At 41.4% G+C, this 118,584-nt stretch overlaps 3 protein-coding genes, 1 long non-coding RNA gene and 1 other non-coding gene across 33 annotated transcripts; 1 reads left to right on the forward strand and 4 right to left on the reverse strand.

The window, feature by feature from the left end:
- Positions 1 to 606: 606 nt before the first annotated feature.
- Positions 607 to 63,734, reverse strand: NKTR (natural killer cell triggering receptor). 20 transcript variants are annotated; one of them, XM_042903521.1, is made up of 17 exons: positions 63,688 to 63,734; positions 63,163 to 63,243; positions 35,226 to 35,300; positions 34,372 to 34,479; positions 33,572 to 33,616; positions 31,735 to 31,822; positions 23,172 to 23,201; positions 22,505 to 22,650; positions 21,339 to 21,561; positions 20,488 to 20,643; positions 14,524 to 14,611; positions 13,919 to 14,064; positions 9,476 to 12,358; positions 6,577 to 6,672; positions 5,773 to 5,829; positions 5,149 to 5,253; positions 607 to 3,413 (listed from the first exon to the last, which is right to left on the reverse strand). In XM_042903521.1, the coding sequence occupies exons 2-17, from the start codon at positions 63,218 to 63,220 to the stop codon at positions 3,326 to 3,328; spliced, it is 4,392 nt and encodes a 1,463-aa protein (XP_042759455.1). In that variant the 5' UTR covers positions 63,221 to 63,243; positions 63,688 to 63,734; the 3' UTR covers positions 607 to 3,325. The 20 variants fall into 20 exon arrangements, with proteins under 20 accessions (XP_042759455.1, XP_042759465.1, XP_042759458.1 ...); XM_042903531.1 differs by having other exon boundaries at positions 5,149 to 5,250; positions 63,688 to 63,705; XM_042903524.1 differs by lacking the exon at positions 63,688 to 63,734 and adding an exon at positions 63,429 to 63,566 and having other exon boundaries at positions 5,149 to 5,220.
- A 7,468-nt stretch (positions 63,735 to 71,202) lies between these two features.
- On the reverse strand, positions 71,203 to 74,295 carry SS18L2 (SS18 like 2). The gene is made up of 3 exons (XM_042954808.1): positions 74,072 to 74,295; positions 73,728 to 73,804; positions 71,203 to 71,887 (listed from the first exon to the last, which is right to left on the reverse strand). The coding sequence occupies exons 1-3, from the start codon at positions 74,138 to 74,140 to the stop codon at positions 71,800 to 71,802; spliced, it is 234 nt and encodes a 77-aa protein (XP_042810742.1). The 5' UTR covers positions 74,141 to 74,295; the 3' UTR covers positions 71,203 to 71,799.
- A 6-nt stretch (positions 74,296 to 74,301) lies between these two features.
- On the reverse strand, positions 74,302 to 79,126 carry LOC122229561. The gene is made up of 4 exons (XR_006207052.1): positions 79,047 to 79,126; positions 76,857 to 77,019; positions 75,329 to 75,521; positions 74,302 to 74,638 (listed from the first exon to the last, which is right to left on the reverse strand). It is a non-coding gene; the product is annotated as an uncharacterized LOC122229561 (long non-coding RNA).
- Positions 79,084 to 113,112, forward strand: SEC22C (SEC22 homolog C, vesicle trafficking protein). 10 transcript variants are annotated; one of them, XM_042954798.1, is made up of 8 exons: positions 79,383 to 79,516; positions 80,351 to 80,416; positions 93,942 to 94,150; positions 97,834 to 97,997; positions 99,897 to 100,076; positions 102,661 to 102,779; positions 103,981 to 104,046; positions 106,233 to 107,176. In XM_042954798.1, the coding sequence occupies exons 3-8, from the start codon at positions 93,969 to 93,971 to the stop codon at positions 106,431 to 106,433; spliced, it is 912 nt and encodes a 303-aa protein (XP_042810732.1). In that variant the 5' UTR covers positions 79,383 to 79,516; positions 80,351 to 80,416; positions 93,942 to 93,968; the 3' UTR covers positions 106,434 to 107,176. The 10 variants fall into 10 exon arrangements, with proteins under 10 accessions (XP_042810735.1, XP_042810732.1, XP_042810736.1 ...); XM_042954801.1 differs by lacking the exons at positions 79,383 to 79,516; positions 80,351 to 80,416 and adding an exon at positions 79,084 to 79,167; XM_042954802.1 differs by lacking the exon at positions 80,351 to 80,416.
- LOC122198993 lies at positions 87,945 to 88,050 on the reverse strand. Its single transcript, XR_006193276.1, has one exon. It is a non-coding gene; the product is annotated as a U6 spliceosomal RNA (small nuclear RNA).
- Positions 113,113 to 118,584: the final 5,472 nt, after the last annotated feature.

Below are 118,584 nucleotides of genomic sequence, written 5' to 3' on the forward strand. Positions count from 1 at the left end.
TATGAGGTATTCACTAAGAAAATACAAATTCCTCGGAGTCCCGAGGAGAAAAAAGTTAATTGTACTTGCCCTGCAAATTCTCATGTGGACACTAAAAATATCACCATGAATGTTTTCTCTAAGAGCCAGTGCTCTGTGCCTAGTGAACTGGCAGAGAGGGAAGTGTGGAGGCTGTGGGTGGTTTAGTAGGTAAATGTTCTGTCCCCAAGGCAGCAACTCCCAGAGAAGATGGGACATATTCCTTCCTCAGCAAAGACCTCTGTATGCAGGTCACCTCGGCTGAATGACAACAACGGAGCTGGAGGAAACCTGGAGTCTGCAGGGCAAGAGAGACCAAGCACCATCCCGTGTGCTTGGTACATAAAGCACCATCACCGAGCAGGTGCACCATCTGGGCAGGTGAACATCTCTGCCTGCAGTGCCTCTCCGGCCCCACCTCATGCCCCGCCGATACTCAGCCGCCAGATGGAAACGGGCAGCAGAGACGAAGTCTCTTTGCCGCCTGGCTCAGCAAAGAGACTCAACATTTTCTTTTCCATTTCGGAAAGATTACTGGAAGTCTGGACGAGTAAAGAGAGATGACACAGGCACAGATTTAGACTAAGTATATATTTTAATTTCTACAAGGTCCCCCTTTTCAAGTTTTAGGAACATTTAAATGAAGTGTATACAAATTAGACATTGCCAATATGTACAAAAGTATTCTCTACAGTTTTTGAACAATACCAGCTATATCATGTTTCATTTGCAGTAAACGACATTACAAAAACAGTCCAATAATGCATTTTCTATTAAGAAGCACAATACACAACATAATTAAATTTTATTAAAAAATAACTTAAAATACAGAACAATCCCCTCTAGGCAGAAAAGCTGTTTCTGTAGTTCATTCAGTAAACACACAGTTGAATGCTACGGCTGAGGGCTGTTCTTGTCCATGGAAGAAACAAATGAGGCTTCCAGGGCCCACCTTGTTGGGATGAAACTCCAGCGCAATGGGCAGTGATCGTCTGTGGTAGGTGGGATTCTGAATGGCCTGCGCCCCCCCCACTCCATGCCCAAATCCCAGGAACCCGCGCCTGTGCAGTCACTCCTGTGATTATGTTATGTTCTATGGCAGAACTGACCTTAAAATAGGGAGACTTGATCAGTGGGCTTGATCTAATCACATGAACCTTAAAACAGAGGAAGAAGGCAGAGGGATGGGAGGCGTGAGAACATAGGCCATTGAGAATTTGAAGATGGACGGGAGCACGCGAGAAGGAATGAGAGCAGCCTTCAGGAGCTGAGGCAGAAGCCTTCAGATGACAGCCAGCAAGGAACTGAATGAACTTGGAAGCAGATTCTTCCCCACAGCCTCCATAAAGGAATGCTGCCCTGCTGACCCTTGGTTTCAGCCTTGTGAGACCCTGAGCAGAGAATCTAGCCACACTGTGCCAGACTCACAAGCTACAGAACTGTGAGCTAAGAAATAGGCGTTGTCTTCTGCTGCTAAGTTTGGGGTACTTTGTTACACAGCAGCAGAAAACAAATACATCGTCCAAGGGTAACTTTTCTTAACCTAATTAGATTTGGCAGTTTGTTGGGCTTCTGAATGCGTTTTTTTTCCCCCACTGAATATTACAGGCAACTTTTGAAAACCCTTCACATGAATCACACATGGTTTTGTGTTTACTAAGAAGTCCGTTTATTTGACTTGGGTCCTGTTTTCTAACGTACTCTATCAACCTGGCAAACAGCTGACCACTTAACCCTGTTTATGAACCTTTTACGGATGACCATTTTAATATATCCAAGGTCTCCCCTCCACCCATCCGAGGCTGTCAAATCCCTCCAACTGAGGGCTCTTTCCCACTTCCCAGGTACCCCTAGCCAAGGCCTGGGTTGGGTTGGTGCAGAGTTCCACACCCGACATCCAGTAGGATTTTCTTCTGTGTAACTGATTAAACTGGCACTAAGGTGATTAAGTACACTTGGGGGAAAAACTCAAAAGATTTAAAAAAAAAAAAAAAAAAAAAATCACACCAGTTTTTACAGGTCAAATCCTTTTTGGAGGAACCACCCCAAACCGAAAATGTGTCATCTGTGCTGTCGTGCACACCCTCTTCCCCTGTGTGATGTCCCGGACTTCCTCGTGTCGTGCGAGGCTTCACCGAGTCAGAGCGGGTCACGGCAGAAAGAGGAAAAACATGCTGGTGCTTAGAACAGTTCAGCTGCTGTTGTGGTATCTCTCTCTCTTACTTGAAAGACTTAAAAGCTCTGCCAAGTGTCTCCAGGATGGTGGCAGTGAGGTTTTGGTGGTACTTTGAAGTCCACTCTTCAATCGACTCTTCCCGAGGCACACATGTCAGTTACGTGCAGCAGCCCTGAGCGGCCACACAACCTTCTGGGTCAGTCCTGCCTGCTCCGGAGGACCCCAGGCCACACCTGAGCTGGAGAGAAGCCCTCCAAATATTTAAAGTGAATACAGCTCAGAAGGAACGTTTGGCGCCAGTGAATTAAAATAATAATAATAATAATCTCTCTTCTAGGAGATTCTAACGTAAAGTACACGTAAAGAGGCACCAAAAGGTACCGAGCACCAAAACATGAACTGGAATAGAATTGTTTCTACAATCTAAACTCGTGATAGTGTTCATTAAAAAGCACATAAAACATTAGGTCCTTAGGGACAGTGCAGGTACACAGTTAAGGCCGATTTATTCTTCTGAACCTCACCTGCCAGCCGGAGTGGGCTGTATGATGACCACTTTTCCCGATCCTCTGAGACAACCAAGAAGTAAGGAAAGAATGAAGAACTCCAGAGCCACTGCCTTATATTCCTGGCTACCATCAAGTATCAATTCTGGGTGGTTTGTTCTTAAGAGCACGTATGTATGAGACTGTGTGATTGGTACATAAATATTTGGCCACCTTTAACAGTTCTTCACAGTTCTATGCTTGGCAGCATATATGCTAAAACCTGAAAAACGGGCAAAAAGAATCTGTATTCTAAGGAATACATGAGATGGAAAGAAATCATCTGTCTAAAATAATATTGCAAATGATACTTAAATTTCATGATTTCTTGATTCAAGAAAATGAAATTCATTTCCATAGTTGGCTACTGTAAAATGTGGCATAAAAATATTTTTAGGAGACATATCTGTATTTTAAATTCTGTGTACATGTAAATGAACGATAACAATTAAGTGCCTATTTTTGAAACTTATCTCTAATATTGAAATAGAACAACAGACTGCCATTAAGTTTCTCCAACTTTTAAGTTACCAGATATTTACAAATAAGATATAATTTGTATAAAAAAAAGGGGGGGGGGACATTTTCAACTATATGTGCTGCTTTCACTGGGGCTCCGGTGATGAGAGTAACTTCGGTCACTTTCACTGTCAGAGCCATAAGATCTACAACTCCTGTATAACAAAAGAAATATACAGACACCTTTTAACTTCAACCCTTTGAATTCCTCTTGAAGCCTTTTTTTTTTTTTTTTTTTTTTTTTTTTTTATATGAGTGGCTTGAAAGCAATACTGATGTGGCAGAGCACAGTGGGTGGATGAGTGGGGTCTTGACTGTGGCAACAGTGTAGACTTTTCAAAGACGTTTTAAATGACAGAATAGTAATATCAACGTTAAGATAAAGAAACATCGCATCTTGGGAAATTACTTGAAATCCACTCATGCAAATGAGCAGAATAATTTTCCATGTTACCCAAACTGAACATCAATATTTAATGAGACCGAGGAAGCAAGGGATAAAAAAGGTACACAAATAGTTTCATTAAAAATATGGAAACCAAGGGGCGCCTGGGAAGGCTCAGTCGGTTAAGCATCCAACTCTTGATTTCAGCTCAGGTCATGATCTCATGGTCGTGAGATGGAGCTCTGCATGGGGCAGCTTAAGATTCTCTCCCTCTCCTTCTGCCCCTCCCTCCCTCACTTACCCCTCACTCCAAAAAAATTAAAAAAAAAAAAAAAAAAAAAAAGGGGAAGCCAAAAAAAAAAAAAAAAAATGGGGACCCCATGAGGGATGTGGGAGGAAGGTAGGGCAGGTGCATGCAGATAGGACCTCTGGGAAACTAAGTCAAGAGGACCTGGCAATTGTCACCATTCAGTTATTTTGAAAAAAATTCAGGGAGCCAGTCACTTTGCCAAATGCTAGGACATACACAGTAGACCAAGTATAGTTTCCTGGGGCTCAAGGACAGTACAGAATAGTGGACAAGACAAATAGGGCACACGGCAGGGAGGTGGGGGTGGCGTAACTCAGGGTGAACAGTCAGGGCGGGCCTCCTGGGGCAGTGGGTTGCAGCTGAGGCCTGTGGGGTAGGTAGGTGGGAATTGGCCATTTCAAGAGGCGTGTGTATCTCCAGGCAGAAGGAAAGGTTCTAGCACATTAAAGGAGGGAAGACAGAAAAGCCCCAGCTGGAGCTGGTAGGTAGGGAGGCCTTACATGCAATGCTAAAGAGCCTAGACCTGCCCTTCTGGCAGCAGGGAGTCCTTCAAGAGTGTCAAACAAGGGAGGTGTTTAGATTATACCGATATTCAACAAGGATCACTGACAGTAGTTGCAATGAATGGGAGAAGGGTTAAGACCAAAAAAGCAACTAGGAAAGGGACACCATAAAAAGTCAACACAAAGACTCTTACAGTACCAGGCAAAATATGTTACATAAAATGTAATATGTGTAAATATCTGTAATATATAAAAATGTTTTTACTAAAAATTGATGGTATAAACCTCAACTCTGCTGTTGAAGCAAATGATGACATTTTAGTATACATTTTTTGATTAAAAAAAATTAACAAATCTGTTTTGCTATTTTTAGCAACTAGCCCTATTTAAAAGAATGGCCCATGGTTTAGGTGACCTTCTCTCTTTACTCCTTGCAAACTATTCAAAGATACGTAAGTATTACAAGATCCATTTTGGATTCACACATGTAACAATACCCAGCAAACCTGACCCGGCAACCCTTAACACAACGGCCACTTTTATTTAGTAGCTGCCTGTGGACTGCTGAAATTCGAGAAGAGAAAAATACTTCTGTCCTCCCAAGATTACGCTTTCTCTTCTATTAGCTGTCTGTCACCTCATGCACCAAGTGCCCACAGTACCGTGCAGTGCCCTAAAGGAGGGGGACCCACCTGGACCGCCTGCTGTAACTTCTGCCTCGGTGGTAACTGTCACTCCTCTGGCTCCTACTTCGACTCCGACTCCTGCTATAGTAGCTATCGTAAGTGTAGGACCTGCTTCAACAGCAACAACACACACTCAATTTTCCCACTCAGATACTTATATGCTTCCATTTCTTTTTATGACCTGATCAGTGTTCTCGAAAACAAGGGCCTAGACGACATTGCGAGGACACAGCTGCACAGCAAGTACTGGAAACACTGAACAATTGCCCCAGTCAGACTTACCATAGTAAAAAGAAAAATGTTCATTTATTTTCTGCATTGAAAAATATCACGAAGTTGACACTGAGTTAAGTTTGAATGAAGGTGGTGGATCTTATTAGGCAATTATATCCGATAAACACCTGCCATTACAACTGGTCATCAATGGTCACTTTTGACACTAGAGTACCATGGGCCAACAGATAAAAGCTGTCAAAAAGACCTCACGTAGATAGGGTAGGATTACATGAGACAAATACAGTATCTACACTTTTCAACAGAATACAGCACTTTTGAAAAGGAAGTGAAGGGTTTTATAAAACAAGGCTTTTCAATCCCGCCCCCACAAATGGTTCCCCACCCCTTCCGTACCTGGACCGACTGTGGGGGTCGTACGAGCTGCTCCTGGATCTGCTCCTGCTGGATGTCCTAATATTAATCACATGAGGGACCATCATCTTGTGGGTCAGGACAGGCTATATAAAAAATCTAGACGTTTCTTTGCCCACCAAGGAAAAAACACAATGAAATCCAGTAGCTGTATTTCATTTGTATATCAAAAGTATGTTGTATTTTTTAAAAGCCAGGTTGGTTATCATTAGAAAGCTCATGTCTTATTCAATTCTTCTATGAGATGCACATAACGAAAGTCTCTGGGGAGGTTCGAACTGGGTGGGGAGGGAAGGGTCTGCACAGGTCAGACGTCTGTAAGTAAAATGAAGCTGCAGCACTGGAAAATGCCTGAGAGGCAAGAGGGTTTCAAGAACGTGGAAGAAATAGAGACCCGGGGTCACCCCCGACACGCTTCATCTTGTGGCCCCTGTTAACAAATCAGTCCTCCTATCCCGATCCCTAGTCCGAGTCAAGAAAGAGGTGACTGCAGAGGTGAACTAAGGTTAAGGAAGATGTACTGGAGGTGGAGGGAGGGGGAGCTGGCGGGCAGGGCCTCTTTTAAATATTTTTACCGCTTCTCTTTCCTCACTCTGATAAGATCACATCCTGAGAAGAGCCAGTGAGAATCTGACAGTTCTTAGAAACAACTGGACGAGCCAACAGGCCTGTCTAGTATTCAACAGTGACAGGATTCTTCTCAACAGCTCCCCCACTCTGCCTGCGCACGCCCTGAAGAGCAGACAGGATGGAGACCACACGGGAGGGCGGGGTTCGAGAGCTCACCTGTGGCTTTTGTAACTGCGGTAGGAGCTGCTCCGGCTTCTTGAGCGGCCTCTGCTGTACCACCCTCTGCTCCGACTTCTAGAGTAGCTTCTTGATCTGCAATTAAGAGTGAAAAGGCACAATTATATGAACTCACCTTGCTGTTCAAGGCCTTACTAGTACAGTGGGAAGGGGAAAACACAACAAAAGGAAAAGTCTTTCATGGAACTCTTCATTGTGGGTGTGCCAGTGGTAGCTTATGAACAGTGTTTAAATTGAACAGAATGGAATAAACCAGAACAGGCTGCCAAAGGTGTGTTCACTGGAACCCTATCTGTAATATCGGAAGAAGAAATAATCCAACTCTCCATTAATGACAGAATGGGGGAAAAAATTAATGCACAGATATACAGCAGAATATTCTAATGTAGGAAAATGACTGAACTACAGCTACATACATCAACAGAGACATCTCCTGGAACTTAATGTTAAGTGAAAAATGCATAAATAGAACACATGACGTATGTATGTATAAAGATCTTTTTGAAAACCTACAAAAACAACACTGTATACAAATAGAAACATCTCTGGCAAAACTGAAGAAAAACAACAAAACTATAACAAAAGTTTAGAATAATGTTCAACTTTAGAAGAAAGGAGGATAGGGATATATCAGGTATGTCAAAGCTCTATTTTTTAAACTAGATGACATTTTAAATTATTTATTTATACCTAATCATTTTATTTTTTTGTATCTATTTAATACAACAAGGAACTTATTAAGTAGCACAATTCTGCCCCCCCCCCCCCCAGCCCGCATTCACTTGGCTCCCCACCCTTCTCCCCCAACTTTATACCTGTCATTTAGGACAGAACAATACCCCTATGTCTAGGCTGCTATGTAACATTTTCATAGTTTTTTTTTTTTTTTTTTAATGTTTATTTTTGAGAGAGAGAGAGCATGAGCAGGGGAGGGGCAGAGAGAGGGAGACAGAGGATCCTAAGCAGGCTCTGCACTGACAGTGGAGAGCCCGATGTGGGGCTCGAAATCACAAACCACGAGACGATGACCTGAGCCACAGTTGGACGCTTAACCGACTGAACCATCCAGGCACCCCCTCATAGGTTTTATTTTATTCACTATGTACTTATGTTTTGGAAGACATGATGTGCTTCCAGTTTATCTATAAGAAAATGGAACACACTGTCTTCTAGTAAGACTCCCGTCATTTATTCAACCATTTTTTTTTCAATTACTCAACAAGTATAGAGCAGACTCTGTGAGGTGACTAAAAGATGAGTAGGAAGTAGTTCCCGACTTCAGTGAAGTCACAGTGTGGTTAGGGGAGTCAGGGCCAGGCGAGTAACCAAAACAGGGAGGCTGTCCAGTCTATCAGCTGCATAACCTAAAGCAAATTCCTTAGGCTTTCTAAGCCTGTCTTCGTTTCGAAGATGAAAGGCCAGCCACTCCAAAGGCAGCAGTAAGAAGCTAAGTGAGTGGCCAGCATCAACAAGAGCTCAGAACTGCTGGAGTGTGAATGAGAAGGCAGACGTTGAGCAGATAGGGAGCCAAAGTAGCTCCATAGCTGACCGTACCTGGCCTATGAACCTAGAGAGAACAGGCCAGGATTCACCAGCTCTCCAGGCCTGCTGCGAGTCAGGGCAGGAGGAAGAAGAGCCCACAACACAAGCATGGAACGGTCTGAGAGGGAAGAGGAGGACCACCGGCAGGTGCCAGAAGAACGGAAAGGACTGAAAACATGCCCTGGCACTCATGCGAAGTACCTGAAAATAGCCCGTTAGGGAGAAGCAGGGAGGGACGGCACAGAAGGCAGCCTGCAAGCAACTAAAGAGTAAATGGGGCACTGTTACTACAGACAGCACGTACTGGTTCCTATTTTTAAAGAAATCTGGGTGGGAAAGGGAAGATAAACAACTAGAAAGGGGAAAAAAGTTCTCGAAGATTCTTATGTTTTAAGTTCAAGTGATGAAGACCAAGCACAATAATATATTAATGGATAGGAGTAACTAAGAGACAGTGAGGTAAAACCGTGAACTATTTATAAAGATAATTTAAAAAGGAATACAAATTACTAACTTGATGCCACCATCACTAATTTTTTAGTTTGTAAAAATTCTCATTCTCTGCACTGTCTATGCTGACCAAAGTTACAGGCAACCTGAACCAAAATACATAAATCTAAAGATGATCGGTCTTGCCATGCCCCTCCCCCAATCCTTGAATAAAGATCAACTAGATGCAGGTCTTGGGCGGGTAACTTTGCTTCTCTGGCCCTCACCTTCCACTTGTGTAAAATGGAGAGTTAATGATCTCTAAATCCTACACAGTTCTATATGTTCAGGATTCCCTTCTACGGCATCACAGAGAGGTGGGAGAACAACACACACCTTGAAAGAGAGAGACTTGCCATCTACCACGGCAACTCATCTCTGTTGCCAAAGAGCTTTAGTTGATTAAGCTAATAGTTTTTTTTTTAAGTTTATTTATTTTGAGAGAGACAGAGACAGCGTGAGTGGGGGAGGGGCAGAGAGAGGGAGAGAGAGAATCCCAAGCAGGGTCCGCACTGTCAGCACAGAGCCCGATGTGGGGCTCAAACTCATAAACCGTGAGATCGTGACCTGAACTGAAAGCAAGAGTCGGACGCTTAACGAACTGAGCCACCCAGGCGCCCTGAAAAGCTAATAGTTTTTGACACTGAGCCCAAATTTCTTCCCCTAAAATCTCCACTTCCTATGCTCCCGATCTGCTCTCTGGGTCACACAGCACAAGACTTCCCCTCATTCCCTTCCAGACATTTGGAAATAGTAATCTTGTCCCTAATTCTGATGTTCTTCCAAGCTAAAAATAACAGACTCTCCTTGGGAGGGAAAAAGGAAAGAGAATAAATACAGGGCTCACCGATAAGACGATGTGGAACTTCGTGATCGACTTCTTGAGTGACTGTAGGAGACAGACCTTGTTCTGTGTCTTGATTTGGTTTCAGATTTACTTCGAGATCTGCTTGGACTCCTGGACTGGCTATCCCCATCCCGACTAGGTGTCTGCTCATCACTTGAACTCTCCTGATTTCTTGGCCTCCGGTTTAAGCGTGCTGTCTTTCTTACTTCATCAAAGAGAGACCCAGGCCGGACTTTATTTTTGCTTTTGATTTCTATCCTCAAGCCTTGTGGCTTCATCTCAGGTGCAGCAGTCAATGCCTTCACTTCCACAGTGCTGGATGTAGTAGCAGCCGGGGCGGCCACATTCCCCACACCTTGCAGGGGCTTCCATTTATTATCTAAGAGACCGATCTGGCTCTTCTCAGCCACCTCTCTCTTCACAGTGCTTTCTGCAGCACCGGCAATGCCAGTGGGGCCGCCGTCCTGTTTGCCCATGTCCCCCATTGTTTTGCTTTCAGACGTGCTGCTTTCCTGCTTTAGCTCCTCTCCCTCAGGACGCTCCGTGTGCACATCCTGCTTTAAAACAATGTTTATATCTGGGGTGTCGAGCCTTGAGTTTCCTAGAGGGGATGCCTCCTTTGCTGGGGAACTCCTATCAGGAGTGCAAATCTCCATGTTGTCATCTGTCTGAAGCACATCTTCCACTCCACTTGAGACAATTTCTGCAATATGCTGAACGTTTGAGGGAGAAGCAGCTACATTTTCATCAGTATTTAAAGCTCTAGGAGAAATGCTGAGTTTACTATCATCTTTAGTAGGCTGGTCGATATCTGATGGAATCATTACTGTATTACATTTACCTGAAAGGTTGCCCTCTTCACAGGACTTCTCAGTTTGCACAATACTTTCTTTCAAGGTTTCACTGTTTTCAGAAACTTGTTTTTTCTCTTTTGCCTCCTGAGTAACTTGCTTTTCGCTAATCTCCTCTTCCTCCTCCTCACCAAATTCTAGTGGAGGCTGCCAATGAAATGCTTGTTTTCGTTTTGGAGCCTTGTGCTTTTTGTCTTTTTTCCCTTTCAATTTCTCTTTTGCTTTTTTGGTCTGTTCCCTTTTAAGATTTTCCTTTGACCCGTGTTTGTGCTTCCGTGCCTTTCTTCTAGCGTTTTCTGAATTGGAATAGGACCCCTCAGAATCAGAGGTTGAAGACCGCTGTTTACTTGACTTCCAAGCACCATTACCATCAGGCAGTGAAGTACTTGCTGAAGACTTTGTTGTGGATTTGGCTTTGATGTGAATTTCACCAAACTCTGACTCAGAATCTGATGTGGCTTCACCTTCCTCCTTATCAGAAGATGGCCGGGAAATATTTTTACTGTTTTTAGTTCCATCTCGTTCGGAGTTTGATTCTGAGTCCCATTTACTTCCCGCATAATTCTTTCTTTTGTGCTTACTGCCATTTCTAAGGTGATCAGAAAGATTCTCTTTCAAGGCTCTTTTTTTTGAACGAGGGCATTCTTGTTCGGGCTTGGATTTCTCTTCATCTCTGTTTCTCTCTTGCTTATTATTCATTTCCTTTTGGACTTGCTTCTCTTTCTCCTGGGCTGACTGTGTAACTTGAACACTTGACTGTTCACTGTCTGAAGAATAATCTAAAGATGACCTGCTTTCGCTATACTTTCTCTGACAAGACTTGTCCCTGCTTTTCATATATTTATGGCGAAGCGTCTTTTCGGAACTGCTGCTGTGCCTTTTACGAGAAGTGTTATTTTTCTTCCCGCTGGATCTGTATTTTCTCTTGGCTCGTCTTCTATCATCACTGCTAACAGAAGAGTACGACGATGATCTACTACACTGTGAATGATCACTGTATTTATTTCGTGAATGAGATCTAGATGAGGGAGACCTAGACCTCGAACGTGAACTAGCTAGACTTCGTGACCTTGTGTATGATCTGGAATAAGATCTACTCCTAGAAGATCTGCTCCTTGACCTTGGTGAGCTTTCTGAACTTCTGTCACTGTATTTTGAATAAGCACTCCGATCACTTTCTGAATTTTTTTCTCTTTTGTGGTAGGATGATGAACTTCCAGTCTCTTTAATATTTGCTAAACTGTAAGTGCTTTGGATGGGCAGCAAGTGGGTTGTTTTAGCTTTCATTTCCTGAATTCGCTCATAAGAGGGCTTCCAGGGCTTCTGTCCAGGCTTCCACCTTGAAGGAGGGGGACTGTCACTCAGTGGTATTACAGGAATATTTTCTGCCACCACCGCTTGTACTATGACATTTTCATTTTGTGGCACTGTTGTTCTTAAAGGTTCTGTTTTAACCGGTTTGTTTTCACTTAACTGAGAGGCTGTTCTTTTTGGTGATTTTGATGCTGTCCTTTGGTGCCCTGACTTGGAACTAGATCTGGACTTTGATCTACTTCGAGAATGTGATGAAGATTTTGATGGAGTCCTTGATCTTGAGCTTCCTCTAGAATAAGACTGTGAGTGAGATTTAGATCTGTAGGAGTCCCTGCTGGAATGGGTTGAAGAGCTCTGGTCATCCTTATCAGATTTAGACCAGTCCCTCTTTGATGAGTGATGAGACGATAACGAGGAAGAACGAGATCTCCTTTCTCTATCACAAGAGGATTTCATTCGTCGGGTGGAAGATTTTGAGGATTCTATGTCAGATGGTACAATAATCCTTCTCTTCTTAGTCTGCTTGTGTCTTCTGCAGTGTTTCTGCTTTTTCGCTTTCTTTTTATGCTTCACCTTTTTCTCTTTTCTGCGTTTTTTATGGTGACCATCGGAGTGTCTTGCCGTACTAAGGTCTGAATAATATCCATTATAGGACCATGATCTGGATCTCTGGGACAAGCTTCTCTCATCCCATCGGCTTGAACAGGGGTCACTTAATCTGTAGAAAATGACCCAACATGCATGCAGTTATTTACAAGCATGTTTCTATATTTTAAGTTTATTTTTTTTTTTTTTTTTTTTTTTTTTAAATTTTTTTTAACGTTTATTTATTTTTGAGACAGAGAGAGACAGAGCATGAACGGGGGAGGGTCAGAGAGAGAGGGAGACACAGAATCGGAAGCAGGCTCCAGGCTCTGAGCCATCAGCCCAGAGCCCGACGCGGGGCTCGAACTCACGGACCATGAGATCGTGACCTGAGCTGAAGTCGGAGGCTTAACCGACTGAGCCACCCAGGCGCCCCTATATTTTAAGTTTAAAACACGTTTGCTGTCAATACAAATGTATTGACAAAAGCCCAGTGAACAACATAGTACTGACTCTATCCACACTTTGAGTACACGTAGGAAGGATAAATCAGAGGGATAGGCTTCGTGATTTCAGAGACACGCACTAACAACTACTAACAGAGTTACTTACAGAAGGACTTAGTTTAGTTTTTTGTTTCTGTTTCAATTAAGCAAAGGATTTCAAATTTGACAGAAAAATGATTTTGAGAGTCAAACGAAACCAAAGCAATTCATCACAGGAGCGCCGGTCACATCCCGAGTTCCCGCCCAGGATCTGTTCATGACCCTCTGCTTCTGGGAGCAAGTTTTGAGAGAGAGTCCAATTAAGTTCCCAAACAATTCTGTCGATTCCCTGCAGACAGAGGAGAGCTGCCTGAACTTTAAAGAGAAGCGTCTGGAGAAGCTAGCATGGCTTCTGTTTTATTTCAGCTTCACAGAGGTAATCAAGACTCTCTCTTAAGGTTTTGGTTAAATTAGTACAGAAATGGAGGAAAAAGCACATAAAAACAGATGCAAGTTTTACAATCTTAACGGCAACCTGTCACGTCAGGGCCCACAACTCAGAGGCCTCCATACCACTGTGTCTAAATCACTCTCACACAGCAGATGTGCACCTTTTATTCCCTCTTCCAACTTGTAACCATACTACTGGGCACTCAAAGAGGAAAAGAGACTTCTACCGGGAACGATTATAAAGGGTCCTACTGGTATGTTTTTCACTAGCTATTCTGGAGCCAGGCCCATTTCTACAACAGATATTCCACTGTGGGGTGTTACTAAGGGTAAGAGACAGGTACACTGTTGAAGCAGCAACAGTCCCTGGGGTCAGAAGTTAACCAACACGAAAGGTACAGATTTTCTATCTATTCAATCATCAGTGACTAAGAGCCAGTGACCTGACTAGGAAAGAACCTGCTATATAATTTTTAGGTGCTGATTATTTTTAAAATTGTACAGGAAATCTCTGAGAGATTCGGTAGTTTTATAGTTTTATGAGGGAAAACAGAATCTTGATTTAAAAGCACCCTGAAGCCAATCAGCCCTCCTAGTTAATAGCTCTCTTTCTGCCAAGTATTTCCAAATGTATTCTCTTTGGTCACAGTCTAACTTTCAATGTAAGTCTTTAATGAAAAGTCCAGAAGTAAGTCTCTCTCCCCTTAACACTTAAAATATAGCAGACACAGAATTGTGCTTATACTCAAGGCTCTTACTTGTCTCCTTTACTCCATTTTTCTCCACTAGGTGGTCTGTATGCTCTTAATCTCTGCATTTCCTCTTTCCAGTGAGGAGGAGTTTCACTGCTATCATCATCGTCTGATTCAGAACATGATCTTGATCTTGGAGGTGTGTGATAGCGCTTTAAAAACAAAGATAGGAATAACTATTTTTAAAATACCTCTTAATTACAGTCTGCTATAGGACAGAGTTAGGAGTATGACCCAAACTCAGATGCCATTCAAAGGCTATAATGATTAAAGTACCAAAAGGATGGTATGAAGTTATGTCAAACGTAAGAGACTAAAAGAAATGGGATTTTTTCTTTGAAATCCTAACAGTTACCTTCATTAGCCTAGATTACTCAACATACTAAGATTTCTCAACATAATCACTTATTGCTTCTCAGGCCATTTCATACTTAAAAACATAGCAATAAATTTTCATCTAACAGCAGTACGTTCCCATACCTATGGAGAATACAGCTAGTTCCTTGAACAGATGTTGGATTATACCTAAAATTAAGGCTGGGGTTTTGCCTATAGGCAAAAACATACTGCTTAGATAAGTAGTTTGAAAAAAGAAGTCTTAATAAACATACAATTGTACCCCTTCCTTTAATCTTCCGTCCAGATTTTGATACAGATGGTTTCTGATCACTTACAATGGGTGGAACATCAGGAATCTTCCTGGAAAAGAAAACTGAAAATTAAAAATAAGCAAATGCTAGGTGGATTTCTCAATATTTAAATGCAGAATTTATGCTCCTACAAAACAAAATCATTTCATTTAGATCCAACACCTCTGTAAAATGAAGCACTCCCTAGATAATTTTTCTAAGCAAACTCTTCAAATGCCAAAATTTAAAAAGAAAAACAAAAAAAAAGTAATCCAATTGAGTAGAAACATACCATACTATATACCTTTTTAAGCACAGTACTTCTTTTATTTAAAAAAAAAAAAATTTTTTTTTTAACATTTATTTATTTTTGAGACAGAGAGAGACACAGCATGAGCGGGGGAGGGGCAGACAGAGAGGGAGACACAGAATCAGAAGCAGGCTCCAGGCTCTGAGCCATCAGCCCAGAGCCTGACGCGGGGCTCGAACTCACGGACCACGAGATCGTGACCTGAGCTGAAGTCGGACGCTTAACCGACTGAGCCACCCAGGCGCCCCAGCACAGTACTTCTTTTAAACAAAATCCCTTTTTATGTCTCTTGTCAAAAACAGTGATGTTCTGAGGGAATCCTAAGATATTCCTGGTTCTTATGCTTAAGTTGTGTTTTTTATTTACATACATACATACATACATATATATATATACATATACGTACATATATATATATATATATGTATATGTATATATGGAGTTTATTTAATTATTTAGAGAGAGAGAGATGGAGCACGTGCATGAGCAGGGGAGGAGCAGAGAAAGAGAATCCCAACCAGGCTCCACACTGTCAGCACAGAGCCCAATGCAGGGCTCAATCTCACGAACTGCAAGATTATGACCTGAGCCGAAAGCAAGAGCTGGACACTGAACTGGCTGAGCCAACCAGTGCCCCTATTTCAAATGTTTAATAATTCATTTGTCTTCCCGACTCTGAGATAAGCTACCCCTCCTTCAATGCTGCCACCTTATGGTAATGCTAAAAGTATAGTTTTGGGGGCAGCTATCATCCTCCATGCATGAGAAGTCTTCATACCTCAAGTTTGTTTGTTTATTTTGAGAGAGAGGTGGGGGGGAGGGGAAGGGAGGGGGAGGGGGAGGGGGAGAGGGAGAGGGAGAGGGAGAGGGAGAGGGAGAATCCCAAGCACACTCTGTGCTGTTAGCACAGAACCCAATGCAGGGGCACAATCCCATGAACCATGATATCATGACCTGAGCTGAAACCAAGAGTCAGCTTAACTGACTGAGCCACCAAGGTGCCCCCACCGTAAGTTTGTTTTTTATCTGTTATTAACATAATGGCTAGCTTTTATTGAGTACTATGTGTCAGACATTATGTTAATCAACATTTTTAACATTTTTATTGGTAAATTATATGTAACATAAAATTGGACATTTTAAGTTCGCAGTTCAGTGTATTAATTACATTCACAATGTTGTACATCCATCACTACTACCTTTCCAAAACTCAAACCCAAACTCTACCCATTAAGGAATACCTCCCCAGTCCCCCCAACTCCCTCAGCCTCTGGTAACCTCCAATTTATGGCCAAATAACATTCCACCGCATGTACACACCACATTTTGTTTATCCATTCATCTGTTGGTAACTTGGGATCAGTTGTCCTCCTTTTTGCTACTGTGAATATGTTGCAATGAACACTGGCATACAAGTATTGTTTGGTTCTTGATTTTCAATTCTTTTGAAATTGTAGCAATAGAATTGTTCGGTTACATGGTAAATCTCGGTTTAATTTTTTGAGAAACAACCAAACTGTGTTCCACAATGTCTGCATCATTTTAGACTCCTGCCACCAATGTATAAGGATTTCAATTTCTCCATATCGTTGCTGACACTAGTTTTTTTGGTTTTAGTTTTAAATTACAGCCATCCTAGTAAGCGAGTAGTATCTCATTGTGAGTTTGATTTGTATTTCCCTAATGACTAATGATGTTAAGCATTTTTCATGCACTTACTGGCCACTTGTATGAAATGTCTATTCAAGTGCTGTGCCTATTTTTTAAACTGAGTTGTCTTGGGGTACCCGGGTGGCTCAGTCGGTTAAGTGTCCGACTTCAGCTCAGGTCATGATCTCGCAGCTCGTGAGTTCAAGCCCCGCGTCGGGCTCTGTGCTGACAGCTCAGAGCCTGGAGCTTGCTTCGGATTGTGTTTCCTTCTCTCTCTGCCCCTAACCCACTTGCATTCTATCTCTGTCTCTCTCAAAAATAAATAAACATTTAAAAAGAAATTTTTTTAACTGAGTTGTCTTTTTGTGTTACTGTTGTCCATGTTTTTGGTGTCAAATATAAGAATTCATTGTCAAACCCAAGGTCATAACAATTTACTCCTATGTTTTTTAAGAGTTTTATGGTTTTAGCTCTTATATTTAGGTCATGGACTCATTTTAATTCTTGCATATAATGTGAGGTAGGGGTCCAACCTCATTCTGTTGCATGTGGAAGTCCAGTTGTCCCAGCACCATTTATTGAAGAGACAGACTTCTTTCTCCACTGAATGGAATCTGCACCCTTGTCTGAAATCAACTGTCCACATATACTGGTGTGAATTTATTTCTGGAATCTCAAGTCGATCCCATTAGTCTATATATTAATCTTTATGCCAGTACCACTCTATTTTGATACCTATAGCTTTGTGTTAAGTTTTGAAATCAGAAAGTATAAGTGCTACAGGGTGCATGGGTGGCTCAGTTGGTTAAGTGGCTGACTTCGGCTCAGGTCATGATCTCATAGTTCACGGGTTTGCACCCTGCATCAGACTCTGTGCTGATAGCTCAGAGCCTGGAGCCTGCTTCGGATTCTGTATCTCCCTCTCTTTCTGCCCCTCCCCCACTCCTGCTCTGTCTCTCTCTCAAAATTAAATAAACATTAAAAAAAAAGTAGAAGTGTTCCATCTCTGACCTTCTTTTTCAAGATTGTTTTGGCCATTCAGGGCCCCCTGTGATTCCAAGATTCTGGATATGGACTTTTCCATTTCTGCAAAAAGGCTGCTGAAATTTGATAGGGATTGCACTGAATCCAAAACTTGCTTTGACTAGTACTGACATTTAACAATATTAAGTCTTCCAACCCATGAACGTGCAATGTCCTTCCATTTATTTAGTTCTAAATATTTTGTGATTTTCATTGTACAAGTCCTTTACCCTTTTAATTGAATTTACTCCCATTTTATTCTTTTAATTTTTTTAATGTTTATTTTTGAGAGAGAGAGAGAGAGAGAGAGAGAGAGAGTGAGGATGAGTGGGGAAGGTGAAGAGAGAGACAGAGACACAGAATCTGAAGCAGGCTCCAGGCTCTGAGTTGTTGGCACAGAGCCCGATGCAGGGCTTGAACTTGGGAACAGCAAGATCGTGACCCGAGCTGAAGTTGGACACTTAACCAACAGAGTGACCCAGGCGCCCCCCCCACCTCTTTTATTCTTTTAGATGTTGTTTTAAATGCAACTGCTTTCTTAATTTCCTTTTCAGATTGTTCATTGCTGGTTGTTAATAAGCACTTTAAAGGCATTGGCTCATTTAGACTTCTCTTAACAGCACTATGAGGTAGGCACTATTCACATCTTCATTTTAAAGAGAGAATTTTAAGAGGTTCAAAGTCTTGCCCAAAGTCACAGAAAGAAATGCAACTTGACTCTTAAAACCAATATACAGGGTTTTCTAAGGGTCCAGATAAACATAAAATGATACTGTAAAAAAAAAAAAGTCAACTACAAAGTATACAACAGTTTATTCAGCCATTTCATGTTCATGACATGACTTAATTCTCACAATGAGAGAAGTAGGTATCTTGGTAGGCAACCATTAACCCCATTTTCCTTGTGAAGAAAAAGCAGTGAACTTGCCTACCGGTGTTCAGCAAGAATTAACATTTACCTAGGAACCTTTTGGTACTGATCCAATTCTGCTACCCTCCCTTCACCTGACTGCTGGTCAATCAGTAAGGTGGCAAGTTCATATGGCTGACAGCCCTTGCTTCTTATCCTTGCCTATGATGAGTTCTTGAAGCACACTTAATTATAACGCCCAAACGACTGATCAAAATCTTAAGGATCCTAATAAAATAGGTCAATGGGCTATCTTAATACAACACAACTAGCAGTCAATTATGATTTAAAATAATTCTGCACAAAATAACTTCCAAAGATGTTATGTGACTAAAGAAGAGTGACGACCAAACAAAATTACCAGCGGTAATCAGTCACAAATGCAATCACTGCTTTAACAACACCAGATAACAGGGGTCAGCAAACTTTTTCTGAAAAGAATCCAAGAGTAAGTATTTTAGGATTTGTAGGCCAAGAAGAAAATTAAGGCTAATATGTAGATACTTACATAACAAGAAAGAAAACAAATTTTAACTAATATTTTATCAATGAAATTTGGAAATATAACTGAGTATCATTTCTTTGTAATAAAGATCTACTAACGAAAGGAATGGAGCCCTTTTAAGGAGGAGAGAGAACATTTCACGTTAATTGGGGTTCACAGTGTTCCCTATCAATATAGTGCTAATGCTGATCTGTAATGAGACTGTACATATTTCATCTTTAAAAAATATCTTTTCACATAGATGGGTTATATGGGTAGCACTTGAAATACTGGAGAGTTCTACCAGCATCACTGTGATGGGCAGTGCACCACGTAGCAGTGTAAGGCAAGAGAACACCACATACAAACTCTGCTACAGCCACTCAAGTCTGCTGTTGTAGCACAGAAACAGCCCTTGCTTATTCTCTTATCATGAACAAATGGATGTGGCCGTGTTCCAGTAAAATTTTATTTATGGACATTGAAATTTGAGTTTCATATAATTTTCACATGTCACAAAATATTACTCTTTTTATTTTTCCTACAAACATTTAAACACAAGAAAACCATTTTTTTTTAGCTCATGGGCTGTACAAAAATAGGCAACAGGCCAAATTTGGTCCATGGACCATAATTTGCTAATACCTGCCATATGACAGAGAAGCTAACCTTTCAAGTTTCCTACTTTCTGAAAGTCAAATAGATTCCATCAATGAACTTGGTATCTTATATTTTAAGAAGAATCCCACTAAAATTTATTAACAGCCAGTTTTTAAAAATGAAAACACCAGCTATTAATTCAAAGATAAATCCCATCTTATAATAGCTTTCTAAAATAAGACAATACTAGGCTTTAAAAATATTTAATGAATTAAACGATAACCTTATGTGGAGACCTGACTGTGAACAGGAACACGTGCATAACCTCTTAACCTTCAATGTAACTCTTCATCGGGCACTTATCAATTACACCAGCCACATTATGACATTTCTGTTCAAACAATATTTCTTTTAATAATTCTAAACTTGAGTTAATACACAAAATATACTATTATACCAAATCTAAAACTACACATTACCTTTTCCAATGCAGAGAAGTTATCACTCTCTGTTAGCAAAAGCACTGTTGCTCTGTTAGCAAGTTAGCAAAAGTCACATATTTATGATACTAAATTATATCCCTAATCAATGCAATTAATTTTACACTATTCAAATTGGAACACGTTTCATCACTCAAGTGGATCCAAAGAGTTCAACTAACCCTCTCTTCTGATAACCAAATCTCACCTCTAATGAAAAGTCAAGGAAAAAAAATTAGTAATGAAATCTTTCCAGACCTCCCGTAAGAACTTCTCCCCTGACCCACTTGACCAACCCCCTTTCCCTATTAGTAGAATGTGAATTCCGAAAGGCACGGTACATGTCATTCATTAGCCTGGCATCTCCCACAGTATTCTTCAAAGATCTTTGCCTATGGGTCATGCTCAACAAATAAGTGTGGAAGTGCCGTGACCTGATGGAATTACCATTCACAGAAAGGAAAACAAAGAGGTTAATCACCCTACTTACGGTTCAGGTTCCACTGTGACAAGAGGCATATCTCTTCTCAGTAAAAATCGGTTCTCTGGAACCGGGGGAATCTCTTCTGGTCGGACCACAGGCTTTTCCCTTTTAGCATTTGAATCAACTGACCTTTTTTCATTGGTATCACTCCTCTCAGAGTAACTTAGAGAGAACAAATCAAGTCACCAATTAAAATATGCAATGTCTGCATTTCACAAGAATATTAAATAATGATATATAACAATTAATAATAAAACAATAGCGGGGTGCCGGGGTGGCTCAGCTGGTTAAGCATCTGACTCTTGATTTTGGTTCAGGTCATGATCTCACGGTTTGTGAGACTGAGCCCCACGTTGGGCTGTGCTGACAGCAAGGAACCTGCTTGAGATTCTCTCTCCCTTCCTCTATCTGCCCCTCCCCTGTTCACGCATGCACGTGCGCTATTTCTCTCTCTCTCAAAATAAATAATAAACTTTAAAAAAATTTTTTTAATTATGAAACAGCAAAACTATTAATATCTCACAAATCTCAAAAGGTGTGTACAATTTTCACAAAGAACATATAAAACATTAACACAGTGAAAAAGCCACAGTACTAAAATTATGGTATGAAACTGTCGAATGATCCTTTGTTCTTTTAAGAGTTTCAGGGATTTTTTTCACCTGCAAACACATAAATCTTTAATATGAAATGTCTGTGCTACACTTAGATTTGTCAGATTTCAAATTAAAGTTAAAAAAAATGCTATCCTTTTTCAACAATAGGTAATAAAATGAAGTTTACAGAATTGCATATACTTTCCCCATTCCAGAGTGTCTTTGTGTTAGGTTAAGATTACCCTGGCATTTCACACTTACCCTTTTGGGCTCATTATATGTTTATTCCTTGGCTCTTCGGAACTGCTTGCTTCCTTTCGTCTCTTTTTAGAATGCTTAACTTTTGGCCTCCTCTTATGTTTCCTCCTTCTGCTTCTCTCATGTTCAATTTCACTTTCTGAAGAAGATTCTGAAGAGGAAGAGGAATTGGAAGAGGAACCCGAGTCTTCTGAATGAGTTGGTTTCTTCCTTTTTTTCTCAAAAACTTTTAAGAAATATTAACAAAAATATTAGTACTAGATCTTAGTGTCTACCTTTCAGAGTAAAAAATAGTATCATAAAACATGCTTTATAAACAGCAAACTAAAGACAAAATTTAAGTAAACATTTTTTCATGCTGATAACACAATTTGCTGGTGAGATGGTAAGGTAACAAAGCCCTTGCCCTTATGAAGTCTATATTCTAGCTGGATCAGATAAGAAAAGAAGTAAGTAACTGCATACTATGACAAATGAGAAGTGCTCGAACAGAAATACAAAAAAAGCAGGGCAAAGGGAATAGGGAGAGATGGGCAGTAACTGAAGATAACATTCAAACAGAGACTTGAAGGAAGTGACGTAAGGGGTCATGTAGGTATCTGGATGGAGAGTGTTCCAGAAAGAACGGACACCAGCACAAAATCCCTGTGCTTGGCATGTCTGGGTAAAGGTCAACATGGCTGGGAGGGCAATGAATGAGGGTGAAGAGGTGAGAGACACAGGAGAGAACAGACTGCCTTACAGACCAAGTAAAGACTTTAGTTTGGCTAAGAAGGGAGCCCTTGGAGAAGATCACTCTGGTTGCTATTAACAGACTACAGAGTCAAGAGTACAAGCAAAGAGACCAGTTAGGAATTTACTGCTGCTAAGACGAGATTATAAGAAGGGCAGAGGCAAAGTGAATAGTTATGAGGCTACTGCAATAATCCAAGTCAGAGACAGCAGTGGTTTGGACAAGGCTGGTAACATGGGAAGTAAAAAGAAGTAAGATTTGATAAGATTTGTTGATGGCTTGGATAGAAGGTATGATACAGAGGCATGGGTTACTGCTGTATGTACTACTTGAATGGTTTTTCCACTACTAAAGTTCAGGAGGTATCTTTCAACTATAATCTTCACCGTGTTTTACCAGTATCCTAGCTCCCCTCCACTCCCCCCAAAACCCTTACCATCTTTTGATGATTTTGTGGCAAGCACCCCACAGTCAATTACTCGCACATCTGCATAAGGTCTGCTTGCAGCATCGGTTTTCAGATTTTCAATCTGTTCAATTACTTCAAAACCAGAAATAACCAATCCAAAGACGACATGCACCCTGTCACAATACAAATTCAAGAAAGAATTGGTTTGATGACAATTAAGCCACAATCAGTAATCAAGACAACTGTTATAAATGACATGTCTACAGAACTAAATATAAAAGCAAAGTGTTTGATGAATGAAGCAACTAGAAGGGAATTAGAACTTGACATCTGCTTCATAAAAAGGAAAAAATAAAAACACGACTCAAACCGGGCCTTAGTTTTCTGCTTAAAACAATATTTCTTAACTATTTTACGGTGGAGAATCTGAGAACAGATTGCACTCGATACTCAGAAACCGTTGTTACAGGGTCCCTAGAGATAGCGAGGCTGAGAAGTCTATCCGTTGCCCAGATTCAGTGACATGACAATATGAGTTCTCAAGACGGACTAACCTCTGATCCTTAAGGAGGGGCTTGGCTGTGAGAGATTAGATCAGGAATCAAGAGCACCCCCCAGAGGTTCATCCATGGTCCAATTTGTAGTAGACTGGCCACCCCACCAACTCCCCAAGGTAATAAAATGTAACTCTTACCCATCCAAGTGTGGAGCAGGTTTGGTAGTACTATGTAAACATCAACACAAAGATGGCAAAAACCAGGTGTTCGGGTGAACAGAGCAGAAGGGCATGTAGAGAACAAAGAGGTAAAGATAAAAAGATGGGAAAAAGTTAAACATGATACACATCTCAACTTAAAAACCTTACAAACAGCCATAGTAGCCATTTTACTGGTTAAAAAAACCCTCAAGATTATAATTACAAAGTTGTATCTATTTCTCCAATATGAAGACTATACCTATACATAACATATGAAACAGGTTTGAAATGTACAGCATAAATATACAATAAAATTAAAGATACTCTCGAATCCAAAATAACAACAAAAGCAAAAATCAACTCAAAATTCATCAAGATAATTAAAGAGAATAAAAAGCACTATCATCTGCCCTAAGGAAAAAAAAGCGTGATCAACACTTGCTTGCCCCCCTCCCCCCCACCTCCCCCTTAAATGAGTTCTTCTATTTGTTACTTCTCATACTGAGTCAGTCTGCATCTTTTAGGAAGGCAGATGGAGGTAGGCCTCGGGAGTCCTGTTTTCAAAACTTCCTGCCTCTCCCACCTAAGGTGAAGTTCTGCCACTCACACAGCAACTCTGAAAATGCGACAGGGAGCAAACCTCCAATTTGTCAAACTTCTGACAGCCAGCAAGTAATGATGGATAACGTTATAGACACCTTAAATTTCCATGGCCCAGAAAATGCCCAACCAGCTTCTTCTACGGTCACAAACTGGCAGACAGTCACTCTTAGGAAGCCTATGGGGTATTATCTGGTTAAGAGATTTTGAACCCAAACTGGTTTTCCCATAGCATTTTCACAAATTTTCACACTATGTGAACTGCAGTGAAAAAATTCAAAAGCCACAAAAACCTTAGTTTATAATAATGAGAAACAGAAGAATTTGAGAAAGGACACTGGATATGAGGCTATGTTAAAGAAGTTAACTGTACTAGAAGCTCCCATATCAATTTTTATATTCATTTTAAGGCAATTCTAAGACATGTAAGTCAACAAAACACAATTTGTAACCTTCACAGCAATGTTAAAAATCATTGCAAGGAATGATAGCATTTATACTTACATTAAGAATATTCAGTTCTGAAACAGTACTATGGAATTTTTTTAAGTTGTCAATTTAGGAAGTTCCAGAATTTTAAAAGCAATCTTGAATTTTAAAACCACAAAGTCTCAAATTCTCCTTAGAAGACTGAGAAGCGGTAATTCAAGCCAATATAATAGTAAAAATGAGTAAAAACAGAAGAAAGAAAAAGAGAAAATCTAGCAAGCTGGTGAGGAACTAATGATTAAATAATTAAACCAGAATCCAGAAACTACTCTGGATAATAATGTGCTTCCCACAAATATAAAACTTTAGTGAAGCACACTAATGACAGGAAGAAATTAGTACATATGCTGGACAGTGATTCTATTGTATGAAAGATGTAAGAGGTAAAATTTTTAAAGGTAAAAAATGTTCTTATAGTGTAAGGGATCAAATTCAAATATGTAGCAGTGAAAACAAGGAGTGGTGTATTAATTAGGTATATTCCTCCTCCTTCCTTGATCCTTTCTCTCACAACTCTCAAATCTTTTGGTGCTAGGGAAAAGCCTACAGATTTTCCTAAAACACACAAAACCGAATTCAATTTGCTACGCTGGCTAATAGGGGTCCTGTAAAAACCACGTGATGGCAAAACTTTCGAGCAAATGGTGAGATGAAAACAATTCAGCTAGTTGCAGTGATGTAGCAACAGACTACTTGAGACTGGATCTGAAGAGGGAATGGCTACCTTGGTGACAGATTCGACTTTTGCTTTGAATTCACATGAGAACTAAAAAAGTCGGTCCTTTATTCTAACGGGGAGGAAAACAAATGAAGACAAGAACAAATTATCTGAAGGACAAACTTCAGCTGGCTTGCTGTGCCTAAGCTGGTGTGAGTGATTAAGTCCATCACTGGCATCTGCAGTTCAGGATGCAGAAATACAAATTTATACTTTAACTGGGGTAGGCTACATATTAACAACACTAACAGTATCTGAACAAAGAAGCCCTTTGGGGTTCTCAGCCTACATTTCAGGAGTAGAAATAACACTGTGAAGCAGGCATACAGGCACTGGGCTGACAACAGACATGGAAAAACAGAGGGCACTGCCAAACGGGCAGGGAGAAAGGATATGCTCTGTCCATGCTACTCAATCCTACTCAACCGGGCAGAGATCTCATCCCACCACCTCTTAATCGTACTGATCTTTCAAAACTATACGGTTGTCAAGACCCATGCAGTGGGGACGGGACATATGCTCAGTAAGCTCAGACCTTAAAGGCCAGAGATTATCATCAACATGTAAGTTTACACACGCTTATGAAAACATACCTAAAAGAGAAAGAACCACAAAGAACATTTCAAATTATAAAAGCTTTCGATATTTTCACATTTCCATTTTCTCCTGTCACTCGACACTCATTTTTCCAGTTTTATCTACCCCGTGAATATACTTTAAAAATATAAGCATAAGGATTCATTTAAACTTTGTAAATCCTAGAAATCAAAAAGTGTCACTGTTACTCCAAAAAACAATCTACAGTTTTATACCATTATCAAAGAATCTTTTGGCCTTACACAGAAATTAATAGTTCTGTACTGCAATGAAATCTAAACCATTTTATACAATATACCCTCTTCCCCACCCTCCCCCAGAAGAGGTGTGGAAAATGGTGGAAACAAGCCACTGAAATTAAAATACACTTCCCAGGATTAACCATGAACAATAAAACACACTTGTTTTACATGTATTGCTGCCATAAATCAAGCAGAAAGTTTTTCTTAAAATGGTTCAATGCACATAACAATAGGATTAAAGAGATAAAGGCAAAGAAAGAAAAAGAGAGCCTTAGAGGATTGAGACATTACCTTTGGAGCGCACGGTGTAACACTCTTTCTGTAAATTTTACACAAAAATGGCAAGAAATAAATTGTAATACACTTTTAAGACAAGACTGATTCTATGTTTTAATATCAATATAACTTTGAAATTAAGTATTTTCAAGTTTTATGCAAAGCACAAGAGCTTTTTTAAAATGGAGGGCTCTAAATTTTCTTTCACATAGGATATGTACGTAGAGATGAACTATGCTTAAGAAAAACACTGTGGTTAAAATGGGAATCTGCTCAGAGCCTTAATATTGTAACACTAGAGTGTGAATAACAAAGCATTCTATTTCACTTTGCAAATCCTACAAACTTGCTAAGTCAACCAACATCTTTCGCAAAAAGAGAATAATGTATCCTGAGTATACAAATCTAAAAATCTGAATGCCCAGGAGCAGTTAGTTACTACCAGTGGAAAGCAAAACGTCAATGAAAAGAATTAAGAGAATTCAGCACAAAATTTCAGGGAACTTTTTTCTTTTTCAGTAATTCTCTTCAAGTAGTTGAAGAACCTTTCATGTTTCTACATTTGAAATCTTTTTCATCACACTTCACAACAGACCACTATCGGGAGTAAATGAGCAAAGTTTGGACTGTAGTTTCTGTTCGCTGCCTTTACACACACTTTCGAAGTTAAGTCCCCACAACTAACAATAATAAAATAATAAAGCGGCATAATTAGAATTTTAAGGATCTTCTCAAAGGATAAAAAGGCAAGGGAGATAAAAGTATAAGAGTATGATGTCAAATTTTGGCCATGATACTTGCTTTCCCTGCCTAATCTGACTTTCCCCATTGTAAAAAAAAATTTTTTCAAAAAGTACGCAGTCTGACCAACTCTGACTCTATTAAACTTTAAACATTATCTACTATTATCAGACCAAAACCCACATTATACACAGTGGACAAAATTCTTTATTAAGGTTTTGGACATATTAAGCCTTAAAATCTTTAAAAATAAGCTTTAGTTTCTTATAAAGGCATTGACACATGAATCGCTGTTAAAAAAGAATATGTTTCAAATAATGTGGTGTTTTCAATGGATGTTTTAAAAAGAAAAAGTGACTCCAGGTGTAAAGTAGTATGGAAGTAAAAATAACCTATTTCTGTCTAGCGTAGCCTCTCACATGCAATTTTCCCCTTCAACTCGCGAAACTACCACACAATCATGGAAGAGGCACCAAATTATACAGAGTGACAAGGGCCACAGAAACTAACCAAGCCGTGTTGCAGAGCTCCTCCTGTGTGTTCCAAAAGTCACCGAACAGCTTTCAAAAGTTCAGCACTCAGGTTCACGTAATACACACCAAACACTACCAGACACAAAATCCCTTCCAGGCGGCTGACACATATGTCACATAAACACTAAGTAATAGTAAGACTGAATGTTACAGATGACACTTCATATTCAGAGAACTTGGGTTTAAGGTCAAGTTTCATCAACATCTTTGTTGATGAAAAATCTTACAATTTACACATGAAGATATTACCCCCCAAAAGGCAGGAAAACCAGAACCGCCCGGATTATTAACACTTACTAGCGTTTCTTCTCAAATTCATGAATGTGTGGAGGCAAAAAGCATTTCTGCACAAATTCTCTTTTGCTACCCAAAATCTCCAGTTTTATAAACCCCTTAACAACAAACCACCCTGAGTACCCCTTGCTCTGCTCTGAAGTGACCAGCACTTCTCTCCTACGGAGGTGAGCAGCCACCTACAAGTCTGGTTAGAACACACCCTGGAACTTCTCTATGTTGTCCTCCTATAGTCCTCTTTATGCCTGTTAAAATATAAGGCTTTTTGTTTCAAGCTTGACTCGCCTACATTATCTTTTCTTCACTTTTTATAATTACCATGACCAATGATAGTGGCCAGTGACAAACACTGTTCTCCAGAGCTCTGTAGGTCTTCCTACTCCACGGCTGTACATAAGGTCCCACATACTAAGCAAAGGGAGACCAGTGTAACCACCACACCACCGTTCTATCCATAGCTGATGAAGACTGCTGCCTAATTTGGACAAATGAGCCCGAAGTTTCTTTGCAGCACCTTTCAGACTGATGAAAATTAGGCAATTAGCAAACTATCTCCTTGAGGGGCAAGACAATGTTTGCACAGAAATCATTCCACATATTCAAAAACTTAGGATCAACCTACAAACACTTTCTTCCTTTTATGCCCACATTTTCATGCCAAAATGTTTACTTTACCTATGAGAATGGGTAGGTATCTTATAAACCGAAAAGGAAAGATAGAACTAACTCAAGGTGAATAGCAAATAAAACTAGAACCAAGGCCTCCTGATAGCTAGATTAGTGGCTCTAACCCAGAAAAATAGTTATTTAATACAAAGCTATAAACCACCCTAATTAATCTTTTTAATGACTACTTCATACAATACCTTCTTTATCTCTTCAATGAATATATACAAAAACAATGAAAATAAGAGCAGAATTAACAGACTGTTACTAACAGCCAAAGGAAAAGAAAAATGTTTCCCTGTGTGTCATTTCATCTTAGCATTATACATACAAGGAAAATGTTGGTCTAGAGGATCACATCCTTTTCTCCTCTAAGACTTTATAATTCTATAGCTTTTATTATGGTTTCTTTCTAGTGTTTGGCTCCAACAAATAAATAATAAAGGACAAAGTGACTAAATACTGAGTTAACTGGGTTACCACTTTGGTCCCAGGTCTTTGAATTTCTTCAAAAATACTTCAACATGAACAGACCGTTATTTCCTTAGTGATTCATGGGGACAGTGCTATATATCATCTCTTCCATGTTTCTTGAGCAGTATTATTCCAAAAAGAATCAGTTTTATTCTATTTAAACCCTCCAAAGCAAAATCTTTGTGACTAACACAGTAACAGACATAGGCAGTAACTGCAAAAATCACAAATAGTTTTAAAGAAGAAAATGCGAATTTTATCAGATATATAACTGTTCCATCCAAAGGAAGCAATATATGCACAATCATGTTTAACAAAAATGATGTATGCCTTAAGAAGGGGAAGTTTTAAATGCGTAAATAATAAAGACAATAGTTACTGCACAAAGCACAAGAATCTTTGAGGAACATTTTGCAAATACTCACACTAACAGCACCAAATTTACTCCTTAGGAATTACAAAGTAGATTTAAAATATGAGCTACAAATGCAATTTTGCAAGGATGCATTACAAGTTCTTAGTAAGCTTATGAGACTGGAACCATATAGGGAGTCGTTGGCATTTTACCACCATTGTCACACCACCCTTTCTTGTTCAGAATGCAGAAGAGCTGCTCAAGGTGCCAAAGGGCAGAGCTGTGGTGAGAGGGAGGGGTGTAGCTGCCGCCCTTGGGGAGCTGGCAGCTAGCCCTGCTACCACCAACCCTCGCAGCCCCACCTCTTAGAGTGATTGTCTGCGACGGTTTACACAACTTGAAGATAGTAAGTTCTTTTTTTTTTTTTTTTTTTTTTTTTACTACTTCCAACTCCAAAAGGATTTGGACTTGCAAGACAGATTTTCAAACATTTCTCTTTTACGGACCATTATCTCCATCTTCCCTTTCTATAGAAGCAAGGAAGTGCTTTGTATAGAAAGGTGAATGTTAGTTTTATTTTATCCTTCAACACATGGGGAACTGGCAGTTTTAGCCAGCATAAAAAAAGCACATGCCACAAAAATTTCTTTAAAAAAAAAGATAAGGATCTTTTTTTTGTATGTGCAAAAACACTAAATTTGCTTCCAAGATTGCTTTTAACTGCAAATTCATTTCCATGAGTAAATTTCAAACTAAAAATAGAAAATTTTCTTTCAACACAAATTCACAGTGATTTTACTGCCATCTACAGTTAATTATGAAAAGAAGCTTAAAAATTTTAATCCTAATTCATGGATGTCAAAATTTTCATTTGGCATTCTTTGTCAAAAATAGCAGTCCAATGTAAAATTAAACTAGGTAGAAACAGCAATGGCCTTAATTTTGTTTGATACTAAGCATTCCTAGAAATGACTTAAGGATGTACTGAAGTACATAGAAACAAAATACTCTATATTTTTTTGAAGGGAGAACCTCAGACACTGGATTGTAATTAATGTATGCACCAGTTTTTACATTCTAACTGGTATGTGGCAATGGGAAGAAGCTGGTGCTGCCTGATAAATTTGCATGTACTGATATAAAAAAGGAAATCTAAAAGAAACTTTAGAGCCCTCAGATGATAGCTTCTTGACCAATGAATCATTAGTTTATCATGTTCACAGTTCAGATAAGCTTAAAAATGGAAAATGGGAAACCTCAATCAAAGAGTAAACAGTTTTATATTAAATTACTATAAAAGAAGGTTTTCAAAATATTTCCAACTGATTTTTTTTTTTTTTTTTTGGGGGGCCCTTAAGAAGGTTAAGGATAGAAACATGATCTAGTAGAGAAGTCTTAATAACTACTGCTCTATGGGATCAAAACATGATCTAGGAACAAATGGTTTTGGTCCTCCTTTCCTGCACAGCTCCAAGCACTGTCATCTTCCATCAGCTTTCCATTTTTAGGACATTCTTAGAAATAGAATGCCCCTTATCTGAACTTTTATCAGATCATGTTGGAAATCTATTTTGCAGACAACTTCAAAATGTGAGATTTATTTTACATGAATAATTTACTCCTTTAAAGACAGGGAAGCGCCATTCACACTCATCCATTCAGAAAGATGACAAAAACTTTCTCTGGTAAACTGTGAATAAAATATTTCTCCAACATAGGTAGCACAACTCTAGAGATTTACTTCCAATCAAAAGCATTGAACTTCATGCTAGTCAATTATCTTTCTTATTTTATATCCTGGGATTATAATAAAAATAGGTTTTAGAGTAGCTTTAGATTAGAATATATAACTACAAGTATGCCAAAGGGCTTTCAGATGAGAAGTAAGTAAGGTTTTGGTTGTGCATGCACATACATGAAAAGTTGTTTATTTTTTTAAAAAGCAAATTCGGCATTCGTAAGTTTCCTGAGTGATAATCTCATAAATTTTGGTCGAAATGACAGCAATATTGGGTTAATTCAATTATGTATAGAGATCTCAGAAGATTTAAGATTTCTACAATGCTGATGCAACAGCAAATCACTCGTCTCTATACAATATCAGAAAATAATGGCACCTCTCTCCAATGAACTCAAAGAGCATCATTAAGAGAAAAAGCCACCATACAATGGTTTACTCAAAGCAACTACTTTCCAGGCCAAGAGGACATCTACTCCTAGGCCATGAACAACTTTTAAATGTTGACCAATGGTTTATGTTCCAATCTAGTTTTAGCAAACTGAGCCCCCAAATTTGCTAAGTAGAAGCCAATTTCTTTTCTTAAGATGACAACATATTTTGAAAATAATGTACATCTTCAAGTTACATCTCGTAAGTACCGTTCTTCAAATGCAGGATATATGCTGAAAGCTGAGGCGGCTGTTAGAGCTTACCAGTTTCTGTAACATTAGAAATTAATAATAAAGCCCAAGTTGACAGAATTCTAGCATTAAACTTGGTTTAACTATACCATCTTTCTCATGAACAGCGCTTCTCTGTTTAAGAAAAGCTCATCTCTGAATTATGCCTACTCACATGAAAAACTGGGAACCATTGGTATGTTTCCCTCGATTTGCCATTGACAAAAGGAACGCTCTGTCATGTTTGAGAATAAAGTTTTCATCTGTTTGAAGAAAACACAAATTCGTCAGTCTCCAATTATAAGCCACTTTTAAAGTGTAATGTTCACAGTAATAAATAGAAAGCAAAGGATGAAATTCCTCTTCTGGTCAGTACAGATACTTGTCTGAATATTTAGAAAAAAATTTTTACAACTAATCAAAAAACAAAAGCATAAAAAGATCAAAGATACTACTTAAAGCCTTGAGGAAAAGAACATATATTTAATACTTTATACAAACAGCCTTAGAACAGTCACTTTTAGTAGTAACATAGTTTGGCTACATGATATGTGAACTATGACTTTCAGGGAAAACTAGTAAAGAAATTTTAGAAAAATCTCTACAGTAAAGCTCATTTCCTTCAAATTTCCAATTATCCTACTTAATGCACTAAACATGGGAGAAGTTTAATAATCTTATGCACTTAGTTTCTATATGGTAAATTTATTACTCAACTGTACTAAAGCTAGACTACGAGAGCAAAAAACAAAAAATTACAGAACTTAAGTTGTAAGAATATGCCTAAATTAAATCAAGTATATAGATTCCTAACAACAGGATAAAAAATTACCTAAGGAAGAAAATCCTATAAAAACAAAAACTTAAAGGGCGAAACATAGTTTTAAGATACATAAGTATCTGCCGCAGGGAACAACCACATTCAAGCGGCCTACAACATCAGTCTCAAATTGCTACAAGCTGATAGAACCAGCTAATGAGCTGCTTCCTACTGGTTCAAAGGAAAAACTGCCATAAAGATCACTCAGAGAGGATTTTAATTCCAGCAGAAATATCTTGAAAACGAATTTAAATTTCCGTTTAACATTCATACAAACAAACCTTTCTTTAGAACAAACAGAAACATAGAAAACTTTAAAAAATGATTACCTTGGGAACAGGCTTCTGAAAAAGAGTGGTAATCCATTTTCCCCCAAAAGAAATATAAAAGACTATTATAACGCTGAAGCTATCATGGCATTAAAATCTAATCAGATTGGATCCCATTATCAATCTCTGCAACTGACTTTTCTAAGGCTTTTTGGGGCAAATGCAATAGTTAGACTTATGCAAATACTACTACTGTAGGAATAAAATACAATCATATAATTCTAGTACACAAAAGAAAACATACAAACCTTTGAGAAAGTAGGAAATACCAACTTTTATTCAAAGAAATTGTTTGGTTTAGGGGGAAAAAAGCACAACTAGATTTTTTTCCCTGATGTAGAACTAAGAGCCCATTGTGAAAAGAAAAAAAGATACAGATGCACGTATGAAATAGTATACAGAATTTTCCAAGTCTTCAAGCAATATAAGAAATCCAGCCACAACCTGACCCAGGCTGTCCATACACTTATTAGGAAGGGTGCAAGGGAACAGAATTGGAGTTTGTGTTACTGAGCTTCGTTCTCTTACCTTTTCATTTTGCAAAAGACCACATTCTCTATAAACAAAAGAATATGTTGACAGTTTTAGGCAGGAAGATAGGAGTTTTCATGTATATAGTTGCCTAACCTCCATGCTGAAAGTCATGTTTAACCATAAAGTTAGCCTTAATTAATCTTGTCAATTAAAAGTTACATATTACAATATAATTTATCCCCAAGTTCATGCAAATAAAGTCTTTTCATGCAGCATTAGTTTCATGCAAAAAGTGAACTATAAGTAAACCTCTCCTCATTAAAAGTACATGATCAAATTTGCTTTAACATCAGAACTGAAACAAAAGACCATAAAATATTAAGGCTTACCTTTAAAATATCCACCATAAATTGATTCTCCACCTTTTCCATTACCTGCAAATAATGACCTATATTAAGTCATAATGACAATTTAAAATATACTAATACATATAAATTACTTCTTATGCTTTCAATTTACTAAAGAAACTAACAACTTGTAATTGCTATAATCAAAATTCTACAAATCCTCAATTAACCTCATCTTTGAATATAAGTGCAAAAAAGTCCAGTACTGTTATAATAAATATTATTAAAAATTATCTCCAGGGGCACCTGGGTGGCTCAATCAGTTGAGCATCCAACTTTGGCTCAGGTCATGATCTTGTGGTTCACGAGTTCAAGCCCCGCGTCGGGCTCTGGGCTGACAGCTCAGAGCCTAGAGCCTGGAGCATGCTTCAGATTCTGTCTCCCTCTCTCTTCCCTTCCCCTGCTCATTGAGCTCTCTTTCTCTCTCTCTCAAAAGCAAATAAAAATAAAAATAAAAAAAATAAACTAGCTCCATAACCCATTTATTTCAAAAAGTAATCATACCAACAAAATTCGGGAAGAATAAAAATAATCCACAAGTACTTGGTATTCATTGTAAGAGAATTCACCAAAAATCTGTAATATTATTAAAAGTACATAAAAACAAAATAAAGTGGCTTAGTATTTCGCTTTTCATACATTTTTTGCTCTACAACATTCACTCATCCCACATCTATTCACTGACCACTTAATATTTACATCATACTGTGATACAATATTTACAATTAACAGTATGAGACACATAAGAAACCGATTATTAAAAGCGTAACTTTTAGCTCTACCTTCGCTGAAGTCCCCACCCTGAATCATAAAGTTTTTAACCACACGATGGAATGTGGAACCTTTATAACATAACTTCTTCCCAGTTGTTTTCCCAAGGCCTTTCTCTCCTGGAAAACAAAGAAATGATGTTTAGCTACAAATGTATCTGTCCATGGAAATTAGTCCAAATTAGTCCTTTGTGAAATCCCTCCTGTGTGCTGGCACTGTAAGAGACACAAGACACAGGGTGACGACGGAATACACACATGGGTTCCAAAAGTAAGTATCAAGCAGCATATAACTGTTAAATTGTGTGGCAGTGACTCTATATGCTATAGGAGAAAAGCAGATTAGAAATGCTTATCGCTCCTCCAAGAGAGAGCGGTGAAGGAGTTGGTACGAACACTGTATATGTACGTAAGTGTATCCAAGCACACACTTAAAAATCTTAATTTGCTATTTTAAAATAACATCATAGATGTTTTTCCTATTTTCATTAAAAAATATATATAAACTCAACTATAAATAACAAAGAACAACTGCATTATGTTTTGCCTATCTTCTCAGCCTAAATTTCTTAGAAATCGGGAATGCTAAATTTGTTCAAAATACTGAAATTTAGAATTTTGAACTACAGTGTTTAGAGATGATTTAATTACATGCAGTAGTACTTTCTTTTTCACTTTTGAGACCATTTCTTTGTCCTCTCTTCAAGAAATATTTCCCCAATTTCCTACCAGTGAAAATAGTGTTTTTTAACGTGCTAAACTCATTTTACAGCCCATTACTTTTTAAGGAAAACATCTATTCTGTTAAGCAAGATAAAACTGTAAGTCATGACTTCTCATCAGAAATGATTTAACAATTCATTTACCTGAGCATAGGCAAAGGAAGTTTTTGCATGTTTTTGGACATATGTCTGAGAAGAGCTGAAACATAATGCGACCAACTGAAATAAAACACATTAAAAAAAACAAAGGTAAGCAAGATGATTAAATAGGTCATTTGATTTTATATGGGAGAAAACACAAATAATCAAACTGAATCAACAAACTGAAAAGTCCATTTTTGTAACTTAATTTTTCAAAAGGCTTAACGGGAAAAAATTTAATGGAGCAACACCAACTAACAAGAATTCTACTCTATTTGTTAGCGCTAGAATTCATATGCAGCCCACGTGGCTTCAGCCCGAAAACTGTAGGATTTCAAGTGTTCAAGTGTTGTAAAGGGGCTTCATATTATTAGATCCCTTTTAGTACAGTCTCCTATCTAAACACCATTAGTCTGCTTTAAAATATTCTCAATAATAGTTGTCTAATCTATGCTTGAGCCCCTCTAGTGATGAGAGCACATCATCATAAGACACTCATTCTGGCCCATACTGTTAGAAGAAGGTTCTTCTGCCCTCTGGATCTAGCTTTCTACCTTTATGCAAGAACCACTTAGAACCAACTTCCTGAACTGCCATCTTGGTTATGGTTCCTAAAAGATACCAAAAACACACAAAACAGACAGAAAAAAAAATACAATACACAGGAAATGAGAAGGAACAAGCTTACAAATTTGATTTAACTATACCACAGGGAAGTACTTCACAAACTATTTAGTCTCAGGACTTCTTCAAACTCTTAAATAAAATTATTGAGCTTTTACAATGTGGGTTATATCTATTGCTATTTACTATATTATAAATTAAAACTCTGAAATTCTTAAAAGACAAGAATATAAAGCATACATTCCATCAGCTGTCAGAGTGGTGAGATCATTACGTATTGTATATCTGGAAAATTTGACTTGTGAATGAGAGTACAACAGGCAAATTGTATTACTACCAAAGTAGTTTTGCTTTACAGACCTGAAAGGTTCTCAAATAGAGTAAAAAATATTTTGATTTACAATCACTTTCCCGAGTCCCCTTTCCTTTTTATTCTACACAGTCTTTTCCATTATGAATGAACACTTTTATTTAATCAAAGGGATTTACAGAATAAATCAAAATTAACTGTGGACCAAATGTTAAGTTGTCTTCAGCACAGATGCACACTGATTGGAATCACTCTGTACCACTAAGATTTGAATTTATTCCTGGCCATGTCAGTCAGTTTCTCGGAGGACAAAACAAAGCTACAAACTACCTCGTAACAGACACCCTTAAGGGATAAAAAGTGGGATTAATGGCATTACATAAGACTTTCTTGTGTCAACACTCTGCTTATCGCTTCAGTGGAGCCAAATTTTAAAGCAATTTCAAAACGTTCTAGCTCATCTTTACATCTAAAGGAATGAAGAAAAAGATAGGGAATTAGAATTTTTTTAATGCATGTAATATCAGTAATAATACCACTCTTTGTATTTACATGGAAATATTTTGCTAGTGTAATAAAAATATTTTCAATCTTCATAAATCCCTGGGAAATAGCTGACTAGGTTGGTGACAAGTCAGTTCAAAACCATCTAGCTTTGCGGACTAGAACATAGATTTTTGGAATCCCTGTAAAATAGTTACTTTCCAGGATAAAAGATATAATCAAAACATTCAAAAACTTAGCTTTTTCTTTTAGGACTATAGTAACTTCAACATCAAGTTTCTTTTTTTCAAAACCTTTGATGCTTCCAAATGAAAGCCAGTAAAAGTTTCAAATGTTTCTAGTTCCTCCTTTACAGATGATTAAGAGTTATGAACCCTCGAGTGGTATAATACATATGAAAACAGTTAAATGTGATTACATTTCCAGGTCTAATATTCAGAGAGGGATAGCAAACGACAATGATGTTTCTAAAAAACCACTCACCTCTAAATATCTTACCCTCTAACTTGATGAAGAAAAAAAAATTCTATTCACTTCTCAATCTCATGGGACAGGGTCTAAGTTAGAGCTGAAGTTTTGGTTCCTTTATGGCATTATGTTGTTAAGAGTAAATGAAAGGGGTGCCTGGGTGGCTCAGTCGGTTGAGTGTTCGACTCTTGGTTTTGGCTCAGGTCATGATCTCATAGTTTGTGAGTTCAAGCCCTGCATCAGGCTCCACTCTGATGGTGCAGAGCTTGCTTAGAATTCTCTCTCTCTCTCTCTCTCTCTCTCTCTCTCTCTCTCTCTCTCTCCGCCCCTCCCCTGCTCACTATCTCTATCAAAATAAATAAATAAATTTAGGGGCACTTGGGTGGCTCAGTTGGTTAAGCATCCGACTTCAGCTCAGGTCATGATCTTGGGTTCATGAGTTCGAGCCCCATGTCAGGCTCTGTGCTAACAGCTCAGAGCCTGGAGCCTGCTTCATGTTCTGTGTCTCCCTTTCTTTCTGCCCCTCTCCCACTCGTACTCTCTCTCTCTCAGAAATAAACATTAAAAAAATTTTTTTAATAAATAAACTTAAAAAAAAAGAGTAAAAAAAAATAGAACAAAACCAAATTCTTTTGGGGGTGCCTAGCTGGTTCAGTCAGAGGAGCATATGACTCTTGATCTTGGGGTTGTGAGTTCAAGCTCCACAATGGGTATAGAAATTACTTAAAAATAAATACATAAACTTAAAACCAAACTGTTTTGGCTTCACTACCAGGCTGCCAGGTTAAAAACACTGCCAAACCCAGAAAAATAACTTAAAAATCCACAGAAAGAACAGATTAACCCAATCGGGCATGCAAGACATGAGAAAGGCTATGGACATTCAGTCACACTGGCTGAGACTGCCTTCTTAGTTTAAAATGTCTGCATATGTGGGGCACCTGGGTGGCGTAGCAGTTAAGAATCTGACTCAATTTCTGCTCAGGTCATGATCTCACAGTTCAGGAGTTCGGGCCTCACGGTGAGCTCCATGCTGACAGTGCTGAGCCTGCTTCGGATTCTCTCTCTCCCTCTCTCTCTCTGCCCCTCCCCCAGTCTTTCTCTCAAAATAAATACATAAACTTAAAAAAATAAATAAATAAACACTGGCTACACACAGGAAGGGCCAAGCAAGACACACCTAAGTCATGTTGTAATCCTGACGTGGCCACTAGATGGCAGCAACACAATCAGCAAGTACTTGTAATATGACTATAACAAACCTCACCTTTCAATAATATCATTGTTTCTTGTTCTCAGAAACAGCTGCACTGGAATTACAGGTATAGTAGTGAAAAAGGAGACATATATCATAGACATGAAAGATACAGTAGTTGAAAAAGTGAGCACTGGTTGGGAAAAAATATTTAGCAGATGGTACACTGCACAAGGCAAAGAATATCACATACACAATTACAAGTAAGAGATGAGGATAAGAACAAAGGTATGAACGGGTCGTAGGGGTTAGGCAGAGAGCAAAATCTAAGAGGAAATTAAAGAATGGATATACCACTTCAACAAAATCAGGCCATTTATCCATTTAACTGAGATCCTCCCCAGGTGTCAGGTGGTCCAATAGTAGGTAAGACACAGTGCCTGTTTGGGGGAGCTCTTGTCTTAGCTGGGAATGACAGATACAAATTCTTACACAATGGAGTGAGCCGTCAATAGTATGAACAAAATGCACTTATATCCACCCTAGGCCTGACTGATGCATGTGAGGGCAGAGGGATAGGGACCAGGTCTGTTTACTCCCCACTTTATCCCCACTGATTTGTACAGAGTCTGGCACAAAATAAGTACACAATAAATACTTGAATAAAAACAATAAAAACACTTGAAACCAAAACTATTCAAAGATAGAACCTAACAAAATATAAATGAACAAACACCTAAATACACAGATAAAAAGTATTCATTACACCAGGAAAAGTTTTTACAAGTGGAACAACATCAAGACATTGCTTAATAAAAGCTATTTTCAGAGACATACAGGAAAAGACTTCTTCTAGCATTCAGGCGGTAGAATCATGTCACCTACAGGGAAGAGAAATGAGGCTGACTGCAGACACTTTACTTTAGAAACTGGAGACAACAGAACACTGCCTACCATCTCACACAGACTAATGGGCTGTGAACACAGAATTCTATACATAGCAAAGGAAATACAATCATTAGATTTCATCCTGAAAAATCTATTTGAAATATAAGCCTAAGATAGGACTCAAAGAACAAATGAGAAACGGTTAGTGGGAAAAGAGTGATACTGAGCACTAAATCCATTACAACACAGAATCAAACCTAAACAACTATGGTAGGTATGGTTACAAAATAAAATATAAATGTTTCAGCTATTGGGAAACAAAGTAGGTGTTGGTAAAATTTCTTTTGGCTATTTTTAGGAACCTTCTAAAAATATTTTCTTTTGAATAGGTAATGTTTTTCATGATTCAAAAATCCAACAGTGGAAAAAACATAAAGAATGAGAAATCTTATTCGTACTTCTGTCAACAGGTAATCATTTTCAATATCACGTGTGTGCTTCCAGTGTCTCTCTTCAAACACACAGGCAAATAGTGATATATTCTTATTTTTCTTGTTTGACAAAGTAGCGTAACTGCTGAAAGTAGTCATCTTAAAAGTTCTCACCACAAGAAAAAAAACCTTAACTCTGTGTGGTGATGGATATTAACAAGACTTCCTACAGTGATCATTTCACAATACATACATATATCTAATCATTATGCGTAGACCTGAAACTAAGATGTTAGATATCAATTTTTTTTTAAGTTTATTTATTTTGTGAGAGAAACAGAGAGCAAGCACACATGGGAGAGGCAGACAGAGAGGGAGAGACATGGGAGAGGCAGACAGAGGGAGAGGGAGAATCCCAAGCAGGTTCCACACTGTCAGCACGGAGCCTGATGCGGGGCTTGAACCTATGAACTGTGACATCATGACCTGAGCCCAAATCAAGAGTTGGATGCTTAACCAACTCAGTAACCCAGGCGCCCCATATGTCAATTATATCTCAATTTTAGCATGAATAAAAATGAGCAATTCCTTGGTTAAAAAAATAGGTAGCATGTTATGCATACTGTGCCATACTCTATTTTACTCTCTTAATGAATATACCATGAAGATACATTAAACATTTTTCAAGTTACTATGGAGGCGCAATCCACAGTAAAAAGCTATAAACAAAGAAAAGGAAACAGCACAAAAACACAAGATTTCAGATAAAACCAAAAAGCTCTCTAATTTTTTAGGCACATGGAGCTTTTTTCATGACAGGTCAACTAACACCCAGCTAAAAATATCCTGCAGACAGTACCAGCAAAAACTCAAGAGAAGGGGCGCCTGGGTGGCGCAGTCGGTTAAGCGTCCGACTTCAGCCAGGTCACGATCTCACGGTCCATGAGTTCGAGCCCCGCGTCAGGCTCTGGGCTGATGGCTCAGAGCCTGGAGCCTGTTTCCGATTCTGTGTCTCCCTCTCTCTCTGTCCCTCCCCCGTTCATGCTCTGTCTCTCTCTGTCCCAAAAATAAATAAACGTTGAAAAAAATAAAAAAATAAAAAAAAATAAAAAAAAAATAAAAAAAACTCAAGAGAATTTATTGGCTTGTGTAGTTAGTTGACAAGGATATGGGCTGAGATCAGAGAACCAAAGAACTGTAGGAACCAGGATGTCAGGGAATGAGGCCAGGGAATGGCAGAGTTGCCAGGTTTCAAAAGGCCAAAAAATACTGAATACCACCTCTTTGTCCTGTTCAATGCACACAGCCCTAAATGTTTTCACTAATGATTAGATACATTACTCACTCAAATGAAGAAAGAAAAGTAATAAACAAACCTAACAAAGATTTTAATAAAAGTATAAGAAAAAATTAATAAATCAGAAAATAAAAATATTAGACATGGGGCACCAGGGTGGCTCAGTTGGTTAGACATCTGACTTCAGCTCAGGTCATTATCTCACAGTCCATCGGTTCGAGCCCCGCATCAGGCTCTGTGCTGACAGCTCAGAGCCTGGAGCCTGTTTCAGATTCTGTGTCTCCCTCTCGCTCTCTGCTCCTCCCCCGCTATGTTCTGTCTCTCTCAAAAATAAACAAACATTGGGAATGAAAGCTGGTGCAGCCACTCTGGAAAACAGTATGGAGGTTCCTCAAAACACTAAAAATAGAACTACCCTATGACCCAGCAATTGCACTACTAGGCATTTATCCATGGGATACAGGTGTGCTGTTTCAAAGGGACACATGCACCCCCATGTTTATAGCAGCACTATCACAAAAGCCAAAGTATGGAAAGAGCCCAAATATCCATCGATGGATGAATGGATAAAGAAAATGTGGTATGTATGTGTGTGTGTGTGTGTGTGTGTGTGTGTATATGTATATATATATATATATATACACACACACACACACACACACATATATATATATGGAGTATTACTCAGCAATCAAAAAGTTGCCATTTGCAACTATGTGGATGGAACTGGAGGATATTATGCTAAGCGAAATTAGTCAGAGAAAGACAAAAATCATATAACAAAAGTCATATGAAGACTTTAAGAGACAAAACAGATGAACATAAAGGAAGGGAAACAAAAATAATATAAAAACAGGGAGGGGGACAAAACAGAAGAGACTCATAAATATGGAGAACAAACTGAGGGTTACTGGAGTGGTTTTGGGAGGGGGGATGGGCTAAATGGGTAAGGGGCACTAAGGAATCTACTCCTGAAATCACTGTTGCACTATATGCTAACTAATTTGGATGTAAATTAAAAAAAAATAAAAAATAAAATAAAATAAAATAAATTAAAATAAAATAAAATAAAGTAAAGTAAAATAAAAAACTAAGTGGCCCATTGGGAAGACTGGGTGGCTCGGTCCAAAAAAAAAAAAAAAGTGTGTATGTGTCTGTTTATATACAAAACTGATATTAAAATAATGTTAAATGCAGGTATTAAATCATATTGGTTATATTTTCTTCTATAAATAATTGTTTCTTGCATTTTAAGAATGAATAAATTTTAGATCAAAATAAAATCAGTCATTTAACTTATATGTTCACTTTTTCTTTTGCAGAGAGGGTTATTTTATACTCTGTAAATAAATAAACATACATCAATGTTTTCCTCATTAAAAAAAATAAACAAACATTAAAAAAAAGTATTAGACTTGATAAATTCCAAAGCTGGCTCTTTTGGAGGAAAAATAAGGGACACTAAATTGTAGGAAAAAATTGTAAGAAGGTATGGATTACAACTTCACGCTGATGGAGACTAAAAAACAGAGCCAAGAAAGAAACAAAATGCTGGTAAGTATACATCCAAAAGAGTGCTGTTAAATAACTCTTGAGATTAAAATGTAACGCCATCTCAACTGTTTCAGAGCACAGCAAAAGATGAAAAGCTTAACAAACTTTATGAAGCAAATTAAATTGATACCAAAGCCTGAGAAAGATGACATTAACAAACTTGAAAACTCTCTATATATCAATCTCATTTTTTAAAAGGTACTATCCTGAGACAGAAACCAAAAGAGCATTTGATGAAGGTAAAAAAAAAAAAAAAAAAAAAAAAGTGGGGAGGGGAGAATAAATGTGAGAGAGAGCAAGCGAGCACGAGCAGAGGACAGGAACAGAGGGAGAAAGACTCTTTAGCAGGCTCCACACTCAGCACGGAGCTCGATGGGGGCTCGATCCCACGACCCTGGGATCGTGACCTAAAATCAAGAGTCGGATGTTCAACAGACTGGGCCACCCAGGCACCCTGAACATTCATCCCTTAACATAAGCACAAAAATTCTCAGACACCCTTCAAATCAAGAGACAGCATTATGTTTAGTGGTGGAACATTAGGACAGCACTAATGTCATTAAAGTAAGGGACAAGTCAAAAGTGCTTGTTTGGACTTCAAGCTGTATTACAAAGCTATGATCATCAAGACAGTATGGTGCTGGCAGAAAAACAGACACTCAGATCAGTGGAACCCAGAAATGGACCCACAGACATATGGCCAACTAATCTTTGACAAAGCAGGGAAGAATATCCAATGGAATAAAGACAGTCTCTTCAGCAAGTGGTGCTGGGAAAGCTGGACAGCGACATGTAGAAGAATGAACCTGGACCACTTTCTTACACCATACACAAAAATAAACTCAAATTGGATGAAGGACCTAAATGTAAGACAGGAAACCATCAAAATCCTCGAGGAGAAAGCAGGCAAAAACCTCTTTGATCTTGGCCGCAACAACTTCTGAACACGTCTCCAGAGGCAAGGGAAACAAAAGCAAAAATGAACTATTGGGACCTCATCAAAATAAAAAGCTTCTGCACAGCAAAGGAAACAATCAGCAAAACTAAAAGGCAATCGATGGAATGGGAAAAGATACTCACAAACGACATATCAGATAAAGGGTTAGTATCCAAAATCTATAAAGAACCTATCAAAAACTCAACACACAAAAAACAAATAATCCAGTGAAGAAATAAGCTAAAGACACGAATAGATACTTCTCCAAAGTAGACGCCCAGATGGCCAACAGACACATGAAACGATGCTTACCATCACTCATCATCAGGGAAATACAAATCAAAACCACAATGAGATACGACCTCACACCTGTCAGAATGGCTAACATTAACAATTCAGGCAACAACAGATGTTGGCGAGGATGTGGAGAGAGAGGATCTCTTTTGCATTGTTGGTGGCAATGCAAGCTGGTGCAGCCACTCTGGAAAACAGTATGGAGGTTCCTCAAAAAACTAAAAATAGAACTACCCTACGACCCAGCAATTGCACTATTAGGCATTTATCCCCAGGATACAGGTGTGGTGTTTTGAAGGGACACATGCACCCCAATGTTTCTAGCAGCTCTATCAACAATAGCCAAAGTGTGGAAAGAGCCCAAATGTCCACTGATGGATGAATGGATAAAGAAGATGTGGTATATATATACAATGGAGTATTACTCGGCAATCAAAAAGAATGAAATCTTGCCATTTGCAACTATGTGGATGGAACTGGAGGGTATTATGCTAAGCGAAATTAGTCAGAGAAAGACAAATATTGTATGACTTCACTCATATGAGGACTTTAAGAGACAAAACAGATGAACATAAGGGAAGGGGAACAAAAATAATATAAAAACAGGGAGGGGGACAAAACAGAAGAGACTCATAAATACGGAGAACAGACTGAGGGTGGCTGGAGGGGTTGTGGGAGGGGGGATGGGCTGAATGGGTAAGGGGCATTAAGGAATCTACTCCTGAAATCATTGTTTTACTATATGCTAACTAATTTGGATGTAAATTTTAAAAAATAAAAACTAAAATTAAATTAAAAAGGTGCTTGTTATCATCACTATTGTTTAATGCTGTTCTAGAAATTCTAGGCCATGCAGTAGACAAGAGAACCATATGGGAAGTATACATATCAAAAAGAGCAAATTCATCATTATTTGAAAGACATAGCTGTACATCTAGAAAACCTAAAAGAACCAACTGAAATATTAATGGAGACACTGAAATTGTTAATATTTCTTATGATCAGTAAGAACTAGTAAAAAAGATAACAATTCAAATCATATTCACAACACCAACAAAAAACATTCTAGCTACTTAGCCGTAAGAGTGTAGGACCTATAAAAACTACAAACCTCTGAGAAGCATAAAGGCAATCTGAATAAAAGGAGACGTAACTTATTCTTAGACAGGAAAACTCAAAATTGCAAATGTGTCCAATTTTCCCTAAAGTAAAATATAGTCATTTAATTGCAACCCCCCACCCCCCAAAGTATTAAGATTTCTGGAGATATTTAACAAAATTATCTGAAGGTTATCTGAATGAACACGCAATGCCCTTCTCCCCATCAACTTTTTATTGAAAAAAATTTTTAAATCTATAAAGATGCTTTGCCATGTTAACTTTACTCCTACCACTCTACACATAATTTTCTTCTGGTTCAAACCGAAAATTATAGATGTTGTAATGCTTCAGCCTAATTACTTCGCTATATACTCCCAAAGAACAAAGATATTCTGTACTTTACCCCAATACCATTGTCACAACATGTTAACAGTGATTAACGCTACAGTCTAATAATAGTCAATATTCATATTTACCCAACTGGTTCCACAATGCCCTTTATACCTCTTTTTTAAATCTGGGAGTCTAACCAAAGATTATGCATTGATTTGGTTGTCATGCTTTGGTCTCTTTTAATCTAAAACATCCCCCCCCCCCTTTTTTTTTGCATCCCATCAGGAAGCACATGTCAGTCTGACCCATTACCGGTAATGCTGAAGTATTATATTAGCCAATCTCTCAGCTGTAAATGTACTTCCCCCCATTTTTAAATTAATAAATGGAATGATATTTTGAAACTTATGTGCATACTATGTTCTATAACAACTTTTCACCCAACAGTTTGGCCACTAATGATCCTCTTCCGAACCAATCATACTGAGGGTTGCAAAATGTTTCTTCTAATTCCATCATTTCATTTGTATTTACCCAGCTTGAATTCTTCTGTTAAGAGCTTCACCCATCCACCCAATGTCAAGAGTGACAGAGTAACAAGACAAAGCTTGAGTCCCTGACATCATCAGCCTTGATCTGCTGACTGGCTGGGAGCTGTGTAAGAGAAAATTTGTCTTAAATCTAAGTCACTGTTATTTATCAGCCTTTATGTTTAGCAACCATTGCCATCATATACTCTAACAAATACAGATACTTCCATATGATAGTAAACTATATAACCACTACAAGTGATTACATAAAGCTTAATTTACCTAAGTGGAAAAAAGTTGAGAACATGCTGTTTAACAGAAAAAGGCAGGGCCAGAATAGAATGGAGGTTATACCATTTTTAAAAATTGTGTATGGGGGCGCCTGAGCGTCCGACTTCGGCTCAAGTCATGATCTCGCAGCTCGTGAGTTTGAGCCCCACGTCAGGCTCTGTGCTGACAGCTCGGAGCCTGGAGACTGCTTCGGATTCTGTGGCTCCCTCTCTCTCTGCCCCAACCCACTCACATTCTGTCTCTGTCTCTCTCAAAAATAAATAAACATTAAAAAAAAATTAAAAATTATGTATGAACCATTATACAGAATTAAGAGGTTCAGAAAAGGTTAGTTGTGATTATTATCTCTGCATGGCAGGATTTTAAGACAGGTTTAACTTTTTAAATATTATTGGTGTTTTTTATAATGAGCATGCACTATTTTTACTAACAGAAAAAACAATGAAGCCCTTTTCAGCTTAAAATGTGCCAAACACATGCAATAAGAGTTCAGTTCACACGGTTTAGAACTTGTGAATTAACTTTACTGATTGTAATATTCCTTTCTTTCCCTAATGTGTCGTTCATAAACACTGGCAATCTCTATCTTAAATCTTACATGTTTAGAAAATCATCTTCAGGGTGAGAGGGAGGGGAAAGTGGGTGATGGGCACTGAGGAGGGCACCTGTTGGGATGAGCACTGGGTGTTGTATGGAAACCAATTTGACAATAAATTTCATATTAAAATAAATAAACAAAAACAAAAATAGAAAATAAACAATCATCTTCAAATTGGTGGTTAGGAATATGGAAAATATTTTCTAACAGAAACAATGTTGTAAGTGGCGATTAAGTTCTCAGGACAGCCAAGAAAGCCTACCTGATCCATGATACTGATGCAATCAAGCAAATAACTAACAGTATTAGCTAAAATTCTAGAAAGGGAGGAAAAGGTAAAAGGAGTTTTTCATTCCTTCCAGTATACAATGACAATGGAAGATACAGTTGGGAAATACTTTTGTTTTTTTAAGAATTCCCTACTGCCATATCTATCTTCCTTCCTATCTTAGGTGCTCCACTCCCCAGCCAACAAATATCCTAGTGCTGCCCTACTCAGCACTCTCCTCAAATCTAATCTGCTCTTCCAGGAACTTCATAATACTAAACCCTAGGTTTTACACAGCAGCCATGGTATAATGGGCAAGAAAGAAAACCCAGGCTAGAGCCCTGGCTTTCACAGTTACTAGCTATAGGATCTTGGCTGGATCAATTAGCCCCTCTGAGACACTCCTCATCTCTAAAATGGGTATAAATCTTACATCATAATGCTGTATGGACTAAGACACCTTAAAAATATATGGTATTATTATCATAGCCAAGATTATTACCCTGTTTTCAAACACAGTTGGCTATTAATAATGTAACTTATCGAAGGCCACCTACATAGAAATGAGCAAGGCCAGAACCAGAGCCTGGTCTTCTGAGTCCTCGTCCAATGCTCTTTCCAATACATATACTCAGCTGTCTTCCCTGGCTGTAACATCACCGACTTCCCCTTGCCCCAGACAACTCCCAGAGTGGCTCTCTCATCAAACAATTTAGAAGAAAGCAGTCTTGGGGCACCTGGGAGGCTCGGTCGGTTAAACATCTGACTCTTGACTTCGGCTCAGGTCATAATCTCACGGTTCATGAGACGGTGCCCTGAGTTGGCTCCGCACTGACAGCACACGGCCTGCTTGAGATTCTCTCTCTGCCCTTCCCCCACTCACATGTGCTCCCTCTCTCAAAATAAATAAACACGCATTATAAAAAAGAAGAAGAAAGCAGTCTTGCTGCATAAGTTCAGGTTATGTATAAAAACAAACCTTCCCAGAGATGATAGCATTCTTCAACAGGGGATGCTTATGTACCCAGAACTGCAGTTGGTATGGAAAGGTCATATGGAAACTTTCAGGCTCTCTGGGAAAGGTAACTGTTTTGGGGCAGAAGCTACATACCATCGGTTTATTTCTGCTTTTCACAGTCTCCTTCTTCGACTCCCGGAACTAGACTTCTAAAAAAACATGAAGTTTTTCCGGTGGTGACAACAGCTAGGTAAGACCAGGGAGGCAGAGACAAGAGCAGCAGCTATAGTAGTTCACGCTGTCTGGGTCATTTCCAAACTACCAGTGTCACTGCAGTTCTGTGATGAAAATGTCAGGGTCTTCATATTAATCTACATTACCTATAAGGATCCCTTCCTAGAGCTTAATTTAGGAACGTTAACTCTTACCTTTCCCCCTTCATGTGGGGTACCCAACCTGAATAGAGAGAATCTACCCTTTTTAGCCCCTCTACTCACACATGACTTAAGAATCAAGCTTCGGGGCGCCTGCATGGCTTAGTCGGTTGAGTGTCCGACTCCAGCTCAGGTCATGATCTCACGGTTGGGTTTGTAAGTTCGAGCCCGAGGTCAGGCTCTGTGTTGACAGCTCAGAGGCTGGAGCCTGCTTCGGATTCTGTGTCTCCCTCTCTCTTTGCCCCTCTCTTGCTCACACTCTGTCTCTCAAAAAAAAACATTTTTTAAAAATTAAAAAAAAAAAAAGAATCAGCTTCAATGATTTGTACAAGTCTATAAGGACTGGAAACAGAAATTCAAGATCTCACTATATAGCACTCTACTTAAGACATAGTCCCCTGAAGCACAATGAAACTACAGTAGGGTTCTACCTGTGGCAAGGCTTACGTAGTAAGGCATTCACAGTAGAGCACAGCAATTTTTGAGATAACTTTGAAAGCATTATCTCAACTCTAGATAATTCTGTTACCTAAGTCTTCCCCTTTTTAGCCTGAGCTTTCTTCCGGCTATCTAAAGAAATCTTTTTAGTTTCCATCTGCTTTTATTCCCAGTAGGATAACTGTTTACTGAACACCTGACCATCTGTGTTAAGTGCTATGTTCTATCAAGGATTCAGGCTGAAAGATATATATTCTGGAAAGCTTTTAAGACTTTATGTAAATGATGTGCAAATCGTAACTGTAAAGAATTGTACTGGACAGCTGGTTCATACCACTAATGTCAGAATTCCCTTTGCAACAACACTGACAGATGAAAACCAACAAAGGTAGAAAAACAACAGAAAAGTACAGGAATTCAATGGGGGGATAGGAGGTGGGAGTTAGACAAGAAACAGCCATCTTATGTTAAAAGTAGAAAAGGGAAAAAAAAAAGTATATTTCACTTGGGATTTCTGAGACAGAGAAAGGGGAGGGAAAGGAAGGTGCGAAGAAGTCAACTTACTCCTCTCAAAGTCCCCATGAAAACCCTTACGTGTCTGCCTTCAAAACCATCCAGTCAGGCCTGGATTGGGATTCTCCAGGCCAAATTTCTTAAAAAAATAAATAAATAAAAAATAAACAAACCACACCAAACCCTCTTGCTTACAGAAACCTGAAACAAGCCTTTTCACTACAACGTGAACAAAAAGGCTTAATCTACAAAGATCTGTCTAAACAATACCTCAATATGAAAGCTGTACTTAACTCAGTGCACATGCTCATACTCATGCACGTTATAATTAAAGCAACACAAAAACAGTTATGTCACTGTGCTAGATGCAGATTGAGAGTCTGCTCTGCAAATAACACGACAGAATTTAAAGAAACACTGCATTATCAATAATCGTATATAAAAACAACTGTTTCTATGGGAAAATGAGAGTTGGGGGACAAAGGAATGTGGGGTTGCAGTAAGAATGATTTTTTTTGTTAGAGGAGTATCACTAACAAAGGCATGCTTTTAGCTATAAGGGTTTATTATAAAACTTAAACATCACTGTGGAAATCCTACAATTGATCACCTCACTCTCCCCCCTTCTCCCAGCACTATCACTAACATAACTCTTCTTGTGGTCTTTCAGATTAGTCAGGACGGACAAGAATAACTTAGAAGAGCAGTGCTGCCCAACTGCCCTTGCCTCAACACAACTAGTGCCTCACCTTGTTATCTGATCGTTATAAACAAACAGTCGCCTGTGTTCTATTAAAACTAATTAAAACTATGCTCCATAATTAACCAATGCCATCACAATAAACTCATGTTACAAAAACACAATCTGTAAGACAGCTGGTTCTATTATTTTATTAGTCTTCCCAACAACCTTACTACACAGGCACTAATACACTGGAGTCCTATTTAGTTTGTGAGTATATAAAAAGGGAAAAAATCATCTAAACAGTGCAGACCACTGCCTCCAGTCAGTCTATTAATGAGTTTAGGACCAGGGCGAGGTTGACATGGCAGACGCAACCTCCTGTTCCCTCAGTATATACCAGATCCCCACGTGCCCCACTCTCAAAGGAGAAATTCTATTGAGTGTGAGTCTAAAGTTTAAAGGGTAATTCTGAATATAAGCAAGTTTTGCTGTGCTATCTTCAGAATCACATTAAGACAAAACTGATAGTATTTCCATTCTATAAAGAGGTCAAGCGGCTTGTGCAAGATCACAAGTTGTACTCCGTTTTCAGTTCAATTTCTTGAATCCATGTGAATCGTAAGCAATAAAGTAAAAACTCCAACTTCAACTATTTACCCATTTCTTTCTTTTTTTTTTTTTTTTTTTTTACCAATTTTGATGTATTGCCCAGGTTTTATGATATTGCTCTGAGGCCCACATAAAAATTCCAAAGTTGAACATTCCTCTAAAGAAATACCCTGGTTATCACTTTTGAAAACAAACTTCAAGCCTCTGACAAATAAAAAATGTAATGTTCTACTTAAAAATGAGGGAAGGGCACTGTATTCCTCTAAAATGTCAATGTCACAAAAGAAACAAAAAAGGTATAAAAATGGAGGATAGGGGTGCCTGGGTGGCTCAGTCAGTTAAGTGTCTGACTCTGGATTTCAGCTCAGGTCATGATCTCAGTTCGTCAGATCAAGCTCCATATCAGACTCTGCGTTGTTGGTGCAGAGCCTGCTTGGGATTCTCTTTGCCTCTTTTCTAATCTCACCTGGGCGCAGGCTCTGTATCAAAAAAGGTAAATAAACATTTTTTTAAAAAAAGAAGGATAAAGTGACATGACAGCTGAATGTAATATGTGATGCTAGATTAGATTTTGTATTGGAAGAGAAAAAATGCTGTAATTGACATTTTAGGCCAAATCACAAAAATGGAAGGAATACATAGATGGCAGATTAAAGTTATCACATCAATGCAAATTTATAAAGTTGATAACTACACTGTAGTTAAGAAATATCTCTATTCTTAACAAATATGCTAAATAAAAGAGTAAAGAGCCACGATGTAGGTAACTTACCCTGAGATGGTTCAGAAAAAAATTATATGTGCAGAGGGAGCAAATGGTATAAAATATAACAGGTGATTCTAGGTAAAGGATAAATGGATGATTTTTACTATTTTTATTTTTCAACTTCTTACAAATATGAAATTATAGCCAAACAAAAAGTTCAAAACATCTCTAGGTAAAGCCCAATGCTTGCATTCCATGAAAGCATGTGCCTAGAACAATAGTTCTCAAACTGTTTGGTCTCAGAACCCCTCTATATTCTTTAAAAAAAAAAATCTTTTTATGTTTATTTATTTTTGAGACAGAGAGAAACAGAGCATGAGTGGGGGAGGGGCAGAGCGAGAGGGAGACATAGAATCCAAAGCAGGCTCCAGGCTCTGAGCTGTCAGCACAAAGCCCAATGCGGGGCTCAAACCCATGAACCATGAGATCATGACCTGAGCTCAAGTCAGATGCTTAACCAACTGAGCCACCCAGGCGCTCCAGACCCCTCTATATTCTTAACAATTATTGAGGATCTTAAAGACCTTTTATATGGGTTTATATTTACTGATAATTTACCACATTAGAAAGTAAAATGGAGAAATTTTAAAAAATATTAATCAATTTTCAATAAAATAAACTCATTACATGCTAACACAAATATTTTTAATAATTTATACTTCCAAAAATGAACAAAAAGTTTTCAAGTGTCATGGTTTTACGTTTTTGCAAATGTAACTAATGTCTGGTGCGGCAGAAGACAGGTTTTCCTGACTGCTCCTGCATTGCATCTGTTGTGTCATCACGTGTCCCGTAACCTGTGGGAAACCACTGCACACTGACAGGATGCAAGTGAACAAATGGGTGTCTGATACCCCGGAGCTTCATGAAAACATCTTGCAAGCATAAGAGACTCTTAAAAACTGAGAACAAACTGAGGGTTGATGGGTTTGGGAGGGAGGGAGGGGGTGGGCGGGTGATGGGTATTGAGGAGGGCACCTTTTGGGAGGAGCACTGGGTGCTGTATGGAAACCAATTTGACAATAAATTTCATATGTTGAAAAAAAAAAGTGAAAACATCTTGCAATTTGAAAACAAATGGCCTACACCATTTTACTACTATGATGTAGTATAACTATAATTTAAGATATCTTATGTAGACATTGATATAAAGGGATCACAAGTTTTAACCTCACCTTAACCATAAAGAAACACCCTCCAAAGGTGATAATCAAAGGCCAAATCTCAGTCAGAGGTGGCTACTAAAAATACTTTTACTATCTTTATCTCTCACCAACCAGAGGCCTTAGAATTAGCAACATAAACGTTAGAAATGGGTTTTTATTGGCCATGTTCAGAATTAGTGATACAGAGACTGAATAAAAATATTTGGAGATAATCCATGCCCTTGCGTTAACAGGACAAATGAATCTGGAGGGTCACCCTTTGGAGTAGAACCTGAGGCTAGGTCCACCAAAAAAGTCCTGAGTCTAGCCATGAGTTTAGAGTATTGGTGTCTGATAAACATTTGCGTGACAATTTTCAGGAGCAGGAATCTTTCACATACAGAGTTCTTGGAGCACTGAAAAAAAAACAGAATTGGGACTTCATCAAACTTACAGAACTTCTTATGTGTGGGGATACTTGCTTGCTAATGTCTATGCGTTGGCAAAATGTGACTTTGGGGGTAGCCTGGTAGCAAGATTGTGACAAAGGCAATGTATGGCCTGCACCTAACTCATTGGCGACTCCCCAATATGTACTTTAAAAAAACCCTAATGGCCATTCTTGACTAACCTAGCTTAAATCAGTTTACTAATAGATATCTAAAACACAGTTACTTGGGCTCCCAATTTCTTGGTACCGGGATCTGAATAAAAAGGCAAGCTCCTGAGGCACCAAACAAGAAAAAAACAAGATTACTATTTCATGCCCCCCTAGGATGTTCTCACTAACAACCCTAGAGAATTAACATTTAACCAGAGAAGGGTGAGTCTGTCAGAAAAATGAAGTTGTCAATGAGGATTTCATATATATGTATTTCCAAAGTGGGTATCACATTTCATTCAAAAAGCTTATGCCTTCAGAAAACATGAACGTATTTGTAAAGACAATGAAAAATGACTGGCTAATTTCTATTCGTTAACATCTTTAGAAATTTATGAGGGATTCTAGATTCAGACTTCCTTATAAGGAAGTCTGGATGGAACAAATATATTCCACCCTAACTTTCTCACTGAATGCAACTCAACTAAAAAACCTTGGACAGGAAGCATGGAACAGTTACCTAAGCACTAATAAAAAATAAATGGAAGCAGACAGACTTGGAAGTAACACAAAAGCCCACCGAATCGGTAATGGATTTTGTTTTCCTACCTTATCTCATGACCTGGAACCAAAAGAAACCCAGAACTGCGCTCTGGGTACAGAAAAGAGCTCTGAGGAAAGCCCTCTATTTCTAGTCTAGGGAGCAGGAAAGAGGACTCCTACAGATCACAGTGAACAGGGGAAATCTCATTTTCCGTCTGTTTTTCCCACTCTGTCCTGTTTTAACTCCTAGGCAAGTCCACAGTGATAGTAGCCTCAGAGCAGTGGTGACCAAGCAAGCATATAAAACTTCAAAGGGGTTGGGGTGCCTGGGTGGTTCAGTCGGTTAGGCGGCTGACTTCGGCTCAAGTCATGATCTCACAGTTCATGAGTTCAAGCCCTGAGTCAGGCTCTGTGCTGACAGCTCAAAGCCTGGAGCCTGCTTCAGATTCTGTCTCCATCTCTCTGCCCCTGTCCTGCTCATGCTCTGTCTCTCTCTCTGTCTCTCTCTCTCTCTCTCTCAAATATAAGAAAAAAAATAAAACATAAAAAAGATTTTAAACTTCAAGGGAGGTAAATCTTGCTGACTAGAGGAACTGTGTTCCCAAAGGATAAGAATCCTTGCTGCTTTTATCTTTTTTTTAAAGCTGATTTCTTTTGAGAGAGAGAGAGCACATGTGGTGGAGGGGCAGAGAGAGAGGGAGAGAGAGATTCCCAAGCAGGCTCCACACCAGCAGTGCAGAGCACGATGGGGGACTCAAACTCAACAACCAAGAGACCATGACCTGAGCTGAAACCAAGAGTTGGACACTTAACCGGCTGATCCATCCAGACTGAGCCACCCAGGTGCCCCTTTGCTGCTTTTACTCTCTATTCTCTTGCCACTTAGCCTCAGAGACAGACACAATCATAAGAAGTACATGGGAGAGGAAGGAAACTAAAACTCGAGATTTCTGGCCAGATGACCAAAAAAGGGAGTCCTTAAGGGCCAAAACGTGTTGAGGAAATCTCAAAGAGGGAGCTCCCTCAAGAAAACCGTCCCATAAGGTACGAACTCCAGGGCTTATCCATGCATTATGCATGTGTGGAACTGACTCTAAACAGCAGAAGGTGGTTGCAGGCTGACTGCCTACTACAATATCATCATCATCATCACCACCAATAACAACAACAGTGAGCATTCTCCACAAGAATTAAGCTACACTCAGGGCCATGTCCGGGATACAATTCAACATTTATCTACATTTAAAGAACCATGAAAAGTCTCATAACCCATAAGGGAAAAGACAAAAACAGAAACTCCACAATGATACAGATGTTAGAAACCTGTTACACAAAGACTTTAAAGCAGCTATTACAATCATACTACATTAAGTACAAATGAATGGAAAAACAAACTCTCAAGCAAAAACAAGGAAAATTTAAAACCAAATACAATTGCCAAATTAAAAATTCACTAGGTGAGTTCAACAGTACAATGGACATGACAGAGGAAAAAGTCAGTGCACTTAAAGACCACTTAATAGAAATTATCCAATCTGAAAAGCAGAGAGAAAAAAATATTGGGGGGGAAAAAAACTGAACAAAGCCTCAGACTTGTGAGGTAACATCAAAACGTTTGATATTTGTGTCATCAAAGTCTTGGAAAGAGGAAAAGAGTGCTAGACAGAAAATAGCTGAAGAAATATTAGCTGAAAATTTCTTAAAGATGGCAAAAGACAAACACAGATTCAAAAGATCAGTAAATCCCAAAGAGAATAAACACAAAGAAATTCACACCCAGACACATCACAATAAAACTGCTAAAATTTAAGAGTAAAAATCTCAAAAGCAGTCAGACAAGAGTAACACATTACATATGAGGCAAAACAATTTGAACGACTATGGATTTCTTATCAGAAACCAAACTGACCAGAAGGCAGTGAACATTTTTCAAGTACTAAAAGAAAGTAACTGTCAACACAGAATTCTAGAACTAGTGAAAATATCTTTCAAGAATAATAGCAAAGTAAAATTCTCAGGTTAAAAACAAAACAAAACAAAAAAACAAAGAGAATTTGTTGCCAGAAGATCTGCTCTAAAAGAAATACTTTAAGCCAGTTCTTCAGGTAGAAGGGAATGATACCAAAGGGAACTTGAGACTTCAGGAATGAACACATGTGAGCAACAGAAATAATGAGAGAAAGTAATGAGAGTATTTTTTCTTAAGCTACTATGTGTGATGTTTGAAAGCAAAGGCTTTCAGTGTTTGTAGATGTAATACACATGACAAATACACTATAAAGTAGGAGGTAAAGGGATATTATATGGTGGGATGGTTTCAACATTTCACCTGAAGTGGTAAAATATTAATTCTAGATACACCATGAAAAGCCAAATATGTATATTGTAATCTGTAGAGTAACCACTAAAACTATGCAGAGAGATTGAATCCATATAATTTGTTGGAGTCACTCTGATCCACCATGTAGATCTGTATTCAGTATCATTTGGATTTGGAAAAGTGTTGATTATATTATTGCTGTATAATAATATTTTTATTAAAACTACATCAAATGAAAACTACGGAGATCATCAAAAATCAATAGAAAAATTAAAAATACTAAAAAATATTCAAATAATCCCAAACACAAGAAAACAGAGGAAGCAAAAACAAATATTAGACAAATCCAAACAATAACTGCATTAAATGTAAATAGTCTAAATATACTGTTTAAAAGATTGTGAGAGTGGGTTAAAAAACAAGATCCATCTTTGAATCTCCGTTCTTAATAAGCACTGTGTCCTTGAGCAAGTTACTTATCTGAGATTGTTGCTGATCTGTAAGAGGGATGCAAAAATGCCTACCTCTCAAGGCTGCTGTAAGGATTAACCAACAGTATAACAACAGCCATTCTAAAGTGAATTCTAATCCCCAGAATCACATCGAAAGAAAGAGGTTATTATAAAAAAGCAACAGGCTGCTTTTGATGCAAGTGTTAACTAACTTTACTATGACAATCATTTCACAATATATGTGTATCAGATCTTCATACCGTATGTATGCCTCAAGCTTACACAATGTTATATGTTAATCGTATCTTAATAAAACTAGGGAGGGAGAAAAAACAAGATCCAACTATTTACCATCTCCAAGAAACCTACTTTAAATAGAAGTTAGAAAATAAAAGGATAGAAAATGACATACCACATAAACACTAACAAAAAAACTGAAGTAGCAGTATTCACATTAGACAAAGCAGGCTTTGAAGCAAGGAAATTAACAAGGGTCATTACATAATGATAAAAGACTCAATTCATTGGGAAGACCTAACAATCCTAAAGGTGTCTGCATCCACCTAACAAGAGAGCCTCAAAGTAAACGAAGCCAAAGCTAACAGAACTGAAAGAAGAAATAAACAAATCCACAATTATATATGGAGACTTCAATACTCCTTTCTTGGTAATCAACAGAACAAGGAGACAAAAAAATCAGCCAGAATACAGAACTGAACAACATTATTAGCCAACTGGTGTCGAAATGACACCCGTAGCCAAACTAATAGAACAACACTATTAGCCAAATGTCAAACTGACATTTATAGAACACTCCACAGAGGGGTGCCTGGGTGATTAGTGAGTTAAGCATCTGGCTCTTGATTCTGGCTCAGGTAATGATCTCACAGTTCATGAGTTCAAGCCCTGCATCAGGCTCTGCTTTGGCAGTGTGGAGCCTGCTTGGGATTCTCTCTCTCCCTCTCTTTCTGTCCCTCCCCACTCGTGCTCTCCCACAAAATAAATAAACATTTTTTAAGAATTTAAAAATGTAGATCCACACAAAAGCAGCAAAACAGACGTTTTTTCAAGTGTACATGAGAAATTCACTAAAATAGAACATATCAAACCTTAATAAATTTAAAAGAACTAAGGTCATACAAAGTATATTCTCTGACCACAATGGAATTAAACTAGAAATCATTAACAGAAAGACAACTGCAAAATATCCAAGTACTGTACTTGGAAATTAAAACACTTTTTTTTTTTTTTTGTTTATTATTTTGAGAGAGAGAGAGGGTGTGGGCACATCTGTGAGAACAGGGGAGAAGCAGAGAGGGTGAGAGAGGGACAAAGAGAATCCTAAGTGCTGACAGCACAGAGCCCAATGTGGGGCTTGAACCCACAAACTATGAGACCATGACCTGAGCCAAAACCAAGAGTCAGTCACTTAACCAAATGAGACACCCAGGTGCCCCAAAACACTTCTCAATAATTCATGAGCCAAAGATTAAACCTCAAGGGAAATTAGAAAATATTTTGAACTAAAATAAAGTAAGCAATATATCAAAATTTGTGGGGTCCTGCATACAGAGGGAAATTTATAGCATTAAATTCTTACATTAGAAAAGAAGGTCTCAAGTCAACAATCCAAGTTTTCACTTTAAAGAAACTAGAAAAAGAGCAAAGTAAGCCAAAGCAAGCATTAGAAAGGACATAAAGAGCAGAAATCATAAAAACTGAAAAACAGTAGTGGAAAAAAATAAACCAAAAGCTAGTTCTTTGAAATGATAATATATATGATAATAATGATAAACCTCTAAGCCAAACAGACCAAGGAAAAAGACAAAGGGCACAGATTATCAATATCAGAAATGAAGGAAGAGCTATCACTACAGATCCGACAGATAAACTCACACAAGAAGAAATACTATGAACAGTTCTGCAACTATTAAAGAAATGAAAATTTTAGTTAAAAACCTTCTGAAAAAAAAATTCCTAAGATATAGTCTGGAATTATTTCAAATAGGAACCATTTTATTGGATTCACAGAGAAAAACTCATATATAAAGACTCTTCCTAGGGTGCCTGGATGGCTCAGTAGGGCAGACAACCCACTCTTGTTCTCGGCTCAGGTCATCTCATGATTTGTGATATAGAGCCCCAAATCAAGCCCCACAAGCATAGGCCTCTGTGCGGAAAACAAGGAGCCTGCTTGGGATTCACTCTCCCCACCCCCCTGCCCCGCCCCTCCCCTAAAACAGAACCTATCAAACCTTAATAATTTTTAAAAAACTATATTTAAAAGAGTGCACACACTTGCTCACTCTCAAAATAAACTTAAAAAAAGGCACTTTTTTTAATATATACTTGCACTCATTTTGTAGTTTTGTAATTCAAAAGTCTAGTTAACTTGCTATAAAACATACACATCTCCATTGATAGTAATGAAAAATAATACATACTGTGTTGAATTCAACTCAGTTTTTATCAATACTTCTTGATCTCTCATCAACACAGTCAGTATGGCCATTTCTTTTTTTTTTTTTTTTTAATGTTTCTATTTAATTTTGCAAGAGAGAGACAGAGCGTGAGTTTGGTGAGGGGCAGAGAGAGAGAGAGAGAGAGAGAGAGAGAGAGAGGGAGAGACACAGAATCTGAAGCAGGTTCCAGGCCATGAGCTGTCAGCACAAAGCCCGATGTGCGGCTCAAACCCACGAACTGCAAGACCACGACCTGAGCCGAAGTCGGACACTTACCGACTGAGCCACCCAGGTGCCCCAACAGTATGGCCATTTCTAAACCATCTTTGTTACTACTTTGTATTTACATTAAGCAAATTATTAACAATTCAAGAAGTCAAGAATATCACTTGACTAAGTACTCAAATGACATACTAATGGTTAAATCCTATAAGTGGGGTACCTCATTTCAAACAATTGAAGTGATCCTTAAAAGCTGTGTAAAAATCAATTACCTACTACTTAGATAATACACTGAAAAGTGCTAAAAGTATTCTATGTGAGACTGAACCATATAAAATTGCCAATTATCAACTGGGTCAACCTAGAACAGTATAAGCATTCCTTGTTATGTTTCAGTGTTCTCAAGACTGCTAGTCACTTCTGTCAGAATGGTATGGTATTATAATGAATTACCTTGGATGTTGGGGACTGAAATTCACACAACATTTACCAAACATCTTCTATAGATTTTTCATAACAAAGGTTATTTGCAAACCTAGGATATGAATATGTACTAGGAAAGGAGTATTTTATGTATAGAATCTGTTTTGCTTAACACTTTTTATGAGTATGCTATTTTTAATTCTTAAAAAAACATAAGCCCTGTTATCTGAAACATGGATTCACTATGGTGTAAGGATTAAGATCCATCAAGCCTCAAAATATAAAAACTGAGCACCAAAAACCATAAAATACCTAGGAATAAATCTAACCAAAGAGGTGAAAATCTATACACTGACAACTATAGAACGCTTATGAAAGAAATTGAAGAAGACACAAAAAAATGGAAAAATATTCCATGCTCCTGGACAGGAAGAACAAATATTGTTAAAATGTCAATACTACCCAAAGCTATCTACATGTTCAGTGCAATCCCTATCAAAATAACACCAGCATTCTTCACAGAGCTAGAACAAACAATCCTGAAATTTGTATGGAATCAGAAAAGACTCTGAATAGCCAAAGCAATCTTGAAAAAGAAAACCAAAGCTGGAGGCATCACAATCCCCAACTTCAAGCTGTATTACAAAACTGTAATCATCAAGACAGTATGGTACTGGCACAAAAACAGACACTCAGATTAATGGAACAGAATAGAGAACCCAGAAATGGACCCACAAACATATGGCCAACTAATCTTTGACAAAGCAGGAAAAGAATATCCAATGGAATAAAAACAGTCTCTTCAGCAAGTGGTGCTGGGAAAACCAGACAGCAACATGCAGAAAAATGAATCTGGAGCACTTTTTTACACCATACACAAAAATAAACTCAAAATGGATGAAAGACCTAAACGTAAGACAGGAAGCCATCAAAATCCTCGAGGAGAAAGCAGGCAAAAACCTCTTTGATCTTGGCCACAGCAACTTCTTACTTAACATGTCTCCAGAGGCAAGAGAAACAAAAGCAAAAATGAACTATTGGGACCTTATCAAAATAAAAAGCTGCTGCACAGCGAAAAGAACAATCAGCAAAACTAAAAGGTAACTGACGGAATGGGAGAAGATATTCACAAACGACATATCAGATAAAGGGTTAGTATCCAAAATCCATAAAGAACTTACCAAGCTCAACATCCAAAAAACAAGTAATCCAGTGAAGAAATGGGCTAAAGACATGAATAGACATTTCTCCAAAGAAGACATCCAGATGGCCAACCGACACATGAAAAAGTGCTCAACTCTGGAAAACAGTATGGATGTTCCTCAAAAAATTAAAAATACAACTACCCTATGACCCAGCAACTGCACTACTAGATATTTATCCAAGGGATACAGGTATCTGTTTTGAAGGGACACAGGCACCCCCATGTTCATAGCAGTACTATCCACAATAGCCAAAGTATGGAAAGAGCCCAAATGTCCATCGATGGATGAACGGATAAAGAAGATATGGATATATATATATATATATATATATATATATATATATATATATATATGTATATGTATATGTATATATATATGGATGGAACTAGAGGGTATTATGCTAAACAAAATTAGAGAAAGACAAATATCGTATGACTTCACTCATATGAGGACTTTAAGATACAAAACAGATAAGCATAAGGGAAGGGAAGCAAAAATAATATAAAAACAGGGAGGGGGATGAAACATGAGACTCTTAAATATGGAGAACAAACAGGGTTGCTGGAGGGGTTGTGGGGGGGGGGGGGCTAAATGGATAAGGGGCATTAAGGATATCTACTCCCAAAATCATTGTTGCACTATATGCTAACTAACTTGGATATAAATTTTAAAAAATGATAAACATGGTTAAAAACAATTTTTTAAAAAGAGATATTTTCACATTGTTCCAAAGGTAAGTCAATAATATTTATGCCACATCCTAAAAAGAGTTTCCTTTTCTTTTGGGTGCTATAAATGTACATTTGGAAGTACTTTATGTTTATTTCAAAGAGAAAGCAAGTTTTATAATGCATAAAAGATAAAGTAAGTTACATGTTGCATTTGTGGAAATGTAATGATAAATGTTACAAGCACTATTTGCTCAATTTGATTTTATGCAACACAGGTAAAAAAAAAAAAAACAATGCAAATATTTAGGGAATTTTGACACCCATCCATGAGCTTCAACTAAAAATTATCGTCTTTTCCATCTACAACCACCACAAAGAGTGAATGAACTGCTCAACCTAATTATATCAATCTCTTCCCAGTGATATTTCTGTGTCACAGAATGATTGTGGTTATTTTAGGTGATGTTTTTAAACGATAATATTTTGTTAAGATATAATTTTCATACAGCATATTTAATCCTTTCTTCGTGTAAAGTTTTGTGAATACTGACAAATGCATACAGTTCTGTAACTATAACAATCAAAATAAAGGAAAATCCATCAACCCCCCAAAATATATATACATATTAAAAACTGAGAATGCAACAAGATTTCTAAGATCATAACATTCCTTTGCTCAAAACCCTTCAATATCTTATCTCAGACTCAAAGTCCTCACTATGGTCTGCAGCCATTTCCTGCTACTCTCATCGCTCCTCTACTCCACCAGGGGTTTCCAGCAGTTCCTCAAACATACAAACACACTCCCTCCTCAGGGCCTTTGTACTAACTTCGGTTGCCAGGAATGCTCCTCAAAGGTATCCACAATGGCTCCCCTCCTCATCTCCTCCAGATGCCTGCTTAATTGTCATCTCAGAAAAGGCTTTTTCGGACCAACATATTAAAACAGTACCCCTACTATAAGCCACTGTATTTTTTCCCCTTGTTTATGGTCTGTCTTCCCCCAAACAGAATACAAACTACAAGGAAGAGAGTCCTTTGTTTTATTCCTTGCTGTCCTCAGTCTTGAACAGTTGCAGGATCTCAGTAAGAATCTGCTGAACAAGACGCTGCACAAAGACTTTCCAACTAAAACTTCTGTCCCAGATACGGGGGTGGGGGGGGGTGGGGGGGGGGAAGGCTAACAGTTCGGAATCCTGAAGGGTCTGCTACGTAGCAACTACTCTTCAGAAGAAAACATTTTATTCTCAATAAAATATACTCACGAACGGCTGCTTTCCCTAAAGGCGAAGCATTAATGCTACGTGCATTCGTGCTGCAAGCCTGTTGGTACAGACTGCTTTGGTTTATCGCACAAGACTTTCACAAAGTAATTTTCCCACGAACCAAGACATTCTGGCTAAAGATACTTAAGGAAAAATATTAGTGGGGTTAATCTACTAATGACATATACAAGGCGTAGGAAAGACAATATACGAGTCCAAACCTCAGAGAGAAAAATACCAGAAACAGGAATTGGGAGTGTTTGCCCCTAGAGACACTGAGAGAGAAAAAGTCCGAAGATTGCACCCCCTTTATCTTGGCGCCAGGCATGGTACGAACACTCAGTTCGGGGGCGCCGGGCGTACTGTCCCCGCAAGGGGTCTGGGAGGGCGAGGCCCGGACTCCGAGTAGAATGGGAGTGGTGGATCCGGGCTATAGATTTTCCGTGGAAAATCTCCTTTCCATGGATTTTTCGCTCAGGAGAAAAGGGAGTGCTGGCTGCGTCTACCCGCTCCCAAAATGGCTTGGGGGAGGGTTGATGAGGGCAGACCCCTCTCCTTCCCCAGGGATGGTCCAGGCCCCAGCAGGAGCCCAGTCTCCGGCTCACCCGGCTCCCGGTTGATCTCGATGTCGAAGTGGCACTGCGGCCGGTCCTGCGCCCCCATCGCGACCGAGGCGGCGGCAAGAGCTAGGAGGAAGGGGGAGGAAAGCGGTCAGGGCGGGAGCTAGGGCGGAGGCTGGGGCGGAGCCCGCGCCACGGTCGCCTCGCGCCGGCCTGCCTCGACACCACGGGAGGCTGAGACGGGGTCCCCTCCAGCGCCGGGCCTCCCGCCTCCCAAGTACCGCGCACACACATGCGGGCGAGCTCTTCACCTGGTTAGCCTCCAGCCTGGGCAGCTCCCCGTAAGCAGAGGAGAAAGCAATGCCACCGCGGCGGTCGGAGCCCAACGCCACTAACCGACCACCACCCCCTCCCCGGGGCCGGCCTCCCAGTGCCACGCTAAACCCCGCGAGAGTCGGGACAAATACCGCGAGAGCACGGTCTCTAAGGGGGTGTTTAACTGAAGGGTGCGCGCGCAGGTGGGCGTGTCTGGGGGGCTCCAGAGGAGCTTCTGGTCCGAAGCTCCCATACCTGAGCTGGTCCTTTTTTGCCCCGCCCCGGAGTCAGTCGCCCAATCTGGGAGCTGACATCACGCCTGCACTCTCTACTTCCTCTCGCCCTCCTTCTGGAGCCTTGAGCGTCCGCGCTTTTTCCGGTGTCGCGGTGCTTCCGTGTTGTCTACACCTGTGAGCAAGCAGTGAGAAATTAAGTCGTTGACGTCTAGTAAACCGACCGATCTGTTTGCCTGTTTTCCTTTTCGCAAGGGGTGGTTAAGACGCTCTCCTCCTGTTAGACTGTCTCATTTCAAAAGCCTTTTAGGTTGAGATGTGCATTCGTTCCCTCTTTGGCTCCAGCGTCCCTGGAATAGTTTTCTGTTCGTGGCCATTCTATTTCTTTTGTGAAGGGTCAGTTCAAGACCTATCCCGTTTTTTTTTTATCCCATTTCGTCCTATTGAATGCGAGAGTTCTGTGTACAAATGTTTTGTTAAACGAGTGATACGTATATGTTCTAAGTACAAATCTTTTTTTTCATATATAATTGCGAATGTTTTCTCCTCAGCTGGGCCTTTTCATTGTTTAGACGGTGGTTGTGCGAAGCAGTTTTTAATTTTAGTGAAGGCACTTGATCAATTTCTCGTATGGTTTGTGCTCTTTCTGTGCTAAGAAATCTCTGCTTACCCCAAGCTCCTGAAGATTTTCTCCTGTGTTTTCTTCTAGAAGTTTTACAGTCTTAATGTTTACGTGTAAGAATACGATCTATTGGAACTTTTCATTGTGGTGCCAGGTAGAGGTTGAGGTTCATTTGACACCCCCCCCCCCATGAAAACAGAGTAGTTCCACCGTCTTTGTTGAAAAAACTGCGTTTTATCAATTGAATTACCTTTGGTTTTGCGACCACTTATTATTCTATTTCTGCACTTACTTTGTTACACTGTTCCATGTACCTATCTTTATGCCTGGGCCACGCTGTTTTGTTTTTGTTTTTTCTTAAAACTAAAATACACATTGCCTAAAATTGTCATTTAACTCAAAATTGGGAGACATTAAGTACATTAACATTGTTGTGCAATCATTACCACCAATCTATCCACAGAACATTTTTCATCTTGGAAAACTGAAACTCTGTATCCAACTGTATTCTCCCCTCTACTCAGCCTCAGGCAACCACTCTTTTTTTTTTTTTTTTTTTTTTTTACTTTATTATGGTAAGAACACTTAACATGACATCTACCCTCTTTTTTTTCTAATTTTTTTTTTAACATTTATTTATTTTTGAGACAGAGAGAGACAGAGCATGAACGGGGGAGGGTCAGAGAGAGGGAGACACAGAATCTGAAACAGGCTCCAGGCTCTGAGCAGTCAGCACAGAGCCTGTCGCTGGGCTCGAACTCACGGACCGCGAGATCATGACCTGGGCCGAAGTCGGCCGCTTAACCGACTGAGCCACCCAGGCGCCCCGACATCTACCCTCTTAACAGACTCTTAAATGTACAATGTGGTATTGTTACCAGTAGACAAAATGCACAGCAAGTTTTTAGAATTTATTCATCTTTCATAGGTCAAATTTTGTAACCCTTGATAGCAACTGCTTTCCCCCTCTTCCCATCCCCTGGCAACAACTATTTTATTCTTTGCTTTGAATAAGTTTGACTCTTAGTTACCACATACAGGTGGAATCATGCAATATGTGTCTTTCTGTGATTGACCTGTTTCACTTAGCATAATGTTCTCAAGTTTCAACCCTGTTACCACATATTGCACGATTTCCTTCTCTTTTTTTTTTTTTTTTTTTTTTTTTTTAAGGCTAAATAATAATTGCATTGTGTGAGTATACCATATTTCCTTTATTCACCAGCAGATGGACACTTGGGTTGCTTCTACCTTTTGGCTATTGTGATAATATGGCTATCAGGAGGAGGGTACAAATATTTCTTTGAGAGCCTACTTTCAATTCCTTTGGGTACATACCCAGAAGTGGGATGGCTAGGTCATAAGCTGATTCTGTTTTTATGAGGAACTGCACTGTTTTACATTCCCATCAGCAATGCACAAGGTTTCAATTTCTCAGCATCCTCCCCAACACTTGTCATTTTCTGTTGCTGTTTTGTTTTAATAATTGCCATCCTGATGAGTGTGAAGTGGCACACTGTTTTGATTACTGTAGCTTTACAGTAAATTTAAAAATCAGGGTCACGGGGCGCCTGGGTGGCTCCGTCAGTTGAGCGTCTGGCTTCAGCTCAGGTCATGATCTCGCGGTTCGTGGGTTCGAGCCCCGCGTGGGGCTCTGTGCTGACAGCTCAGAGCCTGGAGCCTGCTTTCGATTCTGTGTCTCCCTCTCTCTCTGCCCCTCCCCCACTCATGGTCTGTCTTTCTCAGCCTCTCAAAAATAAAGAAATGTAAAAAAAAAAATTTTTTTTAATCAGGGTCACTCAGGTGGTTTCTAATTTGTTTTTGCACTTGTGCCACCTTGTAAAGTACAGAGACTTTCTGCATCACAGTGGAAGTGCTGTCTCTGTCAGGTTGCCATTTCCACCTCTCTAAAAGTCCAGTATCTCTATCAAAGCAACAGTCTCCTGGGGTTCACATTTGTAACCTAGGCTGAATTGAGAAGTTAGTGGCCCTGGGTCTGATTTTGCTTACAGTGTTACAGCTGACCATTTATAGGTTTGGAAAAAAGTGAAATGTACATTGCCTACTTTGAGATGAAATGGGTTGGTAAAACTGACTTTCATACAAAGACTTGTGGAAGAAAGAAAAGCATTGCCATAGGGAATAATTTGTAATTACTATGCTTTGGGGCAGCTGACTTCAATGTAACTAGACTTTAGGGCCCTGGAATGTAGTAGTGTACTTAATTTGGGGAGTATTTAAAATGCATTAAATCTCCTGGAATTCGTTTGTATCTTGCCATTCCAGTAAAGTCTCCTTCCTCCCCCCTCCTCCTCCAGTAAAGTCTCCTGATCAAATGATCTGGGGCAAATCACTTTGATCCTGGAGTTCAGTTACTTCATCTGGAAAATAAGCAGGATGAAATACATTCCAAGTTCCCTCCTTGCTCAAAATTCTTTTATTCTGTCCTGTGAATTAAAATTATATTTCACATGATTTGAGCATAAGGTATGCTATTCAGGCTGTGGTTAAGGTGAAGGAACTCTTGGGAGAAGGCAGGCCTAGGGCCAGCATGCACCAAAAGGTGCATACCTCCTCCCTCTTCCTCCAGAGTAGAAAATTCATATCCAAGGAGTTTACAAACTCAGGCTTGATTTGGAGAACCTTAGTAGCAGGAATATTCAGGTATTGATTCTGAGTTTTAAGCCTTTTACAGTGGGATCACACCAGCAGTTGGCACTTTAATGGATAGGACCCTGGCAAAACTAATCAGGAGTGCTGGTCGGGAAATTTAGATGAAACATAATTTTCTAGAAAAGAGAAATTGCCAAAATTGACTCAAAAGAAAAAGAAGGCCGAAATAAACTAGCAACCATTGAAAAAATTGAATTAGTAACCCCTAATCTCTTTCCAAACAACTGTGTAGGACATTTTGACATAGCCAGATGGGAAATTTGATAATGGTCTAGATAGTAGGTGAAAACAAGGAAACACACTTAATTTTGTTAGCCATCTAATAATGAATATTGAACATAAGGATAATGACATTTTGGTTATGCAAGAAAATGTCCTTTGTTTTTTAGATATAATGAGTGAAACAAATGTGGCTTAATCTTGATAATTGTATCTAGGTGAGAGGTATATGGGGATTTTTGAGCAAGCTATGTTCTCTACTTTTATATTTCTTTGAAATGACTCATAATAAAACCATTATGACCAAACATAGTCTTCCTTTCCGAAAAACACAGGTTCCACATTGGTTCATAGGCACATTTTACGAGACCCTTAAGGATCAATAATCTTTTCTCAATCACAATATTTTAGAAAATGGAAAAAGAGGGTGGGAGGGAGGGCAGGGTGGGTGATGGGTATTGAGGAGGGCACCTTTTGGGATGAGCACTGGGTGTTGTATGGAAACCAATTTGACAGTAAATTTCATATATTAAAAATAAATAAATAAATAAATAAATAAATAAATAAATAAATAAATAAATAAAAGAAAATGGAAAAAGAGAGCTACCTAACTTATCTTGTTATACCAATACCAAAGACAGGGCAAGAAAGTTATAGACCAATCTCATTATAAACATAGATTTAAAAATCAAATAAAATATTAGGAAATAGAATGTAGCAGCATTTAAACCCCTAAATGTTCCTGACCTAGTTGGCTTTAACTCTGGAAGGCAAAGATGGTTCAAGATCAGAGAATCTATTCATATGATCATAATTGATCATATTAACAGAATAAAGAAAAGGCATATGATTATCCCAGTGTATGGTGTACTGGTTATCTATTGCCTCTAAGTTCCTTCAGTATATCCACTATAATACACAGGGATCCCTACCAAAGTAACTTTCATGTTTTTATAATTTAGGGAAAGGAGAAAAAAGGTGAACAAAAGGAGAGAAAAGGAATCCAGTGAGAAGATACAATTCTACCTTATTTGCTTATACCATTTTTTAATTAAAGGATATCCTATATCTTAAATAGGAAATTGTGCAGAAAAGAATTAATAGGCCCAAGACTGCTATCTTTAGAAAAGCCTGCCTAAAAGGCTGCTCTGTGGGTGGAATCAGGGAACTTGAATGGTAATCAATTTCCTATGCTTATTGAAAACTTCAGTTGAATGATTAGAATGCTTTATTATGCCTGAACTATTTGAGCAAACAATCTGCTGAACACCTGTTTTCCTTCTGTGGATCTGGAAACTGGGTATGTACTAGGCAGAGTATATATACGTATGTGACCAGCCCCCAGTAAGAACTTTTGGCACTCAGTCTCTAATGAACTTCCCTGGTAGACATTTCTCACATGTTGTTATGATTCATCCCTGGAGGAATTAAGCTTATCCTGTGTGATTCCACTGGGAAAGGGATGTTTGAACGTAGTTTCCTCTGGGTTTCACCCCATGTGCCTTTTCCCTTTGCTGATTTGCTTTGTATTCTTTTGCTATAAAAAGTTATAGGTTCGAGTATATATGCTGAGTCCTGTGAGTCCTCCTAGCCAATCATCAAACCTGAAGGTAACCTTAGGACCTAAACATAGCAAAAGAAGTATTACCAGAATTTGATAACAATATCTATATTGAAATTTTTTAAATACATTTTTTGAAATCCTAGATTTATTCTTTTGTGGAAAACAAGTAGACTTCCATTTTACAAAAAAATGTACATTTTGAGAGAATAACATTCTCATATTAGTCAAGAGCAGATGGGCTTTCCCACGGGAGTCAGGGGACATGGCTGTGGCAGATTCCAGCATATATTCTTATAGCCTGGAAATCTGAAGGGAAGGCACTTTTCCTGCCAGCACCAGTGAGAAAAATCCCAGCGAGAGATCTGTTGAATTGATGAGGTTCATATGTCCATCAGTCTTGATGGTCACAGTAGTGGGCAGATACCGTGACTGATCAGCTTGGGTAGTGCCAATTACCAGGAGAAGCACAGGGGTATGGCAGCACAGAAATGGCCACTGAGGCAATGGCTGCAAACTAAGAAGTCACCTTAATTGTGGATACTACACATCTGTTGGCCTTATAGGCAAGTGGCTTTTTTGCCACTAACTTGCTTTATTTTTTTTATTTTTTTAGTGTTTTTATTTATTTTTGAAGGAGAGAGAGAGACAGAGCATAAGCAGGGGAAGAGCAGAGAGAGAGGGAGACACAGAATTCGAAGCAGGCTCCAGGGTCTGAGCTGTCAGCACAGAGCCCGACGCGGGGCTCGAACTCACAAACTGTGAGATCATGAGCTGAGCCGAAGCCGGACGCTCAACCGACTGAGCCACGCAGGTGCCCCGCCACTAACTTGCTTTAAAGCATGATTGTATTTTCACACATGTCTAATGCTTCGTCCTCTTCAGCAGGGAGCTTGGCTCCCATCAAATGCATATGAAAAACTCACAACAACAAGCACTTCTTGTCAGGTAGGTTCCTCACTTTATGTTGATCAACTTGTTCTCTGATTGCAAACTCTAAATTGGTTCTAATGATGCTTTTTCTAGACACTAATGTTTGCAAGTAGACAGGGTTTGGGTAAAAAATTATCTGCTCTGGTGCTAATGGAGGCTATATTTGCTAAGCCAGTCCATCTGGGTCTACCTACCAAGGGTAAGGCATTAAACAACTGGTATCTTGGTTATTTCCTTCAGAAGAAGACTCTGAGATGATGGTTTGAGTGCAAGTTGAGTGCAAGAAGTGGCCCTAGGAAACTCCATTCAGAGGATGGAGAAGTGAAACAAAGAAGATAGGCAGTAAAGCGTGTGCTATTAATAAACCAGCTACCATAGTGGGTGATGAGAACCTAATCCTGATGAGGAACTCTGGCAACTAATACACAAGAAACATCTTGGAATTATCCCTACGGAGGGGTGAGGAAGCTGGGATGTTAATACTCCATCTACTGAGAGTCCTGAGTGGAGAAGCTGTTGCCAGCATGGTAATCCCCAGGTTCTTCTGGTCTAGGATGCCTGGGCAAGGCAGACGTCTAGTTTTAGAAAAAAGTCCTCAGGAATAAAGATACAGATATGGACTGTTGGGAGTTGGTTGCAGCACAATTAAAAGAGTAAATAAAGTTCAAGAAATGAGCGTGGGATGCTGGTAGCTTCTGCTGCAACGGGCAGTTTTTTGTTTGCAGACAAAAGGGTGCTCAGGAATGGAAAAGCATAGACTTTTTCTGTAAGAAGCACTTGCTAGTTTCCACTTGGAATCCGTGCAGCTTCAATATATGGACAATTTCTCAGCATCCTCAGTCCTGCATAGTGCCCTGATCCGTGCCTGGGTGTAGGCCTCTTTTATCTTGTCAGGCTTATTGGGAGCTCCCTCCAGTGCCCTGTCTCTTCTAGTTTCCTCACTGGAGAACCCAGCACAGGCCTGGCCAAACGAGAACTCACGTTCTAATTGAATTGATGACCACATAGGTGAATACTGCTCTATACATGGACGAGAGAGAGAGAGAGAGAGAGAAGAAAAGCCAGTTGGAATGAAAAGTCTTTGCATAGCTCTTGCTTCTGCCTGCACTGCTGGGTCCCTTGATGGTCATGTGTCAGATTCCTTGTTGTTCATATCTCAGCTGCAACGCCACCTCCCTGGGTCATTCCTGACTCCATTACTTAAAGTAGCCACCCAGACACTCTTTAGCACATTACCTTATTGTAATTCTCTGCACAGCACTTCTTGCCATGTGAAGCTTTCCTTGGTGGTTTATAGTTTGTTGCCTGTCTCCCCCAGAAATACAGGTTATTTATACCGTGTTGCCTTCTTTTTTTTTTTTTTTAATTTTTTTTAACGTTTATTTATTTTTGAGACCGAGAGAGACACAGCATGAACGGGGGAGGGGCAGAGAGAGAGGGAGACACAGAATCAGAAGCAAGCTCCAGGCTCTGAGCCATCAGCCCAGAGCCCGATGCAGGGCTCGAACTCACAAACCATGAGTTCATGACCTGAGCCAAAGTCGGACGCTTAACTGACCGAGCCACAGAGGTGTCCCATTGTTACATATATTTTTAAGTCCTTACGGTTTTTCCAGAAGATCAAATGGAACACTTATTATATGAAAACCTCTATACCTCAATAGGAGTCTTTCATGGAAAGGCGAGCTTTATTTCAAAGCAACCTGAAAAAAATGGTCAGGTCCACAACTACAAACTGGTAGGAGGGAGCACACAGTTACACATCATTCGGCAGGGCCTCAGTTAGGAGTCTTGCCAATTCCTGTTGATTGCCCAGCATCTATTCAGTTTCCTCTTCAGGTTGAAACTGAAAAGGTTGAATTGAAGATGCCCATGATATCTTTGTTATCGAAACATCCAAACAGGAAAGAGGACATCTGGAGTCAACTTAATCTGCTTAATTATTAAAATAAGTATTTATGCTGCGAATACAGTTAACTTAGTAGCTTTCTTCACCTTTTCACATTTTTCAAAGAGTCACAGAGGTTTCATTCATGTTTCAAGCAGTTGAGTTGGTAAAGATCCTATCTCTACTTCATAGGAAATGGGTTACACTCAATTACTCCTTATGAGAGCCAGCTGAAAGATTATTCCATTGGTTTTGAAGGGCTGGTGGGGTTGGCATCTGCGATGGTAGCCAAATAAATGAGATTTCTGTGTAACACATGCTGGTACCTATGGGTAAAAAACGGGCAAACATCAGAGGCTTGTTTTTCCTGAACACTAACAAAACACTGGAAAGGAATTTACCCACCCTGGTGGAATGGCTCATCTATTGTTTAGATGATTTAGTATCATCAACCTCCTTATTTAACACCAAGGAAAATATATGCAGCTTCTTACCTGTTTGCACTTATACTTCCATGGCTACCTCTCTGGGCCAAACCACTCCCCTTCTTGCCTAGGCTATTGTATCCGACCAGTCTCATAACTGGTCTCCCTGCTCTACCTTTGACTCCTAAGTAGCAACCTAAGGGATCATGGTACAGTATAAGTCAAGACTTGCAATACCTCTGATTAAAACCCTCCAAAAGCTCCCATCTCATTCTGAGTAAAGCTGAGCTCTTTCAGCCCTTCTGATGGCCTGCAAGGCTATAAGATTGGGGCCTCCAGTTATGTCTCTGAACTCAGCTCCTACCAGTTTCCCTTTGCTCACTGAGTTCTGGCTGCAGTGTCCTCCTTGCTGTGATTTGAAGATAACCAGCGTGTCCCAGCCTAGGGGGCTTTTCCACCTGATGCTGACCGTGCCTCACAAATCTATATAGCTGGCTCCCTCACCTCTGGTGTCTGCTCAAATGTCGCATCAGATATACACTGTGTAAAATGGCATCCCTTCTCCCTCACTTACCCTGGTTTATTCTTATTCAAAGCACTTACTACTATGTGCCTAATTGTATGATTTCCTCCTTCCAGCTTCTGGAGTCTAGAATGTAAACTCTGTAAGAGCAGAGAAGGTACCTGATTTGGTAAAAAGCAAAGCTGGTCTTGGTACTGATTCCCCAGTAGCTGAAACAGTGTCTGGTACTCAGTAGTACTTATAGAATGTCTGTTGAACAAACTTAAAGGGACAAAGCACTTCTGTGATATCAATGTGAGCTTACTATAGTAGTGATTCTCAGTCAGGTGACAGAGTTCTCTACCTAGGAAGGCAAATCAGACTAGGAGGGCAGGAAGCATGGCCTATGCAATGTGAAAAAGGCCACCAGGGAATTTTGATAACTTTCTTATGCATAGGTTGAGAATCGCTATACCAAATGGAATGTTTTGCAACTTCTATATAGAAAAATGAGAGTTTACTATAAACTGTAAAAGAGCAAATTGTCAGATGCCAGAATCAAATGCAAAGACTTACACAAAGATACCTCTACTATTCCATTGAGCTATTCAGTGAGGGATTGTGGGTGATTTTTTTAGGGGGTGGGAAAAGCATGGGTTTCTTAAACATGTCTTCAGTAAGAATGAAATAATGTAACAATAAACGGAGCATAATTCCTAGACTACATTTAGAAAGACTGTTTTCTCTCATTTTGGTATATAACTAGAAAACACATTCAATTACTGTGCTGAATGTGCCTTTGGCTTAACTTGTAAGTCTTTTATGGTCCTTGTGTGCATTACAGACTGCGAGTTAGAAAATGAAAGGGAACTAACTTAACAGTCAAATGGTCTGACCCCCTCAGAAAAAGGATGAGCTGAGGATCCATGATGAGCAAGGGGCCACAGCTCTCATCTCCCCGAGACTAGTTTTCCACGTGATCTTCTCCCCACCCCTGTTGTCATCAACTGACATGTCTCCCTGAAGGAAGTTTGCAGTGAGCATAATTCAAATTCAAAGAGGGTGCCACATCTGACTCCAGGCTTCACAATGTGCTGTCTGTGTGGTTTGGAGCAGGTAAGGAACCTCTGAGCCTCATCGGGGATCAGTCACCCAAGACTCCTAGTTCAGGTCAGCTTGCTGTACCACCACACTGGTTTATCCTCCTCTCAAAAGTTGGGAGGAGGGGCGGGTACTTACTGGACGCACTCATTCGCCCGGCCTTTGTTCTGATACTCCACGATACAGCGGATGAGTTGGTCATTCTCCTCCAGGAGCTGAAAGACCAAGAGAAAGGGTCAGCGCAGTGCGTCATCGGGACGGCCAGGCACACTGCCCCCTAGTCTCTTCAATGCGGGGCTGTACTGCCCCAGTGTTCTTGCCGACTTCGTTCCGGTCTCACGCCACACCGCTGCAAGCCAACCCCCTACGCAAACCCACCACAAGCCTCAGCTGGGATGCTGCTCACTCTAGGAAGCTTCCCGAGCCCGAACCCTTTCAAGATCTCAACCAAGGAACTTCTCTCCGCCCTCGTTAGCGCTCACCCGCTGGATCGTCTCCTGATTAACTTCCGCCTTGCCTTTCAGCCAGTCCGGTACGAAGGCCACCGACATCCCGAGAAGCCAGGTTGGAACCCGGTCTCAGGCCCTGAGGACCCCCGTGCATCTAAACCGGAGCCAACCGGCAGCTCCAGGCGCACTACTACTGAAGCAGGGACCCATGTTAGGTGGGGCCTCCACTCTCGACGTTGATTGGGTCCTCCCGGTGACTGGGAACAGACGGAACGTCATTTGTGATTGGGCGCGCAAGAGCGATGGTCAGAGCGTCAGCCTCGGTCCCGCCCCCTGGGGCTCAGCGCTGTAGGCGCTCGATTGCATTTGCGCAGTCTGGAGAGCTAGCCTCGGGGGCGGGGCCGGGCATCAGCTCCTCGCCTTTTAGGGGCTGGGTAGTCTATCTGCAGGAGCACCTTGCGTTGGGTCACACAGGTATTGTGGCTGGAACCCAGATATCTGGCTCCAAGTCCACTCCTCCCTATTTCGACATCACTCTGGTGCCTCCAGATACGCGTCTGGAACGTGAACCCTGGCCATTGCCTCCTGCCAAGCCAAACCCTGCAGGTAGTAGGAAAACACTGCTGTTAGCTTTATTCTTTGCTGAGGAAGAAACTTGTATCTACACCTATTTTTCCTTTGGGTAGTAATAAAGCTCACTAGGTTTACGGCCCTAAAAAGAACTATTATTTTCTCCATTTTACAGATGAGAAAACAGGTTAAGTAACCTGCCCAAGATCTCACAGCCACTAAGGGCAGAGCCAATATCTGTACACCGGTAGTATTGCTTTAGAGCCCTCGTTCTTAACTTACTACTCCATACTGCCTATGCACCATACTGCAGAGGTGGCTTGCTGCAAGATGAAAGAAGGAAGCTGGTCCTACCCTCCTGGGCCACATAGTTACTGCTGGCAACCGCTGACACTCTGAAGTGGTTGTCCTCTCTTGTTCAACCCATCCATTACGGACATGGGAACAAGGATGGATTTCCCTGCAGTACAGGGTGAACAGCAGCCACATCATTTAGGAGGAAGATCTTCGAAGCCTTTACTCAAAAGGGATCTGGGGGGGGGGGGGGGCGATTCTGCCTCGTAGAGCTTCATTTCCCTGAGTAGTGACCCTGATCCAGAGCAGGTTCATCTACTTTGCTGGGCTCTCCCTCCACAATTCCCTTAGTCAACCCTGTGAGGAGGCAGCTTTCATTCCATTTCACAGAGGAGCAAACCCAGTGAGAAAAGTGGGGCAACATACCTGAACTGGACCAGGACTTCAGGGCTTCCTGGTTCCCAAGTCTGTACTATTAACCCCAGCAAGGCTCTCTCCCTGGGAAAAGTCCCCAAATGCTCCACAGAAAACAGACAGATGTCTCAATATGAAGAGGAAGTAGAGGTTACCCAGGTGACTGGTACCCAGAGTCTGGACTTTCTCCTAGGAACCATGGAAGCTATAGACAGTTTTAGGCAAAAAAGAAATGAAGTCAGAGATGCATTTTAGAGTTTTTCTTAAAAAATAAGCAAACAAACAAACAACTACAGAGAAGGCTACTTGCTGCAGGTGTGCAGGCCGGAAACGGTGGAGGAGTGAAAAAAATGTGTGCATTTGAAAGATATTCGGAATAGACTTGCCAGGTCTTAGTGAATTAATGGAGGAGGGAGGGAGAAGGAGTAATTAGGGATGACTTCTGGTATCTTGGTTTGAGCAGCTGAGAGACTGGTGGTGCCATTTTTGGAGACAGGGGACAGTGAAGGAGAAGTTGGACTGGACATGAGAGAGTGATCAATTCAGCCATGGACACGTGCATGCAAGGTGATGTCAGACGGAGATGTAGAAGTCTATGGCTGGCTATTTGGGTCTGGAACTCAGGGTCAAGGGCTGGGCTGGCGATATGAGCTTTGAGGGGCATCACTTGCGGAAATGGAACCATGCAGTGGATAAGACTGCCCAAGGAGAGTGACTTGGTTTCTCTCATGGCCAAGGACAAGAGGCTACAGAGGAGCATGGGGGAGGGGTGGGGAGACTAGAGATATAAGAGGAAATCAGGTGGGGGGGGGTCATATAAAAATAAGAGTGACTGAGGAAGCAAGACAGGACAGCAATGACAAATGCTGTTGAAAGGTCAAGCAAGGTAAAGACTAGAACTTTAATGTCTTTAATGAAGGAGGTTTCAGTGATGTGGTGAGGCAGAAGTGAGAATTTCCAGGGACTATGAAATACAGGAAAGATGAAGCAAATGGAGTCTTTAGAGCAGACCACTGTTTCCAAGAAACCTGGCAATAAAGGGGAAAAAGGAAAGAAGGTGGTAGAGGGACAGAAGTTGGTGGGAACTGACGGCTATTACTTTAATGGCTGCTCTTTCCTCAGTGAAGGGGGCACCTGGGAGGCTAGGGGGATCTTGAAGAGTGGTAGATCTGGGGAGCATGCAGGAGATTTTGAGGTTGGTGTTGGGGAGAGCTGGAGACAGAGCCAACCCAGCAAACATGGGACTGCCGGGCAGTGTTGAGGACCTGGTGGAGGCTGGCGAGGTACATACATAGCACTGATCTGTATGGTTGTGCGATTTTTTTTTTTTTTTCCAGCAGCACTTCCAGCTCAGGGGCTTATTTAGAGAAGCCAGAAGATTGGATTTTTTTCCTGAGTTGGAGTGCTCCCAGGCAGATGTGACAGAAGAAAAACTGCACAATGGAGGTAAGCATATTGGGAAGAATGTGATGGAAATGATAAACCCTGCACTTTCAGTGGATGGAGAAGGAAATAAAGATTGGAGAAAGGTGATACATACAACAAAGTAGAAGGACGAGTGGACTGGAGGCTTCCGCAGGCCAGGCAACAGTGGGCAGAATTCTGAGAACAGCCAAGGGACGGTCAGAGATCAGGTGTCTGCGTTTACAACTTCAGAGGTGGAGCTCTTCTTCTGCGGTGATACGGCAATCTAGGGTGTGAGCCTGGAAGTAGAGGAATGAAGAAGGCTGGAAAAGAAAATCTCTGGAGCCTGGAGTCAAAATGACCAATGATTGGAGAGGAGGGCTAGGACTCCAGATACCATATCTTACCCCTGTAGCCCAATCCACTATGGTGCCTGAGCCACTCTAGCTGCACCCGTCAGAGAGCACAAAGCCCTATTATAAAGCACTCACATAGCAGGTTTTGAGAGCCTGAGGCTCCACATTCAAAAACTCTTGGTTTTTGTGGGTCTGGCACCAATTTTTCCTTCCCCATTTAAGCCAGAGTTTTGTCTTCATGACCTGTGGTGACAAGAACAGGTCTTCATTCGCCTGCGAATACACTTGGAGAGGGAATCCCAGTGGTTCCCTCACATTCAGTGAGGAGGTTTCAATCTCTGTTACCGATCAAATCTCATTGCTTTTATCTTTTGTGCCTTTTACGACCTAGCCTCATGATCACTTGTCACACAGGCCAACCCTGACTCAATGTGGAGGAGACCACGCAAGAGTGTGAATATACCAGGAGGTGGGGATCCCTGGAGGGTCATCTGTTTTCATTTTGTAATTTTTCTCTGGCTATGTAAGGCCTGCTTCAGTTTCCACCCCTGTGGTGATGACTTTCAAAAGTTGATGTCTAGCCCAGACCTGTACCTGTACATTCAACTGCCTACAATGACATCTGGACCAGAAGTCTCTAGGCTACCTCAAATTCAACTTGTCTGAGATAGAACTAGAGATCATTTTTCTTTCCAAAATCAGATCCTCTTCCAGTTTCTCTGTATCTAGGAACCCCGCCACTATCTACGCATTCACTCAAGGCTGAACAGTGGCATTATCCTTGAAGCCACTTTGTTACTCTTTCACATCCAATTCGTCACCACGTCTTGTTGATTTTGTTCCTACATGTCTCTGCAGACTGCCCAGTTCTCCTCCTCTTCACCATCGCTCCAGTCCAAGTCTAAGCGAGCTCCAGCTTCATCGTCTTTTGCCCAGACGACCGCATTGGCTTCCCAGCCGGTCCTACCAGAGCTTCTATGAGCCTTTTTCATTTTGATCTTAACTTCAGCAGCCAAAGTGATTTTACACAAGAAATATTTTATCAGTTTCCCACTGTCCTAAACTTTCTAGCATGGCCTACAAAGGTCTTACCTGGTCTTAGCTCTTCTATTCTCTCTAGTGGCTCTCACCCTATTCCTTACTCTCTAAACTCTCAGTTCCTTTTCTTGTCTTTTTTTTTTTTTTTTTTTTTTGGTGTGGCAAAATATACATAACTTAAAATGTACCATCTTAGCCATTTTTAAATGTTCTGTGACATTTAAAAATTTACATTATTGTGCAGCTATCACCACCATTCATTTCCAGAACTTTTTCATATTCTCCAGCTGAAATTCTGTGCCTGTTAAACACTAACTCCTCATGCACCACCTCTTTCTTTTCATCCGTCTAAAGGAGCCCTGCCGCCTTCTTGTTCTTTATACACAAACCGCCCTCTGTCTGAAACACTCTTTTTTTCCCCTTTGCCTAGTGAGCAACCAGTCAGCTACAGTGTCACGTTCTCAAGGAAGCCTCCTCGGACTCCCAAGTTCAGACCAGAAGCTCCTGTAACTTCTCTCAAAAACCTTGTTCCTCTCGGAAGAGCACACATCTCAGTTTGTATTTCAACACATGTTGTGTAGTTGTTTAATTGATGAGTGCTTTCGCTCTGCCTTCTCTTAACATAGTGTTTAGTGTCAGGAGTTCCTCACTGTGTCCCCACCGCCAGGCATAGTGCCTGGCACACAGCAGGTGCTCAAAATTTGTTGGGCGAAAAACAAATGGACGAGTTCCGCTTCCCTGCGTTGGGCCATCCATCCGTGTGACACCTGTGAGTGCCTCCACCCCCAGACTGGGGTGTGTCCCTCCAGGGTCGGACTTCAGCACCTCATCCAGGCTGGCAGGAGGCTGTGCTCTTTGGTTTGCCTATCTCGGACTTCCCGCCCAGCTGCGCAGACGGCAGAACCCACAGCGGGGGCGTGTCGCGGACTTACGCAGAACCTCCCTGTCTCGGCACGTCAGTTCTCTACCCCAGGAGGAATCGAGCTTAGACCCAGAAGTTTCCTCGCACCTCCGGACGTGGGAATTACACGCTTGGACGTCAAACCCAAGCGGGTGAGAGCCAGCAGATGGGAAGAAAGCTGGGAGGAGCGCGCGCCCCTGCCACTCCCCCTGTGCATTTCGGTGGCAGCCCTTTAAGAACTAGCTAATTCGGGACTCCTCCGGGACTGGGCGGGGAAGCCACTCCAGGATTGGCCGGTTCGGGTGCGGGTGTCGCTTAGCAGCTGCAAATAGAGATTCAAGATTCGCGCATGCGCACCATCGCCTACCTGCGCCTGGGCTGCCAGTGACCTGGGCCGGGTCCGCCCGGTGGGCTGAGGTTGCAGAGGAGGCGGCGGGTGGTACGGCGGTGAGGCGGCGCGACGGGCGGGCGCCGACTCCCGGAGGCCGCCGTCGGGGCGAGGTGAGGGCTGGCGGGCGGAGTCGGGTGCCCCGGCCCGTTAGCGGAAAGCAGGCGGGGTCGGGTGTGGCGCAGGGCGGGCCTGGAGGTGGAGGCGGCCCCGGGCCCGCCCCGCCCTCAGGCCCGACTTAGCCCCACCCGGTTTCGTGGGTCTTCCCCGAGTCGCCTGTCCCCCCTTTCTTCCCCGGGCGGCTCTCTGGACTCAGGGACAACCGGGGCGCGCCTGCTGGAACCCTAAACTGACTGATGCGCGTGGAGCGCTGCTCCCGGTGGGAAGAGAAGGGGTGTGTCCAAATGAGAGAGGGGACGATTTCCTGGATTATCCTTGATTATCCACGAAGCCCCGGTCTGAGTACTGTTTAATTTTAATAGCAAACTTCCCTTACCATGCCGAAATTATACGACTTGGTTTACCAAATACTGGGTGCACTGGACCAGCTTTTCCGAACATTAGATGTAGGAGGTGATGTACATTTGTGTCCATCACAGGCTTAGCTCTAGACCACCAGAGAGAGAAGGATAAAGCACTCTGGGAAAAATGAGGTTTTTAGAAATCAAAACCACAAAAGAATTATTCCTAGTGGCGAAAAGTATTTGGTGACATTTGTTACATGGTCAGAACAAAAAAGTAAAGCTCAGACCAATGGATAGGGTAAATCTTAATTAAATTTTACAAAGGAATTAATCCCGATAAAGGTAATTTTAGTAAAATTAAAATGTAAATAATTGAAGGTGGTTTCATATTGGTAAATAGAATTAAATCGATATAATAGACTTTGCTCTGGAAAATACATTGTAGACAATGCGGTTATAGCTCTGTTTGTCTTTACAATACAGAAGACATCTTGGAGTCCGAAAGTTTTATTCTCAGAAGGAGCCTCAGAAACAAGCTGCATCCAAAAGGTGATTGAGGGTCAGAGAGGAAAATTGGCTTATTCAAAGTAACACAGCGAGTAAGGAGTAATTGTAACAAGTGTGACCCTAGGCCTCTGCTCCTTCTATTAACAGGTCTCTGATTAGTTGAGTAGTAATGCTCTAGGAGAAAGAGAAAATAGAAATAGGGTAGCTGTGATCCCCAAAATTGGATTTAGAGAGGCAGAGTATATTGAAAAGATTGTATAGGCTTTCAGATGTTTTCAGTAAGGAAGTTTGGGTTTGAAACCTGGCTCTCTCGCTTATGTCTTAGTTTTCCTACCTGTCCAGTGTAGATCATGCCTACCTCATAGATAGTTTTGAACAGTAAATAACATTATCAGTTTAAAAGTTCCTAGCACAGTGCCTTGCACGTAATGTTAGTCGCTATCAAGTTCAGTCCCCTACTCTTTTTAACTCATTTCAGAGATATGTGTACCCTCCCTATCCCCACACCATCCCCAAGAAACATGGAACAGAGGATCCTGAGTGATCTACACATTAGGTTACCGGTTCTCAAGTTGAAGATGAATTCAATAAGGGTGACTAACCCAGTTTTGTTTTCTGTATTGTGTATTTGAGGAGTGGGTAATATGCCTCATGGTGAAGACTTGTGTTTGAGTATTTGTGTGCCCAATGAAATTCGTTGTTTGTTTGCATTACCGTTTTGCAAGGCTTGGTCCTGGTCTGGTCGTTTAATGCTGTTTTTCTCTCATGCTTTTTCTTTCCCTCTTTTTTGGAGGAGGAGGGGGAGGAGCATATGTGGTAGGGATTTGGGGGTGGGCTAAGGGTGAGGAAAAAAAAAAAACAATGGGAACAAGCAAGGGTGGCCTCCAGCTAAGGACAAAGTCTTTGCTGGTAGAATAGGGATAATCTATGACACGAGCAGTTTATAAATAGATGCTGAGAAGAGGATTTAGGAAATGGGGGAGGCAGATTAAAATGTAATTTTTATAAAGCGTGGTAGCAGTGACTTGGGTATGTATATTTGATTACTAATTCAGTTTCTACTTCAGAAAAATTCCATCTGTATAAATGTCTTTTTCTCTCCAAGTAGAAATTTATTGTGGAAAAGTGTTCAAAATACAGATTAGGATATGACAAGATCTGAAAACCCACATTTCTTGTTTCAGTGGGCAAAAATAAGGCAGCTGTTAGGTCATTCATTCGTTTGCTTAACAGTTTTTACTGAAGGCTTCTCATGTGTGCCAGGCATGGTGTTAGGTTAGGAAGCCAGTCTACTGGCTTGTAGAGGGAGCCGGGAAGACCTGGAAGAGACTATTGTCTTTGTGCGAGTACTCTGAGGGTGCTTTTGTCTTTGTATAATCGATAATACATTTTTTTTATTATTGTGGCATGATTTTTCAGATTTATACCATTACTACTGGTTTCTTTATTTATTAAAAAATATTTTTTTAGGGACACCTGGGTGGCTCAGTCGGTTGAGCGTCCGGCTTCAGCTCAGGTCACGATCTCGCGGTTCGTGGGTTCGAGCCCCGCATCAGGCTCTGTGCTGACCGCTTGCTCAGAGCCTGGAGCCTGCTTCGGATTCTGTGTCTCCTTCTCTCTCTGCCCCTCCCCCGCTCATGCTTTGTCTCATCTGTTTCTCAAAAATAAATAAAATGTAAAAAAAAAAAATTTTTTTTTTAATGTTTATTTATTTTTGAGAGAGACAGACAGACAGATAGATTGTGAGTGGGGGAGAGGCAGAGAGAGAGGGAGACAGAATCTGAAACAGGCTCCAGGCTCCGAGCTGTCAGTACAGAGCCCGACACAGGGCTGGAACCCACGAATCACAAGATCATGACCTGAGCCGAAGGCAGATAATTAACTGAGCCACCCAGGCGTCCCACTACCTCTTGTTTTTTGAACTGAATACTAGTTAAATGCAGATAGCTTTTATTTTAATTAATTCTGAGATTAGAATACCTTCTAGTTTGGAAATGTCATGTAGTTATGGAGCTGCTCACTATGAAACATGTTTTTCAACATTCAAGCAGCAATCATTGAAACTACAGTTAATTAGCAGAAAAGATTATTGATCTACTTATAGAGATGCTTATTTTATTTTATTTTATTTTATTTTATTTTATTTTTAAAGTTTATTTATTTTGAGAGAAAGAGAAAGCATGAGTGGAGAAGGGGCAGAGAGAGAATCCCAAGCAGGCTCCACGCTGTCAGTGCAGATCCCGAGACAGGGCTCAAACCCACAAACCACGAGAGCATGACCTGCGTGGAAGTCAGGCGCTTAACTGACTGAGCCATCCAGAGCCCCTACTTATAGAGATATTTAAAAATGATGCTTACACATAAAAAGCAAGTGGGAGCATAATTTAAGTAAGTGATATAAAGATCTGAAGTTAATACTTTATTCTTCAAAGTTTATTTAAAAATAATTCCAGGGGCGCCTGGGTGGCTCCGTCGGTTCAACATCCGACTTCGGCTCAGGTCACGATCTCGTGGTCCGCGAGTTGGAGCCCCGCGTCGGGCTCTGGGCTGATGGCTCGGAGCCTGGAGCCTGCTTCCGATTCTGTGTCTCCCTCTCTCTCTGCCCCTCCCCCTTTCATGCTCTGTCTCTCTCTGTCTCAAAAATAAATAAAACGTTAAAAAAAAAATTAAAACAATAAAAAAATAAAAACATAAAAAAATAAAAAAAAATAATTCCAGTTTTAGGAAATTGCAAAGATAGTACAGAGTGGTCCCATATGCCCTTTACCCTACTTTCCCCCCCATTGGTTACATCTCACTTAGGTATAGTACAATATCAAATCCAGGAAATCAGCATTGATTTAAAGTATGTATAGCTTCATGCCCATTTTAGCACTTAATGTAGATTCCTATCACCACCGTCGCAAAATACAAAATTATTCCATCACCACAAAGATCTTTTGCTCTCCCTTATAATAATCACAACCATTCCCCTCCTCCCCACCATCTCTAACCCTTAGCAACTACTAGTCATTTCTCCATCTCTGTAATTTTGTCATTTTGGGAATGTTACATGAAAGGATTCCTACGGGAGGCGCCTGGGTGGCTCAGTTGGTTAAGTGTCTGACTTCGGCTCAGGTCACGATCTCGCGGTCCGTGGGTTCGAGCCCCACATCGGGCTCTGTGCTGACAGCTCAGAGCCTGGAGCCTGTTTCAGATTCTGTGTCTCCCTCTCTCTGACCCTCCCTCGTTCATGCTCTGTCTCTCTCTGTCTCAAAAATAAATAAACGTTAAAAAAAAAAAAAAAAAGAAAGGATTTCTACGGTATGTGACCTTTTGAGGTTTGTTTTTTTTTTTTTTTTCACTCAACACAGTGCTCTTGAGATCCATCCAAATTGTTCTGAATTTCAGTAGTTCATTTCTTATTACTGCTAAGTAGTATTCTGTGGTATGAATCTAATGTTTTATTTAACCATTCAGTATTTGTAGAATTTTTGGTTGATTCCAGTTCTTGGCCATTACAGATAAAGCTGTTATGAACAATTGTACACAGGGTTTTGTGTGGATGTAAATTTTCATTTCTCTGGGATAAATGCCCAGGAGTGTGATTGATAGATCATATGTTAATTTCATGTTTAGTTTTGTTTTTTAAAGTTTATTTATTTTGAGAGAGAGAGAGGGAGAGAAGCACAAGCAAGGGGAGAGGCAGAGAGAGAGAGAGAGGGGAGAGAGAGAATCCCAAGCAGGCTCTATGCTGTCAGCGCAGAACTTGACATGGGGCTCAATCTCAAAACCTTGAGATCATGACCTGAGCTGAAATCAAGAATCAGATGCTTAACCGACTGAGCCACCCAGGCGCCCTTGCATGTTTAATTTTAAGACACTGCCAAAAAAAATAAATAAATAAAAGTAAAGGACACTGCCAAACTATTTTCCAGAGCGACTCTACCATTTTATAGTCTTACCTGTAACGTATGAGAGATCCACTTCCTCTGTGTGCCTTGACAGCATTCACTTTAAAAAAAAATCTTAGGTGTTTTCACAGGTATAGAGCATTATCTTATTGTGATCTTAAGTTACTATCCCTGACTTGTTAGTGATGCTGAACATCTTTTCATGTGCTTATTTGCCATCTGTATATTCTTTTTGGTGAAATGTCTGTTCACGTACTTTGCCCATTTTCTAACTGGATTTTTTTTTACTGTTGAGTTTTGAGAATTCTTTATAAATTCTAGATATACAGAGACCCTTGTCAGATATGTGGCCTACAGATATTTTCTTCCAGTCGCTGGATTGTCCATGTTCTTTCTCCTTTTCACGTGAGCTTTTGCAGATCGAATGTTTCTAATTTGATGAAATCCAATTTACTGATTTTTGTGGATTATGCTTTTGGTGTCATGTCTAAGACCTCATCCCCAAGTCCTGAAGATCTTCTCTTACATTTTCTTCCATTTTTATAGTTTTACTTCTTAGATTTACATTTATGATCCATTTTGAATTGACTTTTATGTAAGGTGTGAGGTTTGGGTCAATAATTTTTTTTTCTATAGCTATCCATTGCTTTGGCACCAAATATTGAAAAAATTGTCCTCCCTCCATTGAATTGCTTTGCACCATTGTTGAAAATAATTTAGCTGTACTACTGTAGATCTATTTCTTTGTTCTCTCTTCTGTTCTATTGATCTGTGTGTCTGTTCCTCTGCCAATACCACACAATCTTGACTACTGTAGCTATATAATAAGTCTTGAAATGGAATGGCATGGTTCCTTCCACTTTATTCCTTTTCAAAGTTGTTTTAGCTATCTTAGTTTCTTTGCCTTTCCATATAAATTTTAGAATACTCTATCTTTACAAACTGTCATTCTGATATTTTTATAGGAATTACATGATACCCTTATGTCAGTTTGGTGGAGAATTAACATCTTTACTATGTTGAGTTATCCAATCTGTGAACATGATATATTTTCTCATTTAAAACTTTTTTGACTTCTTTCAGCAGTGTTTTGTAGTTTTCAGCATAGAAGTCTGTACATGTATTGTTAGATTTATAAGTATTTTATTTTAAAAATTATAGCTTTATTGGGATCTTTTTTTTGGTGTGATTGTAAATGGTATTGTATTTTTAATTTCGGTTTCTATGTGTTCTTGCTAGTTTATAGAAGTACATTGATTTTTGTATGTTGATATTATGTCTTGCAACCTTGTTGAACTCAATAGTTCTAGAAGGTTTTTTTGGTGGGCTCCTCAGGATTTTTCATGTAGATGATTTTGCCATCTGCAAATAGGAGTAGTTTTGTTTCTTCCTTTCCTATCTTTATACCTTTTATTTCTGTTTCTTGCCTTGTTGCACTGAGTAGAACTTCCAGTAATGTGTTGAAAAATAGTTGTGAGAGCAGACATCCTTGTTCCTGATTTTAGAGAGAAAGCATTCAGTCTTTAACCATTAAGTATGATGTTAACTGTAGGCTTTTTGTAGATGCTCTTCCTCTAATTGACGAAGTTCACCTCTGGTCCTATTTTGCTGAAATTTTTATCATGAAGCAAGGTTGAATTTTGTCAGACACCCTTTCTGCATTAATTGATATCATTTTTTTTTGGCCTTTTAATATCATGGATTATAGTGGTTGATTTTACTATGTTAAGCCAGCCTTGCATCCTGGAATAAATCTCATTTGGTTATGATGTCTAATTCTTTTTATTATATTGCTGATTTCTAGTTACTAATATTTTGTTAAGGATTTTCACATATAAATTCATGAGTATTATTGGTCTACAGTTTTCTGGGTTTAATATCAGGGTAATATTAGTTTCATAAAATGAATTTGGAATTATTTCCTCCTCTTTTATTTTTTGAAAGAGATTGTGTGTAATTGGTGTTAATTCCTTTTTACATGTTTGGTAGTATCCTCCAGTGAAACCATCTGGACTTGGAGATTTCAGAGTTTTAAAATTACAAATGAAAATTTCTTAATAGGAAATTTAGTTATAAGATTGTTTAAATTACATGTTTCATATTGGGTTGAATTGTGGTAGTGTTTTTTGAGGAATTGACCATTTTACCTACATTGTCACATTTATGGGTGTAGAGTTGTTTATAGTATTCCATTGTTTATTTTTTTGATGTCCATAGTGTCTATAGTGATATTTCCTATCTGATTCTTGATATTAGTAATATGTCTCTTGTCTAGTTTTTTCTTTGTTGTTTTGGTAGAGATTTGTCAATGTTGTTGATCTTTTGAAAGGACTAAAATTTTATCTCATTGATTTCCTCTATTACTTTTCTGTTCCTAGTTTCATTGATTTCTATTATTTCCTTCCTCCTGTCTGCTTTGGGTTTTTTGTTTGTTTGTTTTCAGTTTGTTTTTGTTTTTTGCTCTTCTTTTTCTAGTTTCTTGACATGTGAGCTTAAGTTATTATTTTGAGACTTTTCCTCTTTTTTAATGATAGCATTTGGTGCAGTAAATTTACCTCTTAGCACTACTTTAGCTGTGTCTCACAAATTTTGATAGGTTTTCCTTTTTATTCAGTTCAGTGTATTTTTAAATTTCCTTTGAGACTTCCTTTTTGACTCATTGATTATTTAAAAGTGTGTTGTTTAATTTTTAAGTGTTTGGAGGTTTTTAGTGCCTCTCTTTGATTAATTTCTATTTTGATTACATTGTGGTCCCAGAACACACTCTGTGTGCATTTTTAAAATTTGTTGAGGTTTGTTTTATGACCCATGTCTATCTTGCCGTATGTTCTGTCAGTGCTTGAAAGGAACTCTGTTGTTGGATGGAGTGTTCTATAAATGTTGATTACCTACTTTTGTAGATAGTGATGTTAAGATCTCCTATATCTTTGCCGGTTTTCCATCAATTGTTAAGAGTGATGTTGAAGTTTTCAACTGTAATTTTGTGGATTTGTCTATTTCTCCTTTCACTTTATCAGTTTTGCTTCACCTATTTTACACCCCTATTATTTAGTGCATATACATTTAGTTTTATGTCTTCTTGGTAGATGTATTCTTTAATCATTATGTAATGTTTTTCTCCATCTTTGGAAATTTTCTTTGCTTTGAAGTCTGCTTATGATATTAATATAATTTACTCTTTTTTTTGATTAATGTTTGCATGGTATATTTATTCATTTACTTTCAATATACCTATAATTGTTTGTTTTTTAATTTTTTTTAACGTTTTATTTATTTTTGAGACAGGGAGAGACAGAGCATGAACAGGGGAGGGTCAGAGAGAGGGAGACACAGAATCTGAAACAGGCTCCAGGCTCTGAGCTGTCAGCACAGAGCCCGACACGGGGCTCGAACTCACGGACCAAGAGATCATGCATGACCTGAGCTGAAGTCAGCCGCTTAACTGACTGAGCCACCCAGGCGCCCCTATACCTATATTGTTATATTTGGTGTGAATTTCTTGTAGAAAGTAAATAATTGGGTCATGTGTTTTATCCACTTTATCAATTTCTGTCTTTAATTATGTATTTTGACCGTTTACATTTACTGTAATCATTGATATGTTAGGGCTTAATATGGTGTTTTACTTTTTGTTTTCTGTTTATTCTGTTTTCTTTCTTCTTTATTTATTTATTTTTTTAAATATGGAACGCTTCACCAATTTGTGACATCCATGCACAGTGGCTACACTAATCTTCTCTGTATCGTTCTAATTTTTAGTATATGTGCTGCCAAAGTGAGCACTAAAATTCTGTTTTCTTTTTTCCTGCATTCCTGTGAATAATTCAGACATCTTTTAGAAGTCCATTTGTATTTACATATGGTGTTTTTGAATGTATCTCTTTGTATAGCTTTTTCAGTGGTTGCTCTAGTATACACCTGTGTACATATGCATACTTATATATGCATGTATGTGCATCTATGTTTGTGCATATTTATGATTTATCAGTTTCCTGGAGACAGGATTTTACCATTTCAAGTGAAGCATTGAAACTTTTCCTGCCTTTACATCTCTGTACCCGCCATTACTAATTGTCTTAAATATTTCCTCTAAATACATTGAGAGTATCAGAAATGTTCTAGTAACTTCAGTTATCCAACATAACTTACAAAACTCATGAGAAGTATAGTCTATTGTATTTTCCCATGTTTTTATTCTCTTTGAGTTTGTTTTTGTTTCCCAAGTTTCCTTGTTTTATCATTTCCTTTTTGTTTAGAGAACTTCCTTTAGCCATTCTCTTAGAGCAGGTGTGCTGACAACAAATTCTTTTAGTCTTCTTCATCTAAATATGTTTTAATTTTCCTTTCCTTTTTGAAGGATATTTTTGCTGAAAATACAGAATTCTGGGTTGGCAGTTCTTTTCTCTTAGCACTTCAAAAGCGTGCTTCCTTTTGGCCTCCATGTTTCTGTGAGAAATTTGCTGTCGTTTGAATTGTTTTCCCCCCTCTGTATTATTTTCTGCTGCTTTCAAGATTTTTTCTGTCTTTAGTTTTCTTAAGTTTGACTGTTACTTTTGTTGGCATGGATTTCCTTAGGTTTATCCTTTCTGGGGTTTATTCTTTTTTTAAAATACATTTTTTAATGTTTTTATTTATTTTTTGAGAGAGAGACAAAGCGCACATAGGGGAGGGTCAGAGAAAGGCACAGAATCCAGAGCAGGCTCCAGACTCTGAGCTGTCAGCACAGAGCCTGACGCGGGGCTCGAACCCATGAGGAGTGAGATCATGACCTGAGCCAAAGTCAGACGCTCAACCAACTGAGCCACCCAGGTGCCCCTGGGATTTATTCTTTTTGAATCTGTTGCCTTATGTCTTTTGCCAAATTTGGGAAGTTTTCAGACATTTCTTTGAATACTTTTTCACTCCTACCCTCTTTCTCCTCTCCTTAGGACTCCAGTGACAGGTGTGTTAGATAATTTGTTATAGTCCCACAGTCCCTGAGGCTCTGTATAATATTTTTCAATCTAACTTCTCTCAGATTGTTTAAATTAAGTAATTTTTATGTTCTGTCTTCATGTTTACTGATTCGATTCCTTCTTCTGTCCCCTCCATTTTGCTGTTGAGCTCATCTATTGAGTTTTTTACTTCAGTTATTGTATTTTTTTACATTCTAAAACTTCCCTTTGGTTTTTTATACCTTCTATTACTTTGCTGAGACTTTTAATTCTTCATTTGTTTCAAGTGTGTTTATATTGCTCATTGAAGCATTTTATGATGGTTTATTTTATTTTTTTATTAAAAATTAAAAAAAAAATTTTTTTAATGTTTATTTTTGAGACAGAGAGAGACAGAGCCTGAGTGGGGAAGGGGCAGAGAGAGAGGGAGACACAGAATCCGAGGCAGGTTCCAGGCTCTGAACTGTCAGTACAGAGCCTGATGTGGGGCTTGAACTCACGAACCCTGAATTCATGACCTGAGCCAAAGTCGGACACTTAACTGACTGAGCCACCCAGGCACCCCTATGATGGTTACTTTAAAGTTTATCGTCTTGATGTTGGCATCAGTTGATGGTCTCTTCTTATTCAATTTCAGATTTTCCTGGTTCTTAGTATGACCAGTGGTTTTTTTTTTTTATTAAAACCTGGACATTTGGGGTGTTACGAGACTCTGGATCTTATTTAGATCTGTTTTAGTTGGCCTTTGTTGACACTGTGTTAGCAGGGGTGGTGGAGGTACTAGCTCATTACTTCCAGGTGGGAGTAAAAGTTCAGGTTTCCCCACTGGGCCTCTTTTGGGTCCCTGCAGAGAAGGGGATTTCTGTTTCCTTAATGATACAATGGGAGAGGCTGCCTCTGCTGCCTGTAGCTCCCTACCTGATCTCTGACACTCCAGCAGTGTGGAGAGTTCGTGGGGACACCTCATTACTGCCAAGCAAAAATAGAAGTCTGGGCTCTTGTTTCAGCCTTTGTTGTGGGTATATGATGGCTGCAGTTTTTCTGTGGTGGTTGACTGGAGTAGAATGTTTTTGTCTAAACCTTTACTGTTTTGCTAGGCTGCACGCACCTTTCCTGGTTCTTTGGCTGGAGAGACCAGGCTCTTTTTCATTGTTGGGCTTTTTTTTTTTTTTTTTTTTTTTTTTCCTGCCTGCATTCATTGGCATTTCTGGGTTGCCGGTTTCTCCAGCACCAAGACTAGGATATCTGAGGCAAAAAGAAAATTGAGCAAACTCATAACTGTGCCATTCCTCAGGTTCCAAAGTCCCTAGCCAGTCTGCTTTCCTGTCCCCACCTTTCAGATGTTTATTTATGTTTATGTTGTATATAGTGTCCATATTTTTTATACCACTATTAGTGGGAGTAGGAAAAAGCCCTTCAACTCTACCTTTTCAGAAGCAAAAGCCCCCAGTTCATTCTTTTTTGAGCAGTGGTCAGATCTCTTATGAAAGTACAGATCGTCTCATCATAGTTCATAATCTGAATTTGCAAACATCAGCTCCCTACAGTATGCAAACCTCTTACCAAGCGCTGTGAGGACACAAAGATGAGTCTCTCCCTATTTGTACTAATTTTTTTTTTCATTTTTTAGAATGCAAAGTACATTTTCAAAAAGGGAAAAACAATGTTGTCTCTGCTCTTAGACTCTAACACAGCAGTGTGTAAAATCCCTCCACCTCTCAGGCAGCTGTTGTCCTGTATGTTTACACACTCATATGTATACACAAACACAAGTAACACTTAATATCCCAGTATCCCCTTCATTTAAGCATCAGAAAAAATTTTAAATATCTTAAATGTATGCGGATTTCACTAGTTTCCGGTACTAGTAACTTGGGAGAACTGACCAACAGTTTTATTTATTTTGAATGCTATTGTTTGGTCACCCCAAGGATCAAGTGGGTCAAGCAGAGAATCTAAAGGGACAGTTGTGTCCTTTAGAGAGTGGTAGAACTCGTTCTTAGATTACTATCGCTTGTAAAAGTTCACTGTTTTCCTTTCATTGGTTTAACACGATACCTGGCACATGGCAGATGCTCTATAAAAACAGCACTAGAGAGGCTATTTGGGGGTTGACAGTTGGAATACATGTATATTGCTTTTCCTTTAAAGAGCAGAGAATTTACTCAGCCCCCTAAGCAGTGTCTTTCTTATTTTGCCTTGGGGCATTTCTGTCTGGTCTCTGACTCTCTTGGTATCTCATTAATTCATTGTCTTTCTCGCGTTCTCTCTTTTTTAGGCGTGGTGTGGGGGGGGTGGGGGGGTGGGGCTCAGAGTCTTTATATTGTTCTTTCTTATCTAGTAGTGTTTTTAGAAACATCTTCATTGCAAGTATTCTTTTTTTTTTTCTTTAAAGAGAGAGAGTGTGTGTGCGTGAGTGCACACCAGCAGGGGAGGGGGCAGAAGGAGAGGATGAGAGAATCTTAAGCAGGCTCTGTGCCCAGCACAGAGCCCATCTCAGAGCCCTTCTTGGGGGCTTGATCTCCCAACCATGAGATCATGACCTGAGCCAAAATCGAGAGTTGGACGCTGAATTTACTGAGCCACCCGGACACCCCTTAATTACAACTATTCTTAAACACTCTTCTACGTGCCTTGCAGAATAGTTACAACTTGCATGCACTGAAATAACACTGTTCTTAAGGTAGCAAGCAAGTTGTCGTTCTTGTTTTGCTCCTAAGGCCTAGTCTCAAGTTGATCTTATAGTCTTCCCCTGTCTCTATCAGGGCTTTGTGCCTGTAAGTCTTTAAAATTTTGTTTCTAGGGGCGCCTGGGTGGCTCAGTCGGTTAAGCGTCCGACTTCGGCTCAGGTCATGATCTCGTGGTCCATGAATTCGAGCCCCACGTGGAGCTCTGTGCTGACAGCTCAGAGCCTGGAGCCTGCTTCGGCTTCTGTGTCTCCCTCTCTCTCTGCCCCTCCCCTGCTCATGCTCTGTCTCTCTCTGTCTGAAAAATAAATAAACATTAAAAAAAATTATTTCTAAATTAAATATTTCAAGCATTCCCGAAAGTATAAGAAGGTCATGAGATTAGCCGCAACACACCCAATCCCTGATGACCTCTTTGGTACCAGAGGCCTCAGCGTTGGCCAAGCAGCTGGGGTGCGGCCCACATGGCCTTCTGGCAGTTGGCAGGGCCTGCCACTGGTGCTGGGAACACAGCAATTTTGTGTGTGGAGGTATTTTTCCTGGGGCTTTTCACATGTTTACTCTTGAATGGAAAGTGTGGGGAGATGGGACAAATGGACTTTGTAGGATCTGTTGGCTAGTAGACCAAGTTTTCTTTTTGCTTTCTCTTGTTTTTATACCACTGCAGTCTCTTCATGGGTAAAATGGGAAGAATTATTCATTTATGCATTCCAGATAGGGTGTTTATTCTTAGAACCTACACTTAGGTAATGGAAATGAAAAATTAGTAAAATAGAGAACAAGGAGATAGGGTCTCTGAGAATTCGGAGGAGGTGGAAGACTTCCAGCCAGACAAGCCTGGGAAGGGGTCATGGAAAGGGTGGCTGCGGATTTGGATATGGGGAGATCAGAGGAGGAACAGACAGAGGAAAAGAATCCGTAGAGGCACAGAGGTGAAGAGAGTAGTGTGCATCATGGGGGTTCCCCTTTCCTACTCCTTGTAGGAGTTGAGAGGCCAAATAAGGTGACGTATTTGGAGTTCTTTGAAAGAAAAGCCCACCAATGTGTATACCTATTCCCATCCTATCAAGTAGAGGACCTCACGAACAAAATCTGTGAAACGGGATGTGTGGGTGCATGGAAAGACCCATTAAAGCTGCGTTCGCCACCTCACTGACCCCTGGTTCTGGGGCTGCCACGGCCTACGTGTGTAGGTTATGGCCTGTGCAAGCACCTGCAGAGTTCGCAGATGGGGCCAAAACCCAGCCAGGCTCTGCCAGGCTCTCTTTTCACCCTGAGAAGCGTTTTGGTCTGATTTGCCAAAGGCACCACGAGGGCTCAAGATCTGATTCCTTTTGTTGCTTAATAGTGCCCACATTTCATGGCCAAATATTGAGTAACTTACTGTAGTATAATTTGCTAAATGATTTCCTTTAGCCATCTGTAGGGACTCAGTCATCATTTTGAAGACTGGCTTGGGATCAAACACTTGGAGAAATTCAGGAGGACATGCTATTCTCCCTCGGTTCCATTTTTACCTTCTGTTCTCCTTGCCACCAACTTCTGGTTGGATGCTCAGAATCCCTCTACTGCAGGTGAGGATAAGACAACAAAACTGCTCAGCACCTACCTGCCTGGGTGACCTGAAACGCATAGGTCACTGGGCCCCATCCCTGCTGCTTCAGTGTCTGGTGTTTCCTGTCCCTTCGGGGCCGTCTTGCTACCTGTGTCCTACTACCCACTGTCATTGCTGCTGCTCCTGAGCCTTTCTGGCACTGCTTCCTTGCTTCTCCATGCCTTTCTCCCTCATCCTAGTTGGTAGACTTCTGGAAAGGGAGAGATTCATTAGAGAGAAGGGAAAGGAGGATTATAAGTGAAGAAGAGACAGGAAGGAAAATGAAGGGATGAAGACAGGCTGTGACCTAGCAGTAGAGGCCAGGGAAGTAATAATAAAGGCAACATTTGCAGTTACAGTGGGGTGAGGGTGAAACAGCCAGAAAGGACGTTTCAAGGGCAGGGGTGTCTCTCTTACCATCATCTGCCTTCAGTAACAAGGTGCCTTTGCTTTCCTCAGGTGTCCTCATGACTTCCCCTGCAGACCATGTCTATGATCCTTTTTGCCTGTGTGGTGAGGGTGAGGGATGGACTGCCCCTCTCGGCCTCCACTGACTTTTACCACACCCAGGATTTTCTGGAATGCAGGAGACGGCTCAAGACTTTAGCCTTGCGACTGACCCAGTACCCAGGTCGAGGTTCTGCAGAAGGACGTGACTTCAGTATACAGTAAGCAAGCATGCTGACTCTTCCATGACATCCGCAAACTTGGGTTTACTTTTAACCATATGTTGGGGTAACATGAGGCCGATCACACTGTGTGTTAAGAGTAGGTCTGCCGTCAGACAGCAGTCTGAGGTTGTGTGCATTTACAGCCATCGGATCAAGGGGGTGTGCTGTTCCCACTCTTGCCCTTCTGTTGGTGGGGTTGCTCTTGAGTGTCGGGAGACCTGGGTTCAATCAGTTTTCATGTCTGTAGTTTGGTAGTTTATTCTGCATTAGATGGAGGGGTGGAAAAGCTGAGGAAGGGGGAGAAGTCTAGGGTATAATGTCAGAGAGGGAAAAGGATGAGAGTAGGAAAGCCAAGAAAATAAAAGACTTCTAATTCTTGCCTTTAGTTTTTTACTTTTTAAATTTTTCGCCTGTTTGGTTTTTAAATTTAAATTAAAAAAATTTTTATTATGTAACAGAGCAGGGGAGTGAATAATGAGCACAGGTAGGTCCCTTTTCTGAGGGAACTTAAAGGCTAAGGAGGGAACAAGAGAAATACCTAACTGAATATCATACAGTAGGGAAAATGCTCCAGTGGAAGTAGGAATCAAGTGGTTACAATAATCCTAGTAAGAATGGCTAGTATTGTTGACTGCTTTCTATATGTCAGGCATTGTTCTAAGTGCTTTATTGGCCTGTGAGGTGGGTGACAGTATCATATGTGTTTTACAGAGGAGAAAACAGGTGAAGTGACTTAGCTGAGGTTGTCCTGTTAGTAAGTGGTAGGGCCCGGATTTGAGTATGGGCAACTGGGCCCCAAGGGCTGCTCCTCATGTGTTCTGTCATTTCTTATTCTAGGACTAAAATGCACGAAGCCATTCTACAGGAGGGCGCAGGGGTTGGCAGGTTTTGAAGTATCACGATGGCTTGTCATAGATTTTACATCATTGTTTTCCATTATTTGGGCCCTCATTTGCCAGGTTTCTCCTGCTCCCTTTGAACACTAAATTTTTAGTTGACCTGATAAGGTAGGGTCCTTTTAGGGGAATTCAGCCTCAGAATCCGAAAAACAAAAGGAAAAGGCCAGGCTTGACTTGGGGCTTGCTGGTGTCGTTGGGCAAGAGGGGGCCTGCCTGAAGGGGGCGCCAGGTAGCAAACACATGTGGCCGTTACCCTGTGGTGTGGGCTCTGGGGGCTCAGGAGCCAAAGCTGAGCTGCCTCTGTCCGCATTTGTGCCTCCTTTCTCTGGGTGCCCAAAACCACTGTCCTTCATGTCCCTCCCTCATTACGCTCTGATTCTCTAACACCTTATGGGATCTTGGTGCTACGCCTCAAACCTTTCTCTGTTAAGAAAACATCTTTGACATCAAATGAAATTATGGGTGCTTCAGTCATTTTTTGAAAACTAGAATATAAAACGTTCTGCTCATTTGTATTTTGAATTAAATATTCACCATTATTTTCACAGATGAAATTTCACAGAATTTTCACAGATTTCATTCACAGATGAAGTTTGTGTGTTTTTTTTTTTTGTACAGGTGGGCAGTACTATAGCTTATTTTATAGTTAAGGAGTTGAGTTATGTTCCTACGGTTACCATAACAAATTAAAACAACAGAAATTTATTCTCCCACAGTTCTGGAGCCCAGAAGTCTAGAATCGCGGTGTCTGCAGGGCAGTGCTGTCTTGGAGGTTCTAAGGAAGACTCCTTCCCATGCCTCTCTACTACCTTCTAGTGGTTGCTGGCAGTCTTTGTCATTCCATGTCTTTTAGAAGAGTTACTCCAATCTCTGCCTTCTTGGTTACATGGCCTTCTTCCCCTCTGTCTCTAAAACCAAATTTCACACCCGTCATTGGATGGAGGCCTACCCTAATCCATTATGATCTCATTTCATCTTAATTGTATCTGCAAAGACTGTTTCCAAATAAGGTCATGTTCACGGGTACTGGGAGTTAGGACTTGGGCCTTTTTTTTGGGAGATACAAGTCAGCCCACAAATAGGGGCTTCTGGAAAATTCCTTGTATAAGGAGCAGATTGTCTTTTTTTTTTAATTGACAAAAGTTTTTATATAGAGACTTGCAATTATGAGAAGATGATAGAACAATATAACTGTAAAACTCTTTTCCAGAAACATTCTGAAATGTGAGTAAATGTATATGAGAAATTATTTTAAATGTGTAGCTGACCTTAAAATAAAGAATTCCCAAGGTGCCAGAAATGATGGGGAACAGAGTATCAGGGTGTGGTAAGTGTGTGAGCTGACATTGAGGCTCTTGGGTAATAAGTCAGTCATGGTAAACTCAGGGCTTGAGTTTCAGTACCCATTAAGGGAGAGGCCTTTGGGCTTGAGGTGTTGTGAGAAGACCCATGGATGAAGAAGGGATTCTTGTGAGGCCACACACAGCCCAGGTGGAATGAAAATAGGTGAGAAATAGCCACCCACCAGTACAGGGTAGCTCATCTCTACCTGGCTTTGAATGGGAAGGAAACACAAAATCTCATCTAAGAAATTGAAATCCAGCTTCTGTGCCTCCTGTAGGATTGGAGTTTGAGTTTATACTCTCCATGGTCTAGGAATTCCTAAACAAGGTTCAGCTCTCAGTTTTGGTTCCAGACTGATGACACTCCTGGAGTAGCTGGCCAGAACAAATGGAAAACCACTCTGGAAGGGACTATACCACCAATGCTGCACATAAAACCACTCTGGAAGAAGTGTGCCACAACTCAGTGCTTGAGAGATTCTTAAAGAAGGAAAAAAAAAAGAAAACAGCTCCACACTGGTCCCCTCACCAAAAGTTACAGAACAGCAGAGAAGATACTCTACAATGAGTGTGAGTCAGTAGACACCACAGACAGGAGAACTCGAGTCCCCAGAACTTCAAATGGTAGCATGACATTCTGAAAAGTGGTAGAAAAAGGAGAGAACCCTGCATTTATTTTATGAAACCAGAATCACCCTAATACCACAACCAGATAAAGAGTGTGCAGGAAAGGAAAATTACAGGCCAATATTACTTTGCATAGACACAAAAATCCTAAATAAAACATTAGCAAACTATATCCAGTAAGTTGTGTGTATGTGCATATGTACAAACTCATAACCTCTTGGCTTTATTTCAGGATGGCAGGATGATTTAACATTAGAAAGCTATTGATGTGGATTAAAGAAAAAAAATATTTTCCTCAGTAGATGCAGAGAAGTCTGAGGCTACTTCTCCCTCATGAAGCATGCATCCTTCGTGCACAAATTAGTAGAGTGATTGCACACTGTCAGTGGCAAATAACTGCTGTCTATTTCAATTTTTTTTTTTACATTTATTTATTTTTGAGAGACAGAGCACAAGTGGGGAGGGACAGAGAGAGAAGGGGACAGAATCTGAAGCAGGCTGCAGGCTCTGAGCTGTCAGCACAGAGCCTGACACGGGGCTCGAACTCAAAAACCGTGAGATCATGACCTGAGCCGAAGTTGGATGCTCAACCGACTGAGCCACCCAGGTGCCCCAACTGCTCTCTATTTTAGAGGAAGGACAAGAGAGTCCCAGGGAGGTCCAGCTGAAGGGACTGTATGCATGCAGCAAACAGCTCCAGGGCTGTTCAAGGCCAAGGAAGAGCAGGGCGGAAGCATCGTTGTGTCTGAATATGGGATGGGAATACAGGGGTCTGTTCCCCGGTAATGGAGATGCTGCCCTTTTGTTTCAGTTTCTCTTCGTTGGGGGATGTGGCTTGCATGGCTATCTGCTCCCGCCAGTGTCCAGCGGCCATGGCCTTCTGCTTCCTGGAGACCGTGTGGTGGGAATTCACAGCTTCCTATGACACCACCTGTATTGGCCTAGCCTCCAGGCCATACGCCTTTCTTGAATTTGGTTTGTAACCCTCTTTCTTATTTACTGTTCTCTCACGGCATCGTATGTGTAGAATTAATGGTTTAGATTTGGCTTTGACCATCAGGGAAAACCACTGCAGGGGCTATAACATGTCACTGGAGATCAGTTTTGTACCAAGAGATTTCAGTGAAGGAGCGGCCTGGAGAGCTTCAAGGTTTAACGCTGGCTCTTCATCTCTTCAGAGCCTGAGGCAGGTTGGGGAGTGGTAAAACCACAGCCCTCTGGGACAGGGGTCAGCAAACTGGTCCAAGGGCCAGCTCCCCCGCCTCTTTTTTTCTTGTAAATACAGTGGAACCCAGCTACGTTCATTCTTTTCATGGGTCGCCTGTGGCTGCTTTTGCCCTTACCCAGCAGAGTTGAGTAGATGTGACAGAGACCATATGGGGCCTAGAAGCCTCAAATATTTGCTACCTGGCAGCTTAAGAAAATTTGCTAACCCCTGCTCTAGAGCAGTGCTACTCAAAGGCTGGTATGGGAATTTGTTCTATCATGAGGGAGGTACAGAAAGTGAGAATAAGTGTCCAGAAACTCATATGGTGATTTGACATTCCTGCGGTATTTTTTATTGCATTTTATCAAAGAATCAGTCTGTAACCATTTGGAAATAAGAAAAACTGCCCCTTTATTCAAAGGTCTGAGAAATACTGCCCTGGAAGAGGATTGTTTTCTCTTAGGCATTGTCAGAGAGGCTCGTAGAGGCTCGGAGGCTTTGGAGCACAGCATGGTAGCTGTAGCCTATGCTCTCTTTTCCTCAGGTGTGAGTCAAGTCATTCTAAGCTCTTGGGGGAACAGGAGTAGAGGTGGGAGTGGGGAGGCATCCTGTGGCCTGTATGTAAACTAGCTGCTGTCTCTGTGATGCCCTTGAATGAGGGGCTGGCAGCAGTCGGTACTAAGGGTCAGGTGCACAGGCGTGTTGGCACGTGTGCTTCCTGGCTGTACTGCCGTAGCCCTCGTACTCCCTCACGTGGTCCACTGGCTGGTGCATTTTGTTGTCACCCAAAGGTGCTGGCAAGCTCCCTGGTACGCAGGCCTCTGCCAGGCAGACCTGTGATGTAGACAGAGTTCTCCCCGGTTCTCCCTGTGAGGCCTCGTCCACCGCTGCTCTCAACCCCACTTCTTCCTACAAAGAGGGCACGCTGGCCCCAGGCACACCACAGCTGTGGCGGTTGATATGCAGTGTGGACCGTGTTCTGCTCCCCGCTGCTCTGCATGTGCCTTCCTTCTAAAGTGGTGTGCTTGATCAGACAGCAGACCCTGCCCCGGCCTCGTGTTTGCTCATCACTGAGTGAGAGTAGAATATAACGGTGGATACTAGATACCGGCCTTGTGCGTGATTTTGCTTTGCCAATGTGTACGAAACTCCAAGTGCTTATTAAAACTTGGTAATCGATTAATACTAAGGCAAACGAAGCAATTAAAACCGATATCTTTCAAGTATGTGATTTTAGTTTGCACAAAATATTCACATTTATTTGTAAGTTTTTTCTCCCGCACCTTTTTTGAGGTAATTCATTCAAGAATAACTGTCTCCCCTTTTTGTTAAGCTTTGCATCATTCTGTGAACGGCCCAGGATTGTACTATCAGCAGTGGCTGAGTAAGACTCCAGCCCCTATCCCTTGACTCCCTCATCACTGAGGTTCCGGGAAGCATTGTTGCCTTCTCTGTGGACAATCGCATTTTAAGTATTATGCACTGAAGAGATTGATGAGACCGGTAATGACACCCAGTGAACATCTGACCTTTAGGTGTATCCAGACACTCCCAGAATCTGGCTGACTTACTAGCTTGCTCAGAAAGGTGAACTTCATTTTGCACATATTGTTCTGTAATATCCATTCTGACGCAACTGCTCAACTTGGGTTGCTCTCTTTTTGCAGATAGCATCATTCAGAAAGTGAAGTGGCATTTTAACTGTGTAAGTTCCGCTCAGATGGAGAGCAGCTTAGAAAAAATTCAGGAGGAGCTTGACTTCCAGCCTCCAGTGGTTCTCACTGTGGAGGACACAGATATAGCGAATGGGATAATGAACGGTCACACACAGATACACTTGGAGCCTGGTAAGTGGTTTGCTCTTCTCTGATGTTGGTGAAGATGAGGTGACATTAGGTATTTCAAACGCAATTGGCTTTTTTTTTTTTTTTTTTAAACCAGGGAGTTGTTTTTTAGGGGATGGGTGTCTGGAAAATATGGACTGATCCTGTTTCCAGGTGACTGTTAACAAAAAAACTGTCACCATAGTGCGTCGTTCTGGGGAGGGGGCGGTGCAACTCTTGATGAAATTCAGAAGAGTGACTTGTTTTCTCAACCAGGGTGAAGTCTACCCGTTTAAATGTAAAGGGAAGTCATTCGGTTTTGCTGGAAGTCCCTTACTAAAGTGTACAGATTTGTCTGTTCTCTTTCTCTCTCTTTTTTTTTCTTTTGACAATGAATCCTTATCTCATCTTATCACTTAGTGAAAACATTGCAAATCTCCACTGAGAAACCATGCCCTCCTTGACCTGGGAGGGAAGGGCCTTGGGGATGAGGGTGGGCAGGGCCAGAGCCAGGGCTTCGAATGTTCTCAGTTTGCTTCCCCGCGAGCCCTGTGGATTTCCGAGCTGGGTGCCCTGGCACTCTGTGGCTTAGTCCGCCGTTAACACCACTAGCCACTCAATGCCTAGCACGTAACAAAGCATGATTTTTTTTTATTCCTTGTTTATGATTACACACACAAACTAATTTTTAAGTAAAGTAGAGTTTATCTTCTAACCATTCTGTAATGGTTTAAGAGCACATAACAAAGCATGATTTTTCTTTTATTCCTTGTTTATGATTACACACACAAACTAATTTTTAATTAAAGTAGAATTTATCTTCTAACCATTCTGTAATGGTCTAAGAGCACATAACAAAGCATGATTTTTTTTTATTCCTTGTTTATGATTACACACACAATTAAACCAATTTTTAATTAAAGTAGAATTTATCTTCTAACCATTCTGTAATGGTCTAAGAGCTGAATCCTTCTTTGAAAGATAGAGTTGTCTACACTATAACAGTCTAATTATTTTGTTTTAACAGTTTTTATACTAAACTCACTGCTTGAATTTTAAAAGTGGTGTATTAAAAATGTTCACATTTTGGGGGGCACCTAGGTGGCTCAGTCGGTTAAGCGTCCGACAGCTCAGGTCATGATCTCACGGTTTGTGAATCTGAATCCCCGTATAGGGCTCTGTGCTGACAGTTCGGAGCCTAGAGCCTGCTTCAGATTCTATGTCTCCCTCTCTCTCTGCCCTGACCCCACTCGTGCTCTGTCTCTCTCTCTCTCTCTCTCTCTCAAAAATAAACATTAAAAAAAAAATTTTTTTCCTTAATGTTCACCTTTTTGGCTTAACTTTGTGTTTTGATTTAATCTATTTAAATTTAAACCAAATACATTCCTGGATTGGCTTTTATGCCAATCAGTAACATGTAATTTATACTAGGAATGAACTTAACTTTCGTAGAAGGAAGACTGGGTAATTGAGCTGCAAGCTTCTTCTTTTGCCATATATAAAAATGGGGTGGCTCTGTAATGTATTTTGTTTTTCAACCACTTAGACAAGAGGGGTAAAATCCAGAAAACATCAATTTGCTTATCTTTCTAGGACATTTTACTGTGGTTTGACCCACCCTATTGTCCTGAGGCTAGAATCTTTACAGGTAGCATGTTCTGTTCTAACAGGAGCTTTGGTAGCTCAGTGGAAACTCTAACACACTAACACTAGGCATCCCTTGGGTTGTGGCTAGATATTTGTGTGTGTGCATGTGTGTGTGCATGTGTGTGTATGTGGGAAATGTAAGGACCAGAAGGGATGATTTAAAAGATCATACTAAGAGAATGGGGCAGGGTGTCACCATTTAATAGTGTGAACCAGAATCAGTCTTGGTAGTTATCTCTGAAGAGAGAATGATCATTTGGTCTAGAGTTCCAGAAACAGATTGTGGCTCAAATAATCAGTGTTTTTACCTCCTCTTCCCGATTATTTTAGAATTTAAAAAACTGCATTTGCTGCACTTTGCCCCGGAAGCCCACGAGTCCCTGAATACTGTCTTTGTTTAGAAGCTCAGAGTTGATAGAAATGCTGTCAGTTTGGCAACCAATTTACAAATAAAGCCATAAATTGCTTTACATCAGGTTTTCTCAGCCTAAGCCATACTGACATTTTGTACTGGATAATTTTTTGTTGTGAGGGGCTGTCTTGTACATTGTAGGATGCTTAGACGCATTCGTGGCCCACTAGATGCCAGTAATACCCTGTTTGCAGTTTTGACAACCCCAAATATCTCTAGGCATTGCCCGTTGCCCACTGAGGGGCTAATCGCCCCTCTCTGAGAACCACTGCTGTAAGTAGAAAGAAAATCAGGCCTTGGAAAACCTGTGCTTAACTCAGAGACAGTCCTCGTGCCGAAAGAAACTCACTTCAGATTCCCAGATCCATTCTGTCCTCCATTTCTTGCCTTTTTGCCGTCTAACAGCAGCTGCTTTTAATTAATATGTTTGTTATTCTGTGTTCAACATAATAAGCCGATCATTAGTGGAGGTCTAGTTAATGTCTTTGTTTATTTTTCTTTCATATAGAAATTATTTTCACTAGACACTTATTTTTTTTAATTGTGAAGCTCCTAATTTCCGAATGGAGCCAGTGACAGCCCTGGGTGTCCTTTCGCTCATTCTCAACATCATGTGTGCTGCTCTGAACCTCATCCGTGGGATTCACCTCGCAGAACATTCTCTACAGGTAACCTTTGTTTTTATAGTTTAAATTGAAGGACCTATGATGGCAGAAACTGATGGGGGAGACACTTTATTTGTAAGGTTATTATGTACAAAGGTTTTAACAATTGTTTAATTAAAATACAATTTTTATTTTAAAGTTTATTCTTTAAGTAAATTGAACAGATATAAAACTTGCTCTTTTGTGTCTGTTGTCCCAAGAAGCCAAAGGGGCCTGTCAGGGGGAATTGGTGAGAAATAGTTTGCTACAGGGACATCCTTGGGGCTCCAGGAGTCACCCCAGGGTCCTGATTGCTCGTCAAGAGCAAATCTGATTCTCAGCCTCTGAGGTTCAGGCTGTTTCTGCCTGTTAAAAAGTTGCCTCCTAGTCTGATTTATATCAAGCAAGATGCCACTTCCCTATGTCTTTGTCAGAGAACTGTATCATTAGGCAGTTGATTTGCCAGGCTGCTTAAATCAAAGCAACTTTCTATGTCAGGGCTCTTAAAATATTTTTTAAAATTTTGAAGTATTTAAAACACTTTGAAAAAGCATAGAATCACTGTAGGCATAAACAGATAGATACCTCATTTAAAAATAGAGCCATCGTGCCCACACCATCACTGCGGTAGCTAAAGTCTGAAGCATGGCTGGTGTTGCTCTCAGGAGACTAATGTAGACTGACCTGTGTGGAGAGTGGCAGCAGGCCTGTGCTGTGAGAGTGGTGACCGCCTGTTACTGCGTCCTGTCTTTGGCTGATGTGTGCTGTTTCCTACTCTTATTTTTTATGATTATCCATGCCCAGATACTTACCAAGCGTCTGTATGCACTAGAACAGTTACATGGCCGACAAGACAGTTAAGATGGGGCACAAAGTAGAGTGTGGTGACATCACTAAGGAGGTGGCAGTACCTGAAGAATGCAGAATTAGGGAAAGCTTAGTGCTGACAAATGAGTGGATTTTGAGAGGCAGTAGTGTTGGGGGGCATTCCAGCCTGGGGGCTTCGTACAGATGCTCGGGGACAGGAGGACACATGGTGTGTCCAGGCTGTTGGAAACAGTTGCGTGTCAACCCCGGTTCTGGTATAGAAACAGGGCGCTCTGTCCCAGTCAGGGATTTTGCATTATCAACCAAACCAGACCCAATGAGGTGTGAAGAGCTTCATGTCATCGTTTTTCCTTTCATCGGAATATTCCTTTTCTCCTGTTTCTTACATTTGTTTTAGGTTGCCCACGAGGAAATTGGAACTATTCTGGCTTTTCTTATTCCTTTTGTAGCCTGTATTTTCCAGGTGGGTGAAACATTGATATTTTGAGTGGGTTGAACCCGTGACCTTATTTTGTTCTTCTGTTGGGACCGTCAACTTATTTCTAGATGTGATTTTGTTCCACCAAGGCCTGTCACGGAATACCAGGCCCTTAGTGGAACCACGCTAGGCCCATCCTGTCCAGTCCTCTCATTTTACAAAGGAATAGCATTAGACTCAAAGGGAAAGCCATTTACCCTAGGCCGCAGAGCCTTTCACGACGGCTGAACAGAAGCCAGGAATTTTGGGACTCACATTTCAAGAAAGGAAAGATGAGAGTGCTGTGGGGATTGGGTTACCTGACTAATGAGAGGCAGGGTGTTGCTTAGTGTCATGGCAGTCCAAGTATAGAAATGTCCTCCTGCAGAAGTAACAGCTGCATGTGCGCGCGTGTGCGTGTGTGTTGTTTAAATACAAGACTAGGTAAAAACTTTTTTTTTTTTAACGTTTATTTATTCTTGAGACAGAGAGAGACAGAGCATGAACGGGGGAGGGTCAGAGAGAGGGAGACACAGAATCTGAAACAGGCTCCAGGCTCTGAGCTGTCAGCACAGAGCCCGACACGGGGCTTGAACTCACAGACCGCGAGATCATGACCTGAGCCGAAGTCGGCCGCTCAACCAACTGAGCCACCCAGGCGCCCAAAAACTTTTTTTTTAATAGTCATACCATCTGACTCAAATCTGTCGTTAGGAAACGAGGCAAACATTACAACATTAACTAGTGGGTTTTTACTGTTGGTTACTGTTTAGTTACTTTCAGATTTTTAAAAAGATTTATTTGTTTTTGGGAGAGAGAGACAGGGTGTGAGTGGGGAGGGGCAGAGAGAGAGAGAGAGAGGGAGACACGGAATCTGAAGCAGGCTCCAGGTTCCGAGCTGTTAGCATGGAGCTCAATGCAGAGCTTGAACTCCTGAACCTCGAGATCGTGACCTGAGCTGCTTAACCGACTGAGCCACCCAGGCGCCCCTGGTTACTGTTTAGTTTTTTTCAAATAAGCTGCATACTTACAGGGCAGAGTTAAAATGGAGCTTTTGAACCCCCTGTAGGCAGAGTTAATTCTAGTAAAAAACAAACAAACAAACAAAAAAACCCTGTAATTTTCTTTCCGCATCCTCCATAGAGGCTCGGATTTTAGTACCTTGTCTACATTCTTAAGCTTTTTTTTTTCCTTTCCTTTCAATTAAAATTTATTTTCTCAAAGAACACTTCTTCTCCCTTCCACATACATCCCAGAATGGTCTATTTTTTAAGAGTGACATGATTGTGGGAAAAGAAATTTTCAACCCAGGACCAAAAATGCACTCATTTTTTAGAAATCAAGCGTCCCAAGCCTCGAGTGTTGCCATTTGAGGCACCGAGAGCCTGTATTCCAGGGCTGCAGGGATCTTGCACTTTGGCCTTCGTTCCCCCAACTGCATTCTTACTTGGGTAGCTCTTTCAGTGGGGAACTCTTTCCCTCCCACTGGAGCTTGAGCCTTTGTCGAACTGCTCTGTGTTTTGAGAATGTGCTTTTTGTTTTTTTTTTAAACATTGAACCAAAAAGTTACTTTTAGCTTTTGTAGAACAAGAATGGCCTCTTTTCTGTGTGAATGCCCTACACAAAATGTTAGTCCCCCTCCCTGCTGTGAGACCTTTCCCTGTGTCAGAGATGCTTTTGAAGACACGATAAGGAGGATGTCTAGGGAACATTGGTCCCTGATGTCGTTGGAACTCAGGAAAAACAAATAATAAAAGCATAGCTTCTTTTACTGGCTTTCCTACCTGTCATGACTCCCCGGAAGGAAAAGTCCAGTTGGAGACCAGACGTTCTTGTTGGGGTGTCTTTGGCCTGGCTCTCTTCCCCTTACCTGCACCTCTTCTTTCTCCACAGCCCACAGCCTGGGCATTTCTGTCTGTAGTTCTTAAATGTTTTCAAGAGTGTCATGTTCTAATTCCCCCTGTGACATCTGTTCCACTTTTCTTGTCTCTCCTGGATCTCCACTTTCATCCAGTGATTTGATTAACAGCAGCTCACCTGGCAAGGCCGGGCTCCATTGTCATGATTTCAGTCTAATGAGCTACTGTGTGTGAGATGACACTGTGTGAGCAGGTGTAGGAAGTGAGTCCTGCATCGGACCTGTGGCTGTTTTCTCCTCTCTGACTGGACTGCCTCTTATGGTGTCATTTCAGTGTTATTTGTACCTGTTCTACAGTCCAGCCAGGACTGTGAAGGTGGTGCTGATGCTGCTCTTTATCTGCCTGGGCAACATGTACCTGCATGGGCTAAGGAACCTCTGGCAAATCCTTTTCCACATAGGAGTGGCTTTTCTGTCTTCATATCAGATACTGACCAGGCAGCTTCAGGAGAAGCAGTCTGACTATGGAGTATGAAGATGACATCATGTGATGAATGGATCCTTTCGTTTTCTTGTGAGAGTCACCTCTGTTTCCCTTTTTGCTTCTCGACTTCACCTCGAGTTTCCATCCTTGAAGTTCCTTTCGACCAAACCAGAGTGATACCGAAAGTTGGGGATTTTTAACAGGAGCGATGGAAAGCACGAGGTCGCCCCAGCCCCGGTTTTGTGCTGGGCATCATGGCGGAATCTCCAGTTCAGCACATTTACTTAGGACAGCAGAATCTGGGGGCTCATTCAGAAGGAGCATTATTAGAAGATCAGAATGGAATTATTTTGGTCTTTTAAATTGAATGATGCAATAAACCACTAGATTCAATAACACTAGCTTTAGTAACTGGCGGTTGTCTCTGAGGAACCACTTTAAAACCCACGTCAGCTTTTCAGTCTAAATGGGACTTGGTTAGTTTTTTGTAGAGGGTCAATACAGGGTGAATTAAACATTTTAAAATATGGTTCGTAAGTATAAGCTAGATAAATTTTGTTTACATTTTTTGATAACTTAGGTCTGATACGATACCTTTAGAATATTTAAATGTATTTTGGATATAAATTGAACTTATCTTCATTTGGGGAAAGGACAAACTCTAGCTGAGAAAATGGTTAAGAAAGCCGAGTTTATTTAATTTGTATATAACTTTTTATGGTGGTGGGACTGCGTGGGCGCAGAAAAGTTTTGTATTTGTCTGCAGGGTATATCTGAATATTTAAAAAATTGAGTAACCAGTGCTACTGGATCATAGGCTCGTGAGCATGAGCTTATGAGCCTGAGAATTTCAGGGTTCTTTGCGGTGGGGCCACAGACAGGAGTAGGTGCGTCACATGGATTCACACAGTGGCAACTTTACAGATGCAGGTTGTAGTAAGAAAACAAAAAACAAAAAAACCCTTGTCATCAGCCTTGTACATGGCAGCTGAGTGCCTGTCATTTTGATGATGATGAATGCCTGACCCTGTTACCTGTTCCCGGAAGACCTCCTGAGTTAATTACTCCTCTACCCCTCTTCCAGTCATCTTAATTAGATGGAGGGCCTCGTTCTTTATGAACAGGAGTTAAGGAGGTGTTAACTTTTTTCCAAGCTTCATAAGGATATAATAAACCCCATGCCCTGAAAAGTTACTTTTCTTCTCCCTGTTAAAATAGTGATTGATCACAGTTGTCCAAAAAGAGGCTCTGTGTAAGATCCTTTTGGTCTCCAGAAAGTTCAGCCTGGGTTGTCCAGTACATTTAGGAGGCCATTTCAGGAGTTTGCCCTCTGGATTGTTGATTTTTTTTTTTTAACGTTTATTTTATGTTTGGGAGAGACAGAGCGTGAGCAGGAAAGGGGCAGAGAGAGAGGGAGACACAGAATCGGAAGCAGGCTCCAGGCTCCGCGCTGTCAGCACAGAGCCCGACGCGGGGCTCGAACTCGTGAGCCGTGAGATCATGACCTGAGCCGAAGCGGGACGCTCAACCGACTGAGCCACCCAGGCACCCCTCTTCGGATTGTTCTTGGTAGAAGTCTAGAATCTGAATAGCTCACTGGAAGTTGCGTGGGATATTTTGGGTTGAATTATGTGGTCTTGATAAATTAAAATAATCCTACTTTGATCTTAAAAGTTGAAAAGCTTCACAAGAATTATTGAGTACGTAGGGAAAGCAAGAATATTATTTTAGGGAACTCAGTTGTACTTGGTTGTTACTGGTAGTGCATTGTTACTGAGCTACCTTGGTGTCAGGTTAAGAAAAACAAGTTTATGTGACTGGAAACTGTCGGGAAAACGATGCTGCAGTAATTTTCTTATAATACAATTTTCTGTTTTTAATCAAAATGTCTTGATATGAAAGTTATATTGGCAACATCCTCAGATGTCAACTGCACAGTTGTCACTCTATCAGTGTTGCATCTTCGTAATTTTCTGCATACCCAGCAGGCGAATCTTCAGGCTCTCTGGGAGATAACTTTGAAGAGATGGTAAAATAGAATGGAAAGCCAAGGAGGGAAGAGAAGTCTTTGTACATTAGAACTACCAAAAAAAAAAAAAAAAAAGAAAAAAAAAAAGGCTTTAAACGTTGGTAAGCACAGCCTATGAGTGAGTTATTAATATTTTTTGAGCTCATGTGTTATTGCCGTGTAGCCCTATACCCCGGATGCTCTCGGGGGCAGAATCTGTGATCCATATTTGGCAGTAGAGAACTATCCTGAAGAGTAGGCCCTCCTGGTGAATACTTCCTGCACTGGTGGAGATGTTGTCCACACTTGGCTGAATGTGGTTTTCATCAGTTAACATCTACATGGGGTTTCAGATTGGTTTTTGCAAATGAGAGGGAAAAGATGCACTGGACAAATAGTACAAAATAATAACCACATAAGCATTGTTCACCTGGAACCCAGCCAAAAGAAGCCTCATTCACTGGAGGAAGAGACAAATGACAGAGAAGTAGTTCTGGGGATTTTGTCCGAGGGAAATCCCGGCTCAGGGTTGACCCGGTTCAGGCTTGGAGTTTTGTGGCCCCTTGTGTCATCCTTGATGCCAGAAAGGTGGCTCCACGTCGCAGGAGTTATCCTCACTACCCCACGGACTCATTGCTGTTCTCGCACTTTATTTTCCCAATGGTTCAATGCTACCTGCCCAACCAACCTCGCAGGGGTGGATCTGGGAATAGTTGAAATAATGTTGAAAACAAACCTTAAAAGTGCCTTCTGGGATCAGATACTGCAAGATCTTTGAACGTCGGAGTGCATTATTCCCATCTCCCGTATCGGGCTGGGAATGTGGCTCAGTGCTCTTGGCCAGGGTTTCCCAACCATGGGGCCAAGGCCCACAGGGTTTTCCCTTCCTCAAGTATGCAGGTGAGAGAAACACGTAGACTCTGGTTTCATTTCCCTAGGGTAGCCTTACTGTGATAAGGATCATCCCTGAGTTTCTTTTTCCTGGGAGGAGACAATCGGGGTGTATTTGGGGGTGGCATTACCTCTCAGTACTAGAGGCCCCTCTGCTGGTGGTGGGAGGAATGTGACCGGAGGCTCCCGGTTTTGCTTCTCAGGCTTGCACCCCTGTGGTCTGTGTCACAGGCATTGTGAAGCAACCTTTTAAAATTCCTTAAGGAGTTGGAAAAAGGGTGTTAGGAGGAGTGCTGAAATTAAAACAATCTCATTTCTGTCCCCTCACCTTGAGCTCCCTGTTATTTTCCTAGGTGCCCCTATTCTCCGGGACCCTTCTGCCTCTTCCCGTGTCTGTCCCACACATGGCAGCCCTGGAAACAGAGGCTGAAACTGGAATCTTTGGAGGGGTGGGGAAAGCAGTCTTTCACTGTAGTTGATAAGGTGGGTACAGGAGCTCAGGGGCGGAGCAGAGTGCGCTGAGGCCCGGCCCTCTTCCTCCGTGCCCCCCGGGAGCTGCAGCACACGCTTGGGAGTCGGGGCTCAGAGGGCAGCAGCACTTTGGCGGTCGGCACTGCCAGGGTCGGCAAAGACGACAGCCAGGAGGGCCGGCTGTTTGGGGTGCAGCAAGCAGGAGACGGGTGAGGAGCAGAGCTGGGGGCCCTCAAGCAGCCGCCCTCAAGCAGTTGGCGTGTTGGGGGCCCGTGCTGCACCTTCATCCAGGGCTGCTGTCTGCTTTTCCTTGAAGGAATCGGCCACTCACTGTAACATGCAGGGCAGGTGGCCCTCAGGAGCCCGCTGTTGTGCGTGCACGGGGCAGCGCAAGTGAGGCCCGGCAGGCGTGGGAGTGTTTACAGGGACCAGATGTGCACCCCGCTCTGGTGTTGCTCACATCTCAAACGTTCCTCCGCAGAATCCGGCCCGGGCACAGGGAAGCTCCACTGTGCTCTGTGAGTGTGAACAACGTAGAGGAAGAGAGACCTGACTCTCCTGCTCAGGCCGCCACCACTGTGGGCAGGTTCTGCCCGCAGGGACAGGGTCCTCAGCTGGGAAGCGGTGGTAACCACCTACTCCCCCGGCACGCTGTCATGAGGAGAAAAGCCTAGTGGAGGAGAATGCTGGGTGAATCCCCCGTTCACGTGCAGGAGGAAAAAGGCTTTCACCCGGGGAGAGGAAGTTCACGCTTTACGCAGCACAGTGCAGCCGTGTCTTCCAGGTCTTACAAAGACAGGCCTTTTATGATCCTGCTAGGTAAATGGGCTCAGTCTTCCAGTCTAGAAAGGTGGTGACCTCTCTTTCTCCCCCCCCCCCCCCCCAAACGTGCCTCTTGCCCTCCAGTCACAGAGCTCTTGCTACCATTGGCATTGGGCCCTCCGGCATCCAGGGAGGCCGGTTCTGCTGGTCGAACCAAACCTCAAGTCCATCCCTGAGCCAAATGGGGAGAGCTCTGAGTCTCCCGTCTGGGAGCAGTGATGTCAGACCCCGGTTGCTGGGGAAACGTCTTGGCAGGGAACCTGTGGAAAAGGGCTTGTCAGTAAGACCTGGGAATGGCCGGATATGGAAACATCTGCCCGTGTGTGCTGATGGCAGAGCCGCGGCTCACAAGCGCCTTTTATTTCGGGTCAAATTATCAAATCCATTCTGTTCTTCTAACCTGTGCTTGGTACGTGTGACCTTCTTTAACCCTTCTATGATTCTGGGGTTACTTCGGAAGTATATTTAATGAATTATTTGTACAACTTGACCCCCCCTCCCCCGAATTCTGTTTCATTTAATAGACTTTTCTACTAAGAGCGTAAAAGATTGAGACTGATTTAGCCAGGGCAAAACCATTTCCTTCACATATGCGTTTTGAATGCTTGCTGTCCATGTTGTACAAGCTTCTTACTGTTTTCATGTAATAACAAAGATCTATTTTGAATAAATGATGGGTATGTTTTAACAAACTCTCACACAGTAGTAAAGCCTAAACTCGTGTTAATATATGTAAAGAATATTGTATAGCCATTTATATACTATGTATATATAAATTAACATGGCTTCAGAAGTGAGAGGAGAATAAATCTAAGGTGCTTATTACGTTGCGTGTATTTGTGTAAAAAATTTTGAGTTTTGGGTCCGTTTTCCTAGAGGGTGTGATGTGGGCCTGGCATCATGGAGCGGGGGGTGTTGAAAGAAGTGGAATTCACATCCTCGTCTCCAATGTCTAGACAGGTGCCAGGCCTCAGTCCTTAGCACCAACCCCAGACTCCGGAAAGCGATCGTGGGTCCAGGAAAGACCTTGGAAAAGCCAACATAGCAGTCACAGAGCAGCCCTGGGGGCTGGGAGGCCCGCCTTCTCTGCAGGCTCTGCCCTTGCTTATCTGTGTGCCTGTGAGCGGGCACTTGCCCTGCTCTAGGCTCTGAGCTCCTGGCCGTGCTCTGAGGGACCATTGAGTTCCATCTCCCAGGACCAGCCCCACCACAGAATGGCCAGCAGGAGGCGCAGCTGCCAGCCGGTCGTCAGGCTCGGGGCCCGAGGGACTGCACCCTTTTACAGAGGTCCTCCCTGTAAGCAGCTGACGAAGTTCCCAGAATGGAAACAGATGCACCAATTTTCTGCCCATATTTGAGGCGCGGTAGGGAATGCATGGTCCAAGCTTCTCTCCACCGTCTGTCCTGATTGGGGGAGGGCAGAGACTTCCCAAGTAGACTCTTAAGTTACCGGGTTCTGGGATTTGGGAGTTGGCAGAGCCTTTGGCCACCACCTGGTTCCACCTCCTTGTTGACAAGGTACTGTGTGCCATCGGCGGCACCACAAAGAGTGAAGGGGGATCTTGGCCCATGAAAGATGCCCTTCCTGCTCCAGGAGGGCCGGGTGCCGGTCAGGCTGCGGAGTTGCCTTCCTTTTTCTTGGGCTCTACCCCCTGACGGGGCCAGGGAGCAGACAACTGCCAAGCATCCTTGAGTAGTGCCAGTGGAGGAGTGAGGCTCAGAGAGGAAGGGGTCTCTGTGGCTGTGCCTGACAGGGAAGTGCTGCCTAATTCTGTGGCGTCGGCTCCAAGAGGTCACTGGGTCGGATGTGCGAGGCAAAAACGATAAAGTTCATTGAAGAACATGAAGGAAAGTATCTTTGTGACCAAGGATGGGAAAGTGCTCTTAAATAAAAATGTTACAGATACAACACTTAAAGCAAAATGATTGATGAATTTGGTTGCATACAAATAAAGATTTCACGGGGAAAATGAGTGGGAGAAGGTACTTAGAATGTCTGAAGCCAATAATGTACAATCAGTTCCCGTGAGTCAGCAAGAAAGACAGCAACCTCAGTAGAACAATGAACAGTTTTCAGAAGAGAAAACCCAAAAAGCTAATAAGCATAGGAAGATGTGTAAAATCATTAGAAATAACAGAGAAGTACCTATTAAAACAACAGTAAGATGTCACCTTGTGCCTATTAGTTTGGTAACACTTAGGAAGCACCGAATGTTGGAGGGAGTGAGTGGTTATAGGACTTCATGCACAGCCAATCTGAAAGGCAGTGCCCCTGTCGTGGGCTGAACAGTGCCCTCCCCGAATGCATATGTTGAAGCCCTAACCCCTACCCCAGTACCTCAACGTGTGTGCATTGGGAGGTACAGAGAAGGCAACCGTCTGCAAGCCAAGGAGAGAAACCTCGGAAGACGCCAACCCTACCGCCACCTTGCTCTCCAACCTCCAGCCTCCAGAGCGGTGAGGAAATAAATTTCTGTTGTTTAATCCACCCAGTCTGTGGTACTTTGTCACGGCAGCCCTAGAAAACTAATTCGGCTACCTACCCAAATTGAGTGTGCTCAGGCCTCATGATGTGGATGCTTCACTCCTGGTTATATGTCCCTGGGAACTTCTCACACAGATCCTTAAGGGGACCTGTGTGAAGTTAGGTTTTTTTGTGTTGTTTTTTTTTTTTTTTAACATTTTAAAATTTATTTTTGAGACAGAGAGAGACAGAGCATGAACGGGGGAGAGGCAGAGAGAGAGGGAGACACAGAATCGGAAGCAGGCTCCAGGCTCCGAGCCATCAGCCCAGAGCCCGGCGCGGGGCTCGAACCCATGGACCGCGAGATCGTGACCTGAGCTGAAGTCGGACGCTCAACCGACTGAGCCACCCAGGCGCCCCAAGTTAGGTTTTACAGAAGCATGATCTGTACTGGCAGGAAGCAATCCGTGTGTCTTTCACGCACGGACAGGCAAAGTGCGCAGGCTCAGCATGGACACCACACAGCAGGCGGAAGTTCCAGACTTGGTGTGATGTAGCAGCATGGATGGATCTTCAAAACGTAGAACCGAGTAGAAAAATAACATTTATATGATTGGAAATGTACGCACACAAAATGATAAAGTATTTTGTAAGAATGTATTCTAAAAGATCCGTGTTAAATACATCCGCGTGGTGGCCTGAAGGGGCCAGGAGCATGGGAGTTAGGGACAGAGACAATAAGGAATTGAAAGAAAAGAATACTTGCTAGGGTCAGCATCCAGGTCTGAGAGCCCTGGGTGAACCAGGGGGCCTGCATTGCCCCCGGGGATCTTGCCCCCGCTGTGCCCAGCCCTCACTGGACTTGAGGCTGGGAAGGCCTGCCTCTGTGGGGCTCTAGCCCCAAACGCTGGCAGAGTGTTTGAGCTCCCAGGGTTCTCCAGTGGGTGAGGTGGGGGAACTGAAGCCGAGGCCGGGGGCTATAATGGTCAGGGAGCGCTTCTGGAACACATGGCGGGAGGGGAAGGGCAGAAAGCAGAGAGGAGGGGACTCCAGAGGGGAAAGTAGATGGGTGAGCCAGCTCTGGCCACCGGGGACTCTATCCTTCCCAGATTCTCGCCGCCTGACCAGTAGTTTCCTGGCGGAGACTCTTTCCCACATGAGACATTCAGCTGAAGGACTCTCACGGGGGACTCTCAGGGAAAAAGGAACACAGCTGCAGGAGGGACGGAGGTGCCCCCGGTGGCAAGTCCTTCCTCCCACCCCAGAAATAGTCTGTTCTGGCGACAGCCGAAAGCATGTGCCTGGGGAAGTGAAGGCCGAGGGGGCTGGGGCCGGCAGGGTGAAGCTAACCAAGACCACCATGGCCCTGAGGGGTTATTCCAGGCACGTTTTCTGAGGCCCCAGGGGTAAGAGCAGCGGCCAGAAGCGAGGAACACAGGGCTGAGAGTACGGTGAACTTTCTCACAGGGCCGTACAGCAGGGCTCCGGGAGATCGTGAGCGCTCTGCCACGAAGGTGTGCAAACGGAGAGGAGCTGTGTCGGATGGGGCCTCGGCACATGCTGTCCCCGTCTCGGAGACATTGCCTCATCCTGGGCGCTGGTGTCCGCAGGGACATCTGCCTATCTCCCGGGTGCCTTCTGTTGTGTCCATCCCATGGGGTGAGCCAGACGCCAGTCGCAGGAAACGGCCTGTGCCAGCTCCCAGTTGAAGAGTAAATATTAGTCTTTTCAAGAGCTGCCTGTTCTCCGTCACTTGGCACCGCTGAGGACACTGAGCTGGGGCTGGCGGGGTCGGGGGGGGAACCTCTTGGTCCCCACACCCATGGAGTCTGTGGGCCTAGGTCACTGTTGCAATGGAGGGCCCGAGAAACAAGCCTCCCCATGTCCAGGCGGGCATCCCGTCCTGGTCACTCGGGAAGCAGTGAGCACCCGAGCCCTGGGCTAGGCGGCGAGGCCCAGGCCCCCGGTGCATGCTCTCCTCACATACTATTCAGGCTGCTGCTGCAGAGGCAGGGGACTGCCTGTTTTGACCTGGTCCTTAAGGTCTCGGGCCCTGGCTCTGGTATCTGTGGTTTAAAACCCTCTGATTATCGAGATGGGGTAATGACTTGCTCCTATTCCACTGTTACCCCTTGGGGAGACCTCCTCTGACCATCCTAACTGACAGAGCACCCCTTTAGCCCCTCATCCTGTCTTCTTCCTTCTGTAATTTTCCTCATTTAAAATTTTTTTGTGTGAACATCAATAGGTTATTTTTCTATGTTTTATTATTGGAGTGTAACTGACATACAGTGCTAGTTTCAGGGGTACAACATAGTGGGTTTACAACTCTGTACATGACTCTGCGCTCACCACGATAAGTGTTATCACCATCTGACACCATACATTATCACATTATTGACTATGTTCCCTGCGCTGTCCTTTTTCATCCTCGTGTAATTTTCCCCATGTATGCATCTGACTCCTCCATTAGAGGGTCAGCTCTGTGAAGGCGGGGCCTGTGCCTTGGTCCCTCTGTGCACACAGTAAGGGCTCAGTGACTCTTTGCTGAATGAGTATCATGGCGTTCACACTTTGAAAATATTAGACCAATGTAACTCTCATCTCCCAACCCCTGAGACTAGTAGCCACTCCACCATTATGACCCAGGGGACACTTTCTCGGGAAACCGGAAGGAAGGATGGAGGAGGAGGGTGGAAAGCCCATCTTAAGTTGGTGAATGGCAAGACCGAGAAGGGGAAGAATCTCTCAGACGTGTCATGGTCTCATCCTCTGGGATGAAATCTTGAGAGGGGGGAGAAACCCTAAAAAGCGAAAACAGAGGGGACATGCGTCTGTCCCATTCCGCATTTGGAATCCGTCTCCCAAGCAGCCTGTGCCCCTTAGGTGGCCCTACTAGGTAAAGACGGCCGATGGGTGGATTTGATGGCCAGAAGGCTGTAGTGAGCACCCCCAAGCCTCTCTCAGCTCCCAGAGGCCTGGCAGGCCCGCCAGAAGCTCTTGCATGCTCCAAAGAGTATGAGGAAGGTGGCCGAGTTAGAGCCGGTGGGCCTGGCATGTGGCACTGGCATGGTTAATGGTGAGGTGAGGGTGGCTCACACCCAGGGCTGGAGGGAGGCGTGACTGAGGGGCCAGAGTGAGCCAAGGCGGGGCCGGGTTTGCCAGGGCAGGCCCTGGGGCCCCAGCCAAGAGAACGGGCTATGAATACCTTGGCCGCAGTGAGTATCCGTGAAAAGACCCTAGTACAGAGGGTCGCACTGCCGGCAGGAGGCCACGTACTGGACTTGCTGCCCTGTAGCCTATTGACCTACTTTTTCCAGTTCTACAGGAATAACCTGTTCCCCACCTCATCTATCACTTTCTGCCCAGAGCTCCTCCAGAAGCCATGGTGTGGGACACCTGCAGGAACCCATTGACAACTCATGCGTGGAAGTGTGACGATACTGACATGGCAGACCTGGAGTGACAGCTGCTGGGAACCAGCACTTAATCCTGACCCTCAGGAGGACTCTTCTGAGGCGTGTCCTGCCTGTTTCTCATAGAGGGTCCCAGTAGCCACACCGGTGACCAGTGCAATAACTCACCACCATTTTGGCTTTCCCCGTTTCCCTGTTTCACACTTCTCTGTCCCCAATTCCTATTTCTTGATCACAGACTCTTATCTCGGGCTCTCTTTCTGGTGACACGGGCTACAAGGCCACCTGAGCCTCTGTGCTGCCACCATCCCCGTCTGCCCCTTCCATATTCCTGTGTGTTGCAGGGGCTGGAATGCTGAGGACTACCTCTCCCAGCGCCCCCTTGCTGCTGGGGATCTGGATGCAACCTAGGCCCCACCAGAGGGAAGCACCACAGGAGAGAGCTGGAAGACAGAAAGGAGGCGGAGGCCATTCTTCCCGCAGTGTGGTGGCTGCTGGCTGGGATCTGGCAGACAGGAGTTTTCACAGCAGCAGGACACTGTTCCTTCCATTTTCTTGTCACAGCTTAATGGATGTGCAACTAGGATGTTGACAGTAATTTCCTACAAGGTGGCAGCTGGGGTAGTATGACCTACCACAGGGCAGAAGTGTGCCCTCACTTCCGTGCCTCCAGACCTTTCTACATTTAATTCCCTACATTCAATATCTTTCTGCACAAAGTACCTAGAGTCTCTTCTGTTTTGTGCACTTATTCTGGACTGATGGGACTTCCTCACCTCTACATTACACACCTCACACTACTATACCACCAGGCTCAGATGGAGGGATGCTGACAGGCCACAAATTTACCCAGAGAAACATCCAGAAAGAGAGCCAGCAGCCATCTCTCCCTCCTTCCTTATTAGATCAACTTTCCTTCTGGAAGTTGCAGCCAGGCCTTGGGTATGTGACCTGGTCCCGGCCCAGAAGCCTGAGGAAAGTGTGCAGAAGATGGGTTCTGGGATAGTTTATCTTTCTGATAAATGGAGACACACAGGAAACGTTCTCTCTGCCACTGGATGGAGTTCTGTGAGAACATGATGCCTGGGGTAGTGACGGCCATCTGCAATGACGAGGGGGTACGTCTGTGACGAAAGTCAACATACTGAGGGTGGTAGAGGGGACAGACAGAAAATACTAGGTTGAGCCACAGCCAAAAGTGGAGCTGCCTACTTTTACTAGGCATTACCCAGGTGGGACCCTTTCCCTCTGAGCCACATAGAGGCCGGTGCAGAACGTTTCCCTTTCTTCCACATTGACATACTGGGACCTAGGGATACTGGGACTTGTATGAACTGGGCTGGGACCAGGGTGAGGCAAGCAAGGCATTTGCCTCAGATGCAAATTTTAAGGAGGTGGCAAAAAAACTCAGTCATCAGGATAAACGGTTTTTTAATGCAATACTTCAAACAAATCAAAGCTGATGTAAAAAATACACAATGAACAAAATATCAAGTTTTTTGGAAAGAGACTAAAGAATTAGTGTCTCCTGCTAGGTCTGCTCTGCCTGTTTCCACACAGGGCACTCTTGATGAATCTCACCTATGACAGTCCGTATAACAAAGCGGGGCTCTGGGATTTTAAGACCTGGGTTCATGGCCAGGCTCTGCCAGTGACTTGCTGGTGATTCCAAGCAAGTCCCTTCCCTTCTCTGGACTCTGGTTACCCCCATCTGTCCTGCGTGGAGGCTAGGGCATTGCCAGGATGGTCTCCTGACCCATCTTCCTCATCCCCATGGCCTGCCGAGGTTACTGTCCCTCTCCTCGGGAGGCTGTGTCTCCTGGGCCATTGACTCCTGGCTATTAATATCTCCACCATCCCCGGCCTGATCAGGGTGTTTAATGACTGCCAGCTGTGGCTCTGGCCCCCTCCCTTGGGAGAGATAAGAGCAGTTCCTGTTCCCACATAGGGAGAGTTGGGAGGAGGCAGGGTCATTTCTCAGGAAAACAGGCCCTGGGCAAGTGGTGGGAACAGAGGGGCTGACTCTGACTCCTTCTCCTGCCTGGCCCAGCACTGCCAGATGGAGGTGCCTGCAGATACGGACTCCCTGTGCCCCCTGCCCCATGGGGGCTGCCCAGGCCTCCCCACTCC

Source organism: Panthera leo, chromosome C2 (assembly GCF_018350215.1).
Source record: "Panthera leo isolate Ple1 chromosome C2, P.leo_Ple1_pat1.1, whole genome shotgun sequence".
Classification (NCBI taxonomy): domain Eukaryota; kingdom Metazoa; phylum Chordata; class Mammalia; order Carnivora; family Felidae; genus Panthera; species Panthera leo.

Excerpts from the sequence above, each read along its gene's own strand:
- NKTR (XM_042903521.1), bottom strand. The coding sequence starts at position 63,220 with ATGGGGGCGCAGGACCGGCCGCAGTGCCACTTCGACATCGAGATCAAC. Across the intron at positions 14,065-14,523 it reads TTAAAGGAAGGGGTACAATT|CGCTATCACACACCTCCAAG; the intron begins GTATGTTTATTA and ends TTGTTTTTAAAG. Across the intron at positions 6,673-9,475 it reads AGTTCCACATCGTCTTATCG|ATCAAGAAGCTACTCTAGAA; the intron begins GTGAGCCCTGTA and ends TCTTAATTGCAG.
- SS18L2 (XM_042954808.1), bottom strand. The coding sequence starts at position 74,140 with ATGTCGGTGGCCTTCGTACCGGACTGGCTGAAAGGCAAGGCGGAAGTT. Across the intron at positions 73,805-74,071 it reads ATCAGGAGACGATCCAGCGG|CTCCTGGAGGAGAATGACCA; the intron begins GTGAGCGCTAAC and ends TTGGTCTTTCAG. Across the intron at positions 71,888-73,727 it reads CGGGCGAATGAGTGCGTCCA|GTACCAGCATGTGTTACACA; the intron begins GTAAGTACCCGC and ends TTTTACCCATAG.
- SEC22C (XM_042954801.1), top strand. The coding sequence starts at position 93,969 with ATGTCTATGATCCTTTTTGCCTGTGTGGTGAGGGTGAGGGATGGACTG. Across the intron at positions 94,151-97,833 it reads GGACGTGACTTCAGTATACA|TTTCTCTTCGTTGGGGGATG; the intron begins GTAAGCAAGCAT and ends CTTTTGTTTCAG. Across the intron at positions 102,780-103,980 it reads TCGCAGAACATTCTCTACAG|GTTGCCCACGAGGAAATTGG; the intron begins GTAACCTTTGTT and ends CATTTGTTTTAG.